Source organism: Lepeophtheirus salmonis, chromosome 11 (genome assembly GCF_016086655.4).
Source record: "Lepeophtheirus salmonis chromosome 11, UVic_Lsal_1.4, whole genome shotgun sequence".
In the NCBI taxonomy this organism is placed as follows: domain Eukaryota; kingdom Metazoa; phylum Arthropoda; class Copepoda; order Siphonostomatoida; family Caligidae; genus Lepeophtheirus; species Lepeophtheirus salmonis.
The window spans coordinates 17,587,130-17,731,308 of record NC_052141.2 but is presented as its reverse complement, the minus strand read 5'-3'; the positions used below and the strand labels follow the sequence as shown (position 1 = coordinate 17,731,308).

General features: G+C 31.3%; 2 protein-coding genes and 1 long non-coding RNA gene across 17 annotated transcripts; 1 reads left to right on the top strand and 2 right to left on the bottom strand.

Moving 5' to 3' along the window:
- Nucleotides 1-38,867: 38,867 nt before the first annotated feature.
- On the bottom strand, nucleotides 38,868-81,038 carry Rilpl (Rab interacting lysosomal protein like). Of its 13 annotated transcripts, XM_071891804.1 has the most exons (11): nucleotides 80,544-80,979; nucleotides 64,708-64,916; nucleotides 63,821-63,962; nucleotides 63,623-63,738; nucleotides 63,437-63,553; nucleotides 63,308-63,352; nucleotides 53,950-54,179; nucleotides 53,750-53,821; nucleotides 50,941-51,087; nucleotides 48,389-48,410; nucleotides 39,670-40,068 (listed from the first exon to the last, which is right to left on the bottom strand). In XM_071891804.1, the coding sequence occupies exons 1-11, from the start codon at nucleotides 80,599-80,601 to the stop codon at nucleotides 40,030-40,032; spliced, it is 1,197 nt and encodes a 398-aa protein (XP_071747905.1). In that variant the 5' UTR covers nucleotides 80,602-80,979; the 3' UTR covers nucleotides 39,670-40,029. The 13 variants fall into 13 exon arrangements, with proteins under 13 accessions (XP_040577040.1, XP_071747903.1, XP_071747907.1 ...); XM_040721106.2 differs by lacking the exon at nucleotides 63,308-63,352 and having other exon boundaries at nucleotides 38,868-40,068; nucleotides 80,544-81,038; XM_071891802.1 differs by lacking the exon at nucleotides 48,389-48,410 and having other exon boundaries at nucleotides 38,868-40,068.
- A 5,846-nt stretch (nucleotides 81,039-86,884) lies between these two features.
- On the top strand, nucleotides 86,885-118,206 carry LOC121126391 (uncharacterized). 3 transcript variants are annotated; one of them, XR_011782262.1, is made up of 11 exons: nucleotides 106,757-107,147; nucleotides 107,278-107,540; nucleotides 108,757-108,897; nucleotides 108,960-109,158; nucleotides 109,282-109,502; nucleotides 109,566-109,653; nucleotides 109,719-110,073; nucleotides 110,332-113,811; nucleotides 115,111-115,162; nucleotides 116,372-117,038; nucleotides 117,903-118,206. XR_011782262.1 is itself a non-coding variant. In XM_040721719.2 (10 exons), exons 2-10 carry the CDS (start codon nucleotides 107,376-107,378, stop codon nucleotides 117,963-117,965), a joined length of 5,379 nt encoding a protein of 1,792 aa, XP_040577653.1. In that variant the 5' UTR covers nucleotides 86,885-87,092; nucleotides 107,278-107,375; the 3' UTR covers nucleotides 117,966-118,206. The 3 variants fall into 3 exon arrangements, 2 of the variants coding, with proteins under 2 accessions (XP_040577653.1, XP_040577652.1); XM_040721719.2 differs by lacking the exons at nucleotides 106,757-107,147; nucleotides 115,111-115,162 and adding an exon at nucleotides 86,885-87,092; XM_040721718.2 differs by lacking the exon at nucleotides 115,111-115,162.
- Nucleotides 118,207-133,183: 14,977 nt separating this feature from the next.
- Nucleotides 133,184-135,356, bottom strand: LOC121126219 (uncharacterized). The gene is made up of 3 exons (XR_005866851.2): nucleotides 135,197-135,356; nucleotides 134,763-135,139; nucleotides 133,184-133,387 (listed from the first exon to the last, which is right to left on the bottom strand). It is a non-coding gene; the product is annotated as an uncharacterized lncRNA (long non-coding RNA).
- Nucleotides 135,357-144,179: the final 8,823 nt, after the last annotated feature.

The following is a 144,179-nucleotide window of genomic DNA, read 5'->3' as shown; positions in this document are numbered from 1 at the left end:
TCCTTTTAAAAATTGGGGATACATACTATGGCAATTATAGTCTGGGAATACTGAAGAGATAAATAGCAGTTGGTATGATTGGATTATTTGGCTAGCTATAAGATGATTCGGGTCTCTTTTCGGTTTTATTTATGGGTAAAAGGTTGTTGTTGCATGATGATAATAAGGTAACCACATGATGTATTATGTACGACTCCCTCAAAGATGAATAAAGAAAATTTATAGTTGAAACTACACATATAGTCAGTCTTTATCTTGTCAGTCATTCACATTTGAGTACTCTCAGAAAAATTTGAGTCTATTTCTATATAATTAAAGTTTAAATTAGTGTGAAATTAGCAATACGATTGACTTATTTCAAATTTGTTTTAAAAATGTATTTTTTAACTTTAGTCCCTTGTGTTTTTAAATATGTAGTTAATTTATGTAAGAACTAAAGTCAAATGATATTTTTTACACCTCTACTTGCGATTATAACCTGGCAAACATATAAAAAATATTTTATACTTAATGTTTTTAATTTTTGTAATCAAACTCAATTATTTAAATAAATGTATTTTGATGTTGATCAAATTTAATGAGCTTATTTTACTTAATAGTAAAATTATTTAGGTTTTTTTTTGTAGTTAGTTCACTTTTTTGTTTATTACGACCGTTTAGAACATCTTGCAGATATTCTCAGAGTCATAAACTTTATCATAATTGAAGAAAACGCCATGATTGGGGCTCAGAGTTGAATTTAGAACTATGTAATACCATATTTTTAATATATTTTGAGGTAGGTTCATTGAAATCTGAACACTTAATAATTCAATAATAAATTAAGGTTAAAAGATTTAAATTAATTTATATGTCGATAAATTAAAGCACCAACAATTAGTTACAAAACAAAACAAACCTGAGCTCTCTGCCCTACATACAAGTCGATAAAAAGACATATGAACGGGATCAACGCATTTTCAGTCGAGCACTCCATGCAACCTACGCCGTCAGCAAGTCCAAAACGTGTGAGAGGAAGAAGAGTTTATCACAAAGGCCAAACTGGACACGGAGGAGTTATAGAAAACAGCCCAAGTCAATCTCATAAAGTCCGTAAGGGTCCATGCAAGAGATATCGGGGTTTTACACCAGACTGTCCAAAGAGCCTTCAAAAAAGTGTGTGAAGGAACCTTGTGAGGGTAAAGATGCCACTTTTTATCCCAGAAACCCATCTCTTCCGTTGCACGATTCTTTTGAATGAGCCTTATGAGTTATTTTAAACTCTTTTTCGACACTTTTGGCCCTCCCACAGCCCTGATGTCAAACTCTCGACTACACTTTTTAGTTGCATGTTGAGTGGAAGGCCTAAAGTGTCCGTCATTCAAACAAAGAGGCCCACAAAGCTACTATGAGCTAGCACTGGTACATGACAGAGAACTACATCTGCAGCGGTTGCAGGCCTTCTGCCACCACTTGAAAGCCATCATTACCGCTAAGGGCGGCTAGATTAATGATTAAGAGAGCTCAGACACACATCCATTTATAGTATTAATTTTGTTGAAATTATATTGTTAATTAATTAATTATATCTGATTGAAATTTAAAATTCAAAATGTTCAGATTTTAATGGACCTCTCGTATAGTCTAGTATGAGTCATTATTTATTCGGTTCAGTTAAGTCTCAAGAGTGTTCCTATAAGTCCTTGGCACCGTTTCTTAAGACTCTCGGACCTTGGACAGTCAGTACTAGAACTGATTTTAAAATAAAGATATAAAGTTGAGTGACTCCAGCAAGGGCATCAGCCTTTTTATTTGTTGGTCCCATTTTGACATCCAATAGTTTACTATTTTCCTTAATATTAAGGTAGAAATGGGTATCATTGTCATAAAACTTGATTGTTTAGGAGAACGATATTAAAATTGTGACGTCAGGTCAAAACACTCTATTAGTTTGCAAATGAAGAATTTTTAGTGTTTCATTTTGAATATTCATTTTTGATGGGTTTTCAACAACAGGCAAACTGACATATTTGCCAAACAACTAATGATATATATGAAAGAATAAGTAAGGTTTCATGAACTAACGAATTTTAAATACAAGGGTAGTCCTTGTACTCTTAAAAATGCTATAATAGTGGAATCAGTTGTCGACATAAATGTATTTGTTCATATTACTATTCTAAATAGTTGACATTCAATTTCAAATTAATGTTCCCGTATCAATTCAAGGTTACATAAATTGAAAGCGATGCCAAAAATATTAAATATTATTAGGTAGAATGTATATATTGTAACTTCTTAGGTATAAATTGATATACGGAACAATATATTTATTGTCTAACTAAACCTTTAAGGATATGATATATTTTTCTTGTTAACACCTTTAAATGTCTTTTGTTACAAATATGAAGCTTACCAACAAATGTTTAATATATATGCAATATTTATCAATAAGTGTGAGTATTTATTAGTTTGAATTTGCATCAGATCGCCCACTAAATTCGTGATTAGTGGTGTTGAGACTCGGTCCAACCCGATTTTTTGGTTTGTTCATAAGTAATATTGTGTCGGTTCTTATTTAAGACCGAGGACTGTGGTCTAATCAATTCCCACTTGTCGGCTCTTAAACCCTTCTTTTTAATATTCTGTTTTTTTAATAAGATAAATTATATTACTAGGTAAATATATAATATGTTGGTTTTGAATTGTATTATAATGAAAACATGAGTATTTTTTGCAAAATATATTCAATGCTCTTAATACATACGTCATATATTTTATTTGGCTAAATTAGCCATCGATATTTTAGAAAAAAATCTAAAAACCTGTACTTCAGGACCAGCCCCTAGTACAAATATGACCAGTCCTAATACTGGACATGTCTGTGTTAATAAAGACGGACGCTACATAATTCATTAGTGATTTTTTCTAGACCGATTTAGACCAATATTTCGGTCAAGGCCTCGATCTCAGACCGTAAACCTCAATTTAATCGTTTTCAAATCATGGTACGATTTTATTCTGTCTCAATCTACGTCCCAATTTTCTCCTCTATTCTGATTTATCAAATCCTTACCTCGCTAACCAAAAAAATATACAGTATATTTTGTAGGCAGAAATATATGTTTCTGTTTCTTTTCTCCTAATCAGTGTTTTGAACGATGACTTGTTGAATTAGAATAAGCTCTTGTTCAGCTCCGACATTATTTAACAATTATTGAACTAATAGTTTCATAGATGGGAAGAATTGGCTAACTACCTATTGATTTTGGGCATTTTTTTGATTGCATAATACAATAAAAGTAACCCGTGCTGAATTATAATCATTTCTTGAAACCTGTAAATAATTTCCAACAATTATTGGATAATAATTTTATTGTTAGGAAGAAGAGAAGAAAACTACTAATTGATTTCGGAACTTTTTTCCATTTTTTTTCAGAGGAAAGATTGCATAATACAACGTGCTGATATTCAGCTAATTCTCTCCAACTATGGAATTATTATTCAATAATTAATAGAAATTGTTTATAGCTTAACAAGATCTAATTTAAGTTCAAATGAATTCCCTCCCTCCCTTCTAGTTCCACCATCCTAGCTTATTTAAGCAGTGATGCAAATCGGAAGCATTTTGGGCCAGTTGAAAATAAGGAATCCGAAAATCCATTTGAAGAATGTTTTGGAGGAGAGCAGTTGTGTCGAGGGGGAAGTGAGAGAAGGAAATAAACAAGGGAATTAGCAAAAATTAATCTGAGTTGTGACCTTCCATTATTCTCTGACTACAACAATAACTTACAAATTTCTTTTATGAGCAATACAAATGTTCAATCTGGTTTCGTATATATCAATGATAGCTTGTATGTAGTAGGGAAGTAAGCTCACTCCTCAAGATTTAAATAATAATTAAAACAGCCCAATAAAAACAAATTCACTCTTCTTTTTCCCAACTCCATAAAAACATATAAGCTTTGAACACTTCTCAACAAATATTGAACAGTTGTTCGATAGATGTTAAGAATTGTTGTCTTACTACCAATTGATTTTGGGCTTTTTCTTTTCTGAATTATGTATTATTAATAGACGGTTCTAGGTTACTTTATCGTGAACTGTTTCGCCACACGGTATTTTACTACATGTAATTTTGCCTCGATTATATTTTGCATGACATTTTCGCCGCCTTTGTATGAGTTTACCAACAGGGATTTATAATCAAAAAGAATGTTATTAACCACAACAACAGGCTACGTGATTGGAACTTGTGCTCCTCCAGATAGTATGGTAACTCATCCACTATTCCTTTATTATTATTATTTATTAATTCTTTCATCTCTATTGTCCTTTTTTCTTCTTTCCCCAGCTATATAATTAACCTGATCGAGATACAATAGTAAAGTTATAACCGACAATATTTCAACATAAAAAGGTGGGAAATATGATACGTAAAAAAATTACCAGCACGGAAATAACCGGTCACGTGAGTTGCATGAGTGAGGTATGTTTGTTGCACATTGTCTGCCATGGGCCTATATATGGGAATGTTCACCCTAAGGAAGCAGGTCATGGAAAGTAAATTTAAAAAAAAGATAGGGATAATGAAAAATAAAAACAATAATGACCTCGACGTCCTTGACCAAAGGAAAAAAAAACCAACGCAATGGCTCTCCCATCAATAAACTTGCATTTTGCTTCATAATAGTTATTATTAAACCGTAGGTATAATGATTCATACATATAATAATGACGAAAATTATTTGAAATAGATATTTATAGGCCCATAGTATGTAGGTACATTTAGATTGTAGATGAATTATAAATGCATCGAGGGGTGTTTGCTCTTTAACAGCAAATACATTTATAGTACAGGGTTGGTTTTTAAATCCGGAAAATTAAAGGATAATGTACCGTATGTGTCATAATAGTTAGCGGGGGAATTAAAAAGCCTCTTGCTCCGTAACGATTGATTCCAATGTTATGAAATTTTCAAATGGGTTTCGGGATATGCGAGTATTTCTGAATGTTATGTATTATTTATACATCAATATGAAGTACACTGTTTTTCTGTCATTAGGGATGTCCAATTTTTGATGGAGACAGATTTGTTGACATAGCCAAGATCTTTGGAGTTCATGTGAACGCTGTCACATTAAAAAGTAATTTGGCAAGCTAGGAGGCCACATTTACTTTCCTAAAAAAAGTCTGGAGTACGTTTTTTGCTCTCAAAACGGTCTTAAGTCTTCCTTGCAGATGTTCTACACTCATCAAACTCCTTGAAAGCTCTGACAATATTATAATCAGTTAATTTTTGCAGGTTCGTTAAGTCAATAATCTCTTGGGGCGTAGACCCAGGACACAATAATCACCACACGGCGTTTGTATTCGGAAGGCATTTAATGGAGATTGCATATTTTCTGATACAGCTTTGCCAATTGAATCTGATGAATACAGTCTTCTTTATACATAGATCCCAGGGTTGCCAAATTATAGGAACCTTAACTCGTTCCAGATTTAAAATTAACACCCTGTATATAACGAACCATTTTGCGTGATACTTCGAAATAATAATGAATATAATAAAAATATATCATTTAAAAACTTGTCAGAAGAAATAATATAAAGCCTATAAAAATATTATTTATGATTCTATCTTTTTTTTATTATAAATATGTATATCTTATTAATATATGTACAATATATATTATATATATAGGTATATATGAGTTTCTTAACATGTTAGCCAGGTAATGCATGTGTAGCCACATGCAATTATCTACAAGAAAATGGAATTCATGTCAAAGATTAGGAAAAAAACCTTAAATACCATTCTGTTGGGCCAAAATTTGTCTAGTTCGATGTGCCTATAAAATGGTATAAAATTGATTCACTACATTATTCATGCCATATTTTTTTTCAAAACACTAGTTATATAATTTACGAGGACTGAAGAGAGAGTATTTGCGTGCCACAAACCCATCAACAAAATGGATGGATCTTGGTTAGAGTTTTTATTATTAATTTTGCCACTAATTTTCATCCCATAATTCATTTTTTTTAATAAATTATCTTTAAAGATAAAAAGAAACTTGTTAGTCCCTAAACATTGGATATGATTTCACATAAAATTATCATTTTATTTGAAAAGATTGGTACATTTATACATAAATAAATGCATTGGCTCTTCATGAATGTTATATATTTTAACCTTGGCCGTCGTTACCTTTATTGTATAATGTCACCTTTTTCAAAAAAGTAAAAGAAAAAAGACCCAAAATCAGTTCATAGTTAGGTAATTCTTCACAACTATAGAATTATTACTCAACTAGTAGTAGTAGTACATGGCATTGCCTGGAGTAATCAAATTTTGCTTTAATAATATAGAAGATAAATTCATTCATTGTTCCCAGGGACGTCAGCAGGATTTTATTTTAGAGGGGATTGTTTTTTTTCTTGTTTACACCGAATGACCTTTTTTTTTAAAGGAAAATGGATTTTTTTTTTCTTAATATCCTTTTTTTAGAAAATTAATCCTTAAATTGATTTAGGGGGGAGGGTGCTAATTTTTTCCCCATATAAGTAATTTTTAAAACTTCTCCATTTGGGGGAGGGGGCAAAGCCCCTCCAGCAGCCCCATCCCACCATCCTGAGGACGCCCCTGGTTCTGTCCTCAAGAATGAAAGAATAACAATAAGAGTTTGAGAAAGAAAAAATAATATGATGGGATGACTGATGAGTACTTTAGTCTCTCTAGTGCTCACTAACAGAAACAAACAAACCATTCTCCCCATTATACTAAATACATTACTGAAAATGCATATGCATTATGATATACATCAGAGTCAATAACAAAAACAAACAGAAACAATGCCCTTTGAATAAATGCACACGCCTGTAATATTTCATTAATTCTACTACATTATTTTTCTTAGATCAAAAATATTTATATGATATACATAAGGGATCACTATATACCCTGTATACACGTTCGATGTTATATGCACACGCCTACAATAATTCATACAACGACTACATTGCTATTTCTTCGATCAAAATATGTTTATAATATACATCAAGCCCACTATATTGAGTATATCTTGTGACTGTTTTTCATACAGACAGAAAGACGCAAAGACAAACTTTCCTCTATTAATATTTATAATTGTTGAAAATTGTTCACAACTAAAAAAATGCTAATTCTAATTCTATCAATCAACATTCAGAACACTGGATAGGAGAAAAGAAGTTAAAACATCGACAACAAGATACACTGTATATTTTTATGTTAGTAATGTAACGTCGTGTTTGGTTGAATTTACTTTTATTTATTAGATGATGTATTATTTGTCTATTCCAGGATGTAACTTTTATTTATACGGATCTAATTTTGCTAGTGGGTAAAGCCCTTTTATCATTTCTTTAGATGTATTTCATATCCATGAGTGTACATTAAATTTAGTAGTATTCTATGTCACTCTTTGTTCGTCATCTCAGATACTCCTCTGATACTAGACTAGATAATTTTTACTTTGATTCCTATATTCATAAGCTTAGAAGATATTCTATCAAAGTTAGATGGAGATTAGAGAGCCATGAACAAATTGTCAAAACTAAATTTGAAATGAAATACGTCGTTACTTTTGTTGTATTATGCCATCATTTATACAAAAAAAAAACAGAAAAAAGGCCCAACATCAGTTGGTAATTAGCCAATTCTAGGACCAATTCCTCCCAATTCCAGAATTATTCTAAATAATTTTAGGGAATCGTCGATAGTCTAACAATCTGTTTTCATAATTTTGTTGTAGTTGGTTAAAAATATCTTGATATTTACAAGTTGAAAGGCAAAACTTTTTTAATCAAATCGAAAGAAGAAGAAGAGGGTTCGGGTAAGATGCTTCGGTTCAAGATATAGAAAAGAACTGGAGAACACTCCGCTCGATTTTCCTCCATTTCGATGAAATATAAAATAGTTACCTACGCCTCATCTCTGTGTATAGGAAGACTAATGAAGAACGAATTTGCTTCCTTTGTACGGCATTTTTTATTTGAATGTAAGCAATGGAAAATTTATGGGATCACTTAAGGTGTGTCTTTTATTTGAATATTATAATATTATTAGGTAATAAAAATTTTACGTATTCTTATATCGGTGTAAATCAAAAAGAAATTAATTTTATTAACAAAAAAGCTCAGAGCCTCTCATACAAATTAAGATCTACTAGAACGCCATTGTTCAATAATTATGCCCAAATTATAAATAGATGTATAAAAAGTTTTTTATATGAATGTGATTTTCTTTTTTTTTGTGTGTTTTTTTGTGATATTTAAGGTTTTAAGTGCAAGTTTACCTCGTTGTGTATGTGATTCATTGTATAATAATAACTTGAAACATAGTTGTACTTGGGTACAAAAAATAATACTAATAATAATTGTAAAGAATGGTCAACAGCCTAACAAGACCTCATTCTCATTCGTTGCTTTACATTTATATGTCTGATAGTAAAAATTTCTTTATAAAAATAATAAAATGAATAAACCGAGGATGAGCTATTGAAGGAATCCTAGAAAAGGATATACAATCATGACACCATATGCAATTTATTCCTTCCCAAGGCGGTGTTGGTAGTACGGATAACGGATAATAATCTCGAGATGTGTGTTACCAGCTTATAAGGGAGGTTCAAGGTAGTGGATAATAAAGTTGTGTTGCTTAGCATCTGCATTCTGATTGGCTGAGCTGAGTGACGTCACAAATGTTGTATTCACTCAGAAATGAAAACAATAATATTAATATAACAAAATGAGTTGATAATTTATGAAGGCGGTTGTTTATATAACTTTCTTGAATGGGATGGTCTGGTCGAAGGATCTCGACTCTTAAGGCGAGATCCAATGAACAATTGTGTCACTCGGTGGATCTCATCTTCTTTAATGGAAAGATCGTTCATTGTGCAGGTACCTCTTCATATTAAGGTGACTTGTGACTAGTCATTAATAATTGTCCCTATACATACATTCCTTCAGATCTTCCACTGAATCATCGTATACTTCTAAATATAAACTAAAGGGGATCTAACACGACAGAATAATCAACTGAGATACTCAGTGAGGAGCAAAGAGAGTTCTGGCCTCCACCCACAGCTCCTTCTTTGAAATTATTAAAGTCTCCTACTCTAAAAAAACTATTCTATTAATAAGAGTCCTTCAGTTTCCTAGATGTATATAACACAGAAATCCCTCATTTCTATCACATTTATTTCAATTCCATTTATAAGTTGGACTTCGTGATATACGGTTTATACGGATATCCTAGGAAACAAGTGGAACTTGATTCTAGACTGGTAAAGATAATGTGCTTATCTTTTCTCGATATTTTGCTATGCAATGCATAATCTATTCTGCTATTACAAATAAATAGCTATTCGGAGTTGTGTTTTATAAAATATATAACAAACCTCTTAACTTCTGTAGACTTATGTTGAAATATCTGAATGTTATTGAAATTTCCAAACTTATTGAGTCGAGAATCCTTCTCCAAACAGCTAAATTACTTGTCAGCTGTTTGGAATATTACTCTCGCAAAGATCTAGGATCTCAACACAAATAAATAAATTATTAAATTTTTTCCATCCTAAATAATTATAACTTGTTCTACTGACGACAATAGTTATAATGTAACAAAAAAATAATACGATTGTTTTAGTATTGATTGAAAAAATAATAAAGTATCAATGATATTCTTAAAAATTTGTATTCCCTTCTGTATGAGTTCTCCGTTATTTTTATTTTTTTTTTTTTTTTTATCTTATTGATTAATTCGGTTTTATTTGGACAGGCTAATGCTGTTCTGTTATTGTGATTTGTGATTGTTGCAAGTGAGTAAAAATTTCAAAATCCTTTTGTTATTATTTGTAGAACTATTAATTGTCTGTATTACGATTGTCCTTTACCAATTCATCCTTTGATTTTTACGGTAAGCCACGGGAACTTTCCTAGAAGTAATTTGATGAACTGATCTAATTTTCTCATCTTCTTTTACATCCATTATTATTAGATCAAGTTTCTGTGACTCATTCAAAATATCTGGAAAAATGAATTCGACATTCATTGTAAATCTGGAGGAACAATGATATAATTCACTTATACGAGTATGAACTTTGTACAATTGTAAGGCTATAATATTGAAGGGTTTTCTAATGTAAATGTTCAAAATATTATTAAACTGATGAATTTATCCCTCAAAAATAAAGTATCAACTTCTGTTTGTGTTTGTTCAAGATCATTATGTGGCAAATTTCATTCCAATAATCAATTATTATGAAATATTATTCTTCGATTGATCTTTGGATACTAATGTGATTAATTCATAAAGTTGGAAGGGTTGCACAATGAGTGAAATGGATTTTGGTCTCGCATAATATTAAAAGTTGGTTAGAGAGCTAATATCACAAAATATTATTACAAACTGAAATTATTAATTAAAAGTAATTTATTTTTAGATCTGTGTAGTTATAAAGAAATTAATTTTGATTTAATATTTAAGTACTCAGAATTTAAATTTAATTTCTAGAGTATTATTTTAATAGTTTCTTGAGGTTTATATTTAGAGATTTTGGCTCCAAATCTGCAGCTATTTTAAAATTTGCATCACCAAATCATAGATAAATATAATTATATTGTTTTAAATCGACTCCGTGAGTAAATACATTTGACTCCCGGTTCACTCATCAGCCATTGTTATTAGTTCATGGGAATTCGATGTACCTAGTTACTAAAAATTACACTATTTAGATAATTTTAAGCTCATGAAGGGTGGTATAGAAAATTTATACAGTCTGGCTGATGTTTCCAATTGGTTCCATTTAGCCACCAAATATATTTTGTTCATACCAATGAATTAATTCTATTATTAATGCAACATTAATGTTGAAATATTTCATATTCTTTTAATAACAGTTATTCTAATTCAAAATCCATTCAACCCCGTGCGTAAATACATGTAACTTTACTTAATCGCGGCTCAATTAATTATAATTGTTTATTTAAAATTACATTATTTTGATCCTTCTAAACTCTTGAATTGTGGATATGAGTAATCGATACAGTCTTTATGAAGTTTTCTATCCCTTTCTGTTCGATAACTAATATATAAATAATAAAATGCATAATCATCATTATGAATTAATTATATTATTATTCAAAGATTAATAGAGAATATAATATTTTTCATTTTTTAATGAAACTTACTAAAAATATTTTATAAACCCAATTTGAAATTGACACTTTATTTTGAAGGGCAAATTCATAATTTTAAATGATTAGTATATTAATGTTTTTAAAGTTTACTTTAAAAAAACCTTACAGAAATATATCGACTTTGATTTTAAGTTATTTAAATTTAAGCAGTCCATCATTTTTTGCTCAATTTTTTTTTTTTTTTTGAGGCTAAATTTTATCCCAAAATGGTTGCTTAATGTTGATGTTAACGTGATGTTGATATAAAATTACAACTACGACAAATATTATAGCGTTATAATTGTACAAAGTTCAGATGAGTTAACCAAGTTGAATTTATCATCAAAAATAATGTTTGTCAATACAACAGGATGCGCGAGCTATCTTTATACTTTCTAAATGTATTCTTCTTGAGGCGATGAACCTCTGAATAAAAAGCACCTATTTTCAATTTTAAATAAATATAACTTTTTTTTCTTGTTTTTTAGAAATATTTTTGAAATACAAATATCTCTATTATAATTAGTACATTTTTTTAAAAGTTTCTTCATGCGGCAAAAGTACAGCAATTCAGGTTTCTTTTTTGAATGAATTTTTTCTTCCATCAAATTATTGTTTGGAGAACAAGCTGTATTTAAAACGGTGTATACATGAACAATACACAAGGAGATTATCATTGATTTCACTCCGCGTCATATTTCGGATTTTCCTACTCTCAATTAATCACTTTTTCCTAAAGCTCATTAAAAACTTTTTCTTTCAGAAAAAAAGTGTTTTATATAGGTAAATAGATTGAGATATACCTATGTTATCTTTCATATCGGCGTTATTAAGCACCACTCTTATAGACAAAACTTCGAACTCTCAAGATTTTAAATGTTATGCTTAAAATTATATTTTATTACTGAGTTTACCAAGCAAAACCTCATATCTTGGACTTAAAGAAGGAAGGAAGATGTTTCAACATATTTTACTTCTATTCTCATACAAGAATAGATGTAAATGGATAGAAAAAATATTATTTTTAAAGATTTGACAAAAGTGTCTCATTATTTTGTTAATGTATGGTGTTGTGTAAAAAAAAAAATTCTGGAGTTATTACCTATGTATGTACTTCAGAATAATTCATATGTAAATGCAAGCAAGTCAATTTTTGCATTTAAGTAGTAATCATTGATCAAAATACAAATAAAAAACCACCAAAAATTGGAGATTGGATACTAATTTTTTGAAATACATAATTATCATCTTGCCATACTTTTATCACATAACCAAACTGCCGTCTCCTATATGCAACATAACATTAACTATTGATAAGTTAATGTGTATACATCTATTTTTCTAAATAATTGGAGTCAAGTCAGATTTTAATTCGAAGATCAAGCACATATATTCGTATTTTCATAACTGGAGAATGTGTAATCTATTTATCTATTAATCATAAAATGTAAAAATTAATCATTTTTAAAATTGGATCTTGTATTCATGTCAATAAAATTATTACTAAAAACTTCTTTAGAAACACAAATGACTGCAGACCCTATCAACACTTAAAGCCATTAATAAATGTACTATGTTTGCACATTATAAGGCTTGGGACTTACTAGAATATTTTTGAATATGAGTGATATAAAATTTTAAATTTGCAATTATAATTGAAAATTTTTATTTGAAACCATAAAGATTTCTTCCTACTCTTATTAGAGTTAATATAAAACAAAAAAAGAAAACTTATTGAGCCGAATCATAGTCTTGAGATTTATAGCCTTCGAATGAGGAACACGCAAATTAATAGATTTCTCATACAACGGGGGACGTATTGAGTTGTGAACTCCAAACATGACAGAGTACCTTTTATAACTTTGTTGTTGAGTCGCTATTAATAAGGTGTCTCACTCTCCAGATAAAAATCCCCGAATAGAAGGGCCAAAAGAAAAAGAAAACTTCAGAAATAAATTAAATTAACCAAAAATTAAATATGTTGCTCAGTTCCTTCGCTCTTAAAAATGAGTAAAGGAAGGCCACGTAAAAAATTCTCATGTATTGAAAATTGAAAATTTTTAAATTTTTTTATCGCACACTAAGGAAGAATCATTCGCCTAGGCCATCAATCCATTTTCTTTCTTTTTCAACTACCTCCGTACGCAGGAATCAAATTAATTTCTTAATTTCGTTCTTTTCTTAATTTTTTTTCTGCAAGATGACAAAAAAAAATATTTTTTTCATTAAGAAACCTCTCTAAAGAGAGAACCCTGAAGTGTACTTACAAAAATAAGAGTGGATTGAATGGAAGATGAAGTTCAATTTCTGTCCATAACAAAATCAGATTAAGGTATTTTGTACAACATGCAAAATGAGTAAAATGATAACTTACTTTTTGAGAAGATGATTAATTATTATTTTGATTTTATAAATATATTTTGATTTAATTAATTATTGATAATTAGTTTTAATTCAGTTTAGGTTGTCCAGTTATTTGATTTAGTGTAATAATTTAAAGACTTGAAATATCAAATGTGGAATACTGCAAATAAGATTTTAGTCATTGAAATCAATCCTTGGTGTTTGCAGAGCGAATAAATACATGTTGTGAAGTTTTATATTAACGTGGTTTTTTTTAAGACTAAGTCTGAGGACGCTACCAAACAGGATGCAATTACTAGAATAAACAGATTCAATCAAACCATTTTCGATCTAGCTCAATTAATTTCCTATGAAAAAATATCAGTTAGTTCCGAGCAATACATGTTAGGATTTTCAAATAAAAATAATAATTATATAACTGAACAAGAAATAAGTTTATTTGTTACTTTATAGGTATACTCTACATCAAGCGATCAATGTAATCATGAGTTATTCCAATAAAAGAATCATAGTACTCATATCTAAATAAATATATGGAAGTAAAAGTTGAACTTGCTGTCACAATAAATTATCAGAATCAATTTAGAATGAAATAAATATCAACCCAATTTTATTACGTTCCGTGTCTTCAGATTGAGTAGTGGCGATAATAACGATTTGTAGCATTAAAATAGACAATATATGGACTATTTCATGCTTTACATGTTGAATAATCCACACTTAGGTATTGTATCCACAATATAAGTTTAAATTTCCTGAGGTTAAAGGTACATGTTCAAGCAGATCTCGTCTATATATACGGAGGAACTCCTTAGGATACTTTTCCACATTTATGCTGATGAGTCGATCCATCACATATGGTTCGGTATCAAAAAAATTATCATGAAACTTAATTAAATGCTTCTCTATTTTTTGCAAAATTCCAAAAAAGATTCCGATGGTTGAAACAGTCCCCCTCTTAACAATATTTTAAGCCATGGACTTGGAGGAACTTGGACGCTGGAAGTATTACACCCCAGAGTGGAAATTTTTTTGATGTAACGATTTGGCAGAATCTGCTTCCTTCAAAATAGGACCTAAAAGAAGATGCAGGATTAGTATATATAGTGCATTGGTGATACTACAACCTGTAATTTGTTGAAACATAGAAACAAAAGTCTCCTTCAGATCTGACGGGAGCATTCTCAACAACCATTTTTTCTAACCCACTTATTACGAGTATCCGAAATCTATCCATGGCCTCTACCGCATTAGGATGAGAGTGGGTTCGTCCAATATACCTTATTCTTGTAAAAAAGTTTTCAATACAATCTTGATTTAAACGAGATGCCAATATATATGGAAGGGCAATTTCATTATTTATGTATTGATACAATGACATCAAAGATTTTGAAGAAATACTTATGCCCTTTTGGTAGGGCTTCAAAGCAGATGACTTAGGCAACACCACTTCACCATTTTTATTTCTCTTAATTTGCTTCATTGTTCCAATCACACTTATCATGATGTGGAGAATATCCTTTTGTATATCCAAATTTACTCCATAGGCACATCCAAAGTCCTTTTTTGATATTGGTCGGGAGCTTTATCTCATCAAAGCACAAGATAGCTAAGTTTCCATTTGGAGTTTCGTTGGGTTTGATTTTTTGAGTGATAGTTTTAATCATATTTGATTGTATTCTAGTAGCTGTTTAAAAATTTCGGATCCACCGTTTGAGAGTTGTTACACTAGGAGCCGGAGGTAGACCATTGGATTTAATGTAACGGTAGCCTTTTGAGGAAAGAGACTCCTTTAACAAAATCCTCCTCAGTCACTTTTACAAACCTCTTTCCACTGATAATGAGTTTACATAGAGATATAGTAAATCTCTTATCCAGTTCTCCTTTGATCGCTTCCTTAAAATTACATTTGGATTTTAATAATCTACTTTCCGATTGAAGGTTTTTCACTTTTTACACAGGCAAATCTGTTTTCTGAAATGGAGCATGCTTAGTGAATCAAGTTCTAAATCCTTGATCTTTTTGGGAAAATAGGATAATAATTTGTATAATGCAGGAATGGAAGAAGGCCACCTTGCATTTGCTATGAAAGTCAGGTCCAAATTGGACACATTAATCAGCAACCTGAAGGGAAGATAAACTATTTCACGTCTATGTCCCCATTCTCAAATCCAAGTTAGAAGATGAGGACAGAGAAGCATTTGAAAGATTCCTTTAAGATGAAAATTAGAGGTATCTGTTTAAAAATTTTGAATTTTGTCCAGAGAAGGGTGGATACTTCCTTACAGCTTCCTGGATTACAGAAATCATATTTGAATAGTGGATTTCAGGGATTACATGCAACTACAAAATCCTTTGATAAAAAAATCAAAAAGTAAGCAAACCAAACAATCAAACCTGAACTCCATTATCAAATGTTTGTTTTGCGATGAAAATAATAGGTCTAGGAATTGCCCAAAGGCCATGGAGTTACATAAAACTTCAAATGAACGAATGTTACGGGTGTAGGTATGTTGCAAAAATTGCCTCCAACATGGACATAAAACAATCGAATGTTCAATGAAACCTTTATGTAAAAAGTGTGAGAAAAAACATGACACTTTGGTGCATCTCGAATGAGATCCACCAGCCTTCAACTATCTCTCTCTTGAAACCAAATCAGATTAAGCCAATCCTCCCAACATTTTGTTGTAAAGTTAACAGCGCAAAGTGTTTTGGATGGGGGATCCTCAACATCATTTTTTCAGAGCATATTGGCTGATGAACTCGGAACAAGAGAAATCAAATCCCAAGAAATCGGCATTGGGATATTAGGTGGAGTTTCTAAGAAATTTAAAGGTCGAATTTTTACAGTAATGGTGGAGAGCATGAATGGGAGATTTTCAAATAAATTTCACTTCCACACCATTTGTGGAATTTGCTCTTTCTTGTCAACTGAAGGAGATCCTTGGATTTATTTTGATCTGGATGATTTTGCGGTGAATATCCTCTACAATCAGCCGAAGCAAACCTACTAATGGGTCAGGATTACTACTGGGAGAAATAAATTCATTCGTTCAAACCATGGGAATTTAGTCGCCCTCAATACACCCTTTGGATATGTGTTGAATTGACTACTTCCAGTTAATTCTTTAACTTCAACTTCTTGTTTACTGTCAAATGTGGAATTATCAAGACATATTTCGAGTTATTTTATGCTGGAGTCACTTGGTATTAATTCTATCTCACATGAGGCTGAAATTTACTGTGTGTTGGATCAAATGGCACTTGATCAATTCAAACAGAGTGTAAAGTTTGACAAAAAACGATATACGGTTAAACTTTGTTATAAAGAAGATGACCCAAAAATTAAAAATAATTTTCAATCCGCCTTTTGTAGATTGAAGAAGACAGAGGAATTTCTCCTTGGGGATCCAGTCAAAGCTAAGCTTGTGAATGAGGCAGTGAATACTTATTTTGAAGAAGGGTTTGCAGAAAAATCCTCTATTGGTTTTAAGGATGGGAAGAGATTTTAAATTACATGCCTCTTAGCGCAATTTTTAAAGAAAAAGTATTTCAACAAAGGTCATGATTGTGTTTGATCCGAGAACCCTTAATAAAAAGTTGTGTGCATGTCCCAGTTTAATTCCAAAAGTGCTTAACGTACTGATTTGTTTCAGGAAACATAAAATTGTAGTTGTGGCGGATGTGCGATAAATGTTCCTGCAAATTGAAGTTGACGTACACAACAGAGACGCACTTCGATATCTTTGGAAAAAACGAGCCTCCTCAGTGCTATCGTATGAAAGTTGTCCGTTTCGTGTAATAAATTCACCATTTTTAAGCATTTATACAATTATATATCACGCTGAAAATAAAAAAGCGATGTACAACAAAGAATCCAAAGTGTTACGCGAAGACCTTTATGTGGATGATCTGCTCACTGGAGAAGATTCCGTTGAAGCAGCTACGCTTCTTGTTCGGGAATTGCAAGAATTAATGGCGAAAGGTGGATTTATTTTGGCAAAATGGGCATCCTCCCATCCCGAAATCCTTGGGCAAATAAGTTCAGAATTACTAATTGATAATGTAATAAGGTTATCTGAATCTACAGATTTAAAAACTTTGGGGGTAAAGTATAGTTTTTAAAATCTTTTGTTCTCTCCGCCTATGAAAACAGAAGAGCCCTCCTACTACTCATTCGTACAGTTCAAAAACAACATTTTGGGGACAAAACCTGTTTTAATGTATTTCAATGAATAATTTAAATAGTAATTCATTTAAAAGTTTATTTCCTTACTCGTTAAATTGGAATAAAAAGATAGCAAAATATATAATTTTCGTAAATATCTATTTAAGAACTTCCACCCAATATGAAATAAATTTAAATGATCATCAAATCATTTTAAACCTACAAAATTGAGTAATTTAAAATAACAGATGGCAAGTGATTTATTTATTATTTCTAATTATATTCTTAAACTTTTAAGCAAAAACAATAAAAAACATATATATATAGTTCGTATTACATAATTTAAAAAAAAAATCCGCTCTATCTGTAATCGAAATTCGAAAAAAATTGAAAATCAAACCGGTCTAATGTACAATATACGTATGTATATGTAGCTCCAATCAAGTACCTGTACTAACCTAAACAAGTAATCTTAAAATTGATCGTAAAGCAAGTTTGATGATTTGTATGTTAGTCCATTTGATTTTGCAGGATTTAAATTATCTCTCATATTCAAAAAAAAAAAAAAAAAAAATCACATACAAATTTGAGTCTCAACTTTTGTGTTCTAGTCGCAAGTGTATCATGTGAAATATTTTCGAGTCACAAGGATATAAAATATCGACCTGCGACTCCATATATTATAGGTTTGTAACTCGAAATTATCCTTACCTCTGAATGTTAGTATTAATCGTTGGTTGTGTCACTTCATCCCTTGCTAATTCATCAGCATCAGACAATCAAGTTGAAGTCAAATGTTTCAATAAATGGCCCTTTCAAAAATAAGAATCAAATATTTATGCATAAAAAAACTTACTATAAGTTAGTGCTTATACATATTCAAGATTTTTTTTTTTTTAAATAGCTAAAATTACGATTAAATCAAAAATTTTATATCTTAAAGTTAGGAATCCTTTTTTTATTTCTTTTTCTAATTTATTGATGAATTAAATACAATTTTGGAATGGATACATCCATAAATATAATAAAATTATAATTAGATTTAATCAAGAAATGCATAATGTAGATAGGTAGATTATGCCATTTCCAATAAGACTCCAGAAAAATAAACAATTTCAAAATTTAAACCCTAGCTTATATTGTTAGTTTCTATATAAAGTGAGAAACAACACTTTAGCCTCTTTTCTTAGACTTTAGATCTATTTATCCAAGAAGGAAGAACATTTACATTTACATTCCAAATAATGCTTTACTGTCCATAACAAATGTATCCCTCTCATACCTAGTTTGATTATTTATCAAACACAAATATATATTAAAACATGTTATTAGATCTTTAAACAATCTACGAAGAAACGGACATGCAAGGGAATCTTAGAGGTAGGTCCTCAGAAAATCCAATCCTATTAGCTAGGGGCAGTTAAGCGGGGATTACGTTGCCAAGGATTCCTTCCCTGTTCACATACTTAAATATGGGGCGTCGGATGGCGTTGTATGTATAGCTTATAGGTGGCATTGTACGTATGTCTTATTATTAATTTGAAAACAAAAACACATAAACAAACGATATGAAATTGTAATGAGTAGAAGTCATAAATTATAAGCTATCAATTGGAGATTAAATAGTGATTTTTTCCCCCATTCCATTGTTCTTGACAAAGTAAGAACGTCTTACAATCTTCCCCCGGATAGCTTCTTTTTGGGATTCTGAATGAGGTAGTAAATATAAATAGATCTTTACAATTTATATCATTTCACATTTCTTGTTCCTTCATCAATAGACAAAGGCCTTCTCGTATTCAATATCACAGTTGTTGGATTGTGCCGGGCTCAGACTGTTATGCCAATAGAGAAATGATCTTTTCAATTCATCCCAGATCCCAGCTTTTGACTTCTTGGAAGAGTGTCTTTATTGCTTTTAGTTATGAATTTTTACGATTTTCACAAAAAATTGTATCACTTCGTATTAGTCATTGCACCAACCTGAAAGAATGGTAGTAATGGCTTAGATATTAATGATGGCCTGTATTCATTACACTTGGATATTTGCTATTTCATTTCTCACAAGTTCCTTTGCAAGTTGCAGTTGGAGGTAGGTCTCTTATATTTCAACCTTTTACATTGAATGTTTATCAAAACTTGATACTTAAAATCTTTATTTTCAGCAATTATCAATGGTTGTCAAGCAAGATCAATTGGTTGAGTGATTAGAGTGTTTATTGATATTTCTGAACTTTCCGGGGGATCGAAAACACAATATCAAGAGAGAACATCAGGAATAATGTGGTTTTACTTCAAACCTATATCCTGCGAGTTTCTCTGTTATTCTTTCAATATTGTATTTTTCGCAGTATCTATATTCTTCCTTTCGGCAATATTCATCTTCCGAAGTATTCAGGGCCATTTGACAAAAATAAAAAAATCTACCAAATGGAATGATTGAAGTATTAAGATAACTTGATTATTTGGGATGCTGTAAAAGGATATTGAGAAATTAAATTGGATGAAGAGTCAAGTATTTTGCAGTGTATGGAGTTAAAGTTGATAATTCCTTTGGTGATGAGAAGAGATGTGAAGGCTTGACTACGTACTTATTGAGTCTTGTTGGTATTTTACTGCTTTGATGATTTCCGACTTTGCCAATTCATCATTTAGAGCATAATAATGAGTTATTATTATAAATATTACTATAATAACATTGGACACGTTACCTTTATTTTATCATCCAACCTTTTATGCGGTGGGGGGCAGAAAAAAGGCTCAAAATCAGTTGACGGTTAGCCAATTCTTTCAACTATAAAATTAATATTTAATCATGGTCGATAATTGTTCACAAATTTTAAGAACTAATACGCACCCAACAAATCACTATAAAAACACTGATAAGAGAAAAATAAGAAGAAACGTCTATAGCTGAGAAACAAATACAGAGTATGTATATTCTTTTGTTTGTGAGGTATAACCATACGAATATATAATCGCTCCATGCAATAAATCAAGATATTTTGAGATGGTACGTTCGACATAGATAATATCTTTCTTTGAAAACTAGCATGAAACATTTAGCCATATTAAAAGCTTTTTAAGATCCAGATAATCCCTGGATTTTTTTTATGATCCGCAAAAGTTTGAGTAGTCGGATCTCAGATATTTTCTGATAACACAAGTTTACTTATAACGTGCCCGAGTCATATCTCTATTTCCACCCTATGTCTACTTCTATAGCCTGATATGCACATATCATAAAAAATGAAGTTATGTTGCCTCACCCTATATATTCAAAGATTCGATAGCTCTTCATCTAATATAATTATTTATAAATTAATGGAATACATTTATTCATTCATATTTATTTTCTTTCAAAGAAAATTAAGTATATGTATAGGATTTACTTATTAGGGATATAATGCATTTTTGCAAATACATAATATGTTTAAAATAAATGCATATCATTACATTTGTGTTTAAAAGTGTACATTGGGGTGTTCAGTTTTTTTGGGATGATCTCATCCTTTTCCCACTAAAAATTTTGTAATGCACATTCATGAAAAGAGAGTATTTTGCAAAGTTTCAGCATTAAAAGAGGCATTTTACAGACGTAATAAGCAATTTACAATTTGAAACATTGACGTTTTTCGTTCAAAATTGATTTTAAAAAAATTCAAAAGGTCTTACTTGGTGCTCGGACTTAACGTCGAAAAACAAAACGTTGAGCCTTCAAAACATAGAAGGTACAATTTTTAGGGGGATAATTCGAAACAAAAGATAATTATGGAACAAAGAAAATGCAGAAACAAAGAGATCTGAGGGCATAATGAAATTTCAACAAACTAGTGTTTTCTTAAGATTTAGAGGATTAAAAATGGAAAATTGTTCCAATTTATGCTCTATACGAGTAATTAAAGGAGTAGTATGGGGTCATGTGGGTGAATTTTAGTTTTTTGTTCACTTGCTTCAAAAAATGGGGCTAATATAAATTAAAAATAGAATGGCCACTAGGTAGAACATAAACCTCCACCTATGGCCATTCTTCCTTAATTAGATATGATTTCTTATCGATGTGAAAGTAAAAACATCTTGAGTTAAATAAAGTTTAATATATATTACGTTCATAAATCCATCATCATTAGTTTTCAAAAGTATGAATTTTATTCCAAACATACTTATAATTGCACTTAAAGGAGACAAAATTATTGGCACAAGTAAAGAATGAAAAGGAATAGATTTGATTTGAAAGGCCATATCGGGCATTTATAATTATCTTAAAACCAATTGCAAAAATTACTAGGTTAGTATTAGATAGGTCTGAAAAAACTAAAAAGACTGTTGTCCTATTAGTTTAGTCCTAGGGCCGGTCTTTAGCAATCTTTTATGGAAACTACAACAGCTGAAATTAAGTAGTTACTACTATTGATGTGTAGGTCCTTATTTATTTAGTACAGTACAGTCTTAAGACCGGTCCTTGGATTTTTTCATAAAAATATCGATATTTTATTAAGAAAAATGAGATATATGTATTAAGATTATTGCACATATCTTAAATAAAAAAATCTTTTCGTTATGATATTATATAATACGAATATAATTATATAATTAATTGATATATAATTTATTTTATTATATAACGGAATAATTAAAAAAGGAAAAACGCCCTCATTGACGTCACAGGGGATCGATTTTACCATCTTTAAGTGCCAACAATTGTCATTGGCCTGGAGACAACACTAGTTACGTCATTTAAGTCGCTGAAGTTTCATCATAAAACCTAACCTCTCTCAAATATAAGATACCTGAAATTAATAGTAGAAAGTATGTGATTAGAATGTATTAATATACATTCGAGCTGTCATTCTAACTATAATTCAATAGTTTCTTAGTTTTCATATTCTTCAATTCCAGCTAGGAGTGAAGAAAATAAAGAATTGCTAGTACCGTATGACATAAAGACCGAGGTATCGGTCTTTATGGCTACAGTATGTAGACAATTATAGTTTGCTATAAAGTAACTTTCCTGAGAACTAATCTAAAAAAAAAAACATCACCTTTATTGTATTATATTTCTTTAACAAATTATGTAACATATAATTAACTATGTACACAATAAAGTATATTGATTAGACATCAAGCAAAGTCTTTTGTGTGAGGTAGTATAACAAAGACTATAAAATCAAATTAGGATCATGCATAAAATTTCAATAGGAGCAACCATTTGTCAGAAACATTTTTTAACTCCAAACTCACTTGCATATTATCAAGATACAGGGTTCGGCCGTTGTGTAACAACGAATTTTGAGCGCATGCGAAGGTAAGATGCTCTTTGCTGCTTTGTGAGCCAGCCAGAAGTTTTTTGTGTCAATTAAAAAATGGCAACAATCCACGAAATACTTATTCCCCAATCGTGGAAAAGGCAGAGTGGCCTTGTTGCAATCAGCGCCGGACAAGACAACAATGAGATTGCAAACTTCTTCAAAGTGGATAGGTCCTTTGTCTCGATAAAATAAATTAAAATTTGTCTGTATTAATGTCTGAATATATAACAACTTGCCACAGGATGCACAATATATATGTATATATGTATAAAGATGTAAGTCACATCAAGATATTTAGGTCTAAAAAATATCAATGATAAGGCATCAAGATACTTAGAGTTTTTGTCCTCTAAGTATCTTGATAGCATCCTACGTATATACAGGGTGCACTGTAAAAAGTGCTCCCAGATGTCAATAACTATGTAGTCTAATTAAATAAATATTACAGGGGTGTGTGTATAACAAGAACACTGTTTCTGTTTTTGTTTTTGTTATTGGTCTCTTATTTATATTTTATCATAATTAATGTTTGTATATGTTAAGGTTTAAATAAAATATAAATACTGTGAACAAAATGAATTTTGTTAGTTTTTATTAGTGAGCCCTTACTTAGTACTCATCAGTAGATGGTGTATTAAGCCAAATAAGATATATGAAATATGTATGCAGATTATTACACATAACCCGCAAAGCATATTTATTATATTATATAACATAATAATTAAAAAATGGAAAAATATCATCATTGACGTCACGATGAATCAATTTTTTTTTTTAAAGGAGCAACAAGTGGGATTCGACTGGATTGTACTAAACTGCAGTCCTCGATCCTAAATAAAGACTACTGACACAACACTACTCATCCGTCTTCCAAACATATTTTAATTTTTCTCAAAGGCCTTATTATTATTCTTTCGTTCTTGAGGAGGGAAAACATCATATGAATGATATACGTATTATTGCACAAAGTAGTTTTGTGGGAGTGTGCTCAACAGAAACGGGGAGTAAAAATTGAGGATTTCTTGGGGGGGAGTTATCTTCCATATTATTATTTAAAAAAATGTTATTTTACCCGGCGCCTTAATACTCCGGGCAAAGTCGGTAATACAGGTAGTTCATAATATACACTAAGTATTTTGAAAATAGGTTCAATAGGTAATGTAGGGTCTACATAATTAGACTCATCACGAAATTATACAAAATTCAACTTGTGCGTTCATAATTATAATAATAATAAATGACAATTCTACATACTTATGAATAAATATTATTAACTTTTAATAAATTTATTTAAATGACTATTTTTATTGTTGATGTCCTAATTGGCAGCTGTTCTTCATATAATTGATTTGATGAAGCAGAAATTTAATAGGCCCTATTTTTCCTTGTTTCCCAAATTTAAAGTTTATAAGTTTAAAATTATTCAATAGGGGGATAGCGTAAAAAAAAAAATAAAAAAAGGGGTCCATGGCCTAAAAAAGTATTGAAACATGGAGAAGCACAAAGAATATTCGTAAAAATATCAAATCATACATATTTTTTTAAAACTACGAATGGAAACTTCTATTTTCTAATGGAATTTTTACAAGGAGGCATAAGTTCATGAGGCATTCATATTACCACCTATTGACTGGGTTAAAAAGTGTCTACCATTAATGTATATTCTACCGTTTTTAGCTTTCGAATGAGAAGAAATTAAAAGGTTTATTGAATTAAAAGGGGAACGTTGTGAAATTGTCAACCCCAAACACAATGGAAAAAAAACCTTTCAATATTTTATTTTATTCTTTTGTCGCTATTAAAAAGGATGTTGTGTAACAGTCGTTTGAGTGAGTTGTGCCAAGTGTTTTTGTGAAAATTGACAAAATCGAGTAATCGAGCTGTCATTAAATATTTGTTGTCCAAAATGGTAGAAAATTTAGTGAGTAACTGTCAACAGATGAAATAAATATATGTGACTAGCTGTTTTATAAACTTTGAACAATAAATAGTTAATAACAGATCGATACCGGTCCTTATTTAGGAATGAGGACCGTGGGCCACTCAAGTCAAGTCCTACTTTTCGGTCCTTAATGAAGACAACTTTAATATTTAGTGACAGTTTTCAGGGTATTTTTTTTTCTTTTATTAGTACGTTGTATAATAAAATAAATTATATGAAATAGAATTGGAGTTTGGAAATATGAAAATGTTATAATTATTGGTCCATTAATACTTGGGATCTTTGCAGATTTTAATTGAGATGCGTGGAAGGTTGGATTTTCTACGTTATGGGTCTCCTCTAACACTCACAATCAAAAGTTTTAATATATCCTAACAAATCTTTGAATATGCGATATGGTGTTTTGCATCTATTTCAATATTTTGAAATTTTCAGTTTCAAATATTCTGTTAATATTACTTCCAAAAGATTTTGAATATGTCTAGTTAATTTTCCAAGTCCAAGTAATATTGATTCATAAAATATCCTCTAGAGTCTAGATTTGTTGTAATATATTCGTTCCCTTGCAATAGGATTAAAGGAGACGGATAACTGATCCAAAGCCTTCAACAAAAATATTAATGGTATTTCGTAGGTGCTTTGCATGAAAACAGGGATGTATCTCATGTACATATTTTCGATCTAAGAAATAACAATGCAGTCATATTTATGTAATCTTGCAGGCGTTTTGCAGTAGCATCGAGCGTGCACTTCATTTAAAAAAGAATAAAAATTAGATATTAGATAATATTAGAGCAATGTGTGTCTGTTAGTCGACACGTAATCAAAATTAATATGTACAATATATACGGTGTTAAGATCAAATCGGGGCATTTGTCAAAAATCTATCAATTCCCACTGGAGCCAGATTTTCTAGAAGACCCTGACGAATATTTAGCAAGGTTTGGATTAGGACGTTAGTCACATTTGAGACCTTTCAATTGAAAATCATTATGTTGCTGTGGACAAAATCATAGTCACGGCGCCACGCCGTCTTTTTTATATCTGGCACAGCTGTCTCCATGATGTCCAAAGCTTTACTTAAAAAAAGCCAGCAAAAAAATAGAAGGACAGCTGTATCAAAATAAAATCGCCCGTCTACACAAGCGCCGATTTGATTTGAACGACATGTACGAGTATATAATATTTATTGAATATCTTTAGGTTTAAAAATAGGTAAAGCCCACAAGAGAAAAAATCTACATATGGGAAAGCTTTAGTGAAATTGTCTTAATACTACCATTTATACTATTTATTTTATGAAATGGTAAAAAGTAACGTTTTATTAAGATTGCGCATAACGAATATATTATGCACTAATAGTATTATTTATTCCACTATATTATCTGTAGAGATTGGGTTTTTGTAAGAGCGTAATGAGAAGGTGGGAGCAAGACATAAAGGTTCAAATAATTTAAGACCCTTGTTTATATCAGCTGCCTGTTATATGATTTTGGAGGGAGAAAATCAATTACTGCGATAAAGAGGAGAACCCTCTACATTTAAAATAGTATGGGTACAGGGACTATATTGTAAACATATTTAAAATTTTATATATCATTGTGTATTTTTATATCAAGATAGGCTATAATTTTTCTTTTAGAGGGAAATGTTCACATACACACACCACGACTTTTTAAATAATGAACATAAAAGAACGAAGAGTAAATGCCTCAACCGTTTCTCCTTTTCGCATACTTAGTTTTTTTTTACACACATCCCCTAATTAATTATCTGATGAGATTACGTTAACGCAATTATAAATGGTTTACAACCCTAGTTACGAATAACTGAGTAATGAATTAGACCGGCAATATAAAATAGGATACACTAAAAAGGGATAGAACATCAAAACTTAACAAATACATGTGTCGTCATAATAAATATAGATCCGAGTAGTGTTGTGTAGATACTTATTTATTGATTTCAGTCCAATCTTAAAACTAGTCCTTAAAATGTAAGTAGTAGAATTGGTTTAATTTTAATTTAATTTGTGGGACGTCATGAAGGACCGAACTTTATAACTGTTTAGGACTGAAATAGACAGGACCGAACCTGAACTGAATGGGACTTGACTTCTAAGTCAAGATCGACACAACTCTATCTACGAACACTAAGTAAATCATAGAATTTTTGATATAAATTTGGACGAGAAATGAAATCATTTACAAGATCAATCATGATTTGGTACATATAAAAAAATATAAATTAATGAAATAACTGGGGAAAAATCATTATTATAACAGATTTAATTAAATGATATTTTCTAAAATAAGATTAAGAATACACAATTTTATTTTTATATGTTTCTTCGATCAGTAATATAATCTTTCAAATCAAAATTTATCCCCTAATTATTTTGCTATAACAAAATTTATGATTAATACAAAGAGAATTTTCCTTCCAATTAAGAAAGCAATTCATCTTTATTTGCTTTTCTTTTTGATATTATATTTATACAGGCTTTCATTGAATAGTCACAGCAATAAATAAAGATTAATTGCTTTCTGAATTTATAATTCATTTCTTTGGGTAAAATGGTTTTCCCAAATGTCTTCTTAGAATTTGCTTATAAATAAAACAATTATCTATATTAATAAGTAATTTGTCGGTCTAATTGTATATAGTGTACATATTTTGATTGAAAAATAATATGGATTGTGCATATGGCATAAAAACGTGTATACAGGGTACACTGTATATTCAGCACCCAATTTTAAAAAAGCTATTCGTTAAAAGTTAAACTATTCCCAATATTTTTAACTCTTAACAGTGTTTCGTCTCTTCAAAAAAACTTATTTGGCATTTATATAAAAAACATTCTGTCAAAATTGTCAATAAAAGCCCCAAAACCCTCCCAAAAAAAATCAAAAAATCATGCGGACTCCTGTGATGACGTCCTCATTATATAATCCCCGCATTCCCAACTTGCAAATACATTCTGTTGCCCGTAATAATGGAATATACGAAATTCGATTTAACATTTTTGCCCGCTCATGGAAGACAGAGACTACAATAGAGGATTTATTACGGAGGTATAAGTTTACGGTCGAGTCCTACTAATGCAATCCTACTTTTCGGTCCTTAAAGAAGGTAAATTCTCTGAGGGGGGAAATTTGCACAAGGACAAAAATTACCCCAGACGAAACACATAAAATTTTATCAAAATATTAAATTTGAAAAAAAAATGCATAGAAAGAAAACAAGAGATTTGTTTTTTTTCTTGGTTTTTTTAAGGCCTTTTTGAATAAAATTTTCTCCGTTTCTAAAAATATGTTCCTCTATAGTTTAATACTTAGAGTCTGCATCAATCATTAAGAGTTCCTTTTCCCAATTTTAAATATTTGGCTTAACATGAAATTTGTTCGAAAAATAAATTTTTTGATTTATTGTTTATATTCAAGGCCTCTTTTTTGCTTTGATTTTTTTAAAAGCTTCCTGAGACTACTTTAATTTGGCAACTTTTTAAAGGAAATACATACTCGTCCTTTACTCTTCTTTTCCTTTCGCCACCAATGTATGTTTAACCCCAAGAAAACAAAAAGCAGCAAATTGCAGAGAAAGTGAGAATCATAATAATGCCGTGTGCACTTCATATTCCAATCAAACTAATTTACACTTAAATAATAACCATTGATTTATTTAGTTTCATTTGTATTTATTTGTGTCTTTGTCGTAAAACCAATTGGAACACGTTATTTATATATATATACTTATATTGCATCTAAATTTGACACGTATTTTAAGGGGAAAAAGTATTCATTTACTTTTCTATTTTCGTGAATATAAACTTCCATGTCCTTTTGTTTTAAATTTAATCTCTCTCTCTCTCTATTGTAAATGATAGAAGCTACACCAAAGGAATAAAGGTCTAGTGTAAAAGTGATCAACCCTGATAGATTTTTCAATTTTATCTCTTTTTTTGTTTGGGAATCACTGTGAGAAGGCTATTAATAGCTCCATTAGTCCTCTCCGAACGAGTTAACCAATGAATTAGAGTCATGATTCTTTTACTGGAAGGAGTTACTCTTTTAGTCTTTATTGGAAAGTGAATTCGAGAAAAAAAAGGGGATAAATAATTTTCGAGGAACAGTCATTACCATAAGGTAAATGGTTGACTTGTTCCAAATGTTAAACTTTTTCATAAAGGCCTTTTTATCAAATTTATGGTACTTTAATTAATCAGGATCAAAGGAATCTAAGGGGATAAAGTCAACGTTAAAGACGAAAAAATCCGAGTCGTTCGTCATAACAGGGGAATATACTTCAAAGTTTTTAAATAGACTCAAAATCATTTCAAATGGACTTATTATTTTTGAAAAGCCCAAATCTATATGTTTTGAATAAAAATAAATAATTTAACAATTTTTTTAAAAAGCAGAAATTTTTAAACTAAGTAGGTTTTGTTACAAAAGAATAATTGAAACACATGCTTAGTTTTTAGTTTTTTCATTCTATAAATGTTTTGAAGGTTCCAAAATATAAATGCCTAAACTCCTTTATTAGTTTGTAAATGAAAATAAAGATGATATTGTTTTTGTCAAAGGTTATGGATATTCTTGAATGTTTATCATCCTTCTTTATTTTGAATCAAATGTTATTCAAAAGTGCAAAAAATATTCAATTTGAAGCTGAATATTTTAAATTATGCCTTTAATGCTAAAAGTAAATAAAACAAAATTGACTTTCAGAGCAAGGTCAATGCGTGTACGACTGATGTTTGACTTCTCCCAAGCTTTTAATGTTGACGTCATAGTAGATGAGTGGTTGTGTGTTTTGTCAAAATCAGTTTGTCCTGCCCATCAGTCGGTATGATAGATTAAATTGAAAGTTCGACTAATAGTGACGTCATAGACTATAAGTGGTTATAGGTTTTGTCAAAACTCTAACCTTATATTTCTATTAACCTTGTTTCAGACAAATTTTCGTTGATTTCAGGATATTTCAAGAATTTAGTTCGTATGTTAAAGCTATCTACAAATTATATAAAATTTTATTAACAATATTCCGCCTCGGTCAATCTTCCTTGGAGCAATCTTCCTCCTAGAACAATATTTCTCCTTGGGCAAGTTTTCGCCTCGGGAAAGTTTCTTAGTACAAACTATGTACAAATATAATAGGTTGGAAATATATTTAATTATAATGAATATTATTTTGGAAGACATATGCAAATGATCTTAATACAAATCTCATATACATTATGTAGCTTAATACATCATTTACATTTTTGGAAAAATATTAAAGACCGATAGGGAAGTTCCTAAGACTAAACTTGACTTAACCCAATAAATAAGGACCGACAAAAACCTAGTTGCAACATGCCTTTTTTCTCGAAAAACCAAAAAATCTACTACTACAAAAATTAATAACAATTGTATAATATAACACAAGTAATTGTTAAAATAATTCAATAATTTTTATCAACTTATATTATAGATATTCTGTGTCTTTTCTCTTCCTTCAATACAAAAATATCAATATTATCAAAGAATGTGCATCTTTTATAATCGATATCAGTCGATATTGGTTTTTTGTGATAAGGATTTTCAATAGAGCTTGATCTTATATTTTCTTTCTTTTACTATATCTATCGATTATATGGACATTTTCATTAGCTTACATTGTTATATGAATTATCAGACAATTATATTTATTAACGAACAAAGTACCCAGCATTGTGCGGAATAATTGGGCGTCGGCTAAAAAACAAATTTTACTTTAGAAGATAACTTCCCAAAAAAATAGCAAAGGTCAAGTGTTACTTTCTGTCTTTCATGATCACCCTCACACGCAACTACTCAATATTTATATCAATTCGTATGTGCTCTGTCCTCAAGAATAAAAGAAGAAAAGTTTGAGAAAAAAAAATAATGAGATGGGTGATGAGTACTATGTGTTTAGAGACTTCAAAAATAAATACTAACAAAATTAATTTTAAAATACCAAGGAAATATATGTACGAACCGTGGAGTATGTGTAAAAAGGACGTAGCTGATCATATTCTTAATCTGAGATAAGTGGACTACAAGATTGTTTAATGTGTATTGAATCGGTTTTGACTCGTTTTTTTCTCCATAAGTCAATAGATAATGTCACCGCTACAAGAAATCAAAATGGTGATTTGTTCAGAAGAAAAGTCACTTACGACGTTTTTGCACCGTAAGTTTTACCCTGGTCTATAGTTTTTATATATAGTTATATCGATTTTACGACAACTTTTCTATTTTCTGGGTCGTGCAAGTTTGACGGAACTGTCACTTATGTCAATTTTGCACTCTAGATTTTTAAGACCCATGCAGTTACTACACATTGTGCTCCAAGGATCCTCCCTAAAAACTTACCGGTCATACATTTGTATCGTTAAAAATATGTTCTGCTTTACTTTGAAGTCAGGTAAAAGTATGAAATAAAATAAAATAATTTTCAAAAGGCACAATGATACTTTTGATCATAATGGCTAATATATTTTTCGATATTTTTCCATTATCTAGAACATTTTTTGTATGCTACAAAAACTATAAGGATATAATTTTTATTCTGGCCTCTGCATAGGAAATTAATTATTAAAAGTAAACTTTCCATCTTATTCTAACATTCTTACCCACAGTTATCACATTGAATTTCAAGACGCAGAACACCACTTATACGCTTTAATTTATGATTAAGAGAGATACCCCAAAACAGCTTAATCAAAAAGATGTATGCATATATAATGTTCCTTTTCCTTCATTCTCAATAGCAAAAAGGTTAACTTTATGTAGATAAATGAAATGTATCTTTCCTATTTGATTGACGAGTAACAAATTGATTTATTTTAAAAAAAGTCCATAGTCAATAACGTAACAGATTGTTGATCATTTTTAGCGTATTCTATCCTCCTACTGTAATCTATCCGTTCACTTTGGACATGGTGCACGTGCTCCTTAATACTGTCGTTAATATTTAATGTTCAATCAACTAAATGATTTTTTACATAAATTCTCTCAATAGGGAGGCCAATTATTGAGAATAATCTCATAACAAATATGCCAAACATAACTTCGCCGTCCCATAATATACAATTCGTTACATACAGTCTTCCAATGACAAATAGAAGTGGATATAATGCAATATTTATGGTATCCTTCATCCAAACATGATGTTTTATATTTATTATGTACAGCTTCCCTATTACAATCAATTGGGAAAGGAATTGCTTTAAGATCATAATGAGATACAACTCTTCCCGGTACAAAAATATCATGATCCTTTATTAGGCTCTCCAGAAAAAGTTACATACCTTCTCTTCATTCATTAATATTTTGATTGTACGGGTTATTAGATGGATTTCCAGTTTACTTATGTTGCTTATGAGTGAACCCATTTTTCAAATAATGAGTGTGAATTCTCTGAACTCTAGATTTTCCCATAGCCCAGAGGAAAGAAAAAGTTGTCATACAAACTCTCTGTCCACTAATTGGGAATTTTTTATTTTCTTTTTCCCTTTCCAAAGTACCAAAATGTTGAAACACATAGGATTCACAACTCAATAGAGAAATGGAAGACATATCTAGGCATTGATCTCCCCAAAAAGAAACACATTCAAAATCAAAACAATGAGTTTTATTTCCTAATGGATCCTATGACCCTAGAGAACAGGAACAACCATTTTCGAGATACTTTTTAATTCCTTGTCCTTCGTCTTTATCTGCAACAAGAAATATGACGGCTCCATACTCCAATCTTGGATAAATTTTTTAAAAATGCATTCAAATTAAACTAGAAATTCTAAGCAACACGATTTTCTTTGCGGGTTTTAAAACTTATGACTAAAAGTGGTGAAATTTTATGTTATAAGAATAATCTTTTCTTTTCTTATGAAACAAAAATAAGTAGAAATATGAAAACCTCTTTTTCTCCTTTTCACATATTTTTTTAGGAGTTAAATGTGGAAAAATGGTCTAAATCCTCCTGAGTGTAAATCATAAAGAAAATTATATATTACATGACTATTGAAAAAGATAACTATATAAGTATAGTGCTGATTACTCGCGAACACGTTTGAAATTTTAAAAATAGGTGGAAAAAATTATAGGAGCCTTAACATCTTACAGATTACCAACATATACTGGTTTTTTAAAATGTAAGCTCACAAGGATTTGAACAGTTTTTAACATCCCTAATCATAAGTAATATAACGTTTGCTCACGAGCAAAAAATGCTTGTGAGCGTAGTTATTATATATTTGTCATTACTACTCACTAGTTAGCATATTTATTTATGAATAATAAAGATACATATCAAGAAGCTCTTCGGATCTCTTTCCTCTTGAGTGGAGGGGGACTTATCGTCTATCGAAGATTTATTCTTCTTAATAGGATCAATTTTATTTCAAATTATTTTTTACTAGCCTTCCCAAACTCCACTTTGCGAGTGAAGGAAGCGAGCTCCATAATTATTTTTTGGTTAGATTAGTTATTTTTGGAAGTTGTTTTTCTCTTTATTTTGAATATTCAAACGTATTCACAAAAAAGGATCACTATACTTATTTTGTGATCTTTTTCAATTGATTTCTTGTATATCAAAGTTGACAACATGTACTTTTCTTTTTGCTTTACACTCGCAAGGATTTAAATCATTTTTCCACCTTTTTTTATGATTTATGTGTTTGGCTTATGTTTTGATGAGTTTGGATGTGAAAGTTGTGTAGCTTCTAGTCGGCAATTTGAATAAGGTTTTTGTTTTCCTATTATTATTTTTGAAGACAGACCATCTAAGAATAATAGTAATGTGCCCACGAAAGAAGAAGATTAACAATGAGAGTTTGCCTTGGAGTTATAAGAGTAAGTCCTTGTTAGACTCTGAGTAGAATTGACATCAAAATAATTCCATTTTATAATAAGGATCTATTTTCTAACAAGACTCCTGAAGTTCTCGCCAACTTCAAATTTCCTCCAACCTCTATTGTCGACGTCTTTTAGTATGTTTAAAACTAACAATACTGATTTAATTTAACGGTAGACAATATTTCTAAAATCTTTATTAGTCGATATAATATAGTAAAATTTAAGAATAAATTATGATAAATATAAAAAAAAACTAATTGCTTTCAATTATCCTTATGAAACTGTATTTTTCTTTAAAGACAAATTTTTCAATCTTGTTATTTTGGGTGCTCATTTTGACCAAAAAAATCGCTCAAAGTCTTTTGATTACCTTCATAAAATTATAAGAAGTTAATGATATAGTCAGTAATGCCCTGATCACAATTTGTCAACATTTAGCTACAAATTAGTCTGGTTTACTCTCAAGACTTCAGGTTCAATGATTTGTAATCGATTGAGTTTTTCGTAAAAGGAGCGGCAACAGGGATAAAAACCCTTTTCTACCATAGGCAAGAATTGATAACTTTTAGTGGGACCTTTATCTTTCCAGCCGTCTCACTAAGTTCCTTCAAATAGAGAAAACGGCGTCCGACTAAATTAAGGATCTGTAGTGAAATAACAATAATCATATTTATTATTATATCAATATAAGATCTCTGATTTGGTCTTTAGTATTTGATTTTATGGATGGATTGAAGATTTATCATTGAAAACTTTAATAATAATGACATTTTAAGTTATATATTGACGTTCTTTTCGTTAAAATACTCAATTGTTTTGTATATATATCTTTAGTGAAATAATTATATTAATCATCTGTATTTGTTATTTTAGTATATCAATTGCAATTAGTCGACTATATAAAGTTATTTAAACATTCACAAGCTTATATTTTTTTTACGGTATATAATTTTATTTTTGAAGAATTATAGGTTTTTCAATATGGAACCCCATTTTAGCAAATATGCGTTAAAGATAGTATCACGGCAAAACTTCCCCTCCAGATTTAACAATAACTTCGTTTCGTCGACGTGGTGGACTAGAAATAATTGGGGGGGGCTAGTGACGTCATTGAGATAATAGAAGCAACAAAAGCGAAAGTTCCAAGTCTAAAAAAGAATGAACAAATTATTTTAAAGCTATGTCCAACTTTATAAACGTGTGATATACTATAAAAAGGAATGGACATCGAGCGTTTGCAAGAAAAAAGCAAGAGGGAGACTTATGTACACATTTATTAAAGTTACGGTTTTAGAGGATCGAATATCATGTGATGCTGGTATAGAAATGAGAATATTCTATATATCAAATTACACTAGAATAGTGAATATATAATGTAGTTGAAATTTTCAAATTCAGAAATACCTGATTTGTGAAAATCACGAAAAAACTTCCAAATTTATATATTTTAGATTCATTAACAAATATTAATTAAGTCGGGTATTTGATATGTCGTACAATGAATGAGTAGTCAAAAACTTATTATTATCACTTTGCCCGTAGTAGTAGATTACAAGGAAATTTATAAATTAAAGTATTATAACGTATATATATGATATTAAGTAAAACAAATATAGGGAAAGTAAAAAAACAATTAATTATAACGAAAAAAAAATGTTAGTAAAATTTGATGAAAATAGTTGAGTGAATCGGGGACTCATTTAAATCTCTTAATAAATATTGAATGGAGATATGAAACAGGGGAGGAATCCCCCCCCCAACTCACTTACTAAGATATTAAACCAAAATTGGGTCTAATTAGAAAATTTATAGTAGTTATACACAGAAAAAGAAACAAAATAATAATAACAAATGATCCGAAATTGAAGTGATTAACACTACATATTACAAATAATGGATCCAACAAATTATGAGGGGCCGATGTAAACTATAAATATTCAAACAAAATATAGTGAGATATTTTAATACAGAAAAAAAATATACTAATTATAAGTAGGAAAAAAAAAATCAGTCTTTTTCCTATGATACTACAAACTCCATGTAGAATCCTCATTCTTCATCATCTGTAATTTGTAATTGGTAAAGCTAAGAAAAGAAAAGTGAATTAATAAGTTCAGTGTTTAAACGACTTATACATACTTAAATAAATTGCACTTCAACATGTTGGAACCCATGGAGTATACCCAATACTTAACCTGATGTTAGACAAACTATTTGCACGCCATTTGAAGCTAAGACACCCTTTGAGGCCATTCATGATGTTGTTCTTCACCATATTACTGTAATTTTCTAACACCTTATCTCGGAGATTATGAACATTTAGTTATATACTAATCCCAAATTTGAAGTAGGTTATGTCTAATCAATTTTTAAATATTTCAATACATCAATAATAACTTACCCAAGTCTTTACAGGAATACACTCACAACCTCCATTAATTAATGTCGAGTCCTTCTACTAGGGACGGTTCTATCGCCATATTTCTTGATAGATTTTGAGAAATTATGATTCTCCACGGTAAAAAAATGTATATTACAGGAAACTAGCATCTTTAAGAGTTTGGTACTAATGTTGTAAGAATCATCATGAGACAAATGTCGTTTGTTTGCATTCATATTCTTGAAGTGGAACGAGTACATTAAGGTAGCTCTAAATTTCATTGCCTCCATTAATTTCAATCCAAGCTTAGGGATATTTTGTTTTCGGCATTAGACTAATTTTGTTGTACAAGCTCAAAGGTACTCGGCAAACAATAGATTTTTTGTTAGAAGAGATATGAGCCCAACAATAATAATTCGAGAAATAAGGAATGAATAAGAAAAAAAGGAAAATATAACAATTGTTTTCCTTTTCTAATCTCAAAACCGTAATTTATTTGACCTAACACACATATCCATCACTATAAACTACTCTTTGTGTTTTCTGTTTTGTGTAAATTATCAACTTCTAATCACTATTATATATGACTGTAGTTCATTTTTTCTTTTTAGCTTATATGAATCATAAAATAAGTTTAAGTTATAAAGTGTAAAATGTATGTAAATCGACCACATTTCCCGAGAAAAGTACCCTAACTTTTTTGATTGATCAAGTACTTGCTAGTGTATTTCAGATTTAATTGAGTTCATAAGAAATTTAAATATTTTACTTGTGACTTCATTCCCGGGAATTATCACACTTCAAAATAGTAAAGTACCAAATTTCAAGAGATTAGCTCTTTTGAATCAAAAAATATTTAAGAAAAAGTAGCGTCCGGTGATAAGACATTAAAGGGGCGTTGAAAATTTAGGTCTGAGACGAGTATCCGTATCTATAAAAGCGACCTAGAATTATTTGCTGAAGTTTGGCACACTTAATTTACTCATGAATTGGAGCTTGTTTGCCAAAAATCATTCAAATCTAAGTGGGTCACGTGACTTTTTATTTATTTTGGTCCATTTGACCCTATTATCCTATTGTCCGAGACTATTACAGGAGGGCATTAATAGAGTCATTAACGAGCACATGCTACAACAGGAAAAATTATCTCCTCTTACTTTAGGAAAAGCTTTAAAGATGAATTGAGGAATTTCATTAGTAATTGCAATGCACGTGGCTAAAACGAAAATCACGATCCACGTGAATAAGAAACCGAAAGTTGAAAACGAACCCAAGAAATTTTTGGGTCTTATTTTTGTAGATTTAGTTAGCCCATTTATTCCCTTAAATAGAATAAGGTATCTATTAATAATAATCAACAGAAGAACGAAATGGTTAGAAGCAATTCATGTCACAAATACAACTGCCTCTGTTATCGTAGATACATTTCAAGTAGTCTTAGTATCAATATTTGGTCCACCTTTTTTTCGAAATCTGGAAGTAATTATGGAGCAGTTTAAAATAAACAGTAATTACATAACTCTTTATAATCTATCTGTAGGTAAATGTATAAGTCGAAAGAGCTTATGTAACTTTATATTTTCAGCACCAAGGTAGGTAATAATATCAATGATAGATCTAATGACAACAAACCTTTTTTAACATCCTTTTTCCTTGTCATGTATTGACTGGAAAGCAGTATTTCACTTAATTTATAGTTAGTTGATATTTTTGCAAGGAAAACAATGAGCACATGAGAAGGCGGGAGCAATACATATGGTATTACTGAGTTAAGAGACTGGTTAGTATACGTTGCCTGTTATATAATTTAGAATTAACTTCACGTAGTTTTTAGTTAAAAATATGCTTACTTTTTAGTAAAATTAAAAAATATGTACCATATTTGAAAATGTTAGAGTCCGCTATTTCCTACAGTATGAATTGAAATTCAATCAGATCACTAAAAAGTAGAGGAGTTGACATCTTTGCAAGGAAAAAAGTAAGTTTAGAAATAAAAAAAGGAAAAACGGCTGGGTGGATGTGCTCTCTTTTGTTCATTCTTTAATAAGTCGTGGTGAGGATCACATCTCCATTTGTTGTAAATTGTTTTAAGAATACATAATAAAATTATGATATGAATTAAAATATAATAAAATATTTCCCTCCACTAATGCTACGTTAAATCTAGAAGATTCTCCTCTTTAATGAAGGAATTTATTTCATCCCCCCAAAATATTATAACAGGCACCTGGTGCTCATAAAAGACGGAGAATAACATTGATGATTTGATGCGGAGTTATAATTGTAAGTCCTACTTGAACTCGGAGTAGAATTGGGGATCTACATCGAAGATATTCTTGGCAATGTCCATATTTATTTATTTCTCCCTCTCCTCCCTTGTAACAACTGATTGTAGCTGATCTCCTCGAAAACATTCTTGAAATTGTCAGGGTTACCATCATGTTGATTTTCGGTTGTTTTTTTTAACATGCCCATTATTATTACGATTTTCATGTCTCAGCCCCGCCTTCCCCTCGCGGTATTTATGTCAACTCTACTAATAAGATACCTAAAGGAATCTTAGCGGAATTGGAATTATAGCGAACTTGTATTAAACCCAATATTTGATAATAAAATATTTACGTATACTGTATAATATGAAACCTTTATGAAATATATTTCAAAATGTATGAATGAACATAAATTTAGAGGAGAGGGTTTTGATAAGGAGAGGGGTGTGTGTGTGCTCTGAAGAAATGGGGAACAACTCAGTCTACATACATGCTGCATCATTCAAGTAAGCTTTTTCTGAGTTGTAGTAGTACAACCTTGCAAATTAAAGTAATATAATAATGATAATATGTAACAAAAATAATCACAGAGACAATTTGGCAAAAAATAATTGTGTTTTGTCTAAATAATAAGTATTATATTATATTAGAGTAAAAACGTGACTAGGGTATTCTGACAAAGAAATCAATTTACAATATGTAATGTTGCAAAAGAAAAAAAAAACCATAAATACATTTACATACTTGTTCTTCAGTACAAAACAGCTACCCTAATAATAATTTAAAAATAAAACATAAGTATCAATAGTAACTAATAAGATAAAAGCAATGCCTTGGATATTTTCTTTGGTTAAATTTTTCTTTGATTAATTAATAATTATGTTTAGTATTGTTATAATAGACAAATAAAGGAGTTCCTTTGTTGACAAAAGTTGCTTTTAACAGGGCATGATCAAAATAATATATATATATATATTATCCGCAAGGTGACGTGATAGTCTGTTTCTTGTTGTTTAAAAAAGAACGCATGCTCAGAAAAGTGTATATTTCTATGAGAGAAACATATTCATGTTATTTTTTATAAAATAACATTTTCATTACAGAAGTTGTATTATTTGCCACTCTCTCTTGCGAATACAAGTAAATAACGCTCATGCCCCAGTGGAAGATTATATGTATATTTTACATAATACAACCTTTCATATCATTGTGGTGATATAATTTTCGTAAAATATTGTGAAATCAAATTCACACAAAATTCATATATATATTTTAGAGTCTTAATAGAAGATATGGTAGAAGGATAATGAAATACGTGGTGAGGGTTGATTTCAAAGCTCTGATAATGGATAAGTGGATCATAGTTAGATAATAACTCCTCGTGGTGGTGGTGGTGATGATTATCTCAATGAGTATTTTGTTAAAGAACGTCCAAAGTTATTGATAAGAACGGTGTTATTATTTGATGGTCTTGTTGCTGTTGAAGGGATATCTATGCGAGAGGTTATTTGAGTCGAGGAAGGATTAGAATTGGGAAGGACCTTGCCAAATACCCGATGAAATCTGCAATAAATAAAGCATGAATTAGTCACAACAAGATACAGTATTAAATATATGTGTAGATTATAGATAGGACGGACGGGTCTTGGACTCAGGTACGGTAATAGTAAACTTGAATTATTCGAAAAGATCCAAAGACCGGACCAACTTTGAGTACGTGAACTTTTACGGATCTTTCAGGGATTTTTCGTATAGAAAAAAACTTATAGGATTGCTTAGTCCTAGTTTATAAAAAAAAAAAAATCTATATTGAACGTAGTATCTCTATTTATCTTGATAATGACATGGAGCAACAGCTATATAAGCAGTTGCATCGCACACCTTTATTGTATTACTCAAAACAAAACATAACCAGGGTAAAAAGGCCCAAAATCAGTTGGTAATCAACCAATTATTCCCTTCCATGAAATACTATTCAATAGTTGTTAAGAATTGTTAAAAGGAGTTCATTCTAATTCAAGCAATCAACGTTCAGAACATTGTTTAGGAGAAAAGAAAAAATAGCGAGGTGACGCGGTCTCTCTGGTTATTCCTCACTAACACAAAAAATTACACTGTATTTGGTTGTTAGCTGTCGATTTTTCTTCTTCTTTTCCTCTAATTAGTGTTCTTACTATTGATTGGTTGGATTCAAATTAGTTCTTATTAGGCTATGAAAAATTATCAACTATAATTAAATAATAATTTCATAATAGGTAGAATTGCCTGACCTCCAACTGATTTTGGGACATTTTACCTGGTTATGTTTTTGCCCTATTTGTTAGTTTGTTCGTCACCAGTATTGCGGCGACAGTTACGGATCGACTTTGATCAAACTTGGTACGAAGATGAATTATGGTCACAGTAACACAAACGTACAAAATCATATAATTGAAGATTACTTTGGAAAAAATTGAGATACATAATTCAATGTGATTTTAGGCGGAGGCTTTGCGCTCTACCGATTGTCCATTCCATTTTCTGTTTCTTTCAGAGAAGAAATTGCAAGATACAATAAAGATAATGGCGTGTCCAATGTCATTACAACGATAATACTAATAATAAGTAAAGTAATAATTGTGTTCTCATAGTAATAACATTGGGCTATTCATTAGTCACAATGTAACTGTAATCCGGATCCTATTTTATTTAAGTCCGAACTTTGGGTAAAAAGCTCATAAAATTCGAGACACGTATCTATTTAATTTTGGTTTCGTATCTAAATCCGAGAGTTCGGGTACCCAAAATTTTCTCAAATATTTACGTATAAAGATCCGAACCGACTTGATCCGAGAAAATGTTTTTTTTTCGTCTATAGAAGGAGAATAACATGCAGGAATTAATAATGGTCTATTTTTAACTAGTCAGTTAGTGATCCTGCCTGCTTTATAGCCTGGTGACTCATGAAAGCTAGAACAAATGTATCCCTTTAGTTTGGGATATAGATTTGAAAGTTTGGCTACCCAAAATGATCTCGAATATTTACGTCTACTGATCTAGGCCGAGCCAGATCCGAAAAAATGTAGATCCGTCCTATCTTTAGTGTAGATACGTATATAAATAATAAATAGTGGTAGAAAAAGTATCGTCAGGAGGTTGATTTATGAACATACGTATAAATTGTCATGCAAAGTAAAAATAGGTATATAGAAAAACAAACAAAAACCAAGGATTATACGAACCTTAAACCATAATTTATTAGCTATAAAAAATGGCCTATGCATATTATTGTACATCATTTATTAACAGGGTGTTTAATTCTTATTTTTTTGGCAGGTTATATAAATTCAAATAATAAATAGGAGGGCACATGATAGCCTCAAACATCTCCTCTCCCTCGAGAGAGGGAAAGGAGAGAGGCCTCTATATTGTTACTAGTGATGTGCCACGAACAAGGCTCGTCAATTGAGTTTTATTAAGTAAACAAAAAAAAACTATGCAAACATTATTGCAGTGTGTGCATTAAAATGTACTATCATGGCAAATATGAACTTTTTCAATTATAGGCCTTAATGAAGATGATTCCATTGAGGCTCCACGAGGTATGAACAGGTTAAACTCCTAACAAAAAATGAGTAAAATCAAGCTTGAAGCTTTATTGAGGTGGCTTTTTTTTGCATAAATATTATTTTTTTAATGGAAATTAAATTAAAGCACATGCTCTTGTGAGTATTTTAAATGAAACATTTTTGAAATTAGTTGACTTTGAGCGGGATTATGTCCCACCAAAGTTAGCGGGCCCTTCAAAAAGGACCAAAATAGGAGGGATTCCCAAACGACCCCTTGTGCTCGAACATGTCTGAAATTTCAAACGTAGAGTTTTTTTGTCAAGATAAACGACCTGACCAAACATTATAAAAAACGATGATGATGATGATGTCGTGAGAGGTTGCAGACTTCAAATTGAATGCCCTAGCATGTGAATCTACCTAGACTAACTTCCTTTTACTTTGAAAATTAGGATTGATGTTTTCATACAGACAACATCTTGGTGAAGTACTTTGATTGTTGTACAAATGATTACTCTTAAGCCCTCTGGCGCTGGAACCGTAATAGCTATCACAAGTGTTGTGTCGATCATTATTTAGGATAGAAGACTGCAGTACCGTCCAGTTCAGTCCGAATGGGAATCTTATCATTACTTAATAGAAAAATGGGGGTTTTTTTTTAATTAATCTCGTTTCATTAAGAAATTATATGTAAAAAATATATGTTTGCCGTTTAAAAACTTTAATTTTTCTACATATAATTGATAAGTATTTGTGCCACTAAAAATATATGGGGCAACTTATAACTTAACATTAGACAAATATTGATATGTTTATTATATACAATAAACTGTTGAATTACGATTAAAATTAAGATTCAAATAACTTTTTAAATGACTCTGTAGAACGTAAATTAAGAAGAACAAGATTATCCGTTCTAGGTATCATTCATAGTTTTCTTTGTTATTTTAATGTTCAGTCTTAGCTAGGAGTGAAGAAATTAAAAAGATAGCTAGGACTGAGATACTGACTAATCGTTCCTAAGGACCATTGAATGGAAAAAGAAATGGAGCGGGGGGAGGGGGCTGATTAGGAGCGGTCCAACACTAATTATCATGGGAACATGAATATTTTTTGCAAGATATGTGCAATGCTCTAAACACATATCTCATATATGTTTAATTGGTTTAATAAACCATGGACATTTTTAGGAAAAGTTGCAAGGACTCGTGCAAAGTACCAACAGTCCTGAAGACCGGTCCCAAGGACCAATAAGAACTGTCTAAAGACCGAATAAGTAATGACTGACACAACATTAATAACGAGTATTCAGGCGAGTAACGAGTATAGCTCATATTTTCTTTAATGTTTTTTAGATGCTCGAAAATACTTGAGAAGCAAAATTCAAGTCGCGGCACGTCACTATTTTTTACTTTGATGTAAGAACCAGAAAGAAAAGTTAAAAAGTATGGATTGAGGTGATAAATTATTATTTTCCTTTTTTATATATAACTTTATATAAGATGAATCCTACATTTCCCCCCAGCATAGCAGAAATGGTTACCTAGTTTAATAAATGTATGTTAGGTACATTGTTCAATAAGAAAAGAAAGAAAAGAGAACTAAGGACATTGGCTATAATGTTGTTTTTTTAAGAAAAAGAAGTAAGAGACACTTTTAAAAACAATCATAATTAATGAATTCACTGATATATGGAGTCAAATATATATTTCTACAAAAAAAAAAAAACAGTCAGAAAATAATAATCTTATTAACTACAAGTGATTAAGACAGAAAAAAAATACAGTATGTGCGGATTTAGGGGAATGTGTATGATGAAATAATGAATCATAAGCAAGAACATACAGACATAATATGGAATATACAATGTAATAATAGTTATGAATAGGTAATGTGATTTAAAAATAATATTCTATGTGTGCTAAGTAAAGACTTGTTTCCCCCTACCTAAGGCTCTTCAATTTTTGTATTTATAATGTATCACACTGGGAAAGTAATGTTTTGGAAGGACTCTCTACAGTGTTATGATCTACCCAATCCATTACGTTACATAAATTACAACACGCAACCTTTCCTCCAAAAAGAAATAAAAAAGGCCCGAAATAATCTGGTAGTTGGTCAAATAAGTCAGTCATGCCAACTGCAATTTATCTCTTAAACTAATCCTAGGTTATCATTTTCATATGATTTATCTACAATTCTTAAAATGAATTGGATATATATAGGTATTTCATAATATTAAAATCCTAAATAGTATTATTTTATTCGATATAATATTGCCTAGTAATATTTTATTAAAAGCGAAGCTATACATTTGTATTTAAATGTGATAACAAAATGGCCAATATATATAAGCCATGGAGGGATGAACAAGAATATTCCTGTCCTTTTGTAACAGAGTAATAAGTATAGGGTAACTTATTCCTTCGTTTATTTATCAAAATAATAAATTTTAAGATAGCCATGACGTATCAAGTGAACTGAGGGAATCACCAATTGATAACAAAGCGCGTAAGGTATTTTTGTGTAAGCGAGGCACCGCCGTGAATTCATTCTTCTCAAAAATAGGAAATTTTCTGAAAACACAATTTATCAATTATTTTACTTTATTTGGGCCTTTAAGTGCTTGCAAGTAAGGAAAAATCTTTAGCTCTAAAATAAGTCGGCAAAATTTTATTATGTGTTTTTTGCCAGCTGTCAATTTTTCTACTTCTATTCTTCTTATTTAGTGTTCAGAAAGTATATTTGTTGAATTTGAATCGACTTTTTTATGCTGTGAACAATAATTCTAACAGTAGCAAAGTGTACTGATCTCTTAAAACAGTATTTTACATATAGTGCTTTACTTTAAAATTTGAAATTGGGCCTTTTTTCTATATATTTTTAAAAGAAAGGTTGCGAGATACAATATAGAGATTAGTTTACGACTACGATTGGGTTGTGTCCAGTACTCTTTGTATTATACTTGAACTAATTTTCCTTTGGATGTTTCGCCTTTAACCCATTTTCTCTCAAATATATTTTGCCTTAAGGTATAAATAAATGAAGTTTATTGGTCTTTTGGTTGAAATTGATGTTCCCTCTGAATTTTTAATGAAATTATGTTTATTACTATAAAAAACATTAAAAAGTTATTTTCTGTTGGAGTAATGATTGAATTATACCCCAAAATGCCAACATATCTACCTTGATTCCATCACACAACATTTTCTCAAACAAGAAACAGGAAAAAGGCCCAAAATCATTTGGTGGTTAGCCAATTCTTTCCAACTATTGAATTATTGTTGAGAAGTGTCCACAGCTAGCTGAACAAGAGCTAATTACAATTTTACCAATCAAAGTTCAGAAAACTAATTAGGCAAAAGAAGCAGAGACATCGACAGCTCGCAACAAAATAAATTTTTGCATTAGTGAGGTAAAGCCGTGCTCACAAAACAAAAATGTACATCGTATTTTGTTTGTCAGCTGTCAATGTTTCTGCTTCTTTTGCTTAACTAGTGTTCTGAACCTTGATTGGTCGATTTAGAAGGAGCTCTTTGTAGGCTCTAAACAATTTCCTGCAATGATTGACTAATAATTCCATAGTCGAGAAGAATTGACTCACTAGCATCGTATTTGGTGCTTCTTTTTTTTTTTCAAAGGAAAGGTTGTGTGATGCAATAAAGGAAACAACCTGCTAAATATTGATTGGGTTAATTAAAATCCTATCATGCAATTCCTCAAAAATTATTGAATAATAATTTCATAGATGGGAAGAAGTGACAAACTACCAAATGATTTTGGATCTTTTATGCAGGCTTTTTTTGTCAGAGGAAAAGCTGGGTGATCCAATTCCTCCCAACTAAATAATTATGATTCAACATTTGATGGAATTGTTTATAAATTAACAAGAGTCAATTCAAATTCAACATTCAGACCACAAATACGGGGAAAAGAAGTAAGCACATTGACAGCTAACAAGATAGCATGTAAATATTAATCTAAGTGAAGTATATTCTCTGTGGATGCATCCATCTAATGTAAAAATATTGTTACAAGGATGAAATTTTTATGAAAAGAAATTGAAAAGGTGGGCAGTCTGGCATAAAAGAAAACCCCTATTCACTCTAAGATGTAATTATCACACTAAGGAAAATGATTTGATTTTATGAGGCAGGTGATGGCTCTATGCCTGTTTCTAATGCAATATGTATGCAGGGTAGTATTTGAAATATAATAAGACAAAGGTGACTTTAAACTAAATTGAACATTCGCTCAAACTAAGTGTATTCCTCTAAAGCAGTGGTTCTCAAACTTTATATAGTCTGAGCGCACTAACAATACAACATTTTACTTGATGGGGCCACTGTATATCAATTAGTACTAATATCTTATAGATATAGAATCCCTTGCCAATTTTCTAAGTTTACTCTCTGACAAAGAAAAGAACTGTCTATAATTTTGATGGAAGATTTCTTTTAACAGTAAGATATTATATAAATTTAAAAAAATGAGTATTTGGAGGAGAAATATACTGAGTGTAACGCCAAGAACATCATCCTCACCTTCAATCATGTGGTGGAAACACAATGTTTTTGGGGGTGTTTCTTTGCTAAGGAGAAAAGACGAATTTACTGCATTGAAGAGAGGATGGCCACACATTTTGTGGACCAAAACCTACTTCTCTCATGGTATGCACTAAAAATGGGTCGTGGATGAGTCTTCCAGGACGCCCATTAACAAAAACATAAGGCCAAAGAAACAAATGAGTTGCTCATAAGAGGGAGATTAATGTTATGGAGTGGGCAAAACCAGTCTCCAGACCTCAACCCATATAAAATCTTTATCAGTGGGCAAATTTACAAAAATCGGCAAGGAATCAAATGCTTATTTCCTCAAATTTTTCAGTAAAAATGCATATAAAATAAAAGAATTTAGAGGCAAGGGGAGCACAATGAAGTTTTTTCGAAAATGAAAGATTTTCGGAAAATCGATATGAAATGAAGTGGGGAATTGAGTTTGAGATCCACCACTCAAAACAATGGTCATCTCAAGAACAGCCAACAAAAAAACATATTCAATAAATGTTCATGTTAGAGGTATACGGCAGATATTAGCAACAGCAGTGGCCTTGAAGGAGAGATCACCAGATGGACAATGCGTGAAATATTTTAAGGTGCAACATTAATTAATTAAAAGAATGACCTAAATTTATCTCTTTTTTTTTTTAAATAGTCTTGACATGCCTCCTCCTTTTTTGAAAGTTAAGGCCAGGCATACATAATTGATTATCAGTGTCATCAAATTTCCATTTTCTGATAATAACTTTTCTACAATTAATTTTGCCCGCAGAAACGCCTCCTGGTTTTTAAAGGGAAGAATGTCTGATTTTGTAGATCAAAATATAGAGAGTCCTTATAATAATGGTCCTTAAGTGAGTTAAAAATTCCAAAAATAGGAATAAAAGTAGGTGTAAAAACAAGCCTTAATTCAGTTTGAAGAGATTTCATTCTATGACAATGTTATGGGATGTGAAAATGGTAGAAAATCTTATTAACTTACATTTTTTAATAAGTAATAACCTAAAAGATATTAATGCTCTTATTATTTATTTCTTCCTATTTTAAAAATTCAAACGTACTAGCTAGGAAGGAGCTGTACTGTAGTACTTATAGTGATCACTGATGTGTCAGCATAAAACAATCATGAACAAAAATCATCTTATATTTTGCTACCTACACATACAGCCCAATATTACAATGAGTCAATTATAGGTTTTTTTATTCAAATATGTGGGAGGATTTAAGATATCCAACATTGTTAACTATAGTTTAAAATTTGATTATTAAAAAAAAAAAAAAACTTAAATAACGAAATGGCCTTTTTTTAAAAGAAATCTGTCAATTTATCATTCTCTTATAGTAAAAGCCAATTTTGGCTACTTTAAATCCAATTTGCAATACAACCAAAGGGGTTAATAAGATATTTGTTGATAGACATTAAGGATAATTTGTAGAACAATACAAATGTAATCCACACTCTATTTTGAGACAAATCATTCTAGTTTGTTTATGTTGTCTATCAAAGCTGCTAACATATATTTTCTTTCAATTTAGACTCACGAAGATTTAGAAGACTATTTTCACATACCCTAATTATGTTAAAAATGAATGAAATCCCTTCATCAATGCTCTTTCTCCGTAAGTAGGAGAAAAATAAGAAGAAAAGTGAGGGAAAATATTTCAACTAATTTTAAAGAACATAAATTAATAATCAGATGAACATATTTGGCGAAATGGTGAAGAAGAATTGTGTCCGGTTGAAGAAGATACTATATTATGAGAGACGTTACTCACTCGTTTCGTGATGAAGGAAAATCTTTAAAAACAAGGAATAAAAGAAAGAGAAAGAGAAAGCGCGGGAAAAGAGAAAGAATAATTTGATAAATATTTAATAGATATGTACATATAATAATTATGAAATATATAAGTGGACTTGGTACTTAGAATATGTGTGGCTAATATAAGTAGAGACGAGAAAAAAGAGACCTTACCGGTGTGTGTAAGAAGTAGTGATGTGGCACGAGCTAAACTTTGCTGTTCGAGTATTTTCGAGCTTCTAAAATAAGCACTCGATAAATTACAAGCTACACTTTCTACTTGTCTTCATACTCGTTACTCGGCTGAAAAATCTTTACTTGCCAGAGTACTCCTTACTCTCCCTTATACTTTTTTGCACGATAACAAACTCGTTAATTTAAAAATCATATTTTGTGAAGGGTTATTACAAATATGACATTCAAAAATGGTTTTTACTTACTCTAATAAGTAAAATTATGTTTCCCATTAGTTACACTAACATTCTTAACCGACTAGGATTAAGCACATTTATTATTCCCTGTGTGCACACAAAACTTTTTCAAAAACGTGGATTTTGAAGATGATGAACACGTTATAATGTGCTTGAAAAAGAAAAAAAAGTCATAAGTTGTGACTTCTAAATACTCGCATTTTCGGTACACGAGCCGAGTTTTTCGTGTCTTTTTTGTTAAGTTCATAAAACTAGAGTACCAATGAACGAGTTCTGCACGTGGGACATCACTAGTTAAAAATAAAAACTATGCCTGAGATGAAGTCATAAAAATATGGTCACTCATCAAGGGCGTCCCAGGGGTAGGGGGAAATGAAGAAAAGTTGTCCAGATGAAGAAAAAATATAATTTTTAGTATCAAATATTTAATGAGAAAACAGAGCTTGAATTTGTCTGGCATTTCTTCATTGCAAAGGATGATTTATGTATTTTTAACTTATTCGTAATGTGTCCTCTACGATAATTAAGAAAGAATAAAGACAGCTTTAACAAATAAAAAATTCTATTTTTATTAACCTAATACTATTTCCATGTTATTTATCCTTGATGGGAAGGACTCTATTTTCATATCTCTAAAAATAAATAGCCACGTGAAAAAAGTTCACCGCAGTCATTTGAATGACAAAAAGTTCACCAGGCTCATCACACCGAAGAGGATAATTCCATCAGAAGGAAAATTTGAACTTATAAATATTATGTATACTAAGCCGCAATTAATACATTTTGTTTATAATCCAAATTTGTATTCGTTTTCCAACGGTGAAATGAGTAAGAAGCTGAACTTTCTACCAGAGAAATAAGTGCGGTGAACATTCCCCCTAACATAAGTAACCAATTAACAGCCAATCAAGGGACATCATATTAAAAAAACACAGCCTTTACTTTAGCATGGATTGAATCCAAGGGAGAGAAGAAAGCGATCTTATAAATAAAAATCAAGTCACATGTATTATAATAATACATTTCCATAATAATTAGTTCATTAATTATCCACCTATTTATATATGTGTGTTGTGTACAAGTTGCAACTTGAATAAGCAAATTCCACAAGTAGCAAATTTTTCATCGTAAAATGTAAAATTTCAACAATGGTCATTCTAAATTCCAACTATAGATTGATACTATCATTTATTTTTAATTTATAAAAGTTACATGGCTATTATAAGAGTTGAGGAGTTTGTAAGGAAAAACAGAGTGTGAGATCAGGCGAGAGCGAGACACTCTTTTGGAGAAGAAAATGAATTGTTGTTATAAAGAGGAGAACATTTAAAATATCAATATTTTCCCTTTTATAATTTTTTAATGTAGTTTTTTCAATACATACTACTCATTAAGAAAGGAAAAACGTTTGAATATATTCTCTTTCTTCAATTTTGTTCATTATTTAATCAGGACTGGGTGATTAAGCATTTTGCTCTAAAAGAAGAATTATCCCCTATCTTTGGAGTAAATTGTTTTCAAATGCAAAATAAAATAAATATATAGGTTTTTTAAATATAATTATTATATTTTCCATGCACTAATGCTATACTAAGTGTAGAAGGTTATTTTCTCTATATGAAAAACTCTTTTATCCCTTTAAAATCATACAACAGGCAGTTGATATTAAAAATGGTCTTAATTCAGCAATAACATACGTCTTCCTCCCTCCCGCCTTCTCCTCTCTTTTTCTCGTTTACACAAATTCCATCTCTAATTGTTATGTATTTATAAGTAATATAACTGAGGACGACGTGCCACATAACACTTACATTTTAATAATTTTTATTTATTAGACCCAAATATCAAATCATTTATCCATAAATCATCCATGGAATATTCCATTATTATTCATCCCAAGATCTGTAAATCCCTCATTAAAAACTATTGCTCTTATTTTTTGGTTGCAACTTGTACAATTTGTTTATACAAGTTACAACTAGTACAAAATCGCAGCTTGTACACAACGCATACACTCTCATTGCCCTACTATGATTGTAAAACTCCCTTGAATATATATTAATAGGTAGTATACAACAGGTAACATTCATATACTCACAATTTCCGTATCCCAGATTCTTTCTTCCTCCAAGGCGCATCCTCGGGATCCTCAGGTAAGGGGCCCTGAACGGGTAAATCAAAATCATTGATGTGATCTTCTTCCTCTTCTTCTTCGACATTTTCATCTTTCTTTTCTCCATAGTCCCTAAATGATGTAATAAATGATAAATTATTATTTTTGAAGGTCCAGGAACATTTATTTCAGAAAGGATCATTAAGTATGTTCTTTAAATTTACATTTTATGCATATATATACATTGTTTTAACGCACTAATGGGATAGTGTGGATGAAAATTGTTAGAATAATGTTTGGGTGGAGAGCAGCTTCGCTGTCATAACGTTTCATTAAATTAGCTGTCAGCAGCTATGATATAAGTAGGAATTTATCCTGATATCGATCCCCAATTCTACTCAGAGTCTAACAAAGACTTACACATATAACTCATCAGCATTACTTTCCGTCGTTCATGAATTAGCACATTCCTGGATGCACTTTATAGTTTAACCGTATAATATGTTCTCTCCTCAAAAATGAAATAAGAAGAAGAACAGCTTCGGAATATAAAAATAAACATATATTCCAGTAGCAACTACAAAAAACAAATATATAAGGATGTAAATATTTCCGAAATTGTGGTGAACGTAAAAACTACGCCTGAGAGAATGTCATTTAAAGTATGTAACTTTGAAAGACGACATATCTCCTGACAGAGATCCTATAAATAGTGTTATTGTTTTACAAATATGTTATCCTTATCCTTTAATTCTTGAAGAATATAGTAATCACCTTGTAGTGATTGTGCTAATGAAAGACAGAGAGTAACAGTAAGGATTTGTTGGGGGGACTTATACGTAAAAGTTTATAAAACATGTCCTAGAAAGCCTTATTCTAGTTGGTAATCCGGACATGATTTTATTATTTTTTGAAAAACGTTGTCATTATTATTTAATTCTTGAAGATAAAACATCTAATTATGAAGTAATAATATCTATTACAGGTGCTCAAGAAAGACAAACAGTAACAATGAGAGGTTTCTCGGGAGTTATAAGTCTTTGTTGTACTTCGAGTAGAATCGAGGATCAATAACAGAATAATTTATGTCTACATCATTCCTAAAAGTGGAGTAGGTTTATTGTTCATTTCCTTCCACTCATAGCTGATCACAACTAATTTAATAATACGTCATGACAGCTATGTATCTCTTATCCCAAACACTTTTCAAATTGTCAGGGGGCGAGCACATTTATTTTCACTTTTTTTTTTTTTTTTGCATACTGATGGATCATATTATTTTGAACGATGATTATGCATTTTATAGATTCCTAAACTTTACATAATATGTTGATGTCAAAAAGTCATTTGGCCTATTACTAACACCTTAATATGGAAGGACGTAACTCAATAGACAACGTGCTCGAAAGATATTATGCTCTTGAACTCAAGGTGCGTAGTTTCACACGTCTAAGTCATTCCTAGAGAAGAAAATGAACTTAATGTATATGGACTTGAAAGACAATTCCTAGGTCAGATGGAGCAATATTAATACTATAATGTTTACTTATACTTAATCAGTGCAACTCCATCTGTCTAATTAAATGAACACACTGAAGATTTTTTCATCACTGAAGAAAAAATAACCCTTTTTTTATATAGGTGAAGATCGTTTTTGAAACCTAAGGGGCATACCAACCGCAATCTTTACAGGTAATTGATCCTGTGAAATTGGCAATGGCTATTTTCTCGGGCAGATTAGTCATTTTCATTATTGAATTAGCTTCAAAGGCCTCTCGGACAGATTCAAAAGTTAGTTTGTTTGTTTTGTCGATTACTTCCAAATTTGTCTTCAATGTTATCTCCTGGTTCAAATCGTTCCAGACTCTCCAGACCGTCTGTTTTTTTGTTTTTTTTTAAATGTCCCTTTAATTGATCAGACAAGTAAACGTTATGGTAGATAGAAAAATTACTTCATATGACCTAGGAAATATCTTTCAAGTCCATAACCACTCAATATACAAATTTCCTTCTCAAGGAACGACGAAAGATATATCGTTCTTATACACGTCTAAGTGAATCAACAGGTATATATATACATAGACGTGTACACGTACGATAGATGTGTTAATCCACCTTTAAACATACGCACATTGAGTTCAAGAGAATAATTTTCCCGTGTACATTGTCCATTGAGCTATGTCATTCCATAGATCGTTTGGTTGCTGACTGAGATCATGCTTATTTTGTTGGTGTGACCGGTCCGGACTAGAGCAGCAACATTTTTTCTTTTGGTTTCCATTTTCCAATTAAAAGATTTTAATCGGACCTAAAGAACTGACCTAATTTCTATAACTATAGCGCCAAAAAGTTTGAACCGGATGTTAACAAAAAAAAGAAAGAAAAAAAAATCATTTTAATAACATTCCAAGACATTTTGAATATCCCGGTATAGAGTTAACAAACAGCAGATTTTTGAAACAACAAGCTGAGACGAAATGTTTGAAATTTATCTGAACGTTTTGTGGCTCTGGATTAGGATACCTCAAGAGCTCTTGTTCTACTAGATTTGACATTTACTACAAGGCTTGACTGAAAATAAATGGGCAGTATGTTCTATTATGTATAAAATTCATCAAAACACAATGCAAACAATAGTAAGAATAATAATTCATATAAAATAACTGTAAGAATGTAGAAAAAAGATCGTAAATAATACAAATAATAATAATAAGGGAAAAATGTTTCTAAAAAGAAACTCTTTAAATAAAAAATGAGATGAAATAAACAAAAAAAAAAAAAAAAGCTAGCTTACAGAAATAAAGCCTCCATGCAATCATCATCAGCATTATTTATTGGATTCTTCTTGAGATGATGGGATGAAAAACTAGATAATAAACAAATTCAAAATAATAAAAAAAAACCTAAAAACTACAATCAACTCAAAAGCAAATAATTTGGTCTTAACAAGAGGAAGAAAAAAACTATTTTACAAAGAAATATATGTACGCTTACCCTGAATCCTCTTGTGGTCTATACAAATTCAATTCATCCTCCAAATCACTTATTTTGGCTTTTAAACTATTCCTTTCATGTAAAATATCGCGAAGTTCTTGTAAGGAAAATCTTGGTCGATTGGGATCATTATCTTTAAGCTCTGAGGCTTCGTTTAAATCCTGGCATTCCGCTGTAGCTTGACCCAGCTGTCGAAGAAGATGCTGCATCTCCCTAGATTGATCATGAACCTGCAAAAGGTAGTGGTGTTATGGGTTGTTATATGTACAATGAATTGGGGCGGTTAAGAAACCAGGCAAAATAGTTTTTTAAAGTTATAAGTATAAATATATGTGGCCCGTTACAAAACAAAAAAGGAAACTAGAATATTTTTCTCAAAATTGAATGTGGATTACTAATAATTTACCTCAATTTTTATGAGTAAATAATTCTTACTAGCCCTTTGGTTGCCTCGTAAATACCACTTAAAGTAGCCAAAATTCATAATCACCCTAAAAGAATGTGAATGAGGTAGATTTTATTTAAAGGGCTATATCGGGGCCAATATAATTCAATAAAATCAAATAAAGATTTTAATCTAAAACTAAAAATCTTGGGTGTCTTGACTCATTCCAGTAATCTTAATAATAAGCCTATAACTTTCTCAAATATGTCTATGAATAATTGGGCTAAAATCCACATGAATATATATATATATGAAGTAAAAGAATAAATTGGGGCTGTATTCTTTTTTCTTGATTTTTGTTCCTGATTACTTTTATGTTGAAACCCCACATACATCATAGCCTTCCTGTCAACACAAAAGCAAGCTAGAATGATTTTTCTCAATATTGAGTGTGAATTAGACTTGTATTCCCATAAGAATTATCGTCAATTTCTAGTTAGCCCTCCCTTCGGAAGACCCGCAAATTAAAATTAAGCTAGCCAAATGGATCATCACAATAAAATAATAGAGAAAGTGGCAGATTTTATTTTAAAGGACCATATCGGGCCCAATATAAATTGCGATGAAAATCGTGCGTATTTTGGGCATGATAAAAAAAGGGAATCGAAAATGATCATGCTAACCCATACCATTTGAAAAATGTTTTGTAGCAGAGCAGCTTAGTTGTCATGACGTTAAATTAGATCAACAGTAATCAGCTGTGACGAAGGAAATAAACAAGGATATTGGCAAGAATTACTCGGAAGTCAATCCCCAATTCTACATTGATTATAAACAGGACTTACAATTATAACTCCGCAACTAATCCTCAGGGTTACTCTCCGTCTTTTATGATCATATATGAAGTACCAAAGGAAGTTTACTACTCGGGAATTAGATAAAATAAATTAAATCGAATAAAGATTTAAGTTGTAGCTTAACTTCTTGTGTGTCTTAACTCATCCCACAAATTTGAATTCAAGGCCTATAATAATTGAATAAAATATGTCTATGAAATATAATTGAAGTATAAAAATAATTGGGATTTTCTCATTTTCTCCATGTTTGTTAAAGATTGTTTTTATATTGACACAACACTTTTATCCTCATTTGGCCATCTCTAGTAATATTTATAAATATATTTTAAATCTGTGCTATCAATATCGAACATATTTATTTAATTGGGCAATTATCTGCCATGACTAATGGTCTATTTGTATAATAGGTGTACAAAATTAATTATTTTATTGTAGAACAATTATTTCAAGTTACTTTGTGCCTAACTAAGACTCATTAAGGACACTTCGTAACCAAATTATATCCGGTTTTTCGTTCCTAAGTTATGGTTTTTGAAACTATCTCTCCCATATAACATATATAAATTATGAAAATATATATAAATATTAAATTAAAACATATTAAATTTTTTACAGTTCTGTAATCACCACATTTTTTTCAATTGATCTGCCTAAAAATACGGGAGAAGAGTAGGACAAATCACTTGATTTTGTTTTTATATTCATGAAAAATTAAATTCCAACTATATAAATTACTTTTATTTCTGTTGAGGTTTTTTTTTTTTTTTTTTAAATTAAGAAATAGTGTCTGAATCCTTTAAATACATACATTAAAATTAATATTCAAGAAATAAATATACATATAGACCTGGAATTCTAGATGCATGGAAGTCTATTGACGTCATTTTTTTTATTTTTTTCCCCCACTTGAGTCCTTCTTTTATTTACTTTATACGTTTAAAAGTTTCTAAGTGTTTCTATATGTATTTAGATACATTTTTTGTTTGTAATTCTTTAGAAATAAACATATTGAACGACATCCGTTACAAAAAATGAGTTTTGTCTTCGAAGTTTTAAAAATTAAAATTTGTCAGAAATAATTATTTAGATTAAAATTTGAGGGAAAATGTGAGGAAAACCAATCTAAAGGGAAATGTGTAGTTAAGCATTTTAAAAATGTTAAAAAAAAATATATTCAGGCTCTATTTAAAAAATTTAGAGCTTATTTAAAAAAAAAAAAGAGAATTTTTGTTCTAATAATGTAGAAGATAACTTTACAAGAAATCATCACAGTGTTGCTCTCCGATTTCTGTCCTCAAGAATGAACCAATAGTAATATGAGTTTTAGAAAAAAAAATACTTTGTGATGGACTCAAGAGTTTTGTCTCTATTGCGCTCACTATTAAAAACAGTACTCCCTGTATATACGCTTAATGCTATATACAAATGCCTGCGAGAGTTAATTCATTTTAACATACAAACGTTTATGTTTTAATGAAATCTTAACATGTACCGCAAATTCAGATGAATCATCTGATATCGTAAATAAGAGAGCAATAAAAACAGATAGTACAGGTCATGGACATTGATCTGAAGTACTCGGATCCAGTATCAGTAAACTTGTATAATTCAAAAAATAAAAAACCCAAACTGTATTCTATTATTTGAACTTTTAAGGATCTTAAAAAAGATTCCACTGATTTTTGGGATCATAAAAAGCTAATAGTATTGTTTAATCCTAGTTTGAAATAAAGAAATTATCTATATCCAATATTGCATCTCTATTTATTTAGTGCTTCGAGCGACATATATCAACATAAACAGTTGCATTGCATGGTTATGCCAATCTTATTAATAATTATTATATTTTAAAAGTAATAACATTAAGCTATTCATTGTTTTGGCGTCTTTAACCCAAATCCTATTTATTTAGTTATGATTCCTTAGGTGGAAAAATTGGAAACTACGAACTGAGTTCAGGGCTTTTTTCTGCAAGATAAAGACGTGTCCGATATTATTATAATAATAATTCTAATATTAAATAATAAAGATTTTATAATAGAAATAAAATTGTGTTATTCGTTATTCCATTGAATCAGTAAAAATATAGCCGGATCCTATTTTATTAAGTCCGACCTTTGAGTAAAATGCTCCTTAGGTTTGAGATAAGTATCTGTCTAAAATTGGTTTCGGTTCTAGATTCGAAGGTTTGAGTACCCGAAATTTACGTCTAAAGATCAGAACCAACTTCGATCCGAAAAATGTGGATCTGTTCTATCTTTAACCGGCGACCTATTAAATAATGAAGAAAAAAGAGAACACCTTTTTTCTTACTTATATTTATCAACTATGTTTTTTCTCTTCAAAAGCCCCTTCTCTAGTCATCTGAACACTTTGAATTTTAAACTTCAAAAAGATATAATTTATTAATTCAGAATAGAATTTTAACAAAATGAATACTATAAATAGATGTGTGTTTAAGCTCTCTTTATCATTAATTTAGCCACACTTAGTGGCAATGATGGATTCCAGGCGGCGGTGGAAGTCCTTAAGCCAACTGCAGTTATATTCTTCTGCCATGGTGTTACAATGCTGGCTAAGAGTGGCATTGAAGGGCTCAGTGTTTGGATTATGGATACTGCAGGCCTTCCCTTCGACATGCACCCAAAAGGTGTAGTTGAGGTGGTTGCAACGGAAGAGATGGGTGTTTTTCATTGCTGGTGTCAAAAGTGGCCTTTCTAGCCTCACAAGGCTCTTTCCACTCACTGGAATGAAAATTGTCGATAACGTTCGAGTTTCATTTTCTGGACTTGTACGTAAGCAAAAGAGTTCAGGTTTGTATTGTAACTAATTGTTTATGCTTTAATGTATCGAAATATGAATTCATTTCAATAACTCAAACTTCATTAATTATTGAATTAGTAAGTGTTCAGATTTCAATGGGCCATCCGGTAAATGTATTGTTGATGACGTCATTTGAGTTTCAATATGGCACATTAACGTCATAATCATATTTGAACCCCTCATACAGCATGATAGGGGGAGAAAAATCGGTCCATAGATTGAGACCTGTGGGGAAAAAATCGGTCTTGTGCCGAGTCTCAACACTAATAAATATATCAAACAGTCGACTTACAAAGAAAGTCTGTTTTGAAAGAAGAAAAAAGAAATAAATTTTGTTAATAGAAAGCATGTTTTCAAAAAATACGATGTGGATATATGTATAGAAAGTAAATGCCAAAAACAGAGACTCCCTCTCAACATATGTAAGTCAATCAAGAAACATTTGTAGATTTATTTTATCTATGAGTCCTAAAGATCTCTATATCTTGAAAAAAGTAAAGTCATTTCTTTTTTGATAAAAGCAAAGAATATTCAAAATGTTCTAATCCCAAGAGAAAAAAAGGTAAAATATGAAAGGCTATCCATATTCATTTAAAAATAAGTGCATTTAATCACTATTAAAGAAAACGAAGTATAAAGGATATAAAAGATTAATTACATGTTCCTTAGGTCCTACTAATAAGAACGAACATGTGTGTGTATATATCAATTAAAAGATGGTAATTATAACGAAATGACGTGTGTGAGATGGATTAGAAAATGCATATAAATCTATATCAATAAAGTAAAGTTTGTCTAGATGAATGATTGCAGTAAAACCATTTTTGACTATAAAAATAACAATGTAGCAAGGATTTGTGCAGCTAATGCTTAGCGTACCATATTTAAATGAATGAAATATTCAATAAATGTATTTATATAGAGGGATGCTTTTTAAAATTGTCCCATATTTTAAAGACTTGTATTCTATAAAATCTTTGAGGTTTTGTTGTTAAATATATTTCTAATTGACAATCTGAAGAGGTTTATTTATTTTCCAAAGCATTTATGACTATTTTTTCCTCCTTACAATTTTCTTTCTTCATATAATGATTGTATTTCACAATTAAAATATACCAACCATTCAAATTATACACCGTTCTTTTCTCTGTTGGTGGACAAACTTACAAAATCGGCAATGGAAATCAAAAAGTTATTTTCTCCGCTCTATATTTAAAATATATGCCTATATTAAAAAGCAAAGTCTGTCTGTAGAAATGTATGAAACAAATCACCTGCTGCAATGTATATAGTGATCCATTATGTATGTCATAAACATATTTGGATCTAAGAAACAACAAAAACACTTTTCTGTTTCTTTCTATTATTGGTATCTTATAATTCATATGCATTTGCAGTATATGTTAATATTTGAATAAAACGCTCGTATGTTCAAATGAATTTTGCTTGTTTTTGTTAGTGAGCGCTCTAAAGATTAAAATATCAGTCATCCCAATTACATTCACATTTTTTTTTTCTCAAACTCTGTGTATTATTCTGCCATACCAAATAGTTAAGTAGTTTCGGTGGAGTGATTTCATGAAAAACGGGGAGTAAAATTGATAATTTCTTGGCGAGATATCTTCTATAATATTACAACAAAATTTGTCTGTAAGTATATATTGAAAAAAGAAAAGAGGAGTACATATCTACGTCATTAAACCAAAGACGCTAATAATTCCGAGCAATACCATTAAATGTATTAAATCAACTTATCTTCTAAGTTAGACGTTCTACTATACACATACATAATAATAAAACAATTTACATAGTGTGGTGTAGATTAGGTGTGCTGAGGAAAATAGCTTATCGACTCTTTCAAAAATTGCAACTTTGGGGAATTATGTGCATATTAAATTAATTATCTTAAAATCTCTTAATCTTATAATGTAGGTATCTATCTATGTACACTCGCAATTTAAAGAAAAAAAACGCTCTATACAAACTAAAGTAGAACACATACCTTAAGTAGGGTCCAACCGATATATATTATTCCGTGATATTACTACTGGTAAATTCATTCCCTGCAAAACTTTTAGACGGATATTTCATTCCCTTTTTGAAGGGGGATATTTAATGACAACAGACAATTTATGTTTCTGAACTAGTCAGTAGTTTTTGTGTAATGCTATGGAGATGGCAAAATAGATGACTAGTGATGGATGGGAGAAATGAATATGATTGTTTATGTTTATGGATTAGAAATGACGTCATCATAAGTATTTAATTGTGAGTAGGAATAGAATCTCTGGATATTATTGGTAGTGCTGTGTTAGTCCTTATTTAGGACACAAGAAAGTAGTCCCGTCCAGGCCAGTCCTGCATGTCAGTACTAAAACTTTTAAAGTTCGGTCCTTGATGACGTCACTTAACTGTATTCTTCTTTTTTTATTTCAGACCCCCCTCCCTTGTCCCAGCTGATTATATCTAATGTAATGAAACGACATGATAGCCAAGCTGCTCTTCTCCACAATATTTTTCAAATGGTCAGGGTTACCATGTTAATTTTCTGTTTATTTTTTAAATGCCAAAATAACCACACGATTTTCATCACTAATCATAATCCCTTTTTCTCTTTCTTTTCCATCCTTACACTTCAAATTTACATAGGTAGTAAGCAAGTTCCTCAAGCCCTTCCTATACAGCGTTACACAAAAACTAATAGAGTCAAATCCGCACATAAGAAAAATACTCTCAGATACCAATATTGTAATATATAAAATACTTTATATTAAAGAAACATGAGGTACAAAATCCTCATAAAGTCAAATTTTTCTTCCTTTTTTGCTATCAACTTGATTTCATAAGAATGAAAAAAATTTATGGTGATTCTTTCTTTTTTAAAGGTAGAAATCCTAAGTTGGAGCCAACATTCTTGTTCTGTATGATTTTTGGGTTTTTTACATTCATTCCACATTGTTTTTCTACGGATAAATATCATATGTACCCCTGAAAAACACTTTGGCTGAAAAAAATGCGTTTTTTCAAACGCATTTTTCTCTCCAAGTAGTTATCAGATTAAAAAAATAAAACCAGATCCTGAAAGGTTAATGGATTCTGATTGCTTGAATTTATTAAAATTACATTCAGCCTCTATACAAAGTCGAAAGTGCAAGCAGGCCTTCGCCACTTGGTCCTTTGGCAAATCCTGGAATTCCTTCTTGATCCGGATTCCAATATTCCAATACTCTGGGCCTTTTTTAAATATTTTGCACAACAAATTGATTCCATTTTTTTCCACCTGTCGAAGGTTTAAAAAAGCTACCTAACAAAAACAAATTACCCGTCGTGGCATAGATAGCTTACGCAACCTTTTTATACGAGGTATGTAAATATAAAACACAACTTTACCAATACATGGCGAGAAAAACTTTTATTTAAAGATAGGCTAAAAATTATCGACGATCAATCAAAAAATAGGATCTAATCAAATACAGATTGCTTCGAAGTAGGGAGTTTCAAAATTGTGGTTTTTTATATATTTCAGATATAGTGGAATCATCATCTGAAAAATAGCCGTTTCTGTTATCCAGATCAGGCTTTAACCAGTTTAGACACATAAACCCTCTTCAAAATAGAAATAAAATGTCCAGGAATAAAATAGAGGGATTTAAATAACTCGGAATGAAAAGACAGGGAATATATTTCACTGTATTTTTTAGAGCCGGTTATTTGGAGAGAAGAAACTGATAAAGCCAATTCATGGGTTCCACTTTTTAATTTCTTCAAATTAACCCTTGAAAACTGAGGTAAAATTATCACACAAAATCAGTGACGGGGTGGCATAAATATTTTGAGGTGTGCTAAATTAAATATAAATAACTCAACGTAAATAAAATACGGTAAAAATTATCCTTTAAGCAAATTAAAATCAGTTGTCAAAATTTATCTTGAAGGAGATCTAGGAAGCTCTTAGGTTAAATACAAGATCCTAAATTTCCCTAACAAAGAGACTAAATATACTTTTGTAGTGTAGGAGTACTAAAATTTATGAATGGCCTCCTCTATGAAAGTCGTACCAAACAAGTGTTTCCTCTAAAAAATCTCAAGCATTTCCGCCGCTGTATGATTTTCCTTTTCACCATGATAAAGCAACTCATCTGCTTTCAGATTTTGAGGACTTTCTTTTTTATCTTTCTCCCAAGAGTTTTTAAAATGTGTATTCATTGTTGTATAGAACACAGAGGCATTTTATTACATTTCGGTTTGAAGCAAAAGAAAAAAAAAGTAATACAGTGTGTGTCCCTGCGAACCATGAACAAATTTTCCCAAGTTTAACTTTATCAAGATTCTAAAAAAGAATAAGTAGTGTGACATTTATTTTACTTTATATAAACAATTACATCTCAAGCGGCCTCCTCCTCCATAGCCTCCATTCTAGTCCTTACATATCTTCTTTACGTGTTCCTCTGACATTTTAGTCAACTACTTCTCCACAGCAGCCTTTTGGCAATCCACATTCACATGGAAAGTGGCACAGGCTTTCATCTCGATGATACCTCAAATCCCATAGTCAAGAGGGTTGAAGTGTGGTGACCACATTGACCAGGGCCAAAAATTCGCCAAGTTGTTTTCACGCCACTTTTGAGTTGTTTGGCCTTGTGACTTCCAGGCTTCCTATCAAGATTTTTAATCTTAGTAATGAGATACATGGAGAGAGGGACGATGAAGGGTTCATTCCTACGTCAAGAAGCACGTACACACATTTTTTTAAAGCCTCCTTCCCAATTGTCCTTGGTCTGAGGAAGAAACTTGTTTCACAAGAATTGTATGATTTTCTTGCTCTACTACTTAATATTACGGAGGGAAATCCGTAAACTATTTAGTAAGTCAATGAAACCTTTCCAAAGTTTCATCTGGGACACGCTGTTCACTGATTTTTAAAGATAACTAAATAATATTCGTTAAGCAGCCGTTATAATAGTAGCAGTGATGTCCTTTGTTTTAATTTACATTGATTGCCAGGATGAAAAATATAAAATAAGAGAGAGAAAAGGCAACTTTCAAAATGGCCGTTTTGGCCATACCGACTGAGTTTTCAAGGGTTAAGTACATAATTTAAAAACATATTTTGATCTTGTTTTGTATTTTAGGCTTGAAAAAATGTATATTTTTTCAAACTCCCAATAATAATCAACTCGCACTGATATATCGGTTGAACACTACAGCTATAAGCCCTGAATAAAAACCCTAAAAATAAAGCAAATCCCCAAAACTAACACACACATATATAAAATAAATTAAATTAAAGTACTTCATAGTCATTCAATTTCCTTGAAATTTTTTTCAATAATTCAATCTATATTTAGGGGAAGATAAAATAAAAAGGAATAAGCATGCAAAAGAAGATAGAGTATGATGATGAAAGAAGATCCCTTCTTACCTTAGCTGTGAGTTCAGCTCGTTCATCTAGAAGTAGATGCATTTGGAGTTGAGTCGAACGATTCTTCCTTCGAGCCTCTTTGACACAAGAAGCCGTCTTTTCATTTTGAATTTTAACCTGGATATTTAAAAAAAAGAGAGGGAAAAATAAAAGCTGTGGACACGCTGACCACGAATGAACTGTTACCTCTTCATTTTCGGTTTTTAAATCTAATATCTTTTGATCTAGGGATTTGATTTCTATTCTTTGCTTTTCTATCACATTTTGGAGTCGGTTAACTAATTCCACTTCGAAATAGGAATCTGTGATTATGGGGGAGAAAAAATATGTGTGAGAGTGAATTCCAAGTATCCATTATGAATATAAATCATTATAATTATTCACCTTCTTCTGAAAATGCGCTATCCCTTTCAGTGGCCTCTGTGAGCGAGGACTGTAACTTTCGAGTCTCATCTCGAAGTCGTTTGACAGTAGCTAGGAGATCCTGAGTTTCTTGTTTATAATGTTCTTCGATTTCTTCGAGCTCCTGCAATCAAAAGAAGTTACGTCATTAACCGTACTGTTAATTAATTATCATATGCAACAGCACATTTTTTCCCCTCTCCTCCGGTTAAAACCCCCATTTATTATTATTATTTAAATGACCATTAAAACCTTCATTGGCAATAATAAATTTGGCTTCTAAATCGTTTTTTTAAATCATAGTTTCAGAGTATAGTTTCGATTCAGAGCCATATTTTGAAGTGAAATAATTACATATTGCTTCTTTATAAAATATACCTAAAGAAAATTAAAAGTTAAACTGAAAAAATTAGTTCAAAATGTAACTGATTTTCGGCAAATCGTTAGTCTTTGCTATAACATAAAGCAATTTTTAAAAAATATCCAAAACATATTAGATTCTAAATATGATCCTTCATTTTACTTGATTTCTGTATGATTAGAACGATTTTGTAGAAACTTTATTCAATATAACGTAATAAATACTTTACCTTTCTAATGCTGGAATACTTTTTATCACTTGTTATTACCTTTAATTTTCATCTATATAGTTATTATAGATGGAAATATGGCTCTGAATCGAAATTATATCTACTCTAAAAACATATTTAAAAGAAAAACTCTAAAGGGCAAACATACTGCGATGGAAGGTTTCAATGATCTTTTTCATGTTTGCTTAAATAACAATAATAAATATGGTTGTTAGGAGGTGGCCGTTCCAAGACCTGAATTTTGTTGCATAATGTCATACATGATTAATGAGAGCATACTTTCGATTGAAGTATTCGTTCCTCATTTTTCTTAAGCTCAATTAGTTCAAAATGTTTGATAGTAGACTGTAGGGATTCTATTGTGGTATCTTCATCTGCCCTCTTATCAGCAGCGGTCTCTAAATGCTCAAGAACAGATATTACTTTTTGCATAAGACCCTCCACATTTTCTATGCCATGGAGATCAATTAGTCGCTCAAAGTCCTTCCCTGAAAATTAAAATAATTATTAGTACTAGCACGAACAAAATATCTTTAGTTTTTTTATGCTAAAATTATAAACTATAATGATCTAGGTACTACTATAAATATAAATTAGGTAAATTTTGATAGTAAAACCTCCTTCTATACAATTATTAATGTTGTTTTCAGTCCATTTGATGTAAATATAATCAAACCTCTACTTCCATTTGAAAATGCAACATATAATTAGTTGACCATGTGAAAATTCTGATTTATAATGTTATACCTTGTGATTTATTTATTGACATTGTCATTGCTCACTTGCCATGCTCCTTCTTCAACCATAATGAAGATACATATTAAGACTAACTAGCTAATTCTACTCTTCCTTCATTTACCTAATTACCTTTTTTAATTCGTATTTAATATACGTTCTCCCTCTTGCCGTTAGTAAAATAATTCGCTTAATGGATTTTTAATTTTTTTGGTGCATTTTCGAATCGACAACACATACCTAAAAAAACTTTGAGACACAGGGAATCGATCTTGTTTTATGAAAAAAAAAATCAGCTTATTAGGGAGGGAGCGAAACTTGCCCTACAGAGCCCAGTAATCTGGTCTCATCAGAATTAAACATAGCTCTACGTACGTAACTAAGAATCCTAAACAACTTTTGCTTCATGTTTAAAGTCTGTATCTGCCTCCGTTTTTTAATCTTTTATTATTGTTTTTCCAAGGTGAAAACACAGACACACACATGAATTATTTTAATGCTATGCAGGATTTTCAACTGAATATTGGAAGACATAATTCAAAAGAAACTCCAATAGGGGAGGAGGAAACTAAAAAATATATATTCCGCAAGGTAGTATGACAGTCTGTAGCTTGTTGTTTAAATTAGTTGTTTTTAAAAAATGGCACTCAGAAGAATTTTCAAAGTGCCCTCTATGTCAGTAACATACACCCATATTTTATAATGAAGAATACAGTCAAATCCGGATAAAGGAAACTGCTAATTTTCAGATGAAAATTTGGGTATATTCGGATTTTTCTTATATCCAATGCATATAAAAAACTACAATGTTTGGATAATAAGTAAATAAATAATTTTGACACTCCCTATTTTGAGGCGACCCGCACTTGATTAGATCCCACTATTTGACAGATCATCGAGGATTTTTAGCTTATCTTCCAGTGAAAGTGTTTTTCATAATGTATTGGTATATTCAGGTTTTATATTTACATACCTCGTATATACAGAGGGCACAAGCTATCTATGTCAGTACATTGGCACGCCCTCATGGGTAAACTCAGGCATTGGATAGCTGATTTTTTTACTTAGATAGCTTGTTCAAACCTGCACCAGTCAGAAAATATTTGGAAAAGACACGAAACCCTACTTGGAACCTGGATGGAGAAGGTATTTCAGGATTTGCCAAGGGACCAAAAGGCGAAGGCCTGCTCGCACTGTCGGCTTTCTAAAGAGGCTGGAAGTGTTTTTAATAAATTAAACAAATAAGATTGTTTTTTTTTCAAGCTTTCATTATTTGGTTTTATTTGTTTAATCAGATAACTAGTTGGAGAGAAAATTGCGTTTGAAAAAAAAATGTTTATTTTCGCACCACAGATAGCTTGGGCACCCTAAATGTACGATAAAAATGGGAGAGAACTTGAGAAACTTTTTGGGGATTGATCCCCCTCTCCCTTAATGTGCTAGCGACGCCACCTACTGTTGTGCATTGAAGATGTTTACAAAGTTTCAGCCTTCAAAGACCAATTTTCAGATCTTTAAAGTAATTTAAAATTAAAAAATTACAGTTTCTTTCGTTTAAAGTTGCCTGATTTAAAACGAATTAATTGGTCTTGATTTTGAAGATATGAAGCCCAATTTTGTCATGCGACTTCATTATATTCTCAATTTTCAAAAATAAAGAAGATGGTACAGCCTAGCAAATAACCCTTTTATCCAATTTAGGAAAATCGAAGTATACCTATAAGAGACAAAAATGCCTCTCGAGGGATTCCCTGGAGCGAGAAATACGAATGTCTTTATATTTCGTATATTTACGGATAGATTATCAAAATTCAAAATCCATAGAGAAAGTCCAGCCGTTGTTTGATCTCTACTCTTACACCATTTTCCCATATCATGAAAACATCCTTTTCTGCTGTACTCTCTATAATTATTGCTCGCTCCTTTCCTTTTTTCTCTCTCTTTTTTTGGTCAAAAACTTAATAAACTCAAATCATTTTTCACCAGTCTTCTCATAGTTGTTCTATTAATTTTTGTTTCCTAGAAAGTCCTCCAATAGAAGTACTCATGCTTTCACAATACCTCTGGCATTTCAATGAGATAAGACTCAAGTATTTCATAGATCTGATCCTCTTTCTGTTCCACTCCCCTCTCTCACTCTTATCATATATATTATTTACTTTCTAAACAGTTACTCCGTTGATTTTAGACTCTCTGGAAATTAGTTAGGGACTTTAACCCTCTTGAAAACGATGATGGCATAAGGTATAACTATAGTTGAGGAGTTTGTAATAAAAAAACAACATTTAAAAATCATAAAAGGAAAGAAGCTGTGTGGTGTCTTTTTTTTTTTTTTTTTTTCATGATTCAATCAGTCGAGGATGGGTGAGCATCTCCCTCTGAAAGAAGAATTCTCGCCTATATTAAATGTAAATCATCTTTAATGTAAAATGAAATAAATATATATCTCTAAGGATCAATATTGGAATTATATATAAGAAGATCAGGAAGTATTTCTCCTACCAAATGGCTGATGGGAACTTACTTTAAAGTTGTCACTCGAAAGAAGGATTGGACATATTAAATTTTACTCTATGCCCTATATTCATCCCAGTATCAGACCTTTCTACTTTTGTTTTGACTTTTATCAAATAAAAACAGTAAAATATTTTCTCTTTGCTATTGTCCATCCTTGACGCGCATTCAAATAATACTGAGTCAAACGGTCCCAAAACTGTCAACACTGTCTTTTTAATATGAAATATTACCTTTTTAATGCCAACTAGCGCCAACCGGTTGCACTTATACAAGTCAATATACACATTATTAGACCCACATCTAAGGAAAATAATGTATATTACTATTAGTGAAATTATCTGGGGAATAAGTGATTTTTTCCTCGTGTTCTCCCTGTCTCTGGGACTGCATTTGCTCTTGTAATAAATAAGGTTCGCCATAATTCTAAATCTGCAACAATTTTGTGATGGAAGTATTGATCATAATATCACAAAACCTCACACATAATCAATTGGCCCAAAATACTCTACAAAAAAAACCAATTTTGCAATACTGCAACACAACAGCAAATTCGGTAATCTGCTCTGCTGCCGATCTCTGTTGACAAAAAGGACAATTTCATGCAAATATAATTAATTTAAAAGGAAAAAGAATAGCTTTCAAATGAGCCCTTACAGGTGACTCCATGACCAAAATTACACTCGTTGCAAGCACTTAAAGTGATTTTGGTCATTTACAGTATGGCACCTGTGACCTCCAATAGCAACAAGGCCAAAGTCTGTGCCAGGTTTGCAATCATCAAGGCTATACATGAGCTAGGGAAAAGTAACAACCAAATCGCCAAGTCTAATAGGTACCACGTGAAGAGCATTCAGAAGGTCATCAAGGCTCTCAAAGCCAATAACAGCAAACCCCCGTGCAAGATGGACGGGCTGGGCTCTCAAGGTAGGAGAAATCCCAACATTAAGGCTCTTAGCAGGGCCTGGGATACTTTCCCGGGGAGATCCAAGATCAATAAGGTATTTGGCAAAAGTTAGGGAGAAAATTGTGAAGGTGCTGGCTGCAATTGGAGAAAAAATATCCTTACTTTTGGGTCGATTTTTGTAAAATAAACTTTCCAATGGTATCAATTAAAGTTTAATCAAATCACTAATAAGAAAGATAAAAGCCTCTAAATCGGAATTGGAATTATAATAAAATCAACATTATCAAAAGTATTCGAATCAGTTTGTAGAAATCGTATCTAATATTATTTATAATTTTGCTACGACTAGTGAAATTAAAATAGAATTCCTAATTTGTAAAGTAATATAAATTCAGTACATACAGGTTCTGAATTATTTGTTGCCTCTAAGCTGAGTATATTCAGTTGAAATTTATCTATTTTATTTACTTTATACTTGCATAGTAAATTACCAGGACTATTAGTGATAGTACTGAATGGATTTTAATTCAAAGAAAGTAGAAACTTGAATTTATTTTTTGATAAATAGATCGTATTATCTCTTTCATCAAATTGTTTTGTATGCTCCAAAAAGTTTTATTTTATTCATTTCTTATTGTCCATCATTTTAAAACTAAAGAGTCCCAGAGGATTACATTTGTAAAAAACCCATTTAAAAAAGAAACTAATACCGTTTTTTATTGATTATAATTTATAGTACCTATTAAAAAATAAAAAATAAACAATAAAGTTTACAAATATGAAAACTTAGACGGTAGTTTTTTTTGTAAGCAGTGGATTTGTCTACTCTTGCCTCTTATAAGTAGGGATGGGATTTTTGCAGAGTGCAAGAAGAAGGGATGGAGTGAGGTTTATGGTATTACTGAATTAAGGCCATTGTTAATATCAGCTATATGTTATATGTTTTTGGCGAGGGGAGGAAATGAATTACTGCTTTAGAGGGGAAAACATTCTACATTTAAAATAGCATTAGTGATGTGAAATTATTTTGATTATATTTATATTATTATACATTTGAAAAAAACAATTTACACCAAAGATGGGGAGAATTCTTCTTTTAGAGGGAAATGTTAACAAACCCAGCATGACTAAATAAATAATGAACAAAAAGTAATTAGTCTTTTCTTTGCAGAAATTCCATCTTTATCCATGATGGAATAGTACAACCTTTCATCTCTGTGACTTTTCAAAAATGTTTTTAAATGAGTTATATAAGCTGTATCACTTAAACCATTTTAAAAGAAGTACATTTCCGTGTAATTATTGGGTATATAAACACAATATGTGTTTACAAGTCTCTAAATTAGACGCAGACAGTTTTATTGGTTAAATAATAAATCAAATTACTATTACAATAGATATAACAAAAGATTTTACACCTAATTTGAAGATATCATAGAATGATATTCCGTTTTTCTTTACACTACATATGTAATATCAAAGATACACTTGAAGAAGGGGGGAGACATCTATTAATAGAATACACATTTAGTGTTGTAAATGTTAATCATTTTTAATGTGCGAGTTTTTGCTTTGTTGGCAACTTGAATAGTGTTTTTTTATTTGCATAAGTTGTTATCATTATTATTTCATTCTTGAGGAGAGAACATATAAGTAGTATCCACGAGTGTGTGTGTTTATGAATAGGGGAGAGTAACGTTGAACTCCTGTAGGTCCTTGTTGGACTAGGAGTAGAATTTAGGACCAAGATCGGAGTAACTCCTGTCTATATCATTGCTAGACACGGAGTGGGAGTTTGTGTTGATTTCCTTCATGTTAGCTGTAAGAGAGTATGAGCCGCATGAGAGTAAGGAAATAAACAAAAGTCCCACTTCTTATATAACAAGCCTGTATAGGCTGGAACTCTACTACTATGTCGACCCTCAATTCTACTCCGAAACCAACAAGGACTTAGACTTGTAACTAGTGATGAAAATCGTTTGTATTTTGGGCATGTTAAAAAAAGGAACTGAAAATCAACATAGAAATCCTGATAAATTGAAGAATGTTTTGGAGTAGAGCTGTTTAGCTTATATCATGACGCTTCATTATATCAGCCACAATCAGCTGTGACAAGGGAGGAGGAGGAGAAGGAAATAAACAAGGACATTGGCAGGAATTACTTCGATTATATTTGTAGTAGTTGTAATTTCATATCGACATCATTTGGTATTTTAAGCAACTCTTCCATTTCGGGATAATATTTGAAATCCCAAAAAATGATAAACTGACTGAATGTATACGACTCAAAATCAAAGAAGAACATGGCTGACCATATTAATTCATTAATCAATGGTTGATAAATGATAAGTCAATCAAATTGATTTTATAATCCTTTTTTCTTTTTCTCCTAGCTATCTCCTAATTTATCTGATAAAGATACAAAAGTCGAGTTCGAACCGATAATATAAGTACACAAAAAGACGGCGAATATGGCATACTGCAAAATCACCTAGAACTCTTTTTTTACAACCCTATGCATACACATTTAGAAGTATTATCTCCCCTTTATATACTATGTACATCACTTGCATATGATGATACGTATATAATATTTATTATAATTAAACATTTCTTAACACCTGATGTTACTTTTGTTAAATAACGGGTAAAAGGAAATAGTGAAAGCTCCAGGGTGTGGTTGTATGAAATAAAACACCAAGTGAGAAAAAGATTGACAAAGAGACTATTCAAATATTATGTGTTATTTGATAATAATCTATATGTGATAAAATATATGTACACAGTGAAAAAATCGATAATAGCATCTTCCCTACTTTACAATAGAGTGTTTTCATATGACGTCAATATTGTTGATGTTGGGCATTTTGAAGGCCTAAACAACACAGTTTTTCATTCATATTAAGAAAAATGGTCAACTATTTTATGTCAAAGTGGGACTTACAAATAAAAGGGCTTAAACCTTTACCTTCTATCAAAAATATATCCTCTAATAGCTACTTTTATTATACCTATATCCCAAAGTGGGGGCCGCTAGATGATTTCCAAAAAAAGAAGAATATAATTGAAATTGCATTACATTGAGTAGCATCAAAACTTAAATAATGATTAATGTATAATAGTATCTTCTGGATCATTCTAAAAAGTATTTTCCAGAAGATGGTGCACCACAAAAAATATAACTGGAAACGCCCTTTTTACCGCCATATCTGTCGTCTGACATAGAAGATGCAGCGCTTATCGAACTTTCATGTGACCAAACACTTATAACAGGTTTTGATTATGAAACATTCACAAATTCTGGATTTCTGTGATGAATGAGTACTAGTGTTGTATCGATCATTATTTGAGACCAAGGACCGCTGTCCAGTCCAGTACCACTTCTCGGTCCTTAAAGAAGATAAAATTGATCCCTCGTGACATCAATGAGGATCCTCGCTTGTAATTATTCTGTTATTTTATAGAATAAATCATATTGAAAGTAAATCATTCCTAGAACAATTTATCTTTTTTCTCTTTCTCAAAGCCATTCATCTTCTACTATTTCTTCTAGATAATATTAATGCTCAAATTAGAGTAGAAAATTGCTTGGGGCATTCTTATTTTATTAGAAAGGGGAATACTTTTTATGCCTACCTATGAAGAAAGTATTAAAAATATACCATGATATAAAAAGCCATTTTGTGTCTCTTTTTAAATGAATAAATGTATATTATAAAAAAGAAGAAAAGTGGAATTAGTTATGATGTTGTTGTTCTTTTGAAGGTTTCTCCCTAGGGATTTGTTTGTTCTATCATCATTTTAGATGATCATAATTATTAATACACATTCTCTCAAACCATGAAGATGTTTTTATGTATGCAATCTAGAAAATGTAGAAAATCTCAATTTATTCTTTTACTTCATATCAATGGGTGAATTTTTAGAAAAATGCACGAAGCCCTTGTTAAAATCCGTGCTGGGAGCGATACCAGGACGTGCTAGAGAATAAGTTGTTGCCCTGGATCGACATAGTTGCCAATGGGAGGCCTTACATGCGGTAGCAAGACTCAGTTACCTCCCACACCTCGAAAAAAAGTATCAAATGGCTCCTTGACAATTTTGACGACTTCATCTTTGCGGACTTTTGGCCTCCAAACTTGCCAGATCTGAATCTAATAATTTTTTGTATGGAGCGCCATCTAACGACAAACAACCCCAAATCCCCCTCCAACACCAAAGACGAACTTATCGGTCAGATCAAGAAGGAATTCCAAGATTTGCGCGAAGGCCTGCCCGCGCTTTCAGCCTCGTATGGAGACTGTAATTGAGGCTGAAAGTCATTATATTGTATGAAATAAATCAAAATCCATCAAACTTTCAGAATCTGTTTTATTTTTAATCTGATAACTGGTTGGAGAAAAAATTGTGTTTAAAAAAAAAACCTTTTCGTGGCACAAGAAAGCTTGCACAAACTGCAGATGCTGAGTACAAGTTGCGATGCCTATACAAGTTACAACTTGTCTGGAAATCATAGACCGGTCTGAGACTGTTATATTTTTTGTTGGACCGAATTAATTCATTCCAACAAAAAAGCTTGGTCTGGACCGGTCTTATATAAAAATTCGGTCTAGATCGGACAAAGGAAAAGTTCAGTTGAAAAATACGGTTCCAACCAATTTTATAGATAAATTGTTTATAACATGACACCATATGTTTTTTCAAGTACAACGACGTCATACGACGTTTTACCAGAGATAGCTCAGATTAATTTTGATACCACCGTCTCTTATATGTATACAGTATTTTGTTCTAGAACTTATCGTGCACTTTTGAGATTTAAAAAGAAATGAATGACAGTTGATATAGAAAAAAAAATTAGTCTCTCATAACATATAAGACCCAAAAAAATCGGTCCATAAATGGAGACTGAAAAAACAATCGGTCCATAAAGTGAGACCGAATCAAAATCGGTCTACAATGTGAGAACAAAAAAAAATCGTACCAAGGTCTGGACCGAAAAATCGGTCTAGAAAAAATCACTTGAGACCGAACCGAAAAAGAAATTCGGTACTGGACCGAGTTTTGATAATAGTATTATGTATTTAAGAGTAATATAACTCTGAGTATTTGAACTTTATAATGCGCCACAAAATACTTACATTTTAAGTCATTTGTTTAAAATATGTAGTCAAAGATTACACCATTAATGTATAGATCATCCATGGAATATTATTCAATTATGACATGATTATCATCCCAAGATCTGTAAATACTTCATTTAAAATTATTCATCTCATTTTTTGGTTGTAACTTGTATACAACATATATGTAAATTCAACATACATATTTGAGTTAATTATAGACTTATTATTCAAATTTGTGGAATGAGTTAAGATACACAAGATCCTAGTTGAATAACAAATCCGCAGTTATAGAATAGACCTTCATTTGATTTAAGAGTATAAATTTAGCTCCGATATCATCCAGACAAACATATATATTCAAGATCTTTGCAGAATTGGCAATAACTAATTACCTTATCAAATCATCATCCCCAGCTAATAAATAATATATAATTTCAATTAAATTGTGCATCTTCTTGTATAACATAACTAACCCTTTAAAACCTCTTAATAAAAACTTATTTAAAGAGAGAGAAAAAAAATGAAAAAATCACTGGGTATTGAAATACCGAAGTTCGGTTTATTCAACAATGGAGGACGTGACCAATTTTAAATCATTATTTTTATTGTATCAAGCAACATTTCATACAAAAAGAAACAAAAAAAGGCAAAAAATCAGTTTATATTTAACCAATTCCGGGCCAATTCTTCCCAACTATGGAATGATTGTTCTATAATTGTTGAGAACTGTTCACAACTTAACAAGAGTTCATTTCTAATTCAACCAATCAACGTTCAGAACACTGATTAGGGGGAAAGAAGTAGAAACATTGACAAAAAGAGAGTAATTTTCTGTTAATGAGATAGCACCGTATTTATTCTACATATTAAATGTAATATCTCAAACAAAAAGCAATGGTGTCAAACATGGATTACTATAAAAATACTTAATTTTAAAATTAACTTCTATGAACTAGATTTAAAAAGTAGCCTCCATTGAGATGAGACGGATCAAAAATGAATTGGATACCTCTGCATTATGCATAGACATTGATATAAAGATCTAAAATACAATTATAATGTTAGAAAAAACTATAACCCAGAGATAAGGATCAGGGTCGCTTTTACCATGAGCAGGATGAAGGCAAAGTCTTTCAGAGCGACACTAAGATTATTTTTTTTTAGTGGGAGGAGGGATTGACTAGCATTACTTTTTTATTCAGGTGGCATTTTGAATTACAATTTCTGTTTTAAAAAATAAATTGACACCTTTTGACAAATGTCTTGCAAAAAAAAAAAAAAATAGGATGACTTTTTTTTATAAATAAAAAGTTGGAAAAAATAATTTCACTTATTGCCTTTTTTATATTACTCTATTTTTCTTTGTTAAAGCCTAGGGCAAGTGCTCAAAATGCTCTATCTTGAAATCGGTACTGCTGGCAGGAGGACCGAAGGGGATTTTAACCTCCCCTTCCCCCTAAAAAAAAGGAAGGAATTTTATCTATAAAATAGTTCTTAGGCTCCACTTAGACTCGAAGATTGCCTATGTGAAGTAAAAAGTTCTTAGCGTTTTTTCGCTTTAGTTTTAAAATAAATGGAATATGTGCTCACATGCCGATCCAACTCGACAATTTCCATTATTTTATCGAAATTTTCGACATCCATATTACCAGAACGGAAAAAACTATAAATACACTTTTTTAAGTGTACGCTTAACCTTTAAGCATACTTTAAGCTTTTTTTAATGAAATGTATTAAGTGTGAGATATAGCTTACTAAAGACATCTAGCGAAAAACGCTCAGAACTTTTCAATGAACCAAATATTAAAGAATCATACTGTATATTGATTATGGCTAAATCAGAGCTCCGACTTTCGGCTCGACTTGGACTTCAAGTATAATAAAAAATAAATAAAACAATTTAAAAAAGTGTATTTGGGGGTCTAGAGAAATATTTATCTAATGTTCTCTACTTGTAAGCAGTGCTCGAGTTGTAAAATCAAACCAAGTGGATGGTCAGGGATAAATTTTAATTAATTGGTGTTTGGGAGCTTCTCTCCCGAGAAAAATTTGAAAATACAGTTAATTTTAGTGCAATTTTAATGCAATATATGCTCATATATATGCAATATATATGAGCATATAAATGAATATATTTCAATTATGAAATATATTTTTTTAAAGATAACCTTTCACAGGAAATTCCACCCCCTGATGTTGAATAATTATTAATAATAAATTGGGTTATCAACTCTGGTTTATTGGGTATAAAGCAAAAACAAACGGACTAGACTGACCAACTTAAGAACTGCATGTAGGCACTCTATTGGGTACTTGAAATTTTGAAAAAAAAGGATGTATTTACAAATAGCATTTATACAAGTCCTCTGGTCACAGATCTAGGATTTCCCTCTCCCACCATCTGTATATAAAAAAGGCAATTAAAAGATAGAAGAATGAGTAAATTAGTTTAGTTTAAATTTAATAAAACAGGCATTGTTTTACTTCTTTTTCTTTTTTTTTCAATTAAAAATGTTTTGCAGTGGTTAAGAAGGGTACTAGACTAAAAAAAAATTATATGTAATATATCACAGAAAAAAGGGGTTCATAATCCCTGTTGTAAATGACAAAATTGAAGGCTTGGACTAACTAATTAAGGCACACTTGATTTTTATTCAATTGCTGCAACCTCATACCATAGAGAAAAATACATAAAGTAATTACGAGAAGTAAAAGAGAGTGAAATTTTTTGAAGCCGAAAGTTACTTGACCACAACAATGGAAAAAATAGTTAATCCCTCCAGATCTTGTATGAAATCATCCAAAAATTATATTAGAACTAAAAAGTTCCATAAACAATATATAATTATCTATAAAATATAGTGAGGATCGAACAGAAAATATTTGAGGGCCCCTCTATGCTGTTAACATATATATTTATTAATACTACAATTTAAATGTTATTGTCAACTACGACGGCATCAACTTCTTATGCACATCATCACTCTATATTTTTAATGTCTTCCTGACATTACCTTTAGTCTATCACGGAATCTTTCTCACGAAAAGAAACAGAAAAAAGTCCCAAAATCAGTTGATAGTTTGCCAATTCTTCCCAACTATTGTTCAACGATTGTTAAGAATTACTTACAGTTTAAAAGGAGCTAATTAAAATTCAACCAATCAACGTTTAGAACACTGATTAGGAGAAAAATCGACAGCTGACAACAAAATACACAGTATATTTTTGAGTTAGCGAGTAAGCTATGCCTCAGGTTCGACTCTACTCGAACTCTAAGTGAAATGAATCGCAGACTTGACTAGGACTCATGAGCAGTTCTGTTACAAATTGAAATCAAATGAATAAAATGTTATGTATATATAGAAAGGGGGAGTGGATTAGAAATACTAAGAGGAAATAAGACTATTTCAACGAATGTGATTGTTGCCTGACTCATCTGAAGAGTAATATTAATACTTGTCTATATGTAATAAAAAGTTATGTATTGAACATGTTGGATATAAAGGAATATCAAAAATTGGGCTCATGATATCTAATTTCTACATATTTTGTCAATGATATTAATAATAAGCTTTTACTTTGTATATTATAGCAGAAAGTTTTGGGTCTTAATCCTTTATTTTAATGGATTATGAAGGCAAAGTTATTTTAAATAAAAACAAATTTTTTTTTAGATAAGTCTAAAATTCAAAATGATAAGTTCATTCCTTAGAAGCGTAGTGCTGTTCCCTGCCACACTACTTTTATGGATGGAAAATTACTGAAGGACTTTGTTTCATAATATTAAAATAAGTATTAAATTATGTATTAATTAATTTGAGTCAGTTATATATTTATTATTCAGATTTGTGGAATAAGTTAAAGATACCCAAGTTTAAACCTTTATTTGATTTAAGTGGCTTGATTTGGTAGAATAATTACTTAATTTACTAAATTAAGTAATTATTTATTACTTTACTTTATGAGTATTACATTCATTCATTATGTTAAAATGGTAAATTGAGCTATTCTCAACAATCCTTGAACAATAGTTCCATAGATGGAAAGAACTAACAACTGATTTTTGGCCTTTTTTCTATTTATTTTTAGATGAAAGGTTATGTCATACAATAAATACATTACTACACTTTGATTGCTCTCAATGACAAGTGAATAAATAAAAAATGGAATTTAGTTAACTTTAAAACAATATGTAAAAGGATCAGTACTCAATAATTATTCATAGCCACAACACATGATATCAATTATACCCAAATGCAATAAAAAACATTGTTCCTCCTGAAACCAGATGAATATCTCCTACTCAAAAAGCAAGCAGGTTACTCTTAAACGATAAGGTTAAGTATTATTTACTAGAATTTGATATAAACATAGCTCGATAACATTTCATAAGTCTAGGATATAGTAATAATAGTGCGTGTTCAAGTGCCGTCACTATATTTATGTCATAAATTTTGTGACGCTAAACAACCAAATGTTATAACAATAAAAACCCTTTATCCATAAATATTAAGGAAAATAGTCAACTATTGGATATCAAAATGGAACCAACAAATGTCTATAAAAATTGTATGAATCAATTGCCTTATGTTACTACATCCTTATATAATCTTATTTTCGTGCTGTAGATATAAATTAACTAATATAAAGGAAAGAATAAGATATTTTTGTTCAACTTCTTCTACTTTTCTCGTCTCTAATCAATAAAAAAATGTACAAATTTAGCCATTTGAGAGATTTTCAAGACAAATTAATTGGATATTATTCCAATATCACTGTGTATCATTTGCATCTCTTAGTATTCAATGCTAGTGTTTAGTCTTTTTTTATCAGTAAAGTCATTCGATGGAGTTTTATCAAAGTTTATTAGAAGTTTACTCATTTTATGTAGTAAAAATATCAACTTTCAGCCCCCTAAATTATGATGCAATTTATGGAGTCAGTGAAAACATGGATAATAGGCAAAAAAAAAAAATAGTCATACAACATAATCAATGATCATTATCGATTATTGTTCGATTGTGAGTCGAGTATAGATGCATTGTTTTTGTTCTAACTGCGAAATACAGATGAATAGATGTAGTTAACTCAATGAAACTAAGGATCCATTTGGCGGTTTTGATAGATTTTCACTTAAAAATAGAGAACGGATGAGTTCTATTCCAAAATTAATATGGAAACTTAACTCATTTGACTATATCCTTTGTTAGAATCCGTCTTAGTGTGGTGTCTACAGGATCTGGATCCCAGTCTTTATCTTGAGTAATGTATAATTTATCATCTTAAAAAGCCCTAAAGAAATAAAAATAATTAACAATTAGTCCAAAGAGGACACTGGCTAGAATACAAGTAAAGTATTTCTTTCTTCAATCCATTCAACAGTTTTTGTTTCAACTAACAAGCTCATTTTTTCATGTATTTTATCTAAAAGGTACAAGCCTCAAATTACATAATTAATTCTTATTCAACAGGGTCACTGTTTTCTTTTATTTCAGAACAAATTAGAAACCTTCAAAACTTTCAAGAATTTGTAGCATTTTCATGATGATGACTGCATGTTTTGTATGCAAAACCAACAATTTTAAAAACAAATTCCATTCCATCAATATTTACCTTCTTCCTTGCTAATAAAAATCACCATCTTCTAGATCAACAGCTACATCTTTAGTCAATAGGTAAACACGAGTTCAACAGAGTTACATTTTTTTCAATTGAATTATTCCTCTTAATTTAAGTAAATAATTTTTATATTTCAGATTTAAACGACAAGAAAAACTACACTCTGAGGAAGTTAACAAGTTTCTGATGTCGGACAATGTCGAATCAATGATCGATTTGATGCATAACTTGGAAAAATAATTGTTATCTAATGGATACCACAAAATTATAAGATCGGAGGATTTACATTTCTGGTTCATCTGTGAAGGGTATGTATTTACTTCAAATATTGAAGAATTTTAATTTGAAAATGAATGTTCTATGGAGATATTGAAATCCCTATAAAATCTTTCAAACATTCTGCAACATTCTTGCATTTTTTAAATGTATTTCAAAGATATAATAAAGCTCGATAGAGCAATTATGTTGTTGGAAAGTCTTGAATTAACTGAAGAGTTTGAGGAGGGCATATTTCATTTACTGTGGAACGGTTGAAATTGTTACCTTTTCCGTCTCGTAAATGACGATATTCTTCAAGTCTTCTATCATTTTACGGGGGATTGCACCCTACATTGTATCGACAGCTTGTAAATGAGAATCTCTTTAGCCTGTCCACAATTTCATTTTTACTTTAACTTTCAAGAGGCTTTTCGCTTGATTCCATAATTTCAGCTTATAGAAGCTTATCTTCACTCATAGAGTCCTTCGGAAGATGAAAAATCAAGTGTTGTTAGTCCTGCATAAAGGTTAATTGACCAAGAAGGCGGTATGAACGACCAAATGAAGACAACCAAATGAATACATGGTTCATGGTTCGAAGATAGTCTTCAAAATATTCAGATATGAACTCAGCCATGATTCCTTTGTCTAAAATAAGTCCTAAAGTCACTTACACATGGAACTTCTGGAACTTTTAACTTTATATATTCCTATTAAAAATTATAATTATATATCCTTGCATAAGATAAGCACTAACAGTAAGAGAAAATAACAACAACATAATATTTATATGGAATTTCAACAGCGCCATCTAACGAAATTTACTGTAGCCAATGTTCAGAGGGCCTAGATTATATAATAAATAAAGAAGTCATCTTCTGACAAGTGACTGACTGCATTACGCAATTGAAAAGAACATGTACTGATAATATTAATGAAGAACATAGGAACTTACCTATATCTGCAGCCACATCATAGACATCGAGGACAGACATATCTCGAGTCGAGAACATTTTAAGTACGACTGGGGAGAAGAAGGAATAATATAAAAGGAATAAGGGCCCTTTCTAATTTTCTCTTTCACTCCCCTTTTTTCCCCCCTATTAAGAATAAAGAATATCTCGATCTCTTTATTCCGGCTATGACTTATGCACTACTACAGAGAGAATCACAACTCCTCCTTTTTCTTTTCTCTTCTTGAGCTGCTGAGATATATTGTATAAAAGAATAAATGTCAAAAAAGTATCACGTGACTTAAAACTACACTGTGTAGTGACACATTCAGTTTTGTACAACCAATTTACACACTCGCAAGTCGCATGCACACTTTTATAAGAGGAATCGAAAAACAACGACGTAGACCGACCCTGTCACTACATAGACTGAAACATACAGCTTTTTTATTTTTTTCCTGCATTTATTAATATTCCAAGGCTCTTTTTTACGTAGTGAATTAATATATTTCCCTGAATTTGACTCATCTTACGCACGCCCGCAAAGTAGTATTATTATCAAGTATAATTATAATTTATATCCATATATGGACAAGATATAATTACAATAATTAACATTTGAAGCACAATAAAATTTGTTTACAATTGTTTGTTGCACCTATGTGAAGACATGAGCTAATAAGGATGGATCTTTGTAGAGGTTGGAAAAAACTTTTTTTTTTTTTTTTTTTTTTTTTTTTTTTGCAAGTGTTGACATCGTTGATGATGACGATAATGAATTATAGAGATTTGCTAATGTTTTTCCCACCCAAATTGGTTCTATATTGTTTCTAAAATTAATCTAGAGTAATCAATATGTTGAGTTAAATGAAGTTCGAAAGTGTTAATTTGTGTTTAGTAATTTAAAAAAAACTTCTTAGACAGTTTTGTGATTGTTGAATGCGCGTCAAAGATGGACACCAGTCAAGAGAAAAGTCGCCATATTTTATAGTTATTCTTCAATAAAGTGTAAAACGCAAGCCAGATGGCTGAAAACTTGAATATTGGGTTTATGGTCCTGATATTGTAACAGCCCATAACGCGTTATTTATACTTTCCTGTAATTTTGATTTCAAAAATGTAGATAAAATAATGGAAATCGTTGAGTCCGACACTGTTTGGATTGACAAATAAATCCATTAAAAATAATGGATTTCTTTTCACTAAACCTAATATAAAAATTAAAAACTACTCAAGTCGATATTTGAATTTTTGTAAATCATTTAATGATTTTTTTTCAATAATATATAATGATTTATCAGGGTTGCCCCCTCCCCCTCAAAAAATGACTGATTCACAATCTACATACGCAGTTATTGGAGCATTTGCAAATAAGTACTATATAGTTTCTTTATTTTGACGTTTAGACTATTTAAAATTACTACTTTTATTAATGGATTTCATTAGCAAAATGAGACCATCCATTTTACTTCCTATAATTAATGACGAAAATATGTAGTTGCATAATATTATTTTTTGGTAAAATGATAGAAAATAATTATTTATCTGTTTTATTTGTAGTCAACTAGTACTCTTTTAGCTTCAGTCGTAATCATTACACGCAAAATAATATTTTTTGTCGTACAAAGTATTTTTTTTTTTTTTTCAAATTGTTAGAATAAATATTACGACATGGTATTTGTGGTCTTTTATTTAGTTTGGCCTAAAGAAATACATACTTTTAAAGTAGGTAATTACATATTATTTGAAAATATGTGAGGAAAATACAGCATAGATATTATTTTTTAATTTTCTAACGTAAAATTTAATACTATGTTATTTTCCTACTCTTTTTAAATCAGATACTTTTTTTCTCATCACATACATGATGAGAAAAAAATATGATATGAAAAAACCTTGATTAATTTAGAGGATTTTATCAGTAAGGAATATATTTTAGTACAGGGAGCAAATAAATATTTTAAGAGGGGGCTTAGGATCACTCGAGAATGGTTGAATGTCACTGAGTATGTTAAAAATGACATATATACTAAAGATTTCATTGTGCCAAACTTTTCCAACGAGTATAAAGGGACTGAAAACACAACTAAATCAAGACAGTGTTTTGTCTGTCATTATTTAGGACTGAAGACTGGAGTCCCATCCAGTTAAGTCCTGCATATCAGTCCTATAACTTATACAGTTCGGTCCTTGATGAAGTAAATTAACTTTATTGCTTTTTTCTAATCAGTTCTAATACTGACCATCTGAAGGACTATCAGCCTTGAGGACTGGTAGGACAGGTCTTAAGACTAGATTGTACCGTATAAATAAGGACTGAGACAAGCAGAAAATTAAAACTTTGAATCCGACTGAACAAATAAAATATTCGAACCTCACAAATGAGTGTTGCTCAAAATTCTTGTGCAGGAGCGCGCTCATTATTTTGAATAACGTGTGACATTGTACTCATAATTTTAGAAGAGTGATAAAATTGCCACAGATATATCGCTTGTGTGGAGATTACGTTGGAAGATACATCTTTCTTTTTTGTAAACGAATTTTCCCAAATGAAATACTATTTTCTTATATTATTATGAAGTAAATCGACTTAAAAATATGAGGCATGCATAAGTTCAAAAACTTGAGAACCCTGTCAACTCAAACTAATTATCAGGTTTAACTGGATGATAGTGCATGAAACCTCGTAATTAATGTCCCCTACGACAGTACCATACTTTTTCTGCCCAATGCACACCAAAAGACAAATAAAAATGTAATGCCACATATTTTAATTAAACCAATTATTTGGATAACTATAAACTAGTGCAAATAATGTATGGTTTTCACTGTTTGGGAACAACTACCCATTAGCACTTAGTATTATTTGATTTGTATGTGGTTTTGTGAATTCTATCAATTTAATAATCGTTATTGAAAGTAATTTGAATATTTGGCAGAATTGCCGTTAGATCAAATCAAGCACAAATGTTACCTTCTGATATGTACACTACTTTCCTCAGCTACCGTAGATAGAGTATTTTCCAGGCGTGGTAAAATATTTAATGATAGAATTGGAATTTATAATATATATAAATTTCAAGATTTTAATTGCAATTATAAAGAGTTGACAAATTCAAATACTCCAATACGAGCGAAAAAATGAGCACCGCTCATTTCTAATTGAGCTCGTTTCTTTAAGAAACAAGCAAGAGAGCGCTCACAAAATTAGCTACTGAGTGGGAGCACGCTCAGGCTTTCTTGAGCGGACTAATACTGTTACTTACTTTAGCTTAATTTTAGAAATATATAGAAGTAATCAGGGCCGAGGTATATTTAAAAAACGGCATCGGCTTGTTAATCTAAACTCCAAGCCACTAAAATGCCCATCAACAACAATGATGAAGTCAATGAAAACGCTCTATATGAAGACATACTTACCGTCATCAATGGGTAACCAGTATTCGGCGTTACATCGCTAACATAAAAATATACTGTTTATTTTGTTATCAACTGTAGATGTTTTTGGTTCTTTTCTCCGATCATAACATTGATTATATATCAATCTAATTCATTTTAAAAATTGGGGATAAATAATATGAAAATGATAGTCTTGAGGTATTTATGAGATAAATAACAGTTGGTATGATTGACTTATTTATAATTCGGGCTTTTTTTGTTCTTTATAGAATGAACGTTGCGTGATACAATAAAAGTAACGACGTGATGAACGTTAGTTACTTAACTAGATTTAAGTCTTGTAACCACTATTCGCAACAATTATTGAATAATAATTCGTAATAGTTGGGTGAATAGGGTATCAGAAAACTATAAAAAAAAAATATCAGCAAGATGGTGTGACACTATGTTGGTAGAAGGCGCAACATATATTTTTCAAAGCATATGTGAGTAACATACTTATAATAATATTACGATTCAAGGAGTTGCATTATTTTACTACAAGACAGCGTCAGTCTCTGCCGCTTTGTTTTAAAACTAATATAAGTAAACACCACTCATGCCCATTTGCTAAATACCAATTATGAGCCTATTGCGGGGTTTCTTTTCGTATGAAAGGTTGCGTGATATAATAAAGTTAATGACGTGAATTTTGATAGAAAAAAGAGGAAGGGAGAAATTAAATTGGGCCCGAGGATTCACTTATATAGTTAACATTAAAAATGGGAAGCTTCTTGACTTTTTCTACATCGAGTGATTAGATCTAGTAACGCAGCTGATCTTTATATTCAGTAAAATGTATAATATATAGCATTCATGAGGCCAGATAAATTAATTTTTAAAATCAAAATTCCAGGCTCCAAAAATCGAACACAAAACGACACAATCGCTACTTAAACCTACCCTACACATTAAGAACTTGAGTCTCATTTAATCAGACAAAAATGTTGACTATGTATCTTTATATTAGAATAATATTAGAGGCATTCAGACCCAAGAACCTTTTCAATACAAATCTAAATGCATTTTCAAGGGTGTTTGCAGGATAATAAAAGGGTTTTTTAGAGTTAACTCATACGATTCATTGTAAAATATTACCATGAAATCCCCTTAGCCCCCTCCCCAAATGGTAACGATAATGTTTGCTTTCAGTTGTGAATCAAATATCTAATAAGAAGACATACGCCTAAGGAACTATTAAAATTAGGTCCATTCATGAATTTAGGCAGTGTTGCATTGGCCCCTAATTTCTTAATTGAAAGGGTCTCATAACAAGTTGGGAAGGCATTTAGAGTAGTGCTACAAATTTATATCTTAAAGATGATTTTTGAAGTAAACCGTCCTGCCTGTACGTCAATGACTTCTGATAATAGTAGACACTAGACATTCATTAACTAAGAACTGTCTAATGCAGGGATCTCTGATTTATGTTTTATTTTATTACTAAGGTAGCTATAGATTTGGAGTTCCGTTCTTTCTTAACTAATTTTTGGAAACAAGAGGATGACAATTTGGCTATAATTTCTCAAATTATAATTTTCATGATTTAATTACATTTTCTAAATTAAATCATGAATATAGTTTTTACCAATGTAATAATTACTTTCATTAATGGAGATCTTCTTAATAACTATAAGATTACCACCTCAAGTCAAGATAAAATGTGCAATCTTACTGATGGGATACATATACGGAACGATGTATCATGTTTTATGACGTGTCTTATTCCATAAATGGAAATGCTAGCTTTGTGCTAACAAGATGATAAATCTTTGAAAGAGTGATAAATTTTTCATATGGATATAAATAATTATTATTGAGCTAACAACGTTCCATCGGAGAGCTAATCCTTAATTAAAATTTTATAATTGGTTAACTTTGAACGGGCTAGCATTTTTTTCTTGCTAATTGAGTTTTTCCAATGATTCTTTACCATTGATCCATTCTTTGGAAAATTGTTTTTATTTATGTACCACTATATAATGGGTATGAATATGTTATAAATAATTATGATTAAAATAATTCTTGGGTTAGTCTTAAATACAGCTTCGTTTTTAATTTACTTTTTACAATCACATAACGGGGTCCTTTGTTCCATAATCCACTTTTGAATACAACTGGTTTCAAAATTATACAAAATCATGTTTCATTGAACAGTTTATTTAACTTAATATATGTTCAATTTGAACGTTTTCTTTGATTTAATTATGTGATAAATAAAAATCAATAGTAATTAGAAATAATATTTAGTTGAAAATGAGAAAATAATGTTTTCCCCTCTTATTATGTTATTAAACGATTATAATTATACATAGATAATGAACAATTATTTACACGAATATTTAATTTTTTCGAGGACATAATGAATATGGAAAGAAAATTGAGAAGTATGAATAATACTTTTTTTATGTATGGCGAAGTGGAAAGAGCTATAAAAGAAAAAGTTGTAATAACTTAGCTATTTTTATATATATGGTGTACAAGTTACGAATTTGTACAAGTTGTAATATAAATAAGGAAATTGTACCTGCTACCTAATTTTAAATGAAGTATTTACAGTTCTTGTGATGAGAATCATACAATAATTGACTAGATGATCAATATATTTATAGTTTAATTTTTGACTATTTTATTAAAATGGCTAAAATATAAGTATTCTGTAACACATAATCAATTTCAAATGTCCACAGTTATATAACTCATAAATACATAATAGCTATTTAATTTTAATAGATCCAAATGGAATGATAGTATCAATTAACCTAGCATGTAATTAGATTGCCCCATGTTGTAATTAAATAATGCATTTTAATTTCAGCTTGTACAATTTTCCTATACAAGTTTGTAACATGTACAGACATCGCAACTTGTACTCAAAATACACAACAAATATACTCAAGAGAGTAGACATAAAAGGCAGAATTGGCGCGGTGGATTACTATTGAATTCCTTCTCTTATGCCCGCCCTTTTCTTTCCTTCTCATTTTTGAATTCATGGCGGACTGAGTGTGTTTTCATTTTATTTGATTTTAGATAGGGAAATTAAGTGTTTTATTAGGAATTTAGTTGCTTCATCAAGAATTTGAGGATATATTTGGGAAAGTCAAGGACTGGTAAGTGCAATTTATTTATTTTAACAATTTGTTAATGACGTTTAGTCCCGAAATAACTCGTAAGTCTATTACTTAAGCTAATAAGATTAAGTTGACAACTGTCAATTCGTGAAAAATCAAAATGATTTTGAATTTAAGTCCATGGATGGCGCTCAGTTCATATAACTTATAGACTAAAGAATGAGAAGAACGGAATATGGTTTTTATTCTAATATTAAATAATTATGACTATGAGGATATTATATGAGATATTGCTTTAGTGCAAGCCTTTTACTTGTCTTGTCTTATAATTAATTATCATTAGTTTAGATCACCTGGTCATTGATTCCTTGACTTAAACCAATCATTGAATTTATTTAACGAATAAATTCTCAAATTGCATATTCATCCAATTATTATACCATACTTGATGGACTCATTTGGTTTTAGGCGCATCTGGGGTAATGTGGGCCCTTGGTTAATATAAGACACCATAATATATACTTAACTATTCATTCTAAAGCTGCTTTTTTTTTTATTGTGACAGTAAATTACATGATCTTTCAGACATATTGCATTAAGCTCATCTTGCCACTTATGTGAAGGAGGTTGTATATTTTTTACTTTTTTTTCACATATTTTATAATTGAACTCTGTTAGTTGATTAAATTTGATTTTGCAAAAAAATATTAAATATAGAATACAATTTGGATAATTATGTGGTAATAAGCATTAGTTTATAAACTGAAAGTTTTTTAGTAACACAATATGAAATGTCTCTGTGAAGTGATGAGGCTCACTAATTGGGGTACTACTGCCGATGGCTTTGTATATCTTTCTAATATATTCATGGAGCATGCAAATTCTCAATTTGTAGGAGGCGTATCCAAAGCTGACACAACTTTGAATTTTGAGATAGATTTGTTAAACTTTGCAAAATAGGAGGTTAGCCTATATAAAGCATAGCAAACACTTAATATGTGCTGCCTAAGTCATTTTATCAATCATATAATACTGTTTAGTAATTATTGACTAATTTGTAGCTAAATAAAAACAATAAACCAATTTACTTTCATTTATACTAATGCAACTCCAGTCACCTGTATTACTCTGAGCATGGGGTAATAGTGGACAATTGCAGGTTTTCAAAAGAGGCCCCTAATTTCGAATATTTTTGTGAGTAAGTGCTAAGAATCTTTAGTGCAGAGACTTAAATAGGTTGAAAAATATAGGGGAATTTGAAAATAACGATAACTGGAGTAATAGTTATACCAAATAATTGTAACGAATATATTTAAATTTAGGGAATATAAAATATCTATGCTTTTTCTTACTTGTGGATGTGTTATACTTTTATTTTAAATTGTTAATACCTTTTAAACTTTTCCAAGAGGAATAGGACCCAATTTCTATATTATAACATTTTCTAGAGTAAAGCCCTCTTAGTAAAAGCAGATATCACATACATAAAAGCACAAATATTTGACTATAAAATACATTATTCGCCTGGTATTTATTTAAAAAAATACTGAGTAGCACCTGTTCAATATTTGCATATTGTTAGCTTAAAAGACGTTAAAGAAGTAGCAATGGCTTATATTATTCCATTAATTTATTCCTTCAAACTCTTCTTGTTGTATATGTTGTGTACATGTTGGTTTCTTGTACAAGCAGTATCATAATACCTTATTAGCAGTAACCATTTTAATGACGCAACTATTCACTAATATTATCATTTCATTTTTTCAATTAAAAGTATTTATTTATTATGTATATAATATGTACAGTGTAATTGCTTTCTTGATTGTAGTCTGGGCCAGAGTTTTGTTTGTGACTTTCAAATGGTCTTTGGTTCGAATTCCATCACTTCTTGGTTTGTGTTGAGTACTGGAGATTATTCCTTTTTTTTTTTTTTTTTTTTTTTTTGAAAGCCTTTATAACATGGTAGACAGTGGTCTTCAATGTGTGTTTCTCTCCGCCGTTGCTCCATCTTTCTTTGTTGTTGAATTTATATTTAATAATGCATATTGACAGCGCGAAAAGCATACTTTTCTGAACAATTAAAAAAAAAAAAATCTTAAAAACCTTTTTATTTCGTCATAAACTTTGTCCCTAATAAAAAGAGTCTAAATTATCGTGTCAATCCTGTAGTTATAAAAGTGATGAAAATGTGCCGAATAATGGTTATCAAATTTTCCTCAGTAAAATTTTCTTAATGTATCGATTATCTTATAAGAATTATTTATACAATCATTTAATTATACAACATACTTAACAAAAGTACTTATAATTCTTTATTTAAAATGTTTCATCTATTTTTGTATTCCAACATGTACTACACAACTTTCTATAAATTTATAAGTCGAAGAATCAAAAAATCTTTCAATATTATAAAGCCATTAATTATCGCAACTTTTTTGAATTTAAAGAAAACTCAACCTCTCAAGTAGATTTGTTATTCCAATAATATCTAAGCAAGGGTGGTTATACATATATCTTTAATGTTATAATATGTATTGGATTTCTGACAAAATTTTCAATATACTATACATATAAGTATATTCATAATCTATTGAAACGGATATACTTAAGTTACAACACAGTTTGATAAACATGAATACATGTAGTTTATGAGTAAGTTAAAAGATTGCTATTTCGCAGGTGAATATTCGCATTATTATAACTATTAGTGGTAGAATATAAAATATTCTGTAGGTATGTTAAGGACTTCTTGTTTTATGCCTACCGGGTGTGTAGTTGAAAATTAGACATTTTGAATCTGTAATTTTAACAAGAAACTAGGGGAGCTACTTTTACTAAACTTTGTACGGATTTGGGAATCTATTGGGAGGTTTGAAACTAGAAAATAGTTTATTCATGTCCTCTCCAGTGCCCAAAGAACGAGAAGATGAAAGAAGAGACTTTGAACGTTGGCACATGTGTAGAACCCATTTCTTATATTCAATGTATACTCTATCGACTTTGATAATGGATAATGGCCCGGAACCTCTGACAGGTGGCCATGATGTTATTGGGGCTTATGGAGTTCCAATGTTCATCAACAGTAGATTTGAAAGCTTCGAGATTCCGTGACCCTGTCCAGCAGGCCTCGATATGCCGTCAGAAGAAAACGTCGAGCGGATTGTCATCTGGCGAGTATGGAGGCTATAACGGAATGTTGGTCTCTATTAAAGAATGTGTAACTTTTATTATATGTCCCGGTGCACCATCTTGTTAAAGTACCATATTCCCTTCCGGTTCCAGCGAATAAACTTAACCCTCAACATGTTGATGTAGTCAGTAGCGTTGAGCTAGCATCCTATTTTGATCCAGATGAATAGTATCGCCAGTGATTAGATGCAACAAATCTGAAATAATTGATGTTGGTTGCTTGGTAGTCATCATGATGGGGGCTTCCTTTCGATGCCAATACCGTCATTAATGGTCTTTTTGACTTTGTAAATTGTCTGCCTGCTTGCCTTAGTCAAGTTTTGGATCTATGTTGGTGTGTGTTCCACGCGAAGTAGAGGAGCAATCTCGATTCTTTTGTCTCTTTATTGGGAGGCCATTTTTCGATTGATTGTGTTAATTTTGGGAAGGGGTGTGAATACACACAGTTTGTCAGCTAATGGGAGGAATGATCCATTCTTCCCATGTGTTTTTCTTACTACTCCCTTTTATAACTGTTCAGATTTCAACTACGCACCCCGTACCTAAATGTAAACCAAAGGGAAGGTAAATAAATACTTGTAATCCTTGATTTTGGCTCCTCCTTGTCGTCTTGACCCTTCACTTTATCATATTTTTTAGTATTCACTACATATTTCTTTTGTTTAATAATTTTTGTGTATATTTTGTCTCTTATTTTTTAAATTTTTTTTTGTCATTATTAGTTTTTGAAGAATATTAGTTTATAGTTTATAGTGTGGGAGACAACTGTCCCCCTCCCCCTCATCTGAGGGAAATATAAATATTCATTTTATATACGGGGAAGAATGTTATTTTCGAAAAATGTTGAATTTTTTTTTTTTTTTAAATGGAATGTCGATCTTAAAAAAAGATCATGATAATCTTTTATAAACAAAGGTCATCAAGAAAGTTTGTGTTTTGTTTTTTTGTTTTTAAACGCAAGTTGCAAATATTGGGGTAAAAAAATAAACTCCCATACGCCATTGCGATAAGTTATTATTCATTAATACTAGACATGGCTTCGTATTACATAAATTGTCCCATTAATTATATGAAAACAATACGGGGCATTGATGAATACTGGTGTTGAGACTCGGTTTAACACTGAATATTTTTTCGGTTCGATCTAAGTGAGTTTTTCTAGACCATTACTTTTTTGCTTTAGTCACTCTAAGGACTGATTTTTTTTTCAGTCTCATATTATGAGAGACTGAATTTTTTTATTTTTTTTCTAGATCAATCTTTATGAATTTTTTCACTATATTAAGCAAATAGATTATAAATATCTGGATAACCTTGGAATCTAAAAAATACACGATATGTTTTTGAACAAAATTGTATACATATAACATTAAGATTAATTGTGAATCTATCCATCCATATATTACAATATGAAATAATAACCATAAAATGAAAATATAACAATTTGAAATTTAGATATGCTTTTAATTTGACTATCGTTAAGGTCTATCAGATCATTCTTAATTCATTAAGATCGGATTATTTGTACATCTGTGTTCTCTAAAAGTTAAAACCAAAAGAAGATAAAGGGAATTAAAGGTATATTCTTTTAACTTAATCATCCATCTCAAGATATGCTGAATTCGGAGTTCCGTATTCCAGCAAGGATGACGGGATGAATTTTCCTCCGAGTTATCTTTTTTTAAACTTCGTATGACGTTATTGTACCGTGTTTACAATTTAAAAACAAATGACGCCATAAACAATTTATATGTAAAATCGGTCTAGATCAGGGGTTTCAACCTTTTAAACAAACTCAAATAACCATTTGGACTCGTTTAACACTATAAAAAAAACACTAAAATCCGCAATTACTTTTGACACCTTAAATGGAGCTAACACTGTATATATTGTTTTAATTATTCTTTTTATTTTAAATTTACGATTTACTCTTAAATGAAATAAAAAACGCCAAATTATAGATCTTTTGAAATGAATTAAAAAGTTGTTCTTAACTTCTATTTTAGCATGTAGCAAATAAAAAATGCTGTTAGCTGTAATCCTTTGGGCTTACAGTCGTACATCAGAGCCTTCACCTGAATTTAAAAACAATAATTCACTTAACTGAAATGTTACGGTTTACTGAACCCCATCCCCGAGTCGCAGTATCAGGATGAAAGAGCCACATACAGCTCCGGAGCTTCGGATTGTCGATCCCAGTTCTAGACAGAATGTTAAATTCAAACATTTTTTGGGAATGAAGTAGACCAAATTGTTCCTTTGGGACTGGTAAAGACAGATTTTTTTACTTTGGACAAATCTACACCGTTTTTTTCTATTAGACAAGTCTAGACTCATGATGTAGCGGCTCATTTTAGAAGAAGCAATCCCTTCTTCTTCCCAATTCTTAAAATATCTTATAAATATAATAATTTTTTTTGTACAAGAAACTCTCATATATTACAATTATGAATTATAGGTTATTTATTCGTGAAATAACAGTACATTCTGTAAATTATTTATCAGAGGAGAAAATTACATAGTGCCCATGATGTTTGAGGTCATTAATACGACTTTTACAACGCTTTATATGGAATTGTTGATGCTTTTTGAGTCAAGAATGACCTCTAAATCAAACCTCTTTGACTTCCTACTAGCAGCCTTGACCACCATTGATACGGTATTCTTACGAAAAATCTGGTCACTGAGTGAGAAAAAAAAAACGGCAGGTGCTGTCAAATTTGGCTAATCTAGTCCAAAATCGGATAATTTCACAATACTGATGAGAAGAATAACAGCAGTGGCGCAACCAAAGCAAAACAGAAACCAAACATGTTCAATACTGGATGAGGCGTTGTGTTGAGGGATTTAGGGAACTGTTACATTTAGATTCATACTATGAATCTAAATGTAACTGTCTTAATATGTTTATCACTGTGCTTTATATAATATATACATTCGGCTCAAAATCAATTAACGACCCCTTGACATTAGTGTCACGACCCCGTTTGGGAGGAGAACAACTATTATAGACCGAAATTTTTTATAGGACCGAATTATTTCGGTCAGCTTAAAATCATAATTGTCTCAGACCGATCTAGAATTTCCAGACCGACACCCAACACTAAAAAATAAATGTATATTTTTTTGGATGATAATAATATTCCCAAATTCAAGACTTGACATTGCATAATTATATGAGTAAATAATTTAATTATTGTGAGAAATAGGTAAATCCACATTATTATTATATTAGCAACTAGATGTATTATGTAAATGGGTATTAAGGTGCGTCGTCATCAATTCTTTTAAAACTACTCAATATTATATGTATTGTATACCTATATATGTATATTAAGTATATGACTTAAAGCGAGGGAATCAAAGATGACTTTGTTAATAATAATGCTACCTTTTGCAGTTTATGCGTAGAGTTGTACAAGTCAAATGAAGGAAATGTTTTTTTCTACATGTAAATATTACTATTAGACCGATTTTTTGGTGGAGCAACAGTCTAGGCTAGAACTAGGCTTTATTCCTCTATGCACTCTTTCTTCCCTATTGTTTGTATCGTTTTTCCTGGATTTTGAGGAATATGATTTGATAGTTCGTCTTTGCCCAATACTCCACGCAAAATTGACCTAAAGACTTAACGACAAACGATACTGGCAATTGGGAAGGGTCCATAGGGCAATGAGACGTAGTTCTACTTTGCCCCATGCTCCACCAAAAATCGACCTATTACGTCATGTTGTTCTTTCGTTCTCCATGTACATTTCTCGTGTTTTTATATATTTGTGTATTATAAAATGATCGGATGACACAAACTTGAATTCTTATTATTTTTACAATAACTTTGTACATTAAGGCTGGTTTTCTTCCCCTTTTTTATGTGGAATTAAACATCTCTCGAAATATGCCTTAAAATGGAGTTAAAACATAGTCATAGAATGTCGTTTCATTTTATCTCCCCCCCCTCCAATATCAGGCAAATATTGTTTAAGTAACTATGAATATATCATACTTAGTTATCTAAATCGTGTTTATTTTCTTTTTTTTTTTGGAATTGGAAATCTGAAGAATGAATTTTATTTTCCTTTACTCACGCTTGAGGATCGACAACGTGGTAATTCTTACCAATGTCATTGTTTATTTCCTTCTCCCTTGTCCCGCCTGTTTGTAGGTGATCACACATGAAACGTCGTGACAGCTAAACTACTCTCCTGCGCTCCTGTATTATATGTTAAGTCACCATTCAAGTAAAAAAAATATATTGTTCGTAATACTGACTTCCACCTCCCCGGAACCAACTCGCCGGACTGTTGAAGTATTGCTGTAGAATAATTTAAAATTACTCGTGATTATTAATTAAAACTAGTAATTTATCGTTGTATGCTTGCATTTGTGAGGGTACGTGAAAAAATACTCTGCAATTCAAAAATATGGATGTTTTTTTCTTTACCTGATTCCACATTGACTATGGGATCATCAGAAGGCAAGACTGATAGCAAGGGTAATGAAGAATGGGCAAATCCCCCGACTACTAAAGTTCCTCGACCGCTGAAATCATCTGATTTATAAACAGTATTTATGATATTCGAAATATCATTATGTTTTACACAGTTCTCTTAAGTGATAAGTTCTACATAAAAAAGAGAATATGTATACATGTATTTCCAGTAGAAAACAAAATTATTGTTTTAAAAAAAATATAATTTAGCTCTTAGTGTATAATAATTAACTATACAGGGTAGGGTATATCAGTTAAATCCATCCACTTTAAATTGTCATTTTTTAAGATTTGTCAAAAAAACAAACAAACTGAGCAGCAGATACCATCATTGAAAATATATCACTCAATGAAACCTCCGTTGTGTTCGATTTGGGTCCGAAATGGCGTGCATGCCCTAGAAATTAGAGCCCGATCTAAATTCTCGCATTCTAGGGCGATGGAGTCAATCAGGGACTTTTTGGTGGTATGATAACCTCTGTGGGCCTTATTCCCAAGGTAGTTCAAAGACAAAATAATACATGGGATTCAGGTTGGGGGAGCTAGGAAGGCAAATATCATTGGACACTTAGACGTAGCAGTGTTCTTGGAGCCTATTTTAAACCACTAGAGCCTTCGTCAACTTTGCAACCCTTCTCCTGTCTTCTTTGAGACCTTAGTACTGCTAATATCTAGATCGTTGTTCACCGAAATAATCTCAACAGCTCACTGAAAATTTATTTGGCTTCTGTTTTTGACTCCATGGTGTTTTGAATGCTAAATGAAACGTATAGGTATATTTCCAAAAGAAAAATAATTATCTAATTTCGTCATCATATATCTGGAAAAATCCAGGAATCTGAAGCGCCGGATTTCATTGTTACACCCTCTGCTTCACCCTTTCAGGATGAATTTTTTAACTCTATTTTGCAGATTCGTCTTCTTATATTTTTTGATTCTTTAATTTGAGATACAGTTAGTTATGTATAGTGAAGGAGATGGTAATTATGATGATTCCATTGTGACGTATTTGATAAATGTCAAAATTATTTGTCTTTGTTAATAATATATACAATATACATAGGTACATAGTATATATTGGAGACTATCTTCAGCACCCCAATTAAAAAGTCACACTCATTTCGACATAATGTTATGGATCCTCCTTCTTCCTATTAGTCCTATTGAGCATATTATTAATATTATTTGGTAGGAAAGGATACACTTTGTAATGAAAAAACTACCTTTAAAAATTAGAAAAGGAAAAGAAGATTGTTGCTTGTGTTCTTTCTTCTCCTTTTTTCATTATTTAATAGGTCGTCATTATTGCCTATTTTTGGTGTAAATTGTTTTAAAAATGCATAGTAAAATAAATATAAATGAATTTAAATACAATTATAATATTTTTACTCGAACTGGTTTTGAGTACTCGAACGTTTACGGATCTTAAAAAACTTATAGTATTCCTTAATACAGATAGAATGGGTCTCTGATTCTGGATACGAACAGACTTTTTCGGATCCTAAAAAGCTTATTGTATTGCATAATACTTCATCCTAGTTATTGAAAAAAAAATGATATTATCTTTATCGAATTTTAGCATTTCTATTTATCTTGATTCGTGCATAGAGATATATCTACATGAACAGTTGCAGCGCGTTGTTAATTCAATGTTATTATAACAATAACTATGACAACATTGAGTTATGAATTGTTTCGGCATCAGTAATTAGTAAAAATATTTCCTTCATCCGGATCTGATTTTATTAAGGTCTGAACTTTGGGTAAATGCTCATAAAATTTGAGGCAAGTATCTCACTAATTTTGGGGTCGGATCTGGATCCATAAAATCGGGTACCCAAAATTTACTCAAATATTTACGTTTAAAGATCCGAACCGACCCGGATCCTAGAAAATGTGGATCTGTCTGTTCTCTAATTCGGATAAGGTCAACTTTTTCTTAAATACAAATATTCTTCTTAATATTAATGACTTTGCATAATTGTCGTGTTGCTATATATTCTTCGTATAAGGGCAAATTAATGTTCCAGTACATTTATTCAAATGAGATGTACCTACATAAAAACTTCATGAATTTCATGGAATTAATGTATCCAAAAATATTTCATGCACTATTCATAACAGACATCTGCTTCATCAACGAACATAAACTCCTAAATTAAATTAATAATCTGTGAGATTAATAGAAAAATCTTTTGAGTAAATTTCATTAACTGAAACAAAGAAAAACGCCTTATTTTATCAATTCAGTGAACCTCAAATTTAATTATGAACTAAGTAATTAAATCATTTATGTACGCCTGTAATTATTTCTTAAATAAAGCTTCAGATGCACTTAAGATAAAAACACCATTTTGAAGGAACTCTGAGCTCTTTACTCTATATTATTATCCGAATTTTAAAAGAAGATATGATTTTTTTAGATACACTCTTTAAAATTTAGTATTCTAGGAATAGATCAAACATAAGTTAAAATTACTAATGTCCGACATATTTGGTGTATAGTTTTGCCACTATATCCAAATACATAATGAAAGAACTTTATAGTTCGACAAATACTTAAGAAGTGTTCCAAGGCCATTGTTGTGCTGTCAACACAAAATGAAGCAAGGATATTTTTTCTAACAAATGGCTGGATTACGCTTGTATTCTTCAACTACATAATTATGTTACTATTCTTTCGATTTATTCTTCAAAGACGCCGTAATTTTGGCTGAAAGGTAACAAAAATTCCTCATCATTAAAAAGAAAAATAATTTAATGTATTATACATATTTAAAAGGCCATATGGGAGTCAAATAAATACTTACTTGATCAGGGCCTGGCTAGTAACTTAGCCGTGGGCCAAAAAAAATAATAATAACAGTTATCAAATACTAGGCCAACCCCGGCTTATTAACAATTTTAGTATTAGTAATCCCTTCAGTTGCAAAAAGTAGGGCTACTTGGATAATTGTGATTTTAGCATATAGATACCAAATATGAAATTGTAATATTAATAAACAGCTGCAGATACCGTTGGCATCTCTATTCGGACTATTGCCTGTAACATCAAAAAGTCTAATAAGGGTGGTAATGGTGATTAAATTTGTTTACAGAAAAGAAGAACCAAAAATTCGCAGCAACAATATGGCTGACTTTTGGCATGCCTACATGTGACCTCCATCTATCACATTTCAACTGTGACGTTTTTTAGAAGAATGTCTGCCATACCTCTCTTCCAAATTTGGATTCACTCCGAGATGCTATTATGGCAGCGCGGTACGGCCTGTACACTTCATTGTCATGAGCTGCCAATCTTGTTTTTTCTTGATTCCATAAAAATCACGTTTTTCTTAATTTAGTTATGATATTGCAAATTTTGGGTCCCCACTGGGACCATCGAAATATTCCTATTAAATATTCGGGCGTTTGTATTTATAAAGTTTAAAAAATAAGATTCATTAGGCGTTTCTAAATTTTTGTTAATGATTGTTTTGTGTTGTCGCAGCACTTTTGTCTACTTGTACAAGTTGCAGCCAAAGAATGATTAATATTCCATAGATGATATTTATATTGTAATTTTGATTATTTCAAATCCTGAAGATATTTGTATTTATATAGTAGTAGCTACCGGAAAATTACAATCTTCCTACCAGGTTTGATCAAAATCGTTGGGTAACTTTTGTGGTAATCCCCGTGAATAAAAAACTAACAGGATCAAAATCATAACCCCGTTCCAATGGTTTAACTAAATAATGCATTTTAAGACGGAGAAATTACAACTTGTACAATTTGTTTATACAAGTTGTAACTTGTACAGACGTCTTAACTTGTATAAAACATACATATACATTTTTTTCCCTTCCAATAACTCCATATTTGTCCATATCATATTACACATGTTAAAGTCATGATAAGCTTGGTTTTGAATTAATAAACGTAAAGGAGCATGTTTAATTTTCATTTTTTTCTCCATTAGTTCTTACTATAAGTGCGTAATTTGTTCCAGATAAAATTATATATATTAATGTTTCAAATAATGTCTTTTAACAAACGTTTTCCCCTTAATAAAAAAAAACATACTTTACTCGTGCATTAAAAGGACAGAAGAAATTTTATGTGTGGGCTTCCTTTTATGTAACACGGTTAATGCATTGAAAAGAGTAATATCATTGCTCTGTACATACCCACAATCTGCAGGGTTGTAAATACAATTTCTAAACCTGTTGTTGAGGAGATAACATCAAAGTATAAGGTCTAACTACGTGTGTGTGTGTGTGGTCATGATCGAATAGTGACGTAAATCGTGTGATTTTTTAAGCTGGCCTGCATTTTCAGAATTTGTAATCTGAAGAATGAATTTTCCTTTCTTCATCTGTCGTCATTATTAATTAGCTCCTTATTAGTATACTTCCTTTTCTACTACATTCAATTATATTCAAAACCTGATTGAACATTCGCATGTGCTCATAAAAGACAGAAATTAACCTTGAGGATTTGTTGCAGAGTTATAATAGTAAGTCCTTGTTGCACTCAGAGTAGAATTGGGCATCGACATCGGAGTAATTCTTGACAATATTCTTTTTGAAATCCGTCTTTCCTTCCTCCCTTGTCATAGCTGATTTAATCAAACGTCAAGACTACTCTCCCCAAAAACATAATTCAAATTTTCATGGTTATCATGTTGATTATCGTATTCTTTTTTACTTAACATGCCCAAAATAATCACGATTTTCATCACTAAAAATAAGGATAAATCCTTATTGGACTCAAAGTAGAATTGAGGATTGACATAGCTGTATATTGCATTGCTAGATACGGAGTGGGACTTATGTTTATTTCCTTCATCTCATAGGTAGTTTAATGAAACGCCATGACACCTAAGCCTCCTCTCAAACATTCTTTAAATTGCCAGAGTAAACAAGTCCATTTCTGGTTTTTTTTTAAATATGCCGATGATGCTTACGATTTACAACCTTATACATATCGTATTATAATTGATAACTATTCAAATTATGACTTGAGATGTTTTTTTATGTACTTAGAAATACACAGCATACATAATCTTTATATACAGGAGGTTTCAAGTTTAGATTTCATTTAATTTCTTGTAGGTAGTTTTGATTTATTAAGTCACAATTACCATTATTAAAATAATGATGTAATTTGATGTTTCCAAATGAGGGGGAGAAAAGAATCATTAGATTAAAGGAAGAAGAGAATAAGTTTAAAAATATATTTCCCTCAATACATGTATCCAATTTCAAATATATAGCTATATAATAATAATCAAAAATTACAAAATCGTTGACATTTCTTTTCATTATTATAATAAACTAGCAGAGGGTTGAATAGAGGGGAATAGAAACAAATAATGAAGGTAGAAGAAAAAAAAAGAAGTGAGATACAGAAGGAGAGAAGGGATAGGAGGTTTTATTTTGGTCAAAAATAGCCCTCTTAATGGCCTCAGAAGCACAACAAATATCATAAGAACATGTTTGGTTATTTTATATGTCTACTTGCTAAATTTCAGACTGATCTATTTCACCGTTTTGGATGAAGGAAATCAACTTAAGTACCCTCTTAGTATCAAGCAAGAATATGTGGATTCATTACTCCGTTTTCGATCCTCAATTCTACTCTGAGCTAAGTATGGACTTACACTTGTAACTCCTTGACGTTACTTTCCGTCATCACTCATGAGTACACTCACCCACTCCTGGTTATACTTTATACTTAGATGTTTTCTCCTCAACAATTAAAGACTAATCACAACAGCGTTAGAAAATAAAATAAAAACACTGTTCAGATTGCCAACAACAACAGCAACATCAAAACTTGCACGCTAAAATATGCTTACGTTTTACACCCCTATTAAATTATAGCACATCCTGCTTTGTCTATAAAGATATACAGGAACATTGTATAAGAAAAATTAGGTAACGATTAATAACCATGGAAGATATTTCATTCCGTGCTCCCTTTAATACCATTCATCTAGAATAAGCAGGATGCCAACTGTTATTATTATTAATATTTTACACGCATCGGGATGTAGTCTTTTTTACGTCTCTATAATATTCCTACATGTGTAAATAGCTAGTAAATGCTTATATAACATCACCATTCATTTTCTTTTTTGGGTCTTTCATCTTTGATACACTATTAAATATTATGTAGTTTATGCTCGGATTATAATTGATAAATAATTTTGCTAATGCTCAAATGTTTAAAAAAATAAACCTCTATACTATGATAATAATAATCATGATGAAGCAAATTAATGCCTCTATGAATCTATGATTTTTTTTTATTAAAACAAAATAAAATAAGGATGTGATGTGGAAGATAATTTGCTCTTTCTCTGAGTTCCATATGTACCTTAATGTACATAGCTCAAATTGAAAATCAGTAGTGATGTATTGCAAGCTGAATTTTGCTGCTCGAGTATTTTTTCGATTAAAAAAAAATCACTCAGGAATTACGAACTTTACCCGTTACTCTCCTTAACCCGTTAGTTAAAAATCGTATATTTAAAAGATTTATTGAAAACCTATCATTTAATTTTTTTTCTCCGTAATTTTTGTTAAACAGAGTTACTTAAAAATTAGCTTACTTATTTCAATCGTGGTCATACGTGTAAATCAACAGTGGATAATATAATCAACACTTATGTCTAGTTATAACCCATATATTTTTAGGGGTACTCATGTTTATTAATATGAATAATGATTGTATAAAAATAATAGTATTTAATCGGATAACATTTATTTTCTTAATATTCATTTGTTATATCTAATAACGAATCATCTCCGATTTACAGATCTTCCCATCAGTGTTATAAAGAAATTTTGTTGCGTTAAATTTATTTTATTCATTGTGATTAGGGTCGGATAGGTCATAGGACTGATTTTCTAATCAGTATTCTTTTTTTTTCATCAGTCTTTTCATTTTATCGGTTCAACCTTTTTACCATTCAACGGTTATACGGTCCAAGCTATCTTTATATTTTTTTCTTCATAATACTAGAGTATAATACGTTTAAGCCACACACATCTTGCATTTATTGTAATCCAATGTCAATGCTATAAATTAATAAAGAAAATGTAACAAATAGTATAATAATTCTTATACACAACTTACTTTAAACTCAAGGTATCTTGTCTTTTTAAAATAGGTTATGCTGAACAGTTGAACGAACATATTATTTAGTAACTACGGCATTTAACAAGTTTTAGTTATCATAAAAGGCCATAAGATTTTTTTTTAGAACTGCAGCATTTTTAGACTGATCCTACAGTAATTGTGATTTTATTTCATCAAGTTTTCAATTTTAGAAACTTTTTTTTTTTTTTTATATTAGAAATTGAAGCAATGAACTGTTTTTCATCAATCACAACAATAAAAACTCAGGGAGCTATATTGCAATTAGTTTATTTGACTGCTTTTCTAAGAAAAGTTTAAAATCCCACCTCTAGAATGAAATCTTCCTGCCCACTTACTACTTATACAGCCTGATTCTCACTCATTATCAAAAAGGAAGCTATGTCTCTGGACCTGTTTGGTTGATCAAATTTTATAAATATAAATAAAGAGATGACAATATTTTCACTTAGCTGTTTGTCTTATTTAAGCTGACAGAGTATAAATTCCATTTTGATTTAGAGAAGTTTATTAGAGCTGTTGTGTTTGCTCTTCTATTAAATATTATGATAGAATTCGAAGGGGGGAAAAAATCATCCTATTAAATTTTCGGCGAAATGATTTTGTCAAAGCATACCAAACTTAACAGATGAAGGGAATGAAACAGTCCTTCCTATACCTTTTCACCTCCATATTTTCTTCCTCCATGGCCACAAGATATTAAAAAGTACTATAGGATCCTTAAATATCGGTTTTTGGAATTTTTCACAAAAATGTCGATGGTTTATTAAGCCGAATAAGATATAAATCAAGGGCATTTCACATATTTTGCAAAAAATGTTGCTATATTCTCTATTATTAAAAGAAAGTTGCACTCTCGAGTGTTTATAATAACTGTTGCTCCCTTCAGTCTAAAAGGATGTTCCATTAATGAAATTAGAGCATTTCATTATTTGACCATGATATACAATTTGAGTATTGATTAGTTGATACAATTTGACGGAATTGAGCGAAACATCTGTTCTTTTACAAAAAAAAAAATCCATCGTGAAAAGTCTTAAAAAGGTAACATTGATTCTACTTAAGAGCCACCTAGCGAGTCAAACATCATATATGAAAACATGTAACCGAGTGCACTGCATACAGTGTTACCTGATGCATATACCAATACAGTATAAAGAAGAAGAAGTGAGTATAATATAAAGGGTGCACTGTATAAAATAAATGAAATCTCACGGGCGTTTAGTTCAACTCATTAGAAGAAGAAAAAAGGAAGGAAGTACATTATATAGATTTAAAAAAAAATGATTTTGACTATAAATGAGGTTTAGAAACGAGCTAAAGTACTTCCTGCCTCAAAATCATATTAATTTTTTTATTCTTGAGGAAAGAATGTCTTTAAGTATTGAGTAAGTAGCTACGTGTTAATGTGCTTATGATAAACGGAGGGTAACAGCAAGGATTTGTTGCAAAATTTGTGTGTTGTCAACTCCGTTCAATGCTGGGTACTACCGCTAGGACAATATAAAACGAAGACATTATATTGTTGCTTTGTTGTATAATTTATTCTTTTATATAACGGTACATTAAAATAAAAAGAAAAAACACGCTCAATGACATCACGAGGAATCGATTTTACCTTCTTTAAGGACCGACAGGTGGAATTGTACTGAAATCCTCGGTCCTAAAGAAGGATCAACACAACACCAGCTATAGGCCACCTGAGTGAGTAAAAGTTTGGAATCACTAGTGTAAAGAATGGATAAAATTTATATTATTTGACACTCATATTGCAAATACCTTTGTCTAGGTAATATTATATCAATGTAATGAAACTCTTTCATTATTACTATTTTAGAGTATTCCCTCATAGTAATGGATTATTTCTATCTATTCTTTTTTACTCACTCAGTATACACATATAACTTATTATATGTATGCATGTGTAGCTAAAGATTTGGGAGGAGGGAAATGGAACGAATAATTAATGCCCAATTGTTTTACATCCGCTTGGATTGACTAATTCTTCTCCATATCTCCCCTCCTCCTATTTAGTTCATTAATAGAGTATTGTGATTAATACCACCACTTTCAAAGATCGAATCCAAGAATTTAAAGAGTGGACTCCCTTATTGGAAATCACATTGATAGAAGATGTGACTCGGATTTGAGTCGGACTTAAATCTCATTCATCATTAAAGTACTGCGATTGAAGTGAAAAGATAAGACTTTATCTTTTTTTTCAAGGCATAATTATGAGACTATTGAAGCATAATTTATCTTATATCTTCATCCATATTAATAAAATAAAGTTTATCTGTGTGTACTACATCCAGTTATTTTTTAGTATTTCGTCGGTTTTTATTTAGGACCCCAGTCCGGTCACATCTAGTCCCACTTGCCGGTCCTTTAAAAAATATAAAATCGATCCCTCATCTAATCATTGAGTGTATTTTTCCTTTTTTTTTATTTTAATTTTTCTGTTATATAATTTAATAAGTCTTTTAACTAATTAAAAATGTAATATGTTTGCATTTTATTTGTCTTAATAAACCATCAACATTTTTAGTAAAAATTCAAAGGACCGACAGTTAAGGACTGGTCTTAAGACTGGACTGAGCTGAATAAATAAGGACCTACACAAATCTAAACTTGGGACTGCATAAAATACTTGATCTAAGAAAATAACAATACAATCCAGCGTCCTAGTTATTTAAAAAAATAAAAGGGGGTTTCTGTATATAATTTGATAAAAATGGCAAACTCTCTACTATAAAATATGAATTGAGAAATCATTTTCAACAAGGAGCGTGTGATGAATGTAATGAATGTGACTTTATAAGAGGTTCAGCAAGGAGTGTGTACAGCTTAAGCTCACATAAGTTTCTACACTTAAGTACTCACGTCATTTTAAACTAATTTATCAAGCTGTTATGATTATTTTTTATTCTTTAAGAGAGAACATCCAAGTACTGTGAAAATTGTTAGTGTGAGTGTGCTCATGCAAAGTAACACAAGATGATTTTTTGAGGAGCTATCTTCTATATTATTAAAGCGAAGTGTGTCTTTTCGTCGACGTCTTCAGGCAATGCCGGTTACTACGGCTAGTATATTTATACATATGTTTTTGGTGTTATCACACATGGAATCCAAAAAGGGTCAAACACACCAGTCTGAAATTTGGCAACTAAGTGTATAAAATAACCAACCATGTTCGTATGATATTTTTTGTGGTCTACGAGGTAATTAAGAGGCTGTTTTGACTTAAATAAAACCTCCTTTCCTTTCGGTATTTCTATATATACGGGGTTGTTCAGGAAAATCCGGACCACCTTTAGATGTATCCTGATTAATAAGGGATACAAGTAGAGGTTTGAAAATGTATTTAAAAGTTATAATAATACAAAATAAATAAAAAATCATTCAATAAGTCCGCCATCTTCACCAATCATTCACTCGATACGAGGCATAAAGGATTTTCAGGCCTTGACCACGTCCGCAGTGGATACTGCCCCAGTACTTGATGATGAAGGTATTCAAGGAGTCGATGTCGTTATGTGAATTGTCAGAGACCTTCCTTTCTCACTCCCCTTAAAAGAAGTAATCCATAGGATTCATATAGGGGAAGTTAGAGGGCCAGATAGGAAGGGGGGGGGGTAAAAATGACACCTCTTCTTTAAACAAGTTTTGGGTCTTGCGGGCATTGCCAGAGGGGCCGAGTCTTGTTGAAAGAGGAACTCTACACCATTGGCCTCAACTTTTATCCAAGGTATCATCTGGTCATACAGGAGTTCACAGTACCTGTCGGCACTTACTCTCTCTTTTGGCTCAAAGAAGGTGGGGGTATGACACTCCCGTTACCCCCAATGCCCCCAAGGGTCATGATGCTGACCGGAAACTTAGTTTTCAAGACGTAGGGGGCATTATCTCTCTTTGTGGCCAAAAATATATCGTTCTGGATGTTGTAGGATCTGTTGATAGTCCATTGTTTATCATCCGAATAAAAATAATTCGTTAACATGGGACTTGAAATTGTTCAACAATTTTCTTCCGTGGGCAGCCCGGGTGGCCTTCATTTTATCTGTAAGGATACGTCTTTTGTAGAGGCGGTATGATTTCATCCAGGCATTGTTTATAGTTTATGGAGACTGTTGCACGGCTTACTTGGCACTTTTTAGTAAGAATGTTAATCGGAGTTCCAGGAGATGCCGTCATGGACCTTTCTAGGCCTACGAGGAATTTGGGAATGCACTCACAATTGGTCTTGAGCTGCAATTATATCTCATTAATATTTGCAATAGTTTCTATATTTTTAGATTTTGATTATCAATATCGATAGTGCAAAACTTTTAGTATTGATATCCGTAATTTCTTAATAAATAAAAAAACTTGTCAACAATTTAACAACTCTTTACAAATATTCAAATCTCATAAAACTGTGCTATACCAGATATGTATATATTTGAGATAATTAGCATGCAGCACGATAATCAAGTAGCTCATTTCCGATGCGTTCACGTAGTTTTGAGACAATGTCTCTACTGTGTTTAATCATTTTTCGCTTTCTGGTTCCTTCAAACAATGTTGTATTTTTCTTCCTAATACAACATAAGGACATTCATACAACAAATTTCTAGAAGGCATTTGGCAACCCCAGGTAAATTGTCAGGCGCCCCTCCTAGGTTTGCGACCCACAGGGTTGGAACCGGTAAATTACCCAATTATTGAAAGTTAATATCTTAGTTCAAATTTTTGTCCAGATAGCATATTTTTGTGCTAGGTCAACGAATTATAGACTACAAACATTAGTTCTAATATAACTGTTTTTGTTTTTTTTAATGAAAAGTATTCGTTCATACATTAGAAGATGTGTATTGTTGGTTCATGATTTGGATGAGTTGGTTAGATTTATTTCATAAATCCTATCAACATTATCTCCTTCTAGAATGATGACGATATTACTAATACTTATATAATTTGATCATTAATTCTCATAGCAAGAAGGGTACATGCGGATTTTAAGCATGTTTAATAATAATGTTATAATGTGTATGTATTTTTTACACACATTGTACATACGCCGCGAGTGTATTTCCATGCAAGCGTAAAAGTATCGTCTTCCAAGTTCCTTCGTTTATTCAGTTCTTTAAAGGATGTGGTCTTGTTTGTAAGGGGTTTCTAGGCGGAATTTGAGACTTATTGGGGAAAGAAAAAAAAATTATATTTGTATGTGTAAATTCTCTCCATCTCTCAAAATGAATATGTTGAACAACTTGTGGAGCATGTATTTGGTAAAGTATTTTATCATAATAATGTTTTATGTTATAAATATATATAGATATATAGGTATATTTGTACTTCCTTCTTCGTACATTATATTAATAGTTTCGTCTTGTTATTATTATTTTTTTTTTTTTCCAGAATGTTAATTACAACCACTGTGTAGAAGGGTCTTCATACTCTGGTACTCCGTAAATCTGTTTATATTCGTCTTATAACATCGAAATTCTACGCTAAGCATGTCTTGGATGAGGCAATTGGGTTGGAAGGAAGGGCTGAGTCCCTCTTCTCTTAAGGAAATTGACAAATTAGAAGCTGAAATTGAGAAGTTGAACAAGGAAAAATCAATTAAGAGTCTTCAATTTGAAACACTTGAAGCTGCTTTAGGAAAAAAGAATCGGAGAGTGAGTTCTATCTATTTTTTATTTTATTTTTTATTATTCAAATGACATGACCTTATCTCTGGTGTACAAACTTACATATGCTTGTAATAACTTACCCAATTATAATTGTGTTGTATGTTATTACTACATGGCTTTGCTTTTTCCATTCATATTTGTGTCATGTAATATGTACAAACAAGAAAACTTGTTTCACTTCATACTTTTTCCTCCACATGAGGCGTAAATATTCGTAGAAATATGTCATAATGTTACTTATAGAAAAGGAAGAATTCAACGTGAAAAGGCCCTCAATTCCTTGAAGCAAGCAAAAATATAGACAAAGTTCAATCCACAAACTAATGATCCCTTACCGATTTTGTAAGTTTGCCCCCCTTCTGACAAAGATTTTTTCTATGGGATTGAGTTCCGGAGACTGGTTAGGCCACTCCATTAACATTATTTGCTTCTTCTTGAGCCACTCCTTTGTTGCCATGGGAGTATATCTTGGGTCATTGTCATACTGGAAGACCCAATTTCAGTGCCAGGCTGAGGGGGAAGGAGGCTGTCGCACAAGATTTTCCGGAGGATGGACAAAAGCCACATTAACTAACACAGGAACTCAAATAATTAAAAACATACAACATTTTATGTTTATTCATCCTTTATTATTAACTTTAGTCAATTAGCAAAGTCTCTTACTCGTACCATTTCCAGCATGATTGTTATACACAACTATGATGATCCCCTCAAATTTCTGAGGAAGATACTACTGACGGGAATGCAGTTTTCCGTCCTAAATAAGGTCTGACATTACACTAGTCATAAAATGTCTTTCGAAGTTCAAATTAACCTACCATTAAAATTATAGACCACTCTTTTCTTTATCAGGGTACAAACTTACTAAATCCGCAAGGGATTATTTTCTCCACTGAATAAATCCCCACTAATAATTACAATTAAACTAATTATATATATGTTTAATATACTTTTTACTGTAGGTAACCTAATTATATTTATACTACAATCATTATTTAAAGAGGAATTAGTTTATTAATCGTCTAATGTTGTGAACTTCCGCATTTTTTGGGAGGAATAGTAGTCGTTTTCAATTGCTTTGTACATAGTATGTGTACATACATTTTTTAATACTTGGGATGTTTCTTTGAATCCATATTTAAAACAATGTGTCTTTTATACATACATATATATTTATTATTTTGTTAATCCTACCCTCAAGTATGAAGAGGAAAAGTCCCAATCGTCTATCCTACAGCGTGAGTTGCAAGAATTAAACGAAAAATATCAAGAGTTAAATAATAAGTATGATAAACAGCAACATGATATATCATTTAAAGAGAATCAATTTAACTGTCTTCAGGTAATTGGATGTCTCTGTGTCTATGAATTGTGATAACTAAATATGTTTTGGTATATTTTTAGAGAACTTTAGAGTCAAAGAATAAATCCCTTGAAGATGTTCAACATCAAGTCAAAGCCCTTGAGGAGTCTCTTGATTCAACTTCATTTAATACTTCCCATTCCTCAGGATCTTCCAGTGGCGGTGGTGGCGGGGATGCCAGTTTTTATTCAACTCGATCTTCGATCACGAACAATTTAAGTCCGATAAAGAAATTTCAAGGTTTGTTTTATATTATTTTAATAATATAATTAGTTTTTCTGAGAAAGAAGTGATCTAATAATAATTATATTGCTCTAATTTATTTTTTATATCTATGCATATATATATATATATATATTAAAGAATCAAACAGTTTGGTTGAAGATCTGAGAATAAAGCTGCAAAACGCTGAGGAAATTATAAGGAAAAGAGATCAGTTGATAGAGGAATTAAAAGAAGACACACATAATGCTAGTTCACCTAGTACTCCAAGATCATCATCTTTTGATTTTTTCAATAGTCCTAAAGGATTCGCTAATATGAACAAATCATCTTCCATTGTATTCAATGACGATCAAAATCAAGTAAGTGTATTTCATGTTACACACATTATGTTTAATTAAATTAATAAAATTGTCCTTATTCAGAGAGCCTTCATGTCAACGTCTTCACAAGAGCGATTTGGAAGTAAGGACTCAATCACCAATTCTCCCACACTCGTCGGCGGTGATAGAAGTATGGAAAGACTCATTCAATTTATTAAATATAACTAACTATATATATTTTTTTTCTTAACTCAGAACTTCTTCATCAAATTGATGAACTAAAAGAAACAATTATTGAAAAAGAACAGATTATCGCTGACTTAAATTCCTCTCATCGTCTTATGCCTGAGTTGGAAAAGGCACAGCTTAAAATCCAGGAGTTGGAACATCGCGTCAAAGAAGATGAGTGCAAGCTCTTCAATGTTGAATCTTCCAGGCTCTCATTGGAAAAACGTATGAAAGCAAAGGAGGAGGATCTGAAACTGGAGCTCTGTTTATCCAATTCTCAGTGTGAGAGTGAGAAAAAAGAGATCCAAGTCTTTAGGGAAGAAATCAATCAAAATAAGCTACAGCTTCAGACATCCCGGGATGTCTTTGAAGTTGAAAAAAAGTAAGTGTGCATGTAAAAAAAAAGTTAATTTAAATTGGAGCTATGTGGATTGTATTACATTGATTAGTCTGCGCCCTTGGTTTCCTGCAAATGGTGCAGTTAACATTTATAAAAGGATACCATTGTGTATGAAACCAAAATCGTATGCTAGATTACTATGACTTCATGATTATAAATAATAATAATACAGATTATAAATAACATAAAAGCACCATTCAAAAATTTTATAATATACTAATCGGATTTCTCACTCATTAGCAACATGGAAAATAACTTTGCTCAAGAAAGAGACAGTTATAGGAAGAAGATTGAGGAACTCTCCTTTCAAAATGTTGCCCTCTGTAAAATTAAATCTGAACTAGAGATGGATATTCAAGAATTACAAAAGCAACATTTGATGGAAGTAAATAACATTGCAAACACCAAAGAATTTACTCTACAAAGTAAAATAGACAATGAAAAGGAGGATAATCCCGTCATCCAAGATAAAAGTATTGAAGTTGAGGAAAAAATCTCCCAGTATCTGTCAAACATTATTTCTAAAGAGGAAGAAATTGAGAAATTACGTTTAGAAAATCATAATTTATTACAATCTCTAAATAATTTGAAGCTAGAAGTTTCAAGCAATAAAGAATCAATTGACTCTGAGTCATTGATTTTAATTTTAGAAAAAGACATATCTGATAAAAATGATAAAATAAAATCCCTGGAAGAACTTTTGAGCTCTTCTTCCTCTAAATCAGCGAGTGAAGCAATCCGTTTTCAAAAACGAATAAAAGAGCTGGAAGATGAACATGAGAAAGACAAAAATGAATTGCAGATACAAATCGATAACACTGAAACAGATTCAATATCATTAAAAACTTCAATGGCAAGTCTTCAGAGTGAATTGCTGTCAGTTAAAAACGAAAAGACAGCTCTTCATAATGAATTTATTAAATTTAAGGAAAATTCTGACGATCAGGTTAACTGTATTCAAGGATTTGGTGAGACAAGGATGAAAGAACTCCAGGAATCTCTTGAGAAACAAGTCAAATCATGTGAATCTCTTGAAGAAACTATTAAATCCCTTAATGAAGAAAAAGAGGCGTTGAAAAATATGTTTGAGTGTCTTCTAAATTCTAAGGAAAAAGAGATAGAAACAATTTCGCATGAGTTAGAAACTTTACAAATTAGATTTGAATCTGAACTACAGGCTTTAAAAGATGAGTATGAGTTAGAGAAGAAGAATATTATCCAAGACAATACCCGTGGGTTTGAGAAAATTGAGTTACAATGGAAGGATAAGCTATCAAATAAGGAAAATGAAATGACTCTTCAGTTTAATGATCTCAGTCAGAATCTAGAATCTAAAAATGAGGAATTGAGTAATCTAAATTCACAAATCAACGACCTGAATTCAGAGAAAGAGTCACTTTTATGTCAAGTCAAGGACATGGAAGCCTCAGTTCATATTAATTCTCAAAATCTCAAAGAAAGAGAAATTGCTTTAGAAAAGGAAATTGACATGTTACGAAGAGATATTAATGAAATGAAAGATATGATCAAAGACAAAGAATCTCAAAGCCAATTAGTTCGAGAGGAAAATGTATCACTCAAAGACAGATTGAATAGTATTTCTGTTGGATCTCTTGGCAATGAGTCTGAGCTACAATCCTTGAAAGACGAATTACATCATTTAAAATCAATTAAATTGAGTCAGCTCCAAGTGTCTTTATTGCAAGCAGAAGAACGGTTATCTAATCTTGTCCAAGAAAATGATGAAAAGTCCAAGTCATTATCGATTGAATCCTCTCGTAATCAAGAACTCGCTACTAAGCTTAATATTCAGAAAGAAAACCTTTCGAACAAGGAATCTGCTTACGAAGAACTTGATTCGAGGATTCAACTTCTTCAAGAATCATTAGAGGAAGAGAAAAATGACAAGTTGGACCTTTCTGAGAAATTGAATGAAAAAATGAGGGACATGTTGGTTCTTCAAGAGAATTTTAGTGTTCAAATCTTAACTATGGAAGAGGATCGATCAGAAATTGAAAAAGAAAAGGATGACTTGTGTAAGAGCAATCTTTACTTTAATGATAAAATAGAGTCTCTTACTAAAGAAAATGAAAATTTGGCTCATCGAATCTCTGAATTAAATGAAAGAAACCAAAAGTTAGTTCAAGAGAATGAGTCGTTAGTTGAGGAACAGTCTCAGTGTTTTAATGTGTCTGAGTCCATTAAAACAGAGAATGAGAAGCTTTTGTCTGACTTGGAAAAAATTGAAAATGACAAGTCAAATTTAATGGTTGAGATTGCTAATTTAAATGATGATATTGACTTCAAAATAAAAGACTATGAAAGTAAAATTCAGGAACTGAGTCTTAAAGTTTCAGAGAGTGAGGAACAATTGGAATTCAAAGACATCCAACTCTTTGATGCAAAGGAAAAATTAGACTCCGCTCTTCAAGCACAACTAAATCAAACAGTAGATTCAGAGGCACAATATAATATCAAAATCAGGGATTTGGAGTGTCATATCCATGACCTTCAGGAGTCAATTAAATCCCTTGAAAATGATAAAAAAGGATATATTAGGAAAATAGATTCTCTCAGAACAGATTCCACTACACAATTAGACTCTATTCTCAAGTCAAATCAACAACTGTGCGAGCTTCGCTCCGAGTATGAAAAATCTCTTCAAGATATTGAATCTGAGAAAGGATCTTTGATGGAGGAACTTGCTTTCTTTAAATCTAGATTTCATCTCATCAAGAACGAATATGAGTCTCTTCAAATTGAATTCAAGTCCTTGCAGTATTCAAATGATGAGGTTTCGAAAGAAAGGGAATCTCTTTTAGAGAAAGTTATATCTCTTGAGGAACGTTCTATCAGGGATGAAGAATTCGAATCAGAAAATGATAAACTAAAGGTTAAATTGAGCAGTATGGAGAAGGAGAAGTCTTCGACAGAAGCACAACTATTGGAAAAGGAAGTCCAATTACGTGAATGTAACGTGTCCATTCAAGACCTTATGGCTGAAAATAAAGAACTTAATCATCAAATCTTGGATTTTGAAAGCAAGTACGATTCTCTTGATGAAAAATATGTAGTTATTAAAGAAGAAAACGATATTTTAATACAGAAAGTTTCAGAAACCAAGTATGAGTTGGAGTCCAAGTTGAAGAAAGAAAATGACTTATTTGAGGAAGAAAAAGCAGCACTAAACAATTCTATTTCTGTGTCTCGAAAGGATATGGAAAAGTTAAACTTTCAATTGACTGGAGTGAATAATGAGAATTCTCGATTAAAAAAAGAAATAGATACTTTGCAGTCCTCACTTTGTGAAACTAAAAATGATTTAGACGTTCAAAACAATTTGACGAAGTCCATCAAAACAGAACTTGAAGAAAAGTCTCGATTACATGATGAACTTGCAAAGGAGAAAGACAGTTTGCTTAAGAGGGTACACGACTCAAATCACTCTATTGAATTATTGATAGCTAAGGAAAGGACCCTCGTTAATTCAATTGAGGAGTTCAAACAAAAACTATCGTCTTTTTCACATTTAAATGAGGAGAATGAGTCATTAAAAAAAGTTATGGTTGATTTAGAAATGAGCGCCTCGGAGTTGAAATCCAATTTAGATTCTTTGAATCTCGAAAATGAGGAACTCAAAAAGTGTCACGATGAAGCCATTGCGGATATTTATCAAATTCACGAAAAAGAGAAAGAAAAGATTATGCAAAAACTACGAAGGTAAGTTCATTTAATCTGTAAGAGATCATAACCATCGTATCTTCTTTGACTGTCGACTTTTATCCTTTGATTTCCTTCTATTCCTTCACTTTTATCTTCTCATCTCCTTTGCACATTACAAAAGTTTTTTCCAACTTATTTCGATTACAACTAGTGCGGGAAAGTTGTCATATGGTAAGAAAATAACCTATGCAAAATTCTTGAGGTCGCCGCACATCTTGGTCAAAGTCTGAAAAAGGCAATAAAGATTAAAATAAAACTTTTTCTGTATTTTGAATATAAAAATATTTTATATATATTTTTCCAATCTATAACAATTATTAATGAAGTTAAGTCAGACTATAGAGCAAAACGAGAAAATAAGATAAGAAAGTTTGAATACATATATTTTGACCCTTCCTTTCCGACCAAGTAAAAAAAAAGAAGATGGCCGCTATACACGGATTTTCTCAATTTCCTAACGTTATTCGCCCTCTTTCACTGTCGTCATAAATTGCATCATAATTGAAGGAGACGCCATCTGGGGATTTAAAGTTCATATTTTTACTAGATCTAATTGACAAAACTCCAAGAAATCATGATTTTACTCCATCAAAAAACTGCTTTATTAATGAAAAAAATACTTAACATTTGCATTGAATACTACTTGATGTCTAGGGCCATCAGTGAGATTCGAATTTAATCAAAGTAATATGTACTGAAAATCCCTTATAAAAAAATTGTGTTTTTTTATCGATTATGAACAAAAAAAGTAGGATAATTAGAAAAAAATCCATTATAAGAGCTAATTTTTATCTACAACACACAAATAAGATTCTATTACGATGTAGTAGTAAATATTTAATAATTTTAGGGTCAAATAAATAATAAAACAAGGCAATTGAGCGATACAATTTTTATAGGCAGTAAGGTCTTTTATTTGTTTGTCCCATTTTGACATCCAATTGTTCACTATTGTTCCTTAATATTAATTAAAAAAGTGTTTTCATTCATATAAAACTTGGTTGTTTAGGGCCCCAAAATTCTGACGTCACTTGATAAGGCTCTATAGGTAACTTTAGAAAAAAAAACTTAACTAATATGTTAGATAAATATCTATAAATTAGTTAAATGAATATGTATTTTTCTTACCGGAGGAACACTTTTCTACACAAACTGTAATCGAAATTCGAAAAAAGTTGAAAAACAAGCCGCTCTAATTACATATATTCCCTAAACGTTGGACGAATGTAAAATATCCATTTATTTTATTCATATTTTCGTTCAAATTCATTCAATGTAATTTTATTATTGTCTCAGGATATCTCCTCAGCCTACTTTCACCATTATCGCTCCTCCTTCTTCTTCTGCTGTGAGTTTTCTATTTTTCGTGTATTATATTAATTATATGTAATTTAACTTATCAGTCACTTTAAATTCTTGGTTTTATTACATGTACATTTATGCACATAGAATTGTGATCAAAGTATTAATACCCAGGCTCTCATTTATTGCATAAAACTATGACTCAAGTAGAAGCCAGGAGAATGAGACAAAACTTTGTGTAATTCATTTTCCCCTGATAATAATGAAGGAACATAAATACAGTCTCATCCGGATAAGAGTTTAAAAAAACGCTTATAGTCGACGTTGACTCTCGAATAACAATTTTTTATTACTTAAAATACTTTGCATAGAAGGAACACGAAGTAAAAAATCTCTATATAGAACTTTTCCATCTTTTTCACAGGAATTCTTGAGAATGAAAAATCCATATGAGTATTTTTCCTTTTTTAGAGGTACAAATCGTAAGCATGCCCGAACATTTTTTTTCGGGCTGTTTCTTTTAAAATTTATTTCACATCGCTTTCAATTCATAATAAATGTTATGAGCCCCTCGAAAAACACTTATGCTAAATGATAAGTTAAACATCCTCGATGACCTGTCAAAAATAGGATCTAATCAAACACTGGTTATCTCGAAATTGCTTATTTACATAAGTATCCAAAAAAAAAAATTATATACATACTTCGTATATAAGAAAAATCCGGATATACTCAGCTTTTCATCTGAAAAATAGCAGTTTCTTTTACCTGGTTTTAATTGTATAATTAGTCAACTTAAGCCCTCATATTTAAATGGTAAAGTACCCCTCCCCCGATATACAAAGCCTTTTTTTTCTTAATCAAAATTGAATCTTTTTCTAATCATTTCAGAAATTATTTTTTCAAAACTTATGGCACTTATATTGTAATCTATCAAGTGCGAGGTCCCAGTGAGAGATGAACTTTACATGTTGATCTCTTAGCAACCTTTTATCTCTGTAACTCCATAAGAGCTGTCCAAGTTTCCGTTAGGCTTACTTATGCCCGGCTATATTAAAGCTTATAACACCTTAAAAATTGTAATCTTTCAAAGTATCATCAGGGGAAATAAGTAAATTTTTGTCTAAGCTTTCTCGTTTGGGCTATAGATTATGTTTTGTGGGGGGTACTATTAGGTTGGCCATACTTTCGAATACGATTGTACGTAGTGTCATTCATAAATTATTTGACGAACATTTATTTTCTTTATATGTAGTTTGGAGACGTCCAAAGAAGATGAATTGGGTGAATGGAAGTTTAAAGTCAAGTCCTTACTTAATAGCTTGAAATCCAAGGAGAAACAAATTATTCAACTTCTAAAAACTAACACTGATCTCAAAGACTCCTTTGACAAGGAGTCTCAAGAACTTAATAAGCAGCTCAAAATATATCAAAACGAGGAGACTGAAATATTTCCTTGGGAGGCTGAGCCTGAGGAATATAGGGACCTAACTCCTGTTGATTTACTATATATATTTAAAGACGAAAAATTATCTCATAGAGTTCGTGCAGAACTCTATTATAAGGCCGTTGGTCATCTCAAACAAGACATAGAATTGAAAATGGATCGAAACATTGAATTGGTGAAGGAATTGGGTGAGGTCAAGCGACAAGTCGATCACTTAAAATTAAAATACGAGGAACTTCCCAAAATGGAATCCGAGTTGAATCCTTCTTCGAATAACATTTTGAAAATAAATTACCATGAGAGCGTGAAATCTGAGGGAATTATGACTCGTGCTGCTAAACGGAAAAGTATTAATATATACTCTGAAAACCGAGGTCCACAACCTGCGTATCCTAGTCAGGAGCGCGGAGAAAACACGGAAGTAAATCCCTTTAAAATACGAAGTCTGTTGAAACCTGCCACACTTAAAGTTACTGTAAGTCATCAATAAACAAGGCTCGACAGCCACACTAGCCCGTGGCTAGTAAAAAAAATAATCTAATTGGTTGCGTAATGCCTTATCTTAAATACCACATATAGACAGACAATTTTGGGTTCAAATCATAAGTACATGGGGTGGGGTGGAATTTTTCGGAAATAAAATCACAAATTCAAATTTTTCCTTCGCTGCATGATTTGAGTAGAATTACCTTTTTTAGATTCTATATTTTGGCGAATGTTTTTTAATCCTCACGAAAAAAAAATCTAGTAAAAAAAATCCTTGATTTAAGGGGCGCTACAACCTCTCAAGCCCCCTCCCCCCTGCGGACACCCCTGAAGTATTACCCGTTAACGTCGAATAGAATATACATTGGAAATAAATATTATGGGTGATTTTTAAGGAAAATATATTTTTAAAAGATAAATTTTGCTTTAGATAATTCATATTACTATTTTGATGAAGATTTGGTAAACAGAGCAGCTTACTTACTTCAAAACAAAGAACATAAAGCTTATGCTAGTTTGAAGAAAGACTTACCTTCTATGAAACTTAACTAAAATTTTGTTATATTACAAGTTCAATTTTTAGTTGTATTTTTTTTCAAGTATAAATTGTTACTCACAAAAAATATATTCTTTATTTTTGTACTCCAGAACTTAGCTTATTTAAAACAAAAGAACCTTTATACAAGTCTAAAAGTGATTCAATATTTGTGGTATTCTGGGCTAGTAATCTATTTTTTTCACTAGCTCTGTTAGATAGTGGCTATTTTTTTTTATGGCTGTCGAGCACTGATCATAAATAAAATATATAATATATGGAATTATGTTTCTAATTTTTTTTTTTCATTACTTTTAGAACCCGAAGAAGAAACCCCTCAATACGATTACAAATCAAGCCACCATCCGAAATTCTAAATAATGTATATCTTCTTCCTCAATTGCTTTTTGTATTGACCTTTCCCAGTGAGAAACCCTCTGTATTTTTATTTAAAAAAAAACATATTTTATATTATTGACTGGAGCAAAAGTTTTGTGTATCTCCTACACATAGGCGGAGATCAGAGGAGTAGGGCCCCCTCAAAATGTATCATATGGACATGTATTTTATTTACTTAGTATATAAATAAATACAATAAATAACTAGAATAAGTTTCAAACTCCGCCTATGGTCCTTCGTATTATTGTATTTAACCAAGATAAATATTTTAATTTACTAATGAAAACATATTTATTATATATATATTTTTTTTTTTTTTTTTTAATTCTAAAATTTTATCTATTAATGATAAATAACATAAAATAAGTATTCTGTATGTCATATGTGATTATTTTTTACGAATTGGAGTAAGTCACAGTTTAACTAGACTTCCAATTATGAGGTCTGATTCATCCATCCTCCATATGAAAATTCAATCATCTTCGTCTTTATTAATAAAGGAAAGTGTGTTTGTTTATCTGTATGTATGAAAAACAGTAGCAGTGTGCACTGCATATAGTACCACCTGATGTATATCATAAACATATTTTGATCCAAGATACAAGGACAGACACAAGGCAGGCATATTAATGAAATTTCGCAGGCGTATGCATATAGCATGGGACGTGTATATAGTGTTCTAAGATGTATATCATATCCATATTTTTGATCTAGAAAATAAAAATTAGTCGTATTATTGAAATATTGGAGGTGTGTGCATGTAGCATTCGAATATGCAGCACTGTTTCTATTTGTTTTGTTATTCCTCACTGATGTATATATACCATGGTCCATGATTCATATGCATTTTCAGTCTATGTTAATATTTGAAAATAGAAATAACGTCGTCTGTATGTACAAATGAATTAACTCTCGCACGCGTTTTGTATTCAGCATACAGGGATCTCTGGTTTTTTTTTGCTAGTGAGCACTCCAGAGTACTAATGTTTCATCACATTACTTTTATTATCACTCTTGAGAACAGAACAACTCATATGAATTGATACCTGTATTGAGTAGTTACGTGTGAGTGTGTTCGTGAAAAACGATGAGTAATTCTGAGGATTTATTCGGGAGTTATCTTCTATATTATTAAAGCAAGATTTAGCAGGCACCTAATTACTCCGGGTAATGCCAGGTACTACTAATAGTAATAAAATAAGATAAACTATAATGTCATTCCATGTTAAATCAATCAAAAAAGGACATTTTATCACTGCAACATCTTCGATATTTTTCAAATTTGGCACATGTTTTAATATCAGTTAAAAACTCTAAAATCCAAAATTTCAGCCTTTTTTTTATCCCTTTAGGCTTCTAAAGTTTTGGCCTCGACGCCAACCTACATAGTTTTAAATCGCTATATTTTGAATGTTTTTTGAAGATATCTATCTACTTAAAAAACCGTTTAATAGATCATTGTTTTATCTTTTTGTTATATTCTATTGCGGAAACAAACAAATGAGTTTTTACACATAAGGTAGACCGCAAAAAATTGAAACACGTCTATTTTCAATTTCACTCAAATGTTTATACTTTAATTTTTAATGTATCATAAACATTGATAATGAGTTATTTATTATACATGTACTACATGCTAAAAACAAATTATATATATTGCAAAAACTCGAGCATAGTATTCAGTACATATTTTCAGAAATTTGTTCTACCTACGCACACATTTTCATCTCTACATACAGATAAGTCTGTCAGATATATCTGGCTTATACAATAATGTACAACAAAAAATAAAACAATTATCCATTCCATGATTTTTAAAGTAGATCGATATCTTCAAAAATATACAAAATACAGCAATTTAAAAATAGGGTGGGTGGCGTTATGACCAAAAATTTAGAAGCCTTCAATTTCTGAACCGGAGGACAAAAAGACTGACATTTCGGATTTTTGAGGTTTTAACTATTATTAAAATATGTGCCAAATTTAAAAAAATCGAAGATTGTGCTGTTTTGGGTTGGAATGACCCTATGGATAAATGATAATAGGGAAAAGAGGGGATAATTATGATTCTCCATTTTTCAATCTTTTCACACATAGTTTGAAGTTTATGAGAGATATTGAGTTGCACCGATTTAGTATAATTAAGTAGACATTTATAGAACTACAATTTGACCTAAGAAATATTTTGAACTTCTGCATATCTGATTTGAGCATTTATAACAAATAGTAGGTGCTATTAACATCGATTGTAAGCGTGCAAAGGCACTTGATCTTAGAATTTTCATTGGATTTCAATATAAAGGATGTGACAACATATATTCCTTTTCTTTAATGCGAAGCAATATAACTGCAGGGATAGTAGCGGGGTGGGTGTGGTTTTACTTTAGCGGTGAGATTCCAAAGTTTTCTTGGAAATACAGTCAGTCACTATCATACGTCGGAGTGTTGAGGAACGTGCGTTTGCCATCGAAAATAGATATTTCAAAAAATTGTTCGCCATAACTTTTATAAGATTAAACTATTTGCCATTTAGTTTTTATTGATGTTATTTACAAAAATCAGTTAATTAAATCAATTTATAATATCCATAAACAACTTTATTAATTCATTTTCATCGTTTAAAATTTACAAAATTATTTGAACGCGAATAACTCGGATAATGATGACGGAGAGCTAAAATCGGTGCCGTAAAATAATTTTGTATTGGTGAGATTTATCCAGATTGATTTATCAAAATCGATTTTTTTCCGGAATAACCAACATTCTTGATACCTTAGTGTAATCCTCAATAACTAATTATGAAATTTTACATCTTTTTGTATAAAATAACTATCTCTCGAAATCCTCTCAATGAAAAGTTATTTTAAGAGGAAAAAAATGAAAAATCACCGGCTATTAATATACCAAAGTATGGACTATCGGGATCGTCACTTATCTGATAAGTGATATGATTTTCAAAACTATAAAACTTTCTTTATAAAACAAAAATAGAGTTTTTCTTATGTATAAAACTTGTTTTTATTTTTTTTACGCCATGTATATTCCTCGATTAATTATATGATGATCCATAATTTCATTCGTTTTTTTGCTGAATTTGAAATACTCATATATCTTCTTTCTTTTTTTTAGTGCAATTTGAATATAGCCTCATATTTTAATTAAATGTTTGACATTTTCTCACTTTTTATAATTGTGCAAGGAATACTGGAGTTACTCTAGTATTCCTTGATTTATGTAACATAACTTATCAAAGTAAAGTTGATATTTTTGTAATGAACAAAAAAACCCGTGGAGAAGGCGGGAGCAAGACACGTGGTACTCCTGAATTTAAACCCTTTATTATCAGCTGCCTGTAGTATGACTTTTGGGAGATAACATTTGAAACGACTTCTTCATTTAAAATATCATTAGTGCAGGTAAAATATAAATTAAAATTCATATATATTTATTTTATTAGAAAAACAAAAGAAAGAGTCATTTTTCCTTTTCTAATTTTTAACCGTAGTTTTTGCAATATTCAACATTTCAACTCTACTCTTCAATAAAATGGCTAGAGCTTTTTCATAGATAGTGATAAAATTGCGTGTATTTTGGGCATATAAAATTAATGAAACCGAAAATCAACATGGTAACCCTGAAAATTTGAAAAATGTTTTGGAAGAAAGCAGGTTAGCTGTCATGATTTTTCATTAGACCAGCCGGGATGAAGGAGTTGGGGGAAGGAAATCAATAAAAACATTGGCAAGAATGACTCCGATGTCTATCCTCAATTCTACTCTGAGTCCAACAAGGACTTATAATGATAATTCCGCAAAAAATTTTCTAGGTTTTTTTAAACAAATTTTCTGTCTTTTATGAGCATTCATTTATGGCCATTTGATTCATGTTTTGAATATAATGGAACGTAGTAGACACTACTCAGGAGTTAAATAATAATCAAAAACAAGGAAAAGAAAATTTATTCTTCAGTTTATCAACTCTAAAAAAACTGGTGAGCTAAAAAACACATCAAATTTTCATCATTAATTTATAAACAATTTCATCTAATAGATTGATATTTTGCATTTATTATTTTAGACAAAAGAATTTGCTGTTGTCCAGGTTGTAGGACTGGTTATCCTTAGGAAAAAAAAACTCATCAAAATAATAGTGAGGAAGAAATTTTCGAAACATTCTCTTCTTAAGTTTCCCAAAAGATCCTGAACTTAATTAAGTATGCGTCAATTCCATCAGAAGAAAAAACTAGGAGCCAAATCAATATTCAAGAATTTTTAGCAAGCATTTTCCTATATCAGCTTTTATAAATAAAAGAACGGATACAAATTCAACTAGTCAAAAAATATATAGTCACTTAATACACTTAAACGTTATAAATTAAAATCTGATGCTGTTCCAAATGTATTTCTGGATACAGGCGTGCGCGTTTTAAACTGAACACTCCTTTAAATTTTACGCCATGCACATATTTTTGATTTTATTGAGTTGAAACCGGTATATACTTCGAGGCAAGGGTCTTGACTACTTATAAACAAAACTCCAGCAAAATCTAAATAGCAACAGTGAAACAACAGCCGATAATAGGGAGATTCGTCGAGTCGCAATTTTGGAACTTTCCTCGGGGAGAAAAACTCCCACTGAAATTGCCAAGGTTCTGAAATGCAGCCGCACCACCGTTTACAACGTAGTAGCCAAAGGGACTCCTGAGACGACCAGAAGATCAAAGTCAAGGCCTCGAAGGTCGGACGAAATGGTTGCTGCCCTGAAAAAGTATGTCGAGGACAAGAGAGGCAAGGTCATCGTCACTGGCCTCTCCAGGGAGTTCAACGTCAGCAGAAGGGCCATGGACCGCCTAGTTAAGAAAGATCTTGGCCTTAAGGTCTACAAGAGAATCCCTCGTCAAGCCCTCAAGCCTGTAGACAAGGAAAAACGCCTCGCAAGGTCGAAGATTCTTCTCAATAAGCTTAAGAAAAAGCAAGCCGATGTCGTCGTTTTGTTCGCCGCTTGACTTCGCAGTGTTTCGCAGTTAAAGGGGATGCTGTCGGGAGTCCAATACAAGTCCAAGGACAAGCTGAAGTCTGCCCTTAAGAATGCCTAAGCCAACCTCGACCAGAGCTTCATCGCCATGTGATGCAGCAAGTTCCGGTCCAGGCTGGAGTTGGTAGTAGAGAGTATGGGCGGCCATATTGAATAGACATGTGTCTAAGACTCTTTCATGTTAAATAAATTAATTCGTCGACCACTTTAAAAATTACAGAATTATTGAAATGCCAAAGCCCGCTCAATGTGGCTACGAAACCGAGAACAGGGATTTTGGATCTGCACTGCTTCTATACCACTGAATTTCTCCTTGATGCAGGTGATGAGAGACTACTTGGTGTTATAGGAGGAGTGGTTGGTCATGTTCTCCACGTAAGAGCAGTTATTGGTACCGATGTTCAGAAGATTCGGGCAGGTTTTCAAAGGTAGAGTGATTAGCACACTTGCGTTCTTTAGTTTGAGCTTTTAATTATTACCTGCCCCAATCTTCCAAGTGGTTTGTCACTCCACAGCCAACCACCTCTTCTTCTGACACCTCCTGGATCATAAAGAAGTGGAAATCGCTGTTCTTGCCTAGTATTTTGCAAATGTTTGTACGTCAATCCAAGAGGCTTGTCCAATATGAATAGTCCATCATTTCTAATGATATTGTAATTAATAACTGAGAATTAAGTGGTTCGCACTCCTTCCATTAGAGTGTTTGTTTATTTTTCTTTCCTCTTATTATATATTATATGGGTGATAGATATTATATCAGTTTAAAAGAATCTTGCCACTTTTTCCATTTATACACTTTTCCTTTTTTTATCTTGTCATTTATTCCGCTGCCATTTTTTCTTTGACGTTTTTTCCGCTGCCATTTTTCCCCGATACCCACCTCTATATAACACTAGTGCGATCCTCAACCATCTCGTGACAGGATAGTGTCCTACTAGTCGACCATAGGTATATTGTAAATAGTTCACGCTTCGTCAGTTTGTCGCTAGAGATAGCGATGTCTTCTCTCTCGGCCATTCTCAGCATAAGTCCATTCTTTCCTTTTTCGACTCGGAGTCTGAGACTGTTGTATTCTCCAGAAGTAAAGTCCCCTTACACTTAAAGCCATATTTTTCAAGCTAGCAACGAACGTCCTCAGCCTTCACCTTCCAACGTCCACAATTATATCATTAAAATAGCTATCCGTGACCTCTTCTATCTCCTTATTACTCAACAAAACTTCCTTTACAACTGCCTTCATGATATTTGGGGTACAAAAAAACCAACATATTGAGTTTATAAAGTCGATCTTTTACCCGCACTATCAAATACTTCCCACACGACTCATCCACAACTATTTGTATGTTCGCATCCTTAAGATCCAGCATCATAGATTTAGGGGACCATTTTTGCCAGTGTCTGATCTTATCGTCACATACATCAGCATTGATTCTACTACACGTGACAAAGTCGTCCACTTCTTTAAAATCGATAACCATTATCCATTATTGATCTATCTGGCTATTTCGATGTCAAATTTATTTTCACGTCAGGGACCATTTTATACTCAGCGAGTATGTTGAAAAGAGTAAGTTTACGTTTCCATCTAGACTTAACTCTCCATGTTCTCACGTCAAACGTGCCTGAAAAGTTCCTTCCTTTTATCTCCAGAGAGGAGGGCACTCGACGAAGTAATCCAGGGGTTTGGAATCTATTCAGACTTCTCCATTATCGATGGCTATTATCTATGCCTGAGAACATCGGTACCAATAACTGCTCTTACGTGGAGAACATGACCAACCACTCCTCCCATAACACCAAGTAGTCTCTCATCACCTGCATCAAGGAGAAATTCAGTGGTATAGAAGCAGTGCAGATCAGGTACCATAAGCTAATGTTGATATTAGAAAAAATTGAGGGAACAAGACAGAGGCCCGGACGCACGGTGGATGATAATGAAAGTGTGATGTGATGTCAATAAACTAACTTACTCCGAAATTTCCTAAAGTGACGGATCGCTAATATATGTACCAACAACCAAAAAACTTTAAAATTAATTTACTTCCCAAATAATTAGTGTTTTGCGTAATATCCAATGCTTCAATAACGTGTTTATGGACCATAGGTACTTCAAAATATTATCAAATTAGTTATACAATTTCACTATTTGGTTTTATTGAAAATATTATATTATTATAAATGTTCATTTGAATTGGAACAATAAGTGTTTCAGTGTTTATTTGAATTGCTGACATCCCTCTTTTTTTATGCCAAATAATTTTATTCGTAGTAAAATGTATCCCAAACATTTAATTCTCATTTTGAAAGGGATAGTTAGTTAAATTGCATGTTGTTAACATTGTCAGTTATTTTCAATTTTGTCTCGTCTTCATCTTGTCTCGTCTCGTTTTCCGTCACCCAAGAGTCTTCATCAGTCGTTAGTCATCCTCATCATTCGTCTGCGTCATAATATTGTCTTCGTCAGATATCCTCATTGTTTCTTTATAGGAGTGTAAACTTTGTCAGCTATTTTTAGTTTTGTCGAGTCTTCGTCAGCCAATAGTCTTTGTCATCTTTTCATCAGCTTTCGTCTGCGTCATAATATTGTCTTCGTTAGACATCGTCATTGCTTCGTCATAGTCATCTTTTAGTTAGTATTCATCTAGTCTTGGTCAGAGTTTCATCTTTGACACAATTTTGTTTTTGGCAAATATTTTATCTGACAATGTTAATGAACATAAAGTGACAAGACTATTGGAAATGTTTATAGATTAGCCAGGTATTTTCAAGATGCCCGATTTTCCACATTGGGCGTAACAGTTGTATTTCATCAGCCCACATGTTGTGCAATATATTAGTATGACTCGGAGTTGGTTCATAAGCCACTGCCAAGTTGTTGTAATTCGTGAATGAACTCCTTATGCGAGACTCTAGTTGCATTTTCTTGTAGGGCACGTAGAGGGCTCATAACCCAACGCTAATTCACTATTTTGTGATATGACTTCCAGAGTTTAACTAATATTTTATTTATATGATTTGACATCCTACTGGGTTTGCAAAGGCGGTCAGCATCAAGGATGGGGGCTCAGACTTAGAAACGTTTGGAGCCATAATTATCAATTGCGAAATAGCATTTGTTGAATTTTAAACGTAAAATATTCAAAATCCGTTAAATTTTAGTACCTTGTGAATCCCTCATGAATTTGTGACATTTTTATTCTTTGGGCCCATTGATCCTTTTTCTTTGTATTCGTAGACAATAATTTATGTATTTAATTCATTTGACTTAATTGGTTGAAGGCCCAGGTGGTTTGCACTCCTTGATTTAAGTGGGTGTACCCCATTTTTTTCGTGCACCATTGAAATAATTAACCACCTTCTACAATTTCCTTTCAAAATACTTATCTTTATTTTTATAATAAAGGTTATTATTATATTTAATCCTTAAACAACCTATGGGACAATTTGGCCTTTTTTTTAAAAAAAATTGATTATTTAGATATCTCCCCATATTGGCCCCAGCCAAACATAATTTTCTGACATTGTGTTACTCTAGACATTAAATGAAACACGGTTATTTCTGGGGTTTATTATAATATCATATTTACAAATATATCAATAAATATATATGTAATATTAAGATCTCAATCCTCTTCGACTCCTGGTACTTATAACTCCTTAACAATTCTCCATATTGAAAGGGAATGAAAATAATATTACCTGTCGTTTCTTTAAAAAAAAAAGAAAAAAGAAACCGAATAACAAATAATAGTTAAAGGTAATATTGGTATCACTATGATATTGAACACTTACTCAACTTTGCAAGTTTTTTTAATTTATTTAGTTCAGTCCAAAAATATTGTTTTGGTGGAGGATGTATTAATTGTAGCATGTGACTTCACATAGTCTTCTGATGCTGTTGAAATAAAAATGAAGTAATAGTGTGTAAAGTCAATTAGGTTTTACCATTTGATTTTTTACCATAAAAAATATTTAGTGTAAACGTATGAAGTATTTACGTAAGTTATTAGAATTTTGCGTCCTGTTTCCTCCCTAATATATACATTCGGTAAACCATCAAAATCTAGTTTTTTTATCATTTCTTATGTTTACCATTCCAAAAATCGTACTTTATATTTTCTCTATTATAAAATGTGAGGTTTAGAGACTTAAAGTTTGATTTCCCAATATTTGGGTACAGGTGTTTCTGTTTTCATTGGGAACAGGACACTTACTTCCCCTGGACAATTACATTCCATATTTTTACCATTGAGTTAGCACTTTTAATCCTTTTACCCCTAGGTTTGCATTCCCAAAGCAATCAAGCCCCCGAAATCCCTTACCCCAGTTTTTTACCATAACTTTTCATAACTGCAGCTAGTAAACGAGGGAGGGTCAAAGCCTTAAGCCTTGTTATAATTTTAGGAGCAGCTATTGAGTATTTTAAAATTCAAATCAGAATTCAATTATTAATTAGGAGACATAAAAATGATGAAATAAAGGCTAAATCATTCGATTCCTGGTCTGAGAGAGCTCTTTTGTTAGAGAGGCCCTGGCAAAATAAATCAAGAGACTTGAGTCTTTGGAATACAATTTCTATATTGTCTAGGATTGTTAACAAAAAAATCAAAAGAGTATATTTATTATATAATATCAATTATTTAATCTTAGCCGTATAATACAATGATATCAAACGTATCTTAATTGGTTGAATACATTCCGAGTAATTTTAATTTTTGTTTGCAAAAAAAATTAAAACTGAACAGCTTGTGTATTTTTCATCTATTTGAATACTGGTTGGCGCTGCAAATGTGAAAATGACGTACAAATTATCATAAACTTTATGCATACCTATTATTTATATAATGAATGTAGCAAAAAAAAAATCATTAACTCAGAAAAAACAGAGATAACATTCAAAGATTTCTTTGCTACTTGGTCTTTTCTGAATATTCTGGAATGTAAAATAGTTTTCCTAAGTCAACTTGCGCTGTAATTACATTCAAACTTAAGTTTTCCAAAAGAAAATATGCAGTAGTCAAAAGATTTTCCTCAAATTTCTGTACATAATGTTCACGAATGTCGACCAATCTCATCTCTCTAAACTTGATATGTGCAGATAATTGTACAGATTTATCTATTTGAAGGAACTATCTCATAGTTACATCCACTATTACGTCGATGGAAAACAGACTTTTATCCAATAGGTCTGACTGAATTTGTCCAGTTAAAACATAACTAAAACTTTTATTGAAAATAAAATATTGGCCCATCATAGCAGAAGTTAATGTTAAAAATCTATCTGTGAGACTAGGTTAAAAACTCTGTTCGTCAATTTGTGTCCATACTTATCAGATTTTTTTTTTTCGAGATGATTTAACTTTTTTATATAAATAAATTCAGCAAACATTTCTTAACCATCAAACAAAGGACATTTCAAAACTATCTTCCCAATAAGTTATTGAATAAGCAAAAATATATGTACCAAAATCAAAAATAACTGGTGTATTTAATGTGTTGTTAGATAGCTCTTGAGTGTAGAATTATCAGTTTGCTGAATATCCATCAAGCAGTCAAGCAACTAACTCAAAAACAAAAGATGTAGTTGCTTCTCCAACTTGTTAGAATAATTTTCTCAGAATTTTAGAGTCTAATTTTGTCTAAGATACCATTGTAATAGAGCCTTCATATTTCTTAAATGTATTGCAGCTTAGCAATATACTTCATCCATAATAATGGTTACAATTCTTTGTCTATCGTTGAGATTCTTTATTCTAAATATTTTATGGCTTGATAACTACATAAGTCATTTATTGACTCTAAAACAGCTTGAAAGCCTTGTTAACTAATCAATTATTATTATTGCTAAAAACTTATATTAAAATAATCATTTTACTCAAATTAACATAAAATATGTATTCGTCAAATATAGTCAAAATGTATTGAAGACTCTCTAATTAATATACTGACATCGCTTAAGTATTAAAGAATTTTACAATGAACTGCTTATGTATCCAATTGGGATAAGTATTTACTATACTTATATATGTATTATCAAATACTTATTCATTTGTTATACAACTTGATTGTGTATACCTCTAAAATGTCCGACATCATCAATGGAGAATTCATGTGAGAATGGTCGATTGACAATATTCAATAACGACTAATATATCATTACTTTGTACATTATCAATTATCAAATTCGTTTGAAAAATTGACTTATGTTTTGGACATTGTAGAAAATAAAACTCATATCTCAATATCATTTCTACTTGTTGAGCACTAACGTGTCAATGACGTTCTTGCTCTTTCCAGAACTTATTATTTGCCTAATACTTGTAATATTTTCAATATTGAAATATTGGGATTTGTATTATACTTAATCTATTAAATACGTATCCTTTATTGACATATATGTATGATATTTCTGACAATTGGACGTATATTTTCTATCAATATAATATCCTTCAAATACGTTGATATAAAGTATCATTTTGCAGCTTATGATTGGTCAACTTTTGCCTCTAAATAGGAGCCTCTTATTTTAGGTAGTTGTACAAAATAAAAATAAAAACACGCATGGACAAAAAATATATCAAATAATATAGATATATCGTCCCTTTTCGTATCTTGCAAGGTGTTAACTCATTACAACATAAATTGCACTGAGTTAATTAGGATTTATCAACTCCTACTTTAGACTTGAGTTATTTCCTCTTTTTGAAAGCAAATATGAAACAATTTGAACAAGTGAAATAAGGAAGTTAATATTAAAGACCAACGAGGATGGTTTTATGGGGGATAATATTCATTAGACAAAGGTCAAAATAGAATCTTCATTGGAATTAATTTTGAGTGTTTTTAACAGCATTTTGACATAGACTATAACGTCATAGCTTATTTGAAAGAGACACCAGACTATAATGTGGAACAAAAAGAGATGATTACGAAAATTAGAGAATTCATTTCTTCTAGTGTCTCGTAAGTCCAATAATCGTAGAGGAAGACTAATATATATAATCGACCTTGTTTTTAAGTGCTATGTGCCCCGTAAAGTTATACGATGATTTTAAGATTGATTGAATTAATAGCTTAGAAAACGTCTCATTTCATAATTAAAAGTCCCTCTGTTAATCACCAAGAAAATAGAAAATGCAAGAAACATAGTGATCCTGGAAAAAATAGAAGAGTGATTAAACTGTCAAATGTATCTTGAATTAATTTTATTTGTCTTTATAAATTATTATTTTTAATATTATAATTGTATCTATAATATTGTAGTAAATTTATCTGCATTTCATTTCTGTATTCCGGGGGAAATATTATTTCTAATTAACTAAATTATTGAATTAATTATTGCAAGTGATGAATTTGTCCTTCAAAAATAAAATATTAACTTCAGTTTGGGTTTATACAAGATTATTATGTAGTAAGTTTCATTCAAATAACTAATTAATATAAAATACTATTCTTCAATTCATCTGTCTAATGTGATTAATTCATAAATTTGGTATATTTGCATAATAAATCAAATGGATTTGGAATCGAATAATTCTAATGTTTGGATTTAGAGCCAAAATCACAAAATATTATTACAAACTAAATAATATGATTCGAATAGTTTCTTGAGGTTGGAAATATAAATTTTAGAGGTACAGACTCCGAATCTGCAGGTATTTTAAAATTCTGTGTTAAAATTTTGTGTGTTCCAAACTGACTCCTTGAGAAAAAAGCTCGTCAAACCTAATTATTACTTCATGGGAATTAGATGTACCTAGTTACTAAAAATTACATTATTTTGATTCTTTAAGCTCATGAATAAGGGTATCGTAAATCGATAAAGTCTGACTATTAGTTCTATTTCGGCACCAAATATAAAAAATCTTGGTTATACTAATGAACTAATTACATTATGGGATGCAACACTAATGGTGAATATCATATTATTTGAACAAAATTTATTATAATTCAAAATCCATTCAACTCCGTGCGTAAATACATGAAACTTTACGGCTCAATTAAATGTAATTACTTAAAATTGCATCATTTTATCTGTGTACACTCAAAAATTGGGAATATATGTAATCGATTTAGTCTGTATGAAGTTTTCTATCTCTTATTGTACAGCAACTAACATTTAAATACATAATCACCGTTAAAAATTAATTGAATTATTATTTATTATTTAAAATACTTATGGCTTCATTGATTAAATAATATACATCTTCTTCTATTAATCAAGAACATTATCATTCCCGCCTTTATTATTCAATATTAAATAATATTAGATGCTGATAGTCGATAGAGAACTGAATAAAGTCCCTTAAATAACGTCGCCTTCTGTCTGGATTTCTGAAAATGGAGGCCCAGGAATTTGGAAAATACTTACCGGATGAGAAAAATATGGCATGTCGAATTTATCGATATAAATGTGCCTTTAGTCTCATGTTATGAATTACACGCCACTCACTATCTTCATCTCATAACAAGAATATGGATATTTATCTAAAAAATCAAGTTAAGGATGAATACATCAAATCATACTTTAACTTTGATCTCACAAAGATGCTTATTTCATGTAATATCACCTTATCCATTTCTAATCATCCTACGTTTAAAAAAATTTAAAGAGAAATACACGGGTAAATTCTTCCCTTCCCCAGGAACCGTCATTAATTAATGGGGGATGTTGGTAATGATGTCATTTATTGAAATATCCCCATCGTAAATTGTGAAGTTTAGATAATTTTCAGTATGTTTAGAGTTATCCACACCAAATTTCGAAATGGAACTCTGAATTTTAAACCATCTATCAGTAAGTATTCATTTTTTTTAATCGAACCATAAAATATGATTTTATTTTAGCTAAAATTATCAAGAATTACGATACATAACTCATTAAATGGCAAAAACAAGTATTTAAAGGGTCACAACAACGGGGGTAATAGCTTTGCATGGTTCACAACTAGTTTGTCTGACATTAGTTTCTTCACTTAAAGACTTGGGTATGATCATTAGGTTTTCCAATATTACATAGTCAATAAATACTACTTTTTTATCACTTAAGGATTAGCTATGGTTCATAAGAAAGAAATGGTGTTCAGAAAACTCATAAAAAGGCAAAAACAACTGCTTAAATGGTCACAACAACCGGGGTAGTTACATTGGGTGTAGCATTATAATTAACAATTGTGCATATCCTTTATGATAATATTATGCTATTATGCAAGCATAAATAACGAGGGGGGATCTTTTTTGATGTCCTTAATAAGGAGTAATATCGCCGGACATTATTACATAATTCGCTTTTGCACTAAATCTTTCCGATGATTTCTAACATTTTTTTATCAGTATATTTATTGTCTAATTTTATAATTTTGACATTTACTTTATTATTAATAATTATTTAGATCTCATCGATATATATCCTCTGCACAATTGTATATAACAACTTCCATATTAGCATAAAAGGGTGATGATCTTTTTGATTAAACTCCACGTCTGGCTTGTGTTTAGCAACTTAAAGTTATGATATATTTAACTGAATTCCGATGTCAGAACAAGAAAATATTATTTTGATCAATCTATTATTTCAATATTCTGTATTCATAATTTATTGTTATTATTAGTTAAATGATTACAATTGTTTAATTTTTTATATTTAACATAAATATATTATGGAATGAATGCAAAATAAATCTAATTTTTATTGAAACGAACAATTTATATTTCAAACTCACTCAACTACAAAGATATACTTAGTAATACGTGCATAGATAACTAAATGTGACTAAATTTGCTGATGTAGAACAAATTCCAATTTACTATACCCATAGCATTGGATATACTTAATATCTAAAGTAGGAATTGACATATTTTTTCATAGTTATCAAGGATCATCTAGGAGAAAAAGAAAAATTTGCTGTCATTATTTGGATTAACATATTAGAATCTTACTCTTCTTGATCAGAGATTACAATTGTTTACAATATTTAACATAAATATATTATGGAATGATTCCAATTTACTATACCCATAGCATTGGATATACTATACCCATAGCATTGGATATACTTAATATCTAAAGTAGGAATTGACATATTTTTTCATAGTTATCAAGGATCATCTAGGAGAAAAAGAAAAATTTGCTGTCATTATTTGGATTAACATATTAGAATCCACAGTAATACCAATGTAGATATAACGTAAGAAATGAGTAGAACATAGAATGCACCCTGTAAATCCACCACCTTTAATGCAGAAACGTTTGAACGTGGTGTGTAGGATTTAATTATTCCACCTTTGTTTAAATAATCAATTTTTAGTTGATCCAAACTCTTTTTTGCCCAAAAATCCACGAGTCCAGCACGAATACACTTATTGATATGCTGAAATGCAATATAATACTTTAGAAAATCCGTAATTCTTGTCAATGGTCAATCTATTTGTCCTGTAGGCATTTCTCAGAGATTTAAGGATCTTGGAGTGGTTCTTGGAAAATTGTCCGCCACCTTAATAGCAAAATCAGAATACCTTGGCTAAAAAAATTTGGTTTGTGACAGGGCCTCTAAGCAGTTTAAAACCACTGCCACCACTTCACAAAGTATTTAGGCCCCCCCAATACTTTAAAAATTAAAATGAACTTAGGTCGATGGGTCGTTTAAGACTATGGTAAGGACACAATGCAAATTAAAGTTTACATCACCACTTGACAAAGCATTTAGACTCCCATCAAATACTTTTAAAAGGAAACCCGGCTCATAAGCTTATTAAAGCTCGGCAAAGATAACAAGCAGGTTTAAAACCACCGCCACTGATTCACAAAGCATATAAGCCCCCTTTAAATACTCCATAATAAACCCCGATCCCTTGGGTTGATTGGAACTACGGTTAGGCCACCAAGTAGGTTAAAAACTACAATAACCAGTTCAAAAAGCATTTAGGGCCCCTTTATGCCCAAAAGTATGTTAACTACGTTTCACTTGGACAATTTGCTGTCCTTCAGAATGGTTCCCGACCAAAATGTCCTAGGACAAAACGTGGAACTAACATAACATTCACCGTACAAAATGTAGAACGGACAATTTTTATAAGGATATTTTGAGAAAAAAAAATTATGGAACAAAGACATTCATATAAAATACCGAAATCTTATTGTTTTGCTAATTTTTTGTCATGGGATATATTAGGGATATTCAATTAAGTTTATTTTGTGTGTATAGGCTGAAACAATTGATCTAATTATTTATTTTAATTGAAAAATCTTCTTTTTTTAGTGTTTAAAAAGTGATGATTTGGGGAGATCCACATTACACCACGTGAGTTATAAATACAGGATATAATGATAAAATATTAAGAAGGAAATAAATTGTAGATAATGAATAAAAACCTGCCACTTAATTTTTTTCCACAGAATGCTTTTAAAGCAACGAATGAGGTTGTGATGTATATCTGGTTCCACTCCAGATATTTATAGAACTCATTTTCTAAGGACATGATGAAATTGCATACAATTAATCTATACTTACATTCTAAAAAAAATATTATTCATAAATTTTTTCAAACGTAGTTATACATTAATTGGTATCAACTTCATCATGACCTCAGATCTCTTTGTGTTTTTTTTTTTTCATTTTGTTTGTTCCTTGATTTTTGTTTTTTGTTTCTAAATATCATTACAAAAATTGTCTGGTCTGCGTTGTGTCTTTTTGCATTATGTCCAAACACCTTTCAGAATGCCTACATTAAAAAAATAAGGATTACATTATCAAAGATGAATTTCCAAGGGTTATTAGCATTAAAATTCCATGCTACAGGATTCTTCATGAAAATAGATTCTTCTGATATATGCACAAAGGAAAATCCATCCTGGGTCGAATAGCCGGATTGAACTGATGCCTGTAATCCCATTCTATAATCAAACACAATACGTTTTGACTGAAATGCAGATTCCACCTAATCAACAATTTTTATATTAGTCTTATGTATTGTCACAAACATTTGTTTAAACATCTTTCATAAGTTTAAAAGTTAAAAATTAAATTACTAAAATCGGGCAAGGCATTAAAAGGAAGAAACTCCATGTCCTTCCAAATTTTTTTGATGTTCGAATCATTGCTTTTCTCCATCATTTGTTGTTCCTAAAAAATATGAATATGTATTAATTGAATCAAACTTAGTATCCATGGTTTTCTTACAAGCTCATCGTAATTGACCATGCCCCATGGCAGTCCACTCTCCAGTACATCTTCTATCGTGTTGATTGATTTACTAAAAATTGGATTCGTGAGAAATGATTTGAGTTTGGTACTATAACCAGCCGGGATTATTAAACAAAAGTTGAACCAGCTACCACAAAGCCATCTGTACATAAGTTTTTGTTATTAAAATAATATTTATTCGGAGTAACAATTACTCACATAACAGCAGAGGAAGTTGGTATTTTATGAGAGTCCTCGTTTTCACCCATAAATGTTCCATACGTAAACCAACAAGAGCGTCCCACTGAGATCCAATTTCTCATTTTCTTATATATTTGAGGACTCTTAAAAATAAAGTATTCGAATCTGGCTGCCAATATGAAAGCCAGAGGAACAATTGCCACTGATAGGAGTATGAAAATCCAGAGATATTGAGAAAATGGATATATAATGGTCAAATATTGAGGTACTAAAGTAGGGATCGGGGAGGCAGGCACTAGGTAATCGTACCAAAAACGTGGTCGTCATATCTAAAACATATCTGGCGAGGCTATGTCTGTAAAATAGTGGACATTACGGGCATATCAACTTGCCCTCTCTGGGCCATGGCTATCACACGACTCCATTTACCATTCGTTCCAACACTTCCCAGAACCCATTTGGCTCATTTTGTATTTGATATGTAAAATTATGAATATGAGCAGCTGTTATTTAGCATATCTATTTCGAAGCCAGAGTAATCTTTGAAAAGAACATAGTCACTTTTGGATTGATCATCTTCGTCTAAAGCATCGGCAGTTATGTATGGAGAATACGAAATGGCTCCTATATGGATTTCAAATCCATGAAAGTTGTCAAAGGAGGGGAAAAGAAGGAAGTCCTGAGGGATGGGCTCCTTTGGAGCCCACATTTGGGGACGAGAAATTTGAGGCCCTTTAACTAATTGGAAATGAAAGAACAGAAAAATATTTGCCTGAGGAATTCTTTAAGAGCATAAAAAAGAAAAAAATATACTGACATATTAGTATGTTGTAATGTCTGTACAAGTTACAATTTGTACCGACAAACTGTACAAATTGCAATTTCTTAGTGTTACAAGGCATTATTTAAGTACAACATTGGTATTTCTAATTAAAAACTACTGAGTGGTCCATTAATATCCGAGCACTTTAAATTTTAAAGTTGAACAGGATATAATTCATTAATAAACTGTTGAACTTCAACAAAACTAAAACTATACATAGATGTGCGTCTAGGCTCTCTTCATCGTTAATGTGACCAACCTTAGGGACAATGATGGCTTCCAGGCAGGGGTGGAGGGCCAGGAACTTGCTGAATATGTATACATCTATCATGGCGTCCCAGTGCTGATTGACTCTTCCTTTTGAGGTCCTTGGACGAAAGTCACTACAGACCTTCCCCTCGACATCATATGTATCAAATGTTATGAACTGTGTATATAAATTTAATTTGTATGCATGTATAACTATTACTATGAATTTTATTTTTAATAGTTGAACCATTTTCAAAATGAAGGCCACTCACACTATTGAATTCAAGCCTGGTGCACGAGAGTATCCCATGCCTAATTCAGGGGAGAGTCTTACATCAACTGCTCATTCTTTAGGTAGAATTAACTTAATTTTTGTATTATTATTTGTTTTTTGGTCATAGCTATACATATGTACATATGTGTATATTACAGATATGAATGAGGCAATTTATCGTATATTTAATGATGACCAGCTACGCTATTTCTACAATAATACAAAGAATATCACCGCCGAGTCTCCTTGCACCATAAAAACACATTCCAGCTATGAATTGCTTATGGTACCACAGGATACAAGATGCTACTTCGACAAGGATTTCCTTTATCAAGTCTAAGGACATTGAGAAGACGGTTGGAAGTTTTAAACTTTAGTTTTGGTACTTAATTGGACGTAATTACTTTGTTCAAGGTAGTTTTAAATTTAATGTATAGAATACTTAGTTGACTGTCTTTTTATATTTTAAGGTAAGCTCAAAGTTTCCTTTCTAATAAACGCCATTGTTGTTTAGCATTCGATGAAATGACTGGGTTTGTATTCGATGGACAATCAATAAAATGATATAGAATATCCATTCATGAAAAACAAAAAAAACCTTCGCAACTCATGCTTTGTGCTTCATGTTGAAAGGAATTTAAACTAGTTGATGCATTCAATTTTACTAGAAACCCATTCGACCCGAAGAAAGATAGATAAATAGTTAAGGAAATTATCTCTTCAGTTTTAAACATTGGTCTGAACGATGGATCAATAACCAGTGATCAGAATCAAAATCAAACAGGCTATAAAAAGGAAGCTTAAAATAGTGCTAAAGAAAGACAATATCAGTAAGACTTTTCCTAGTCCTCTTTCATACCTAAAAGAGTAAAAAATCCAACACTAAATGTAAAGGAAAAATTATATGTACATCTCTGGGAAAGATAATCAGAGCTTGATGATTTTGTGTTCCTCACTGATCTGGAGGATATATCTCAACAGCTTCCTAAAAAGTGGAAGTTTATCTATGCAGAACTTCCAAAATCAGTTATCAAAGGCCGGATTGTTCTGATCCCTAAGAAAGGTTTTGCAAGGGACATGAAAATATTGGAAGCAGATTACAGTATTTAATAATGAGACAAATCTTGTCATAAAATCGTGGATATGTTAAAATCTTTAAAATTTCTAACTTTGAATTGTACATTCATATTGTAAATAAAATAACTAATCAGCTTGACTTTGCTTCGTACGTGGCTCACCGTGAAATCAATTCTGCTTTTAAGCTTTTATAGTTCCCTTACCTTCGGATTCATTATTTCAATCTCATTCAAGTCAAAGTGCAAACTAATTTTAAATTTCGTTGTCTTGTAAATTTAATAGAGATTCGAGATAAATGCGCAAAAACTGTACCTAGAAAGGAATTCATGGTCTTCTGTATTATTGTTATGATCAACTAACAATAAACTATTAAAACAGCTAAGAATTCAGAATGTGAGTCATTAGGAAAGGATGTTCCTAGAAAATGCAAGCCAAAGAAATCAAATTGGTGATTATTCGTTGAATTATTTTCTGGACATTTGATGTGATTTTTGTTAAAATAGTGGTTTGAGCTAAAAGACTCTAAGCCCCCTCTGGCTGTGTGCCAGCTTCTAATTACATGCCAATCAGAATTAAAAACTACTCAGCTCTACTTTCCTTGCCTTAAGTGTCGTCTCAGTTCCTATACACCTTAAGTTTGAGCCAACTCTTGAAGTATCCTTATACTGAAATGAATTGTATATCAATCCATCAACACTAAATCAATACAAATCTTGAATATAATTGAATGACTTAAAATTGGTGTCATATGAAGGGGAATCATAAATACATAGAATTCCTGCATTAACATTCCATGGATGATAAGATAAGTTTGCCGAATAGGAAATAGTTTATAAGCCAAGAAAGATAAACCTAAATGACGATACTATAAGTTGATGTGGTTAGTGAACATGCAACTTCCTTTTCTCTGGAACTTTATCGACACTGAGGAATGACGCCTTGCAAGACTCAGACTGCTTTTTTGAATTGAGTTGTTTTAGTACATCATTTTTTGTCCCTAATCTATAATATCCGTTCTTTGTATTATGGATCGAAACAGCCAAGATGTAGTGGGGATCTACTTTTTTTTTTTTTTTTTTTTACGTCGATACTTGGAACTTGGTATACTAAACAAACCACTTTCCATGAGCCAACTGATTTGTCTTGTTGTCACCCTACCACATCAAAAAGAATGTATTAAATGTCTGATTTTGCTTTGAGATTAGGAGTTATGAGGATTTCCATGAACAAGTTCACTTCCACAATTTGTGGTCCCGGAGTAATAATAGACTCTAAAAAATTCTCTTAGAACGGAATTTTATACTCAATAAAGTGGTGGCGGTGGCTACTTATCAACATTTTCTACCAGCGGTTGACTTGCATAACCCATGGGCTGATTTTTAAGTCATTTCATGGAATTTGGAGAATATTTATCATTTTATATCTATAAAAGATCATATTTATATCTATTAAACTATCAATGAAAGTAAATAGTCAATAAAGTTTTTCCCACAAAAAGAATGTATTTTGGTTTAGAGATTTATCATTTAAACACCAGCTTAATCCAAGGCAAAAAATTGTTGATTAGTATTATATCTAGTGAATTAAATGTGTTCTTCTGAAACTTCAAAAAGTGTCCCCGTTCTTAATTATCTAATGAAGGGTGTATTCATATAAGTAATGTTAAATAATTTTTCTTCTTCTAACAATTGATCAAATTTTAATCTGGGCCCCTGCCCCTTCTTGGATATATAAGTAGAGTAAGTGATTTCAAAGTTTTTAAAGGGATCAAATTTTTGTAACAATTGTCCAACTTGGAGTGGCATTGGAGTGGTCGTAGAAGGCAGATTTGAGTTGGCCGCGAAATCTTTCTAACATGCTAGTGCCACAAGGGTGGTAGCTTGTCGTCCGATGGTGTGCAATGTGCTCGCAATGGTCACTCATAAAAGATAATGGTATACCAAATGGTGAAATTCTACTAGTGATGTATGTACTTGCGACAGAAAAACGGTCTACGTACATTAGAATATAACTATAACCATCTGAGCAAGGAAGAAGACCAACAGGAGTAATGTAAATGTAGCTGACACGAGCACTCGTTGGTTGGAAAGGTAGTGGTGGTGAGATGGTGTGCTAGTTGACTTCAGAGTGTTACCATTTAATGCACGTCTTAACACATTGAAAGATATCTTTATTTATGTTGTGTGCAATAAATCTTTACATTCTTTGTTTTGCACGAATACCAGGATGAGACAACCTGTGGATATGATCCAATACATTACAACGAAACTCCATAGTTATGTATAGTTCATGTGATTTATCCATACTACCGTTTTTGGGTTCAATACCGTAACAACAATTTTTTTTGCGAGTATTTCTAATGTACAAATTTAGCAACTTTTCTACAAATTGCACGATATTTCAAGGTTTAGAGTAGATATCGGCTGATAATTATTCTTTAAAAATGTGTAGTCACTTTGGTTTTCAGTTATATAAACATAAGAAATAAAAAACTAAACTTTGATGGCTTACCGAATGTATATATCGGGGAGGGGACAAGACTCACTGAATAACTCACTTTAATACTTGATACGTTTACACTAAAGTCTCTTATATCGTGGTTCTTCGTTCCAACTCATTTTATATTCGGACAATCAGACTATTTAATGAAAAAATAAATTTAATTGCATCCTTATGGACCCCTTCTAACATCCAAAAATGAATCCTCCACGGCCTTTTACCTGAGCATCAAAGAATCCATCTAATATCCAAAATACAGCCCACCCCTCAGGTTGGACAGGTGAAGTGCTGGGCCAAAAGGCACATTTAACTCTACCGCCACTGTATTTTTTAACGCAAAGGACCTCTCATAATATGTAATACTACGCCCTAGCCCACGGGTAGTACGCCATTAAGCATTTAAAATCGTATATGCATAGTACTTCATTAGTCCAATAAGTAATAATGAATAGTGGTATAATACATACGTATACTATTTTTGTATTTAACAGCATTATCATATAAACATTTTGGGAAAAAGTACAAAGTAGTACAGAATATTTAAGGAGGAGTTATCGTCTGTATTATAAAAGCAAAGTTGGTCTGTTCGTTGACACATAATAACTCATGGCATCTTGTGGATAACACATTTTTTTGTGCATGTCCCATTAATTAGTCTTTCATTTACAAAAAATTAGGTTAGTTTTAATAGGTCTGGTCTAATTATTTACAATCCTCAGACTTGAATAGTTTGCATTAATTATTAATATACATTTGGACAGTTTATGATCTGCTAAAAGTATAATCGAACATCTTTACCTTGGCTCTAACAGACAACCTTTCCCCAAAAATGAAGCTGAAAAACAGGCAAAATAAGTTGGTGGTTAGCCAATTTTTTACAACTAAGGAATTATTATTAAACAGTTGTTAGGAATGGTATTTACAATTTATGGTTTTCACTTTTCGTGCCATAGATTTCCAAAGAAAGTATATTCGTACTATGTCCCCCAATTTACAAGTGACTTCTTCAAGTCCAAAATGTCCAAGACTAATAGGAGTGATGAGTATTAAAGACTCAATGAAGAAAATCCTGAAATTAACATTGGATGAGTTATTTTTTTACCTATAGAGCGACACTTCTTGCCTTTGGTAAAAGCCCTATAGAGTTTTTCTTAGTAAGAGATATTCACAAGATATTTACCTTCCTTTTCGTATTCCTCCCCTTCTCTTTTCCCTATTCAATACATATAGAAAAGTTAACATACCTCATGGGCGTGTGGTGAAGATGGTAAAGCATCAACCATAAGCTGATATTCCCAACAATCAAACTCTAGATATGGTTGAGAACTGCTGTATTTTAAGACTTCAAGAAAAAACTACACCGTACCATTTCATCTCTTCAGATGTCCTATCAAGATTGCCAGTAAAAGAATCATCAGAAGAAGACTTGATGAATGGAGAAGAAATGATAACCCATTCAATAAGGAGCACGAATACTTCATTGAATGGAACTCTGAGGTTCAAAACCAAAACAAATTTTTAATTGCAAAGGATTCAGGAGGATACAAAAAAAGATGAATAACTTCAAAAGTTACAAAACTACTTAAGGAATTCAATGCATACAAAAGGGATGACAGAATTGTTGTATATGGAAGAATAATAGTCATTCCAATTGGACTCTGTAAGTCTATATTAAATACGAACCAAACCAAAAGCTTGTCAAACGATGTTTTGGCCAAAGATTTATAAGGACATAAAAGAAAAAGTTAATTTGTGTAACCTATGTCAAAAATATCAGTAACCTCAAGCCAATGAAGACATATACAGGGTGTCCACGATAAATTGGAACTACTTTAGACTTCATCCAGATCCATAATGTGGATATTCGGGGTTAAATCATACAAATATAAAAGGTTGCGTGAACAATACACTATAACTTCCACCACAATTGTTTTGACAACAAACAATAGTCATCATGGAACAAGCAAGGAGAGACGCCATCCTCGAATTGGCTCGCGCTGGACACAAGCCCTCTGCTATCTACAAGCTTCTTAACTACCACAAGACCACGGTGTACCGGGTCTTCAATGCCTGGGAGGTTGAGGGGAAGGTCTGCTGCAAGGCCCACAACATGAGAAGTGACCGAATCCACACTCCCCGCTTCCTTGAAGGCCTCCGGAAGTCCATCAAGGCTTCGCCAGGAACTTTCTTGTCCTTGTTGGCCAAGAACCGTGGAGTGAGCCAGCAGCTGTTCTCCAAGGCTGTGAATGAGGCCTCGGGTACAGGTCATACCGAATGGCCAAACAACACATCCTCATGGCATCCATTAAGGCCACCAGGCTCACCAACGGTAAGCGTCTCCTCAATGAACTGAAGACCCATGGAGGAAGAATCATTTTCTTCTCCGACGAGAAGAACTGGACTGTCGACAGAAACTACAACGTCCAGAATGACAGGTGGCTTGCTAAGGAGAGAGAAGAGTGTCCTGCAGTCTTCACCACAAAGTTCCCGGACTCCATTACGAGGGAGTGGAATGCTGTCGATTGTCGAATGAAGTCATCAGGGCATGCAAATCTTTTAGGGACAGGATAGAGAAGATGGTGGCTACTGAGGGAGGACATGTTGGATAAATTTATTGTTTAATATCATGTTTAACTTTTTCATATTAACAAATACACTCCAAATTCAATTTTTATCAAGCAGGTTGAATTTTCAGATAGTTCCAATTTATCGTGAACACCCTGTAGAGTAAAAATGAACCAACTAATCGCACATTTCAAGAGGTGTCACTGGATACACTGCTGCGGCTCCCAATGACCCCAAGGGTCCTGATGTTGAGCGGAAACTTGGCTTTAAAGACGTGTTCAACCACTTCTTCTATTCTGGATGTTGTGGGATCTATCTTCAGATCTGTTTCTCAACCAAATAAAATATGACTCGGTTACCATGGGACTTCAAATCTGGCTGCAATTTTCTTCCTTTCAGCCTGAGTGGCAAAGAACGTTTCATGCCTACAAGAAATATGGGAGTGCAAGTTATATAACTTTTCGACTTGTGCACTCAAATAAAAAATGATGTTGATTTCATTTATGTTAATATTAAGTGATTATTCTTAGTTGAAAGTATTTAGTAAAAGTAAATTAACATAGGATATTATATCTCAAATATAAACCCATGTATGTTTTGAGTATGACATCTTTTGCTATTTTCTATATTGACGTCATTAAGGTATGAAACATGTTTTCAATCAACGGCTTTTGCACCCAATTTGGATACGCATTTACTAATTCATTTATAATAATTAATAAGTTAGAGAGATTTCCCTGATGAAATAACCAAATTTCCATTAAATCATCATAAAATGGCCCAACTAACTTAATAAACAGTGTGAGACAAGTGTTTAAATTATTTTATAATCCCTTTCCCAAAACAAAAAAAAGGAGAAAAAAACTATTGGGGCGGTTTCGGCTGCTTAGGCATAGAGATTAAAATATATTTCTTTCTTTCTAGTATGTTGGGAGGAAAGTGAGTCACGGTTGATAAAGATGTTTTCTAAATCAAAATGTATTAAGTATATAATAATAATGTTAATATATATATGGACAGAGGTTTGTTCAGTATACCTAGTTCCAAGTATTCAAAGGAAGAAAAACAGATCCCGAATACGTTTTGGCAATTTTGATCCATGTAACAGAGAACGACGTATAGTATAGATTAGGGACAAAAATGATGATAGTGTTTCTATTAAGTAACAGCTCAACAATGAGTCTGCAGGGGTCATTCCTGATTTCAAAAAATATTATTGTAAATTGTCAAAAAATATTATTGTAGAGAGGACTAACTAAGCAGGAGAAGGTTATGACAAGCATTGATGCTAG

Bases quoted from the DNA above. Each gene is read 5' to 3' on its own strand.
- Rilpl (XM_071891802.1), bottom strand. From the start codon at position 80,601: ATGTTCTCGACTCGAGATATGTCTGTCCTCGATGTCTATGATGTGGCT. The intron at 63,739-63,820 runs GTGAATAATTAT...CCATAATCACAG, and splicing joins TAGCGCATTTTCAGAAGAAG to ATTCCTATTTCGAAGTGGAA. The intron at 54,180-63,307 runs GTACTTTAATTT...TACCTTTTGCAG, and splicing joins GGAAATTGAATGACTATGAA to GTTCATGATCAATCTAGGGA.
- LOC121126391 (XM_040721719.2), top strand. From the start codon at position 107,376: ATGTCTTGGATGAGGCAATTGGGTTGGAAGGAAGGGCTGAGTCCCTCT. The intron at 113,812-116,371 runs GTAAGTTCATTT...CTTTATATGTAG, and splicing joins ATTATGCAAAAACTACGAAG to TTTGGAGACGTCCAAAGAAG. The intron at 117,039-117,902 runs GTAAGTCATCAA...CATTACTTTTAG, and splicing joins CTGCCACACTTAAAGTTACT to AACCCGAAGAAGAAACCCCT.